At 41.4% G+C, this 119,573-nt stretch overlaps 1 protein-coding gene across 1 annotated transcript; it reads left to right on the forward strand.

The window, feature by feature from the left end:
- Positions 1-5,601: 5,601 nt before the first annotated feature.
- Positions 5,602-107,043, forward strand: LOC118386465 (nck-associated protein 5-like). The gene is made up of 12 exons (XM_035774196.2): positions 5,602-6,123; positions 22,247-22,366; positions 45,676-45,766; positions 47,558-47,719; positions 54,827-54,895; positions 68,084-68,122; positions 69,090-69,209; positions 90,877-91,050; positions 91,210-94,115; positions 101,587-101,704; positions 103,370-103,451; positions 106,676-107,043. The coding sequence occupies exons 2-12, from the start codon at positions 22,338-22,340 to the stop codon at positions 106,810-106,812; spliced, it is 3,927 nt and encodes a 1,308-aa protein (XP_035630089.2). The 5' UTR covers positions 5,602-6,123; positions 22,247-22,337; the 3' UTR covers positions 106,813-107,043.
- The last annotated feature ends 12,530 nt before the right edge of the window (positions 107,044-119,573 follow it).

A 119,573-nucleotide genomic window follows, 5' to 3' on the forward strand; every position in this document is an offset into this window, starting at 1 on the left:
ATACAGTGCCACTGCCTCAATCCTTATCCCAGTCTGCTGTTCCCACATGCGTCAAGAGGGCCACTATTGTTCCTGTTCCCAAGAAAGCTACGGTAACTGAGCTAAACGACTATCGCCCCGTAGCACTCACTTCTGTCATCATCAAGTGCTTTGAGAGACTAGTCAAGGACCATATCACCTCCACCCTAGACCCACTCCAATTTGCTTACTGCCCCAATAGGTCCACAGACGAAGCAAACGCAACCACACTGCACACTGCCCTAACCCATCTGGACAAGAGGAATACCTATGTGAGAATGCTGTTCATCGACTACAGCTCAGCATTTAACACCATAGTACCCTCCAAACTCGTCATCAAGCTCGAGACATCGCCCTGTGCCACTGGGTACTAGACTTCTTGCCGGGCCGCCCCCAGGTGGTGAGGGTAGGTAACAACATCTCCACCCCGCTGATCCTCAACACTGGGGCCCCATAAGGGTGCGTTCTGAGCCCTCTCCTGTACTCCCTGTTCACCCACGACTGTGTGGCCATCACTCCAACTCAATCATCAAGTTTGCGGACGACACTACAGTGGTAGGTTTGATTACCAACAACGACAAGACGGCCTACAGGGAGGATGTGAGGGCCCTCGGAGTGTGGTGTCAGGAAAATAACCTCACACTCAACGTCAACAAGACAAAGGAGATGATTGTGGACTTCAGGAAACAGCAGAGGGAGTACCCCCCCCCCCACCCCCCCCTATCCACATTGACGGGACAGTATTGGAGAGGGTAGTAAGTTTTAAGTTCCTCGGCATACACATCACGGACAAACTGAATTGGTCCACCCACACAGACAGCATTGTGAAGAAGGCGCAGCAGCGCCTCTTCAACCTCAGGAGGCTGAAGAAATTTGGCTTGTCACCAAAAGCACTCACAAACTTCTACTGATGCACAATCGAGAGCATCCTGTCGGGCTGTATCACCGCCTGGTACGGCAACTGCTCCGCCCACAACCGTAAGGCTCTCCAGAGGGTAGTGAGGTCTGCATAATGCATCACCGGGGGCAAACTACCTGCCCTCCAGGACACCTACACCACCCGACGTCACAGGAAGGCCATAAAGATCATCAAGGACAACAACCACCCGAGCCACTGCCTGTTCACCCCGCTATCATCCAGAAGGCGAGGTCAGTACAGGTGCATCAAAGCAGGGACCGAGAGACTGAAAAACAGCTTCTATCTCAAGGCCATCAGACTGTTAAACAGCCACCACTAACATTGAGTGGCTGCTGCCAACACACTGACTCAATCCAGCCACTTTAATAATGGAAATTGATGTAAAAAATGTATCACTAGCCACTTTAAACAATGCCACTTAATATAATGTTTACATACCCTACATTACTCATCTCATATGTATATGTATATACTGTACTCTATATCATCTACTGCATCTTGCATGTACATGTATCACTAGCCACTTTAAACCATGCCACTTTATGTTTATATATATATATATATATATACCCTACATTACTCATCTCATATGTATATACTGTACTCGATACCATCTACTGCATCTTGCCTATGCCGTTCTGTACCATCACTCATTCATATATCTTTATGGACATATTCTTTATCCCTTTACACTTGTGTGTATAAGGTAGTAGTTGTGAAATTATTAGGTTAGATTACTCGTTGGTTATTACTGCATTGTTGGAACTAGAAGCACAAGCATTTCGCTACACTCACATTAACATCTGCTAACCATGTGTATGTGACAAATAACATTTGATTTGATTTGAGTTATGTCGTTATTGCCTTTTGTGATTGGATTTAAAATGACAATTTTCATGGAAATGGCTCACTCCAAAAGTGGTCAAGGACAGGGTTAAGTTTAGGGGTGGTGCTTAAGCTATTCAAGATAATATGTTCTAATGTCCAGCACTGTGGAATTTGGGCGATGGTCAGGTCACTTCCTGTTTGGTATAAATAAGAAACTGTGTTTACAGATGGGTCCTTGGTAATTTCCTGTAATTAAGGATACATCGCGTTTAGTCAGTCAGTCTTCTGAAGGCAATTTTTGCCATCCAAGATACAGATGCATAACACCCTAGAGAATCGATGTTATGTATTCATATGGGGAATAGTTTTTGCATGCGCTTTCACTATATGTTCAACTAATTGCATAATGTATGCCAATTAAATGAATCTATACTGAACACAAATATAAACACAACATGTAAAGTGTTGGTCCCATGTTTCATGAGCTGAAATTAAAGATCCCAGAAATGTTCCATACGCACAAAGCTTATTTCTCTCAAATTTTGGGCACAAATGTGTTTTTAATCCCTGTTAGTGAGCATTTCTCCTTTGCCAAAATAATTAATCCACCTGGCAGGTGTGGCATATAAAGAAGCTGATTTAACAGCATGATAATTACACAGTTGCACCTTGTGCTGGGGTCAATAAAAGGCCATTAAAAAATGTGCAGTTTTGTCACACAACACAATGCCACAGATGTCTCAGGTTGAGGGAGCGTACAATTGGAATCCTGACTGCAGGAATGTCCACACGAGCTGTTGCCAGTTCATTTCTCTACCATAAGCCGCCTCAGATGTTGTTTTGGAGAGAGAGTGTGGGCGAGTGGTTTGCAGATGTCAAAGTTGTGAACAGAGTGCCCCATGGTGACAGTGGGGTTATGGTATGGACAGGCATAAAGCTACGGACAACAAACACAGTTGCATTTTATCGATAGCAATTTAAATGCACAAAAATACTGTGATGAAATCCTGAGGTCCACTGTGAGGACAATTTTTTAAAGGAATCTGTGACCAACAGATGCATATCTGTATTCCCAATCATGTAAAATCCATAGATTAGGGCCTAATAAATGTAGTTAAAATCTATCAAATTGTTGCATGTTTATATTTTCGTTCAGTGTAGCTTGGCTACAAGAGGGACATGTACTGTATGCATGTCCACTATGCATTGTGATAATTCTACTTATTTAATTCACAATATTACGATATCACGATATTATTATTATTATAATTTCATCTTCACATTTTCATGTTTTTAATTGTCTTTGTGTATCTGTGCACTGTGAAATTTGAGTGTTACATTAGAGAGTACTGTAGTGTGTATTGCGAGGCTATTTGCCTCCCTTCTGACTCACAGTATTAACCATTTGATGACATGCTGGGGAATTTGGCTAGATGACAAGATAGTGCTGGGACGAGATGATTACACTCATTGGTTCAATGAGGGCAGTTCAATCGAGTACAGGCTTAACTGAATGAACAACAAAGGTGGAATTTTATTAAATAGTTTCGGGATTGGCTTCGTCTCTGAGGGAAGATCCTCAAAGCTAGATGATGTGATGCCATCACCCCCCCTCCCCCCTCCCCACACACACCTCCTGAAAACCCTGCACAGCTAAATCAAGTGCACCTAAAGTAACTAAAAGGAAACATCATATTATTTTGACCAATGCATTCCAGAGATAGAATTTGGTGTTGCACCCTTGTATGCATGCACCATCGTTATGAATTTATGTACTTGCATTGTTTGTGTACTTTAGGTATGAATTTTCCTACAGTAGGCTATATTTGTTTGCATTAGCGTTTAAATGCATTTGTACTTTCCCTCTTAATGTGTACACATTAATCTCTTTGAGCCTCCAGCTGAGGCTCTTAGTCATACAGTTAATGCAGCCATGCAGCTTCATCTCATCAGTACAGTACATACTGCACAACACACACAAATACACACTCCCTGCCAGCCTTGGGAGCATCAGGCCCCAATGTAGGTCACAGCATAAGCCCAGGGGTTCTCTGGTCCTCCCAACACTCTCACACACACGTATGGACTTGTACATGGAACCCTATTCACATTTTTGCTCATTTAACTTCCAAACAGTACCTACCTCAAACGTATATATTAGCACTCACTTTGCTACCTAATGTAATCTAAGCAGCTGTCACTCATGTCCCCATGTATTAGCTTACTTTTATGGGATGAAAATGGTCAAGGTAATGCGTGACATCTGGTGGCTTAGAACATGTTTGTCAGCCACAAGTCTGAAGTCTCATGTATTTCCCTCATGTACAGAAAAAACAACTGATTGAGCATTAGATAGATAGGTACTTTATTTATTCCCAGGGAAATGTCATTTAAGCTTCTCTCGGTCTCGAGCTCACTCGGGCTCTCTCTCTGCTTTCCCTCTCTCACTGTCTTTTTTTTGCTATTTTCCTCGCTCTCTTTTCCTCCCTCTCTACACTCCACCCTCTACACTCCACCCTCCCTCCCTATTAACCTCATTAGGCCGAGTGAGTCACTTCTGATAGCCCTAACGACTGTAAATGCAACCATGCTAGATTCTAGGTTGACACTTCCTTCTAAGGACTTTCAAGGAGGGCCCTTTTAGATACTCACTAGAAAGTGTAGATTAGGTAGTCAGTCACTAGGCAGACAGACATTATGATAGAGTGGCATTGGTTGTCTGTTACTGTATATTTCATAGCAATAATATACTGTAGATATTATATCATATCAGGTGTTAATGTTGCAGCCCTTATTTTCACTATAAATATTCATATCTAATAAAATGTTCACTGTAAACATTTCATTGTAATAATCCAGTGTTTTTAGAGTTTTGTGCCTTTTTAGATCTTCAATAGATGCGACAGAGGATTCTTTCGACATGAGTTAGCCTGACAGTGTTTCAACTGAGTGTCATGTGACATGATACAGACATAAAGGATCTGATTTATTTACAACCGTTTCCAACGTACTATTAATAATATTCCAGAGCAGTTATTTTTTTCTCTCTCTCTCTGCCCTGTCAAATGCATAGATAACTCCGTCATCGGTGCATCTTCTATTAAATCATACGACTCCGCTGAAGATGGACTAATAAATGATGTGCGCAAATGGGCAACCATTCATAAGCTGATATGTGAAACATAACATTTAAGGTGTTTTCGCTGTGATTTTATCCTTTTGTTTCGGATAATTTGAGACCTGAGGCCAATTCAGTCGTGACAGCATAACATTATCTTCCTCGGCCGTACCCAAAAGTCAAACACATTCCTTTTAAACCCAATTTATTCTGCCAATTCAAAGAAAGTAATGTATAGCGTTGGTCAAATATCTTGGAACTACATTTTGACGCAGTGTTACAATAATTGCCCTTACATTTACATTTACATTTAAGTCATTTAGCAGACGCTCTTATCCAGAGCGACTTACAAATTGGTGCATTCACCTTATGACATCCAGTAGAATAGTCACTTTACAATAGTGCATCTAAATCTTAAAGGGGGGTGAGAAGGATTACTTATCCTATCCTATCCCTTCTCATGTAAAGTATTATGTATGTATTGTGATTTTGAAGTAGCTTTGGAGGAAACTTAAGTCTATCATGGTCACTCTCATTAAAATAGTCCAAAATGCAACGGCTATCCTCACCCGCCTTGCAGTAGCAGAACGTGCCACCTATGAAGTCAGCAGTCCCCAACCCCCACCCTGAACACATGTTTTACATCCGCTGGGCACAGGCTGAGCATAACGCTGAGACACAGCTGAGAATAGGGAGAGAAAGAGAGGGGGCACTGAAGTGGAAGTATGAGTGAGCATCAGAGAGAAGGACAGAAATAGAGCGATAAAGGATTGAATTGCAGAGGGAGGCTCAGAGAGAGAGAGCAATGGTGGTGCACATGGGTTTATGGTGTTGTTGCAAGAGCCTTTTCTGTCATTTTCTGTGGACATGAACCTCACGTGGATTTTGTTTTCTCAGACTCCCAGTGGATTTCCCTGCAATTCCTCCCTGGATCTAAACAGCTGTTGAAGACTTGAAGACCAAACCATGCCTTCTCTTCATTGTAGCTTCAACATGGGCCCTTGACTGGGTTCCCTGGCTGGATTCTTACTACCACGGATACCCTTCACATTTTTTTATTTAACTCTATCTTAGTCCAAATGAGATCAAAATACCTATTTTTCAAGGGAGACCTGACGACGAAGGATGGCGCTATGTGGCACCTCCACTAAGCACCACCCCTCAGTGCATGCTCTGCAGTGAAGATTCCTCCATGTGCTATCTATACTGACGTCCCTAATCGTGGATAGCCACTGACAGGGTAAGATGCTGCCATGATGGCTGCTTTGAATGAATGGCTGTCATGTAGAAATGTAAGACTGTTCAGTGTGGCATTGAATTACCACATCGTAGGTGTGTTATACATGGCCTGAGAATTGGCATGGAGGCAGACCGATGGGATTTGAAAAGTATGGTTTGTGTAGCAGTGGCAAGGTTAATGGCGTGTTATAGGACTTCACTTATGTAAAAAGGAGAATAAACTGGATGGTATGGTATTTCTCTATTACTCTCGTGCCTAAGACCCTCATACACTTCACTCCTCTCCATGCCCCCTCATACCTATGGCACTTCTCCCCTCAGATCTACTCCCCCACTATAGTCTCACACTATCCGTTCTTTATCCGCCTCCCCAAGGGATATATTCATACCAAGGAGTATATTCACATTTTAATGTGCCAGGTAATTCTGAATTATGCTTGAAAATTGAGTGTGGAACTCCAATGTGGAATTGAATGTGCTTCTGTGCTAGCTGTGCACTTTGGGTGGAGCAGATTTGTGTACATACATAATATTGCTCTGGTAGCAACTATCTAAGCAAGTCTGCACACACATCCAAAAAGGCGATTACAGAATTTTGAGAAGTACGTAGTCATGTGTTGAAAGTGCGTAGCAGCCGATATGTGATATATTGCTTCCTGATGAATAGGTAGTCTCATACAATAGAAATGGAAGACTATGGCAACAACACCACAGCAGCCCTGAATAGGACAGAGCACTTACTCAACAGTGGATGTGATGTGGCTCAGGGCAAGGGGATGGTCAATGTCCACAGCTAGATTTTCATGCTTGGCCCGTCAAGGCACACAATCGACTATGTGGACAAGGGAGACTGAGAAATGCATTTAGGAAGAGGTAATTAGTCTACATTTTTTGGATACAGTACAGTAATTAGTTAAAAAAATGTATGGATACAGTACAACAAGAAGATGATAGACAGTGAAACATAGATATGTATGCATATGGTAGTGTGCATCCATTTTTATTTAATTAAATCAAATAGTTTATGTAATCAAGGTGTTGTTTATGTAATCAAGACATATGTGCGTGCTACAGCAAGCAATAGCTTGGGAACTATGATGGCTAGCCCCGTTTATACAGACGTAGCGGTGTTGTAACCAAGCGAAATGTAATGCTGTCTACACACCCGCGCAACAATTATTAGATGTTGAGGTTAAGTTAATTTTCAGCTGACTTCAGAGGTTTAAAACAACAGTTTTTTATACTTTATTTTAGAACATTACTGGAGTTGTTTCCAGAACAGTTGGTCCAGCAGAGGACACTGCAGTAATGTCTGTTAGCACTACTGCTGAATCTGAGAAGTGGGGGGGGGGGGCATAGTTGGTTCTGGGTTCTGAGACGCACAGCCCTGAGAGGGTGGCAAGGATGATCTGATGGTTCACGGTGTCAAAGGCAGCAGATAGATCTAGGGGGATGAGAACAGAGGAGAGAGCTTTGGCAGTGCAGAAAGCCTCCGTGACACAGAAGAACAGTCTCGGTTGAGTGTCCTGTCTTGTAGCCTGAGTGGTCAAGAAAATCGTTCTGAGAGAGATGACGAGAAGGTTGATCAGACAGCACGCTCAAGTGTTTTGAGTCAAGTGTTTATTTCTTGAGGAGGGGAGCAACTCGGGCCATATTGAAGTCAGAGGGGATGCAACCAGTGGTCAGGGATGCGTTGTTGAGTGAAGTAATATATAATAATAATAATAATAATAATATATGCCATTTATCAGACGCTTTTATGCAACCAGTCATGGTCAGTATGGGTGGTCCCATGGGGATCGAACCCACTACCCTGTTGACAAATGCGCCATGAAGAGCTACAGAAGGACCATGAGGAATGAGAGAAGGTCTCCAGAGATGATCTGGTGAAGGGAGGAGGGGATGAAGTTGAGCTGGCTGGTTGTCGGGCGGTCAGACCTCACTAGTCGCAGGATGTCAACTAGAGAAAGAGGTCAAGGCATAGGGTAGTTCTTTGTGAGTGAGACCAGTGGACTCAATAGGCTGAGTGAATGAGTAGAGGATGTAGCCAACCTTTTTTTTCAAAGTGGTTGACCATGTCGTCCATGAGAGGGAGAAGGATTAATAAAACATCTTAACTTCTTAAGCGCACCCGACACGTAGACGTCCCATCTAGCCATCTGGAAATGCAAATGCGCTACGCTAAATGCTAATAGCACGCGTTAAAACTCAAACGTTCATTAAAACACACGTGCAGGGTACTGAATTAAAGCTACACTCGTTGTGAATCCAGCCAACAAGTCAGATTTTTAAAATGCTTTTCGGCGAAAGCATGAGAAGCTATTATCTGATAGCATGCAACACCCCGAAATATCCAAAGAGCTCCTAAACAAATACTTTTTTCAATGCTATAGGTTTGATAAATTCGTAAACAGAATAATTAGCGTAGCCGGCGCTACACAAAACGCAGAAATAAAATATAAAACATTCTTTACCTTTGACAATCTTCTTTGTTGGCACTCCTAGATGTCCCATAAACATCACTATTGGGTCTTTTTTTCCCGATTAAATCGGTCCATATATACCCTAAATATCGATCTATGAAGACTGTGTGATCAAGGAAAAAACAGCGTTTTAAAACGCAACGTCATTTTTTTTAGTTAAAAAAGTTGACGATAAACTTTCACAAAACACTTTGAAATACTTTTGTAATCCAACTTTAGGTATTAGTAAACGTTAATAATCTATCAAATTGATCACGGGGCGATGTGTATTTAATAGCTCCACGTCTTGAAATCATGTCCGGATATTTCTCATCCAAAACATCCTGTCGGAGACCGGAAGAAATGGGCTCTCTCCTACTCGTTTGACCAAGAAACAAAGCCCAGGCAAATGACAAGACTGGCGACATTGTGTGGAAGCTGTAGGACTTGTAATCTCAGCCCCATTTAATTTGCTTTCCAATACACAATACATGCAAGTGGCGCATTGATATATTTTCCAGTTTTCAGTGATCAGATTTTCTTGCGCTTTTCGATGAAACGCACGTTCTGTTATAAGTCACAGCCGTGATTTAACCAGTTTTAGAAACGTCAGAGTGTTTTCTATCCACACATACTAATCATATGCATATACTATATTCCTGGCATGAGTAGCAGGACGCTGAAATGTTGAAGTAGGGGGTAAGCTTAAACAGGTTAAGGATCAGTGTTCCGTCAACGGGACAGTTGTAAGTCATGCAGCGCATTATATCAAGATTCCAGATTTTAGAGTAACAAAAAATGTCGGTACATAGAAGTGTCTTATATTGGCTGAAAGCTTAAATTCTTGTTAATATAACTACACTGTCCAATTTACAGTAGCTACTACTTTTTTTTTAAAAATGCCATGTTATTGTTTGAGGAGAGCTCCTAATTACAAAATACTTTTTTCAATGCTATAGGTTTGATAAATTCATCTCTGAAGGTGAAATGTGTACTTACATTCTGAAATATTGCTCTGATTTATCATCCAAAGGGTCCCAGAGATAACATGAAGTGTCATTTTGTGAGATAAAATAATTGTTCCTATCCTTAAAGGTCCATATAGCATGCACGATTGATTTTGTATTTCCACTTGTTCAATTTTCAAAGAAAGAAATCTGTGAAAATCTCACCCTCAATGTAGTTTCAACGAGTAAAATCACATTCGTATCTATTCCTCAGAGATCCTAGAAGGTAACAAGACTTCACTATTTCATTAGGGGTGTACTATATCCTATAGGACACCATATTTGGTCAGAGAGCGACGCCTTCATAGCACGCCTTCATAGCACGCCAGGCCAACTCTTGTATCTTTGTCAAATTGTATCTTTGTCAAAGCACCATTTGGGGTCAAACAAAGCTAGCTAGATAACCAATGAGCCGGGCTTTACGGGAGAACCCGGAAACCCTGTATATGTTGTAAAATGTAGCTTCTAACCTTGTATGACAGAATGCATTTTCATTTTGGACAAAAATTATAAGGATATTCAGAGTTATGAAGTTATGAAAACTGGCTGTTTTGCAAATGTTGAACTTATAATATGGCTAGTAATACTTGGAAAGCCTACAACAAAGTCCAAGTATAGAGATTTGATGATATTCTTGCAGAAAAATGGAATATGAATGCAAATGTCTCTTTCACATTTTGCCCAAATGTACATGGGGACTTCACACTAAAAGTCTCAGTCATACTCCAAGTAATCCATCTGAAACATTGCACATACACTGCTGTCATCTTGTGGACACTATCGGCATTACAACCGGAGTGATGGCTATAACAGATCTCTTACATTTCAAAGATGGTGGTAAAAAAAACACTGGTTGTTTCTTCTTTGTATGTTATTCTATTAGATCTATTGGGTTATATTCTCCTACAGTCACTTCAAATTTCAAAGTGTGTCCTTTCAAATGGTACCAAGAATATCCTTGCTTCAGGGTCTGAGCTACAGGCAGTTAGATTTGGGTATGTCATTTAGGTGAAAATTGATAAAAGGGGGCTATCCCTAAGAAGTTTTAAGTGGCACAGAGTTTCCTAGGGTTAGAGGTAGATGCTTGAAATATAGAGAGGTAGAAAGAGGCTTTACCATCAGATACAGAGGAAGAGAAAGTCGAGTGGAGGGAGTGACAGGTTGATAGGTCTTCCGGAAGTTTAGTTTCACTCAGCTGCCCGCAGTCCTGTACTGTAAGCTCACAATAATTCAACTAGCCACGGGCAGGGGTCGGAGGAATCCACATGGGGTCAGAGTGGCATGGAGTTACAGACTGGGGTAGGATGTGGAAAGGGAGGAGTGTGCTTCAGTCGAGAGGCAGAACCCTCAGGGAGAAGAGAGAGCAAAGATTGGGTTCCTAGGGTAGTCAGCAGCCGTTCCGTGATCAGTGTTGATCGTCACATTCATCTGGGTAGGAGCTGAGTGGTTCGGGCTGGAGGAAAGGGAGACTGAAAAGGAAACAAAGTAGTGATCAGAGACCTGGTTGGGGGGTACAGTGAGTTTAGTATGCGAGCAGCCTCTAGTAAAGATGAGGTCAAGCATACGGCCTGCTTTGAGTTGGAGGGGATTGGGAAAGGGTAAGGTCAAAAGAGGCAAGGAGGGCAGAAGTCGGGAGGTTGAAGTCGTCAAGTATGAAGAGCGGTGAGCCATCGTCAGGAAATGCGCTTATCAAAGTGTCAAGCTCATTGACGAACTCTCCAAGTGCACCTGGTGGATGATAGATGACAATAATGTTAAGCTTGAGTGGACAAGTGACAGTGACAGCATGGAATTTAAATGAGGAGATGGACAGGTGAGAGATAGAGAAAATCTCCACTAATGAGTAGACCCATGCCACCAGCACGACAACCAGATGCTTTCGGACTATGAGAGAAAACATAGTCAGATGAAGAAAGAGCAGCTGGAGTAGCAGTGTTCTCTGGGGTGATCCATGTCTCCATCAGGGACAAAAAGTAAAGGGGCTGAAGGGCAGCATAGGCTTAGCTGAACTTTGTGTTCTTGACTGCAGATTGCCGGTTCCAACTGCTGCCAGAGACCCGGAATTTTACATGGGTTGTGTGTGCAGGGTACATTAGAGGGGCAACTGATTTTCAGGATGTCTCCTGGTCTGACAAACCTACCACAGCAGATGCGGAAGGCCGACATCAGTGTATGCGGCCGATATGAAAAATAAAATAAAAACCATCTCTAGCTTAATCAGATAGATTTTGATGGGGATTTTTGTATTATGTTAATTAGACTGACACACTACTGCGTCAATTGACTCTATAGGTTTTTCTTATGCTACACAAAGATGAATAACATAGATTATTCTAAACAAATCCAATCATTTAGTTTTTTTTTTCATCCGTTACTGAAATGTTTGCTCCAGTTTAAATGCCTTCGGTAGTCTCCTCACAATGTTCCTAACCCTGGCACTCATTCTGAATGAACGTTGCCCGTGAATAAAAATTCCAGCTGTTGAATATCCTGACTCTGGATGGGATTCCAATAGGAATTACACATCAGTTAGCAAAGTAAGCATTTCACTGTAAGGTGAAACCTGTTGAATTTGACGCATGTGACAAATAAAAGTTGGTTTGATTTCCCAAAATTCCCAGGTTTTCCACAAATCCTGCTTGGAATTTTCCTGGAAACTGAAGCAGGAATTCTGAAATTCTTCAACCAGCATTTTTAGAAAATCTGGGCATTTTGGGAAAGTCACTGGATTTTGCAACCCTACTTGCAGGCCTGATGTGGTTGAGATATGAACTGGGGTACAATTATGCACTAATAGCTAAAGGTAGCAAATAGCAAAATGCCCAGATTTTCTATAAATGCTGGTTGAAGGAAGTGAAATACTTAATTTACAAGCCCTTAACCAACCATGTTTTAAGAAGTTACAAGGTACCATTAAAGTGAAATGTGTTTGTACCCCTTTTATCTAAACCTTTTATTCTGAGTGTAATACAATGGACTGAAACTCATGGTTTACAGACCACATCAGGCCTGCAAGTCACTTTATGCAGGATTGAACAGTGATTCCAATTGGAATCTACTCAGTGTGGGTATTTCCCCCCAAAATGTCACCCACAACCTTTATTTAGAATGACTGCCAGGGTTGGGAAGACTATGCTATGAGACTATCTAAAGCGTCTAAACTGGAACAAGCATTTCAGTAATGGGTGTAATAAGTCCAAGTAACATATTGGATTTATATTTGAGTAGTATAAGAATAACGACTCAATCAATCAATCAATGTACATGCACAAACAATTCAAAAAATCAACCTGCAATAGAGCATGTAGGGAAATATGAAAATCATGGGTGTGGTTTTGGTTCAAAGTGAAGTGTATGAGATTCAGGCCCCTTTATTAGGGTAAAACTAGGCCCTCAAATTATGAATGAAAGGCTGTGTTTACACAGGCAGCCAAATTCGGATCTTTTTTCACTAAGTTGTCTTTTGACCAATCAGATCAGCGCAGAAAAAGATCCGATGTGAAAAGATCTGTTGTGATTGGTCAAAATACCAATTACTGAAAAGAATATCAGAATTGGGCTGCCTGTCTCAACATTGCAGTACTGTGTTAAATTCATTTTTTAATGATTACATATTCAGTTAGCATCTCACTTGGTGAAGTCCATAGAACCCCAAAATGGATGAATGCAACAATTGGTGTATATTAATGAACAGAAAGTAAAGAATGTTGCTGAAGCTGCGGTTTTGGCGGACGAGTATGTGTTGACTCACAAAAGTGTCTTTGCAGAGCCCCGTATTCGGAAAGAGTGGGGGCGTTCGGATAGATTTGGGCTTCGCTCACCGAGATACTTTGGTTCTCGGGGCAGAGTTCTATTCAACTAGGGTTGAACCTGACTCCCATGGTAAAGCTGACTTTGGGCAGGAGTGTCACTACTGTCAAGGTTCAGGTCATTGGAAAAACGAATGTCCACTTCTCAGGTCAAAGGGTGCTTACGCTAAATCTAAGCCTACAGTGTTAGCTGCAACTGTTCCACATCAGTTCACTCATGACTCATTTCCTCAGGCCCAGGAGAATGTGAGTCCATATTGATCCGGACTATTTACCTTTCATTACGGAAGGTTTTGTGTCTGTTAGGAAGTAAAGACCTAGTGCCAGTGAAGATCCTGAGAGACACTGGTGCCTCTGAATCATTTGTGTTGGAGTCTGTGTTACCCTTTACTGCTGAGACTGATTTGGGGAATAGTGTTCTAATTAGGGGAATAGGTTTGGACACTCTATGTCAGTTCCATTGCATAAACTGATGTTGGATTGTGAGCTGGTGAAGTTGTTGTGGGGGTGCGTCCTTCGTTGCCTATTGAGGGTATTGACGTTATCCTTGGGAATAACTTGGCTGGTGAGCGTGTATGGCCTGTCGTCTTTCCATCTCTAGTGGTTTCCACTAAGCTGTCATTTGTTGGGATTCCTGATGAGTGTACAGAGTTTCCCAGAGGTGTTCTCTGCGTGTGCAGTGACACATTCTATGAGTCGTGGTGAACTGGTCACTGCACCGACTAATGATAATAATACAAAGAAGTATGTCACTGTTTTCCCTGTTATCCCGTTATCTGTAACCCGCTCAGATCTAATCAATGCGCAACGGGATGACCCCACGTTAGAAGAGTTGCGTGACCAAATTGTGCATGTAGAAGAGTTGGGAGATGTCGCCCATGGCTATTTTCTCCAAGAGGATGTCCTGATGAGAAAGTGGGTGTCTCATGATAGTAGTTTTCTGGGGGTGGCAATTAGTCAGGTTGTTGTACCAGTTAAGCTTTGTGAGTTGGTGTTGGAAACTTCTCACAGTGACGTTGCTGGACATATGGGGGTGAGGAAAACCTACAATCTCATATTAAGACATTTCCTTTGGCCTAGATTAAAGACTGATGTTTCTGATTTTATTTAACTTGTCACACCTGTCAAATAACTGGTAAGCCTAATCAAGCTATTAAGCCGGTACCCTTGTTTCCTATTCCTGTACTCAGCCAAAATTTTGAGTATCTGATTATTGACTGTGGGTCCTCTGCCTCGTTCTAAAAAGGGTAGCAGTTACCTGTTCACTGTGATGTGTCAGACCACTAGGTTTCCTGCTGCCTATCCTCTCCGATCTATCACGACTAAGTCTGTGGTAAAAGCTTTGACTCAGTTTCTCATTGTTTGGAATCCCTAAGGTCATTCAGTGATCAAGGATCCGATTTCACCTCTAATCTGTTTATTCAGGTTCTTCAACAGCTCCATATTAAACACAATTTGTCTAGCGCCTATCACGCGCAAAGTCAAGAAGCACTGGAACGTTTCCATCAAACACTTAAGTCTTTGTTGAGAGCTTATTGTACTAGATGGATAAGGATTGGGAGGAGGGGTTGCCTTGGTTACTGTTAACCGCTAGGGAAGTTTCACATGAGGGCACGGGTTTCAGTCCAAATGACCTTGTATTTGGACATAGGGTGTGTGGACTTATCTGTTCTCCAAGATAACTGGAAGTCTCCCGAGCCTCCTAAGTCCCTGTTATCGTATGAGTGTGATTTCCGGCGACGCCTGTACGCCGCTGATGAAATGGCTCAAGAGAAGTTATCATCTTCACAGGAGAGGATGAAGGGCATATTTGATCGCCTAACTGAGCCTCGTCACTTTAGTCCGGGTGACCAGGTTCTTGCTCTGCTGCCAATTGTTGGTTCTCCTTTTCAAGCCAAGTTTCAAGGTCCATATACAGTGGTGCGCCAGTAAAACCTGTTATTTTGGCTGATACCGTTGTTTCCTTGGGTTCTTGTCATGCTAGGTCTGTGCATGAGGAGGAAGATGTTCCTGGTCCTGACGATTGTATATTGCAGGGTAGACTGAAAAATTCAGAAACACGGGATATTTTAGACAGTTTTCTCCCTCACCTACCTGTTGATGGGCAGAAAGAGAAATTGTAAGTGTGAACACATAACCCCGTGTCAATTTGGGACGCAGAGGCTGTGTCAATTTGGGACGCAGATTATGATTATGAACCATCTCCATGAATCCACAAGCTATAAAATGATGGCATTGTAACCGTGTGCAGATACACATGGCACTTATCAACTAAGGCATTTAAAAAAAGAGGCTCCCCATTAGTTGACATCAATGGTGACAGCTAGTCTTACTCTGATCCGACAGAGAACTAAAAAGACATTAGACAAAATACTTTACAATTTACATTGATTTAAAAACATTAACATCTAGTGTGTGTGCATCTATTAGGTACTCGTACATGTCAGTACATACACACAAGTAGGTCACGTGGGGGAGAGGCGTTGTGCCGTGAGGTGTTGCTTTATTCGTTTTTTTGGACCCAGGTTTGCTATTCACTTGTATTATATAAGATGGAAGGGAGTTCCATGGACTCATGGCTCAGTATAATGCTTTACTTTTCCTTGAATTTGTTGTGGACATGGGACATAAAAAGGTAAATTCCAGGTCATTCATAATTGCATGTCAAAAGTTCATGCTCTTGGACTGAGTGCTCCCTCTGCAGGGGATAATAGAGCAAAAAGATAATTGATAATGTTATATAATGCCCCTACATAAGACTGTGTTTAATAACCAGTAGTACAGTGTGTTTTCACAGTGCATTTTTTTAGACAAATATTTGTCCTTATGTATATTTCCAATACACAGAACATCCATAACAGTGACAAACACACAGACATAATGCTAATACAAGAAGAAACATGCTGGGATTAAATCAAATGTGACACATGACATGGAGCCCTGAGGGTCTAGTAACTGATGGTGTTCACCACTAGATGGGAGTGGTGACCCAGGTTATTGTCAATATTGCCAGGCACCTGATCTTGGCAACACTGAGACAGAAAAATTATACAAAATTGACATTCAAATGTATGTCTCGCACATTTGTAGTTGGACTGTAAAATGTTTTGGTAGATACTTCCAGAGATTAAATTGGTTCCTATACAACAAAATTAAATCATTGCCTAATTTTAAGTTGCATACAGGTATAATGAAAATATATTTCACTCTGGGAAACATTGAGTGAGTCAATGAACCAACATTTTACTGCAGTTAGCTCATACATACTATCACAGAGCTGACATTGTCTGGAACACACTAGGTTGTTACATGTGACTCATTGGTTTTGGAGGCACATTGGTTTTGGATCTTTACAATTACAATTCTGTGATTGTTACATCCATTTTTGGACTTTTCAGTTAATGATATATACCCATTTATTCTTGAACAATATAACTTTTAGAAATGACTCCAGGAGCTTAGTTCAACTGTCATACCCCACCAGAGCCCCAATCTAAGCTTGTTTTGCTCATGTTGATAAACAATGTAATTGTAAACAAACACTGTATAGCCTCAAAACATGGTTTAAACTATAATTTTGATATCATGGATGGTCAGTAGTTTACCAAAACAGTGGTGGGGTGTCTGCTTTATTGTTTGAACAGCTGATTGCCCCTTTAAATTAACCTTTGGGGGTTTTGTTGGTCATTTTCAGTAGGCCTTGAAATGGCTGCATAAATAATATAATTGTACCAAATGTTATGACCTTCAGTAATTACAGCTTTGTCATGACCCATTTCTGATCTGCTATGCACTAGGCTAATAACGCTTGCCCCTTTCCTCAGCCTAAATTATGAGATTGGTTTAAGCTTAATGTTAACTTTAAATGTCCCTACCATCATATCTCAATATGATGCCAATGCCATCATATCTATCTCAATATGATGAAAATGTGCAAATCACCTTGATAGGAGAAACAACACCCCCCCTCGTCATGAACCATTAACGATAGCCACATACCAGATCTTTAACAGGGTTGTTAGCATAAGGAAATATCTCAATATCTAAGCATCGGATAAGAACGAGACGACAGCGTCCATTAAGTGACCATTAGACTTGCCACCTTTTTGGACTGAATAAGTTTGTAGGGTCAAAAGTTTTGATTTACATTTGTAGATCTCTGCAGTTCATCCAGAGTGATCATGGGCCTCTTGGCTGCATCTCTGATCAGTCTTCTCCTTGTATGAGCTGAAAGTGTTTAGAGGGACGGCCAGGTCTTGGTAGATTTGCAGTGGTCTGATACTCCTTCCATTTCAATATTATCACTTGCACAGTGCTCCTTGGGATGTTGAAAGCTTGGGAAATATTTTTGTATCCAAATCCGGCTTTAAACTTCTTCACAACAGTATCTCGGACCTGCCTGGTGTGTTCCTTGTTCTTCATGATGCTCTCTGTGCTTTTAACGGACCTCTGAGACTATCACAGTGCAGGTGCATTTATACCTAGACTTGATTACACACAGGTGGATTGTATTTATCATCATTAGTCATTTAGGTCAACATTGGATCATTCAGAGATCCTCACTGAACTTCTGGAGAGAGTTTGCTGCACTGAAAGTAAAGGGGCTGAATAATTTTGCACGCCCAATTTTTCAGTTTTTGATTTGTTAAAGTTTGAAATATCCAATAAATGTCATTCCACTTCATGATTGTGTGCCACTTGTTGTTGATTCTTCTCAAAAAAAATACAGTTTTATATCTTTATGTTTGAAGCCTGAAATGTGGCAAAAGTTCGCAAAGTTCAAGGGGGCCGAATACTTTCGCAAGGCACTGTACATACATTTTAACTACATACAAAAATGGCTTTATTACAGACAGACATACTCCTCAGTTTCATTAGCTGTCCGGGTGGCTGGTCACAGATTTTATTTCACCTTTATTTAACCAGGTAGGCTAGTTGAGAACAAGTTCTCATTTGCAACTGCGACCTGGCCAAGATAAAGCATAGCAGTGTGAACAGACAACACAGAGTTACACATGGAGTAAACAATTAACAAGTCAATAACACAGTAGACAATGATGATCCCGCAGATTAAGAAGCTGGATGTGGAGGTTCTGGGCTGGTGTGGTTACACGTGGTCTGTGGTTGTAAGGCTGGTTGGATGTACGGACAAATTCTCTAAAACGACATTGGAGGTGGCTTATGGTAGAGAAATGAACATTCCTGCAGTCAGCATGCCAATTGCGTGCCCCCTGAACTTGAGATGTAGCATTATGTTGTGTGACAAAACTGCACATTTTAGTGGCTTTTATTTTCCCCTGCACATGTTGCACCTGTGCAATGATCATGGTGTTTAATCAGATTTTTGATATGTCACACCTGTCAGGTGGATGGATTATTTTGGCAAAGGAGAAATGCTCATTAACAGGGATGTAAACAAAATGGGGACACAATTTTTGAGAAATAAGCTTTTTGTGCGTATGGAACATTCCTAGGATCTTTTATTTCAGCTCATGAAACATGGGACCAACACTTTACGTTACGTTTATATTTGTGTTCAGTATAAATATTAGACACTGTTAAAACATTTGCATGGAGAAAGCATCAGGAATGGATGGGACAAAGTAGTGCCACTATCTACACAAATGACAATACACATGTCACTCAATTCAGTGCTTCCTAAACAGTTATTTCAGTTATATTAAAGCCAGGAAAGTCTGGAGTCTGCTCAATCAGCCAACTTACTCACTGTGAGAGTAGGAACAGGAACTGATATGTGCTTAATGTAAAGCAGCTGTTGATATTCACGCCCCTCCCCTCTTTAATGGGAAAATCCATATGCTTTACATAATTGTAAATAGCCATTTATACAAAGTAATAGCCAGGGCCCAGTTTCCCGTAAGTGCCTTGTTAAGGCATGTGTCGAAACCAATAGGTTCGAAAGAAAGGCAGTGCTGCTCTCGGATCAGCGTTCTCCATTCAAATCCTACCTTAACATTAGATACTGAAGAAAGATCAGCTCCAAGAGAGAAATTATCACCTATGGCTGCAAATATTGAGGCAGCTTATTCTAATGCTTAGGCTATGCACTAAATGTAACATTTGACACATCGTTGCACACATGCTGTTAGGTCTACACATCATGAAATTGAGGCAAAAATTATAGACAGTAACCTATCATTTAAGCCATTGGAAAAGCTCATTATTGTGAATCAAAGAGTGCAAAGGTGAGGGTTAAGGAGTAGGGGTGAGACTTGATTTGTGCAGGGTTGATATTTTACTAGGGGTGTGTTGAAGATTGAGGAGGAGGAATGAGGACGTTTCTAATATGTATTCCGTACGTTTGCTTGTTTCGAACAGCTTTGGATACATTGTTTCCCTTATAATGTTCAAATGTAAATGTGTTCCATTTTGGAATAAAAACAAAAATGGCAGCCTAAAGTTCCAGAACCTGAAATTATAGGCCTACACATTGCTCTTAGACTGATTGACAGATTAGAGTAGCCTAAAAATGTCAAATTAAAGAGTTAGTTGGTGTTTCTCATAGTAGACTGATGTGCATGCTGGGAATTTTACATAGAAATACTAGGTTTAATTTTCTTTAGTCTATCAGTGGAGGCTGCTGAGGGGAGAACAGCTCATAATAATGGCCAAAACGCAAGCCTTGGGAAAATAGTGTCACAAGCATGGAAGCCTATCTGTTTTCAAAGTAGTAGGGTAGGCCTACGCTCATGTGACATTGTTTGAACTCTGTGCTGCTTGTTATTGAACTTCTAGGCCTGTTAACAAAACTCTCAAAACTTCAGTTTAGAAAAGTATGAGCAACTCTGAATGAAGAATAGCCCAACAGCATCTTGATGTTGCTTTGATGGATAAAATGATGTAAAAAATAATAATAAGGAAAAATACTGTAGCCAATCACAAACAAATTAGGCGGATTCTTTAAAAACAAATATTAGATTAATTGTGGTTACGAAGAGCGTCATTCATCAGTGATTTGTCTTGTAACTTATTATCTGTTCTACACAGTTATTTTCACAGGAAATAGTTTGGTTTGTACACTCTTAGGGGAAAAAAGGTGCTATCTAGAACTTAAAACGTTTTTTTCCCGGCTGTCCATAGAACCCAAAATATTTTTTACATGGAACCAAAAAGGGTTCTCTTATGGGGACAGCCGGAGAACCCTTTTTGGAACCTAGACATGTTTTTCCGATAAAACGTCCTTTGGAAGACAAATCTTATTTTAAGATATGGCCACATCTGCAATCCACCCTAAAGGAATTTTTCCAAATGTCATGAGTTGGGATGTAATCATTTTTTATTTATTTTTTATTTAACCAGGTAGGCCAGTTGAGAACAAGTTCTCATTTACATCTACGACCTGGCCAAGATAAAGCAAAGCAGTGCAACACAAACAACAACACAGAGCTACACATGGAATAAACAAACGTACAGTCAATAACACAGCATAAACAAGTCTATATACAATGTGAGCAAATTAGGTGAGAAGGGAGGTAAAGGCAAAAAAGGCCATGGTGGCAAGTAGAGATACTGGGGTGCAAAGGAGCAAAAATAACTGTATTTTTAAATTTTTTATTTCACCTTTATTTAACCAGGTAGGCAAGTTGAGAACAAGTTCTCATTTACAATTGCGACCTGGCCAAGATAAAGCAAAGCAGTTCGACAGATACAACAAAACAGAGTTACACATGGAGTAAAACAAACATACAGTCAATAATACAGTATAAACAAGTCTATATACAATGTGAGCAAATTAGGTGAGAAGGGAGGTAAAGGCAAAAAAGGCCATGGTGGCAAAGTAAATACAATATAGCAAGTAAAACACTGGAATGGTAGTTTTGCAATGGAAGAATGTGCAAAGTAGAAATAAAAATAATGGGGCGCAAAGGAGGAAAATAAATAAATAAATGAAATACAGTTGGGAAAGAGGTAGTTGTTTGGACTAAATTATAGGTGGGCTATGTACAGGTGCAGTTATCTGTAAGATGCTCTGACAGTTGGTGCTTAAAGCTAGTGAAAGAGATAAGTGTTTCCAGTTTCAGAGATTTTTGTAGTTCGTTCCAGTCATTGGCAGCAGAGAACTGGAAGGAGAGGCGGCCAAAGAAAGAATTGGTTTTGGGGGTGACTAGAGAGATATACCTGCTGGAGCGTGTGCTACAGGTGGGAGATGCTATGGTGACCAGCGAGCTGAGATAAGGGGGGACTTTACCTAGCAGGGTCTTGTAGATGACATGGAGCCAGTGGGTTTGGCGACGAGTATGAAGCGAGGGCCAGCCAACGAGAGCGTACAGGTCGCAATGGTGGGTAGTATATGGGGCTTTGGTGACAAAACGGATTGCACTGTGATAGACTGCATCCAATTTGTTGAGTAGGGTATTGGAGGCTATTTTGTAAATGACATCGCCAAAGTCGAGTATTGGTAGGATGGTCAGTTTTACAAGGGTATGTTTGGCAGCATGAGTGAAGGATGCTTTGTTGCGAAATAGGAAGCCAATTCTAGATTTAACTTTGGATTGGAGATGTTTGATATGGGTCTGGAAGGAGAGTTTACTGTCTAACCAGTCACCTAGGTATTTGTAGTTGTCCACATATTCTAAGTCAGAGCCGTCCAGAGTAGTGATGCTAGACGGGCGGGCAGGTGCGGGCAGCGATCGGTTGAAGAGCATGCTTTTTAGTTTTACTTGTCATACCTTCAACCTGTAAACTATGGGGCTTTTACACATTTTTGTGGAGTTCATCTACAGTATCAACAGTTATTTTCTTATGTTGATGAAAAAAGTGAACATATGTAGCCTACTATATTTTTTAATTGTATTAAATTATTATGCTATTCATTCCTCTTACAGCCTGAGCGATCCGAAAGTCTAGCCGGAGAACAAGCAACATCTGGGCGTGGGGAGAGAGGAGAGGGACGAGGCTCAGCAAGGATATTAGCAGATGGTGTCACTACAACAACACTTTGTCAGGTACTGTAACGCAACTTCATATCCACCCACTCCACCTTAGGGAGCCATGCAGCATATATGTAAACCAACGCCAGGGGGGAAATGTCTTCCCTATACAAAGCAGTTAAATGATTTCCCTTCCCTTATGTGTGAGGGAATTACGCTTGTATAGATGGTAATATGGCAACTCAAACCACACCTCACCAACCCCCAAAACACCATGACAACCCACAACAAACTTGCATCCATGACATTTACTGGTATGTTTGAGGAATTTCAGGTGGAAAAGATTGGAAGAATGGTACCGGAGGGGATGGCTGCCATATTACGGGCTCCTAACCAATTGTGTTATTTTGTGTGTTTATTTCCGCATTGTTTGTAACTTATTTTGTATATAATGTTGATGCTACCGCCTCTTATGAATGTAAAGAGCTTCTGGATATCAGAACAGCGATTACTCACCTAACTGGCCGAATTGTTTTCTTTAATGAGTCTGACGCAAAGGATAAAGATTTCTTTTTTTTTAAGCTTGGCATTTAAGAAATAAATTGTGATGCATTTGTGACATGCAATAGGCTGGCAGGATCACTCAGCATCTCAACAACACACCAACAACAGCATTTCAACAACATACATTTCTTTTTTAGGCTGTATAAAATTATCAGTAAAAAATTATGACTTACAATTAAGTAATTTTGAAATGAAAAATGCCTTATTAGGCTATACAGTCATTCTACATTGCCTTTGGTTTAAGGATCATGCGGTGAGCTATGCATGCCTAGTTTGTTAATTTAGCCTAGAAGACGCCTTTACAGTATATTCCTATGCCCCAATCACAGTCAACACAAATCTATTTTGTAACAAAAATCAATCAAATGTATTTATAAAGCCCTTCTTACATCAGCTGATGTCACAAAGTGCTGTACAGAAACTATAGAGATTATAACAGAACATGGCCAAGATGTTCAAATGTTCATAGATAACCATAGATAACCAGCAGGGTCAAATAATAATAATCACAGTGGTTGTCGAGGGTGCAATAGGTCAGCACCTCAGGAGTAAATGTCAGTTGACTTTTCATAGCCAATCATTCAGAGTATCTCTACCGCTCCTGCTGTCTCCAGAGAGTTGAAAACAGCAGGTCTGGGATCTGGGATAGGTAGCATGTCCGGTGAACAGGTCAGGGTTCCAGAGCCACAGGCAGAACAGTTGAAACTGGAGCAGCAGCACATCCAGGTGGACTGGTGGTCCTAGGGCTAAGGTCCTCTGAGAGAGAGAAAGAGAGAACGAGAGAAATAAAGAGAGAAAAGGAGAGAAAGAGAGAGAGATAATTAGAGAGAGCATACTTAAATTCACACAGGACACCGGATAAGACCGGAGAAATTATCCAGATATAACAGAATGGCCCTAGCCCCTCGACACAAACTACTGCAGCATAAATACTGGAGGCTGAGACAGGAGGGGTCAGGAGACACTGTGGCCCTGTCCGACGATACCCCAGGACAGGCCCAAACAGGCAGGACATAACCCCACCCACTTTGCCAAAGCACAGCCCCCAATAAAATAGAATAAATTAGAAAATTATAGTTTTCCAAATGAAAAAAAGTTATAAATGCGTGCAGGCCTACATGATGATATGCAACTGCAATATTAAAAAACAATTGGCCTTTTCTCTAATTCATGTATGATACTTCAGTTGGTTCTGTTGCGCTCTATTTTTACAGTCAATACACAACTTTAGCACTGTTTCAAACTTAGACTATGTATAGAATACTATGTATAGAAATAAAAATATATATGATGCTGCAGCATGCACCCATTCGTTGTCATGCTCTGTTGTGGTATTAAAAAAATATATTCTGCTTGTCTCCAGTCATGTAAAATGCATAAAATGCGTTTATTAAAAAATGTAGTTTCTCAGACCGCAAATAAGGTGATAGATTCATGAGGTGCTTTTATTATAATGGAGATCTTTTCACGTCTACCCTTGTCCGGGGTGGTCTGCGAATCCACAAACTTCTGACTACTTTGCCATGTAATGCTTACAAAACAATGAACAGTTTCTGAAACTGCATAGGCCTATATAAGGCTCTGGTCTGTCCTAGGAGTGAGGGTAAAGCTACAACATATGCGAAAATAAAAAACAAAAATCTGAGTTTGCAAGTTTTTTGATAATTGACTTTAAAGGTAAAAAATAACCTAATTTGTATGATTATTTTTGTTGTTGTTCACGTTTACATTTTAGCAGACGATCTTATCCAGAGGAGCAATTAGGGTTAAGTGTCTTGCTCAATGGCATATTGGCAGATTGTTAATTAGTTAGCTCAGGGAATCTAACCAGCAACATATTGGTTACCGGCGCAATGCTCTTAAACCTCTAGGCTACTTGCCATCCTGATACTAATACTCAAGAAATAATTCAGTAGTTTGACAACCATGTTTGTAAGCTTATAAATGATATCAAACTCAACCGTTTATCTTTTCCAGTGACGAAGACATGGATGTCTCACAGCAGGGTATGGTATGTAGAATGGATCAACCTCTATCTTAAAAATGTTTTGACATTCAGGTCCAAAAGGTAACTTTATGACCACTTCTACCATGAGCAAATATGTAGTTTAATTCAAATTAAAAAGGGGTGCGGACAATAATTTATGGAAATCAAATGGAACAATCCCATGGCAACCTATACAGACTTCAGAGAAGGTAACCCAACCCAAACACTGTCATAACCTATTCAACATATCACTTATTTAACCTTTCTTTAACTTGGGAAGTCAGTTAAGAACAAGTTCTTATTTTCAATGACAGCCTAGGAACAGTGGGTTAACTGCCTTGTTCAGGTGCAGAACAGATTTTTATCTTGTCAGCTTGGGGATTCGATCTTGCAACCTTTCAGTTACAAATCCAACGCCACCCCATCATGCTGATATTCCACCTCAATATCAAACTGTCTATCACCACAATAAATCTATATGAAGCCACCCGCTGGGCACACACTGGTTGAATCAACATTGTTTCCAAGTAATTTCAATGAAATTTTGTTGAATCAATGTGGACTAGACATTTTTCAATGAACAACAAAGCCAGGTGTGAACACTTTTCTCCAAAACGTAATATGAAGTGTTAACCATTTGCAAAAAGCCAGCACTGCATTTATTTGATATCGTTCGCCTTCTCAGTGCATTAGAAAGGAAAATTAGACTGCTGTTGCTGCATTCTGTCCTACCAACTATTAGACCAGTGACAAGCATGCATGCTCCAAGGGTCCGATCCCATCTACGTAGGCGAGGTGTGAGATTAGGCTCAAATTATTTTTGTCTGTAAGTTAACTCACCCTGTTGAGATCAAGATATTACACACATCACTCAGAAGCTTGCCACTGAGTAAAACCAAGCTAATTGGAAAAAATATTATTATTATCAATTACATTATTCTGTCATTGTAAGTAGTAGAGGAAAATGAAACGATGTGTAGGCCTACAATGTAAACTGACATTAATTGTATGACCTATCAGTGACAAGCATATCATCAGGTGGATGTGGAGAATTAGTACTTTAGATTATTTTAGATAGGCTAAATGGGTATTATACGCTCTATAGGGCCAAGTGACACATGATTTTAACTGGCTTTGAATGGACAACTTCAACATGAAGGTGTACCATATTTATATTGTAAATTGTATTTCTTCACACAATAGTGTTTATTGAGTAATTCTTCCCAAATTGCATAACATTTCTCAGATGGTGTATGATACTCCACAGTAGAGCTTGCCGGTTTGTGCAATGTTGGTGATTTCAAAGCATGAAAAATTTAATATTTTAGAAAGCACTTCCAATCAGCACATTCACTATTTTACATTCACATTCACTATTTTCATGACACTTGCTCCTCTGAACATGAACATCATATGGTGTGTGTGAGAGAGATGTTTATGCTCCTTTTTAAATGATTTAATTTGGATTCATTGTTATGATTGTAGAGTACTAACGATTCAAGTATTTTAAATGAGCCTAAGCGAGAGGTGCGAGTAGTATGCACCAGATCTCCAGTGCTGTGCCTGCACTCTGGATGGTTCGGGCTAAAGTGGTCAATTGTCTTCAATAACTTACTTTAACAAATGAACAAGAAGTTCACTTTTATCTCAAATTACATAATAATTCACAAGGTAGTGTGGGCATTGAGCCTAAGGTAGTAGATATATAATGATGTTATTATAGCCTGAAAAAAAAGGTCTGCTTTTTGTTAGAGTTCCTTAATTGGGTCCTAACTCCTCTGGTTTGAGGACAGACAGAGATAGCTGTAGCGGTAATGCTATTTTTTAGTTATTTAAAAATCAGAAATTTTACAACTATGAACAGGAATAAACCCAGTTTAACAGGCACACAAAGGATTGCTCCCCCACAAAAGTAAATGAGGTGTTGGCCTACAAAGTTTGTTTGGTCTAATCGAGGCGGATCCAAACAACTAAACTGCAAACAACTTTACAGACCTAAACTGCAAATGCACTTTTGCAAAATTAACTAACACTATCACAATTTAAGTTACAGTACATGTTACAAAATCAGCTAACTTTGTCAAAATATAATATTTAATCATCAAATTAGAAGGTATTCTCACCACTCATTAGATAATGGCTAAAACAAATACTAACTATAACCATCAATAGGCCAACTTTGTCTGTGGAAAAGAGTAAATGGAATAAGATGGTAAAGAAACATTTAATAGAAGTGAGACTATTCTTAATCCCTGAATAAAGATCCAATATTTCCCAAATAGTTTCCTTCACAGTGTTTAAGTAATCGAGAAAACTGTAAGTGCTTTACATAACCATTAGACTTTTCCAATTTAATGAGGGGAATCCGTGTCTGTTGTGTGGTTGGCACAGCACCCACCATCGACCATGTACCATTTAAGGTGAAGATTTCACGTTCTGACCTTAGTTACTTTGTTATGTATTTGTGTTAGGTTGGTCAGGGCATGAGTTGGGGTGGGCAGTCTATGTTCCTTTTTCTAGGTTGTTATATTTCTGTGTTTGGCCTAGTATGGTTCTCAATCAGAGGCAGGTGTCGTTCGTTGTCTCTGATTGAGAATCATACTTAGGTAGGCTGTTTTCCCCATTTTGGTTGTGGGTGTTTAATTTCTGTTTATAGTGTCTGTTCACCTGGCAGAACTTTTTTGTTTTCTCTTCGTTATTGTTTTGTGTAGTGTTCAGTTTGTTCAATTAAAACATGATGAACACTTACCACGCTGCATTTTGGTCCTCCTCTCCTTCCACCATATCGGAATATCGCCGCCCCAAGGAAGAACTGGAGGCAGCGAAAGCTGAGCGGCAGCGATATGAGGAGGCACAAGAGGCAGCCCCCCAAAAATGTTGGGAGAGGCACACAGGGAGTGTGGCAGAGTCAGGTTGGAGACCTGAGCCCACTCCTCGTGCTTACCGAAAGCAGCGTTGTAATGGTCAGGCACCGTGTTATGCGGTTAAGCGCACGGTGTCGCCAGTACGCGCTCATAACCCAGTGTGCTATAGACCAGCCCTCCGCAAGTGCCATGCGAGAGTGGGCATCCAGCCAGGGCGTGTTGTGCCGGCTCAGCGTGTCTGGTCTCCGGTACACCGTTTTGGCCCAGGGTATCCTGCGCCGGCTCTGCGTGCTGTGTCTCCGGGGCGCTAGGAGGCGGCAGTGTGTCCTATGACTGCACTCCGCCCGTGCCGGGCGAATGTGGGCATTGAGCCTAAGGGAGAGGTGCAAGTAGTATGCACCAGATCTCCAGTGCTCACCCACAGCTCGGTTCAACCTGTGCCTGCACTCTGGATGGTTCGGGCTAAAGTGGTCATCCAGCCTAGAGGAGTGGTGCCAAGGCTGCTCACCAGAGCTCCAGTGCTCCCTCACATCCCTGTACATCCCTGTACATCCGGTGCCTCCTCCACACACCAGGCCTCCTGTAGGTCTCCCAAGCCTGGTGGGTCCTGTGGCAGCTCCACACACCAGGCTGTCTCTCCGTCTCCTCCCTCCAGGTTCTCTCTCCAGGCCAGAGCCGCCCATCTGACCTGAGCTGCCAGAGCCGCCCGTCTCTCCTGAGCTGCCAGAGCCGCCCGTCTGGCCTGCGCTGCCAGAGCCGCCCGTCTGTCTTGAGCTGCCAGAGCCGCCCGTCTGTCTTGAGCTGCCGGAGCCGCCCGTCTGTCTTGAGCTGCCGGAGTCGCCCGTCTGTCCTGAGCTGCCGGAGCCGCCCGTCTGTCCTGAGCTGCCGGAGCCCCCCGTCAGCCAGGAGCTGCCAGAGCCCCCCGTCAGTCAGGAGCTGCCGGAGCCGCCCGTCAGCCAGGAGCTGCCGGAGTCTCCCATCTATTCAGGGCCCGCTGCAAGGGTCCCCAGTCAGAGGTCGGCAGCGAGGGTCGCCGCTCCAAAGGCGCCACTTAAGCGGGCAAAGACTATGGTGGAGTGGGGTCCACGTCCCGCGCCAGAGCCGCCACCGCGGACAGACGCCCACCCAGACCCTCCCCTATAGGTTCAGGTTTTGCGGCTGGAGTCCGCACCTTTGGGGGGGTACTGTCACGTTCTGACCTTAGTTCCTTTGTTATGTCTTTGTGTTAGGTCGGTCGGGGTGGGTAGTCTATGTTCCTTTTTCTAGATTGTTATATTTCTATGTGTTTGGCCTGGGAATGGTTCACAATCAGAGGCAGGTGTCGTTCATTGTCTCTGATTGAGAGTCATACTCAGGTAGCCTGTTTTCCCCATTTTGGTTGTGGGTGTTTAATTTCTGTTTAGTGTCTGTTCACCTGGCAGAACTGTTTCGTTTTCTCTTCATTATTATTTTTTGTAGTGTTCAGTTTGTTCAATTAAAACACGACAAACATTTACCACGCTCAATTTTGGTCCTCCTCTCCTTCCACCAACGAAAAGCGTTACAGAAGAACTTAAACTTCTGTGATTTAATCTTATCCATGCATTTTTTTAAGGTGGATTTTCCTCATGAGCTATTGCCCATGTGTGTAAGTGATCTCATGACTTCACAATAGACGCATTATGTGAAAGCCAGGGCAGACAGAGCTCACCAAAAGGACAACAATGAAACAATGTGTGACCAGGCTGTGTTTTTGAATCTTGGTCAAGATAAGGCACGAGGTCGACCTGCGTGACCCCAATTCATGAAGAAACAAGCACCTGATTGTTTTCCTGTCTCTAAGGTGATTTGTAGCTGTCATGTTTTGATGCTGTCACTATTAGAGGCACATATAACAGTAATGGAGTAAAACATTTTAATAATAATTGAACAGGGTGCTGTACTAGGACTGTGCAAGCCAGGTATGTTACTACCTGCCTCCTATCCTATATGTGTGACAGTAGGCCAGCTATATGTCTGTGTGAATTTGTTTGTGCTTTTACATGTGTACATTTTCTCTCTGGCAGTCCCCCAATCCCTTTGCCTTCCGTCTGCCTGCGTGCCTGCCTGTCTGCCTGTCTGAACTGTCCATCTGCCTGGAAAGACGACATATCATATAGCCTAGTTTCATGTACTCAATGAAAACAAAGCAGTTGTTGTAATGATAACTGTAATTAGGTGGTATCTTAGCAACATTTCTATAGTGTGTCATGCATGCTTGTTAAAAGTAGTGAGCAGTTCTGATATTTTTTAACTGTAAGAAATGTAAGTGCTGTATGAGGAAAATAATAACATAGTTAGGGTAAGAGGCCGACGACCCATTTTTTCGAAATGCCCACTCATACACACGAAATACAAACTGACTCCCATATACAATATGGATCTGAGGAATCTGTGCACCATGTTTGTAGCGTTATTTAAAGGGAACAACAATGTCCCTGAAATTGGATTGGAAAAACAGCATGGGGTGAGTGGTTGAATGTGTGTGAGAAGAAGCGTCTAAAGCAAGGTTTTATTTATGTTAAAGATAAAGAATAGTTTGGTTTAAGAATATGCCATTTTATATGAATTGCAATGTATGAAGTGAGACAGAGCTGAAATGTAATGAGATGGCGATATAATGAATGAGACATTGCTTTGATGTTCTGAGGATCATACTATATGTGTTTGAATAACAGGGCTGAGATGTAGTGAGACAAAGCTGTGATAAATGCAGCATTAGAAGAAAGGACAATTATTGAAATAATACATCTTCAAATATAAGAAACTGGAACACAAAAGTAGTAAAAAGTCCAAAGTTGGGTTGGCACGGTAGGGATAAAAACTCAGCAAACAGAGGACATAGAAGGCACGGTTTGTGGGGGAAGTATGGTTGTGGTGGAATTTTGTGCAGATATTGGATATACATTTTAAAATAAATTACAAATATAGTCTATTTATTTATTGTTCTATCACGATGGAACCGTCCCCAACCCAATACCCTAAACACAGAACCTTAGTGACCCACACACTAAGGAGAAGTCCTTCACTGTTTTATAGGCCTGCTGAAAGTATCCTATAGACAACCAAGACAGAAAGATAAATTGCGTTCAGAGACCCACTAAAGCAGCACCGTCCCCTCAAGAGTTTGAGGTTGCCTCATCAAAGCCCCAGGGTGGATGAGCATAATTTTCAAGGAATTTTTCAAAGCTGCTTAATGAGAACCTTGACAACCTTTTACTTAGGTGGTGGGAATTCCAGTGGAGACCTCAACCCAGGTAGTGGCAGTGCTGGCAACACTAGCTGCAGTAACCCATGGGGAGAGGGTCAAACTCGGACAATCAGACAGGGAGCAAATTATTGTGGCCCGGTCGGCACAAAATAATCAAAAGGTTTGACTGCCCAAATATGCTTGGGAAAATGGTCACAACGGTGGACCAGCTTGTGTGTGTTTCAGGGGAAAGGGGTGTATCTGTGCTCCTTCAGCTAGGACTTGACATTGGTTAAGCAAATCTCCCCATTCTTGCTAAATTTTGCATGCCTTCTGAAACAGCTACAACTGCATATGCATTTGCGCATCAAGTATTCTCTTGAGTTTGGCTCGGGGATGGAACAACTGTTGAACATCTGAGCTTGTGGTTGTTTGAGGGGGAACGGTGGGGAGAGTGTGTGTATGTATCCCACATCTGTTGCTAAGGGGTAATGATGTTAGGGAAAGTATAGGATGAATTACAATAACTGTTTCACAAAATTAATTGCTTGCCAAACAATGTTATTTTTGTAATGCCGGTCCTAATTATAGGGAACAATCCTTTGTATGAATTGCCTAGATTATTACGCATATTATTAGTTAGTTGTGGATATGTTTTATTATTATTATTATTATGTTTTTAACCTTTATTTAACTAGGCAAGTCAGTTAAGAACAAATTCTTATTTTCAATGACGGCCTAGAAACAGTGGGTTAACTGCCTTGTTCAGTGGCAGAAAGACATATTTTTACCTTGTGTTGATACGGTACTAAATGCGCCAGGACCATCCAATAATTGGCATATACATTACTCTGGCAGAATTGCCAAGTGGACGAGGATGTTGGAAATTGAATCAAAGCCTATTGGATGACAACTTGTTATTGACCAGGACAGACGCATTTATAATTGACCTTTTCCAACATGACATAGGTACAGCAGATCACCTTATTCTATGGGCGCTTTTATATGTGCCTTTAGAGGCCAATGCAATACTCATCTTTAAAACCAAAGCAATTTAGGTCAAAAGAGTTCATATTAACAAAGGAAATAGAGAGACTAACAGTACAGATAGCAATAAAAAACTGTACCATAGCGGTAGTGAATAACTTATAGGAAAAACAAAAAAAATGGGAGGAACTTATTCAAGAAAGATCAAGTGTAATATATTATTAAAAAAAATAAAGTGAACTGTAAGGAATTTTGGAAAAAATGCACCAAATTATTTTTAATCTTCAACATAGAAATGCTATCAAAAATAATTTACTATAACCTGTTACTAATGATGGAGTCACCCATGATTGACCAACCATATTTTGAAAGAGGAAGCAAAGTACTTTAAATGTAGGTTTTCATTACAGTTTACTCCATCTCCACTAAGCAAACTTAATTGTAAAGATTAGTTTTCTATTCATAATGTAAAATGAACAGCTGTACAGAAAGACTCATGTCAACATCAAATTACAGGTGAGGAACTTGATACAATTAAAACCTTTAAGGCTGGGGAAAACTCCAGGGCTGGATGGCATACCAGTGGAGGTATACCAAACCTTTTTTCATGTACTCAGAGGACCATTACGTTTTAACCACTCCTATAAAAATGGTAGATTATCCAATACTCAACAAGAAAGACTGATACCCCCCAAAAAAAAAAAAAAAATTGGAGGCTCCTTACACTTAGTGCATAGAATTATAAAGCTACTGTACGCTATTTTTCATCAGAAAGTTTTTTTTACACGGATGATACATTGGAGAGAATATAAGACAAGTAGTGGAAACACTGGAACACTATGAAAAATCTGTGAAACCAGGCTTAGTAGACAAAGCTGTCGTTGAAAAGGCTTTTGATGAAGTCTGACTGGCCTTTAAATATAAATGCCTGGAATATTTCCATTTTGGAGAATCTATTATACAATGGGTTAAAGTTATGTATAGGAACCCCCCGCTCCGGCAGGTATATTTAACTGGTCATCCCCAAAGCCATATTCATTATGGCCATCGAAATGTTAGCTATTCAAATCAGAACAATAATATCAAGGAGCTAGAAATCCAGGGCTTAAAAACAAAAGTGTCATTGTATGCTGATGATAGATGTTTTCTTTTAAATCCACAATTTGGATCCCTCCAAAGCCTCGTAGAGGATCTAGATAATTGTTCGAAACTCTCTGAATTACAACCAAATGGTGTTTACTATACTGTACTGTATTACATGTTGGATCATTACCATGTAGTTGACCAATAAAATGGTCTGATGGTGAAGTGGACAAACTTGGTATTCATATCCCAAAAGAAAAAAATGGTCTCACTACAATACATTTTAATAGAAAGTTAGCAGAAATAGATCTTGCTATCAAAAGGAAAGGAAAATACCTGACTATTTGTGTAAAAATCACCCTAATTGAACTCTTTAGTCATATCCCAGTTTATCTATTTGCTTATGGCCCTGCCAACACCTAATTACTTGTTTTTAAAATTATACTGAACAAAAATATAAATTCAACATGCAACAATTTCAACGATTTTGCTGAGTTACTCTTCATATAAGGAAATAAGTCAATTGAAATAAATAAATTAGGCCCTAATCTATGGATTTCACATGACTGGGCAGGGGCACAGCCATTTTTTTCACCTTTATTTAACCAGGTAGGCTATTTGAGAACAAGTTCTCATTTACAACTGCGACCTGGCCAAGATAAAGCATAGCAGTGTGAACAGACAACAACACAGAGTTACACATGGAGTAAACAATAAACAAGTCAATAACACAGTAGAAAAAAATAAAGTCTATATACATTGTGTGCAAAAGGCATGAGGAGGTAGGCAAATAATTACAATTTAGCAGATTAACACTGGAGTGATAAATGATCAGATGGTCATGTGTGCAAAAGAGCAGAAAAGTAAATGAATAAAAACAGTATGGGGATGAGGTAGGTAAATTGGGTGGGCTATTTACCGATGGACTATGTACAGCTGCAGCGATCGGTTAGCTGCTCAGATAGCAGATGTTTAAAGTTGGTGAGGCAGATAAAAGTCTCCAACTTCAGAGATTTTTGCAATTCGTTCCAGTCACAGGCAGCAGAGAACTGGAAGGAAAGGCGGCCAAATGAGGTGTTGGCTTTGGGGATGATCAGTGAGATACACCTGCTGGAGCGCGTGCTATGGGTGGGTGTTGCCATCGTGACCAGTAAACTGAGATAAGGTGGAGCTTTACCTAGCATGGACTTGTAGATGACCTGGAGCCAGTGGGTCTAGCGACTAATATGTAGCGAGGATAGGGTCGATGAAGAGCCATGAGTGGACCTGGGAAGGCATAGGCCCACCCACTGGGGAGTCAGGCCCACCCACTGGGGAGCCAGGCCCAGCCAATCAGAATGAGTTTATTACAGACAGAAATACTAATCAGTTTAATCAGCTGTTCGGGTAACTGGTCTCAGATGATCCTGCAGCTGAATAAGCCAGATGTGGAGGTCCTGGGGTGGAGGGGTTACACGTGGTCTGCGGTTGTGAGGTTGGTTGGACACACTGCCAAATTCTGTAATATGACGTTGCAGGAGGTTTATGGTAGAGAAATTAACATTTGCGTTTTTGGTGTACATTCCTGCAGTCAGCATGCTAATTGCACCCTGCCTCAACTTGAGACATCTGTGGCATTTTTTTGTGAGACATGACATTTACATTGTAGTCAGTTAGCAGACGCTCTTATCTAGAGCGGCTTACAGTAGCGAGTAGATACATCTTTGTACTTTTTCTGGTACTGGTCCCCTGTGGGAATCGAACCCACAACCCTGGCGTTGCAAGTGCTATGCTGTACCAACTGAGTCACTGAGCCAAAACTGCACATTTTAGAGTGGCCTTGTGTTGTCCCCAGCTCAAGGTGCACCTGTGTAATTACCACACTGTTTAATGACATGCCACAACTGTCAGGTGGATGGATTATCTTGGAAAAGGAGAAATTCTCACTAACAGGGATGTAAACAAATTTGTGCGCACATTTTGAGATAAATAAGCTTTTTGTGCATATGGAAAATATCTGTGATATTTTATTTCAGCTCATGAAACATTGGACCAATACTTTGTTTACATGTTGAGTTTATATTTTTGTTCAGTGTATATGAGCAAAACATATTCTATTTGATTTGGAATGGTAAGCCAGACAAAATTAAACTGGCCTATTTATATAATGAATATGAATTCGGAGGGCAGAAATGATTAAATATTAAAGCATTAGTGAAGACATCACAACTCACTAAAGGCTTCAGTCATACAAAAGCTATACTTAAATCCGAACTGGTTCTCTAGCAAATAAGTAAGAATGGCTCACCCCATGCTCAATAATGACCCTTTCCCTTATTCAGATTGCAACCATTTATTTTGGTTATTTGAAAATGAAATAATCTCCAAAATATAGCCATTTTTAAAACAAGCCATAGAAAGCTGGTTGCAATTTCAGTTTAATCCACCAGTAAAGATAGAACAAATATTACAATACATATTATGGTTAAACTCAAATATACTAATTGATCAAATAAACTATTATTTTGGGAAAAACGTTTTTTTTGTTTTAAAAACTATATAATCTTTGTAAATTAAATCATAATCAGGACGGGTGGAGTTATGTCACATGAAGTGAACAAAAATATATGGACATGTCGTCTACTCTATCCAAAATTACAACCAACTAATTACAGCATTACTGCAAAAATGGAAGAGGCAAGTGGAAGGGGGGAAAGTAAGGAACTTGTCTGTCTTCCCTGTGTTAAAGACTGAAATGGTTAAAGAAAATTGTGAGCATTTTATTTTAAGGACAAAAAAATACAGATTTGCAATAGAGATTGCTAAATAGTTCGGAAGAGATTTTCAACATACCGATTCCATGGCGCATGATTTATGAACTGATACACAAAACAACGCTGGATTCAAGTCTTAGTTTTTCAATTGAAATTATTATACAAAATTCTTGCAACAAATAGAATGTTTTATATATTGGGGATACAACCATCCCAGCTCTGCAGAATTTGCTATGAAGAGACCCGAATCATTAGATAATTTATTTTGGTACTGTCCAAGCTTGTTTTTGGTCTCAGGTTCAGGAATGGCTGAAGAATTGCAACATTTACCTAGAGTTAACTCTACAAAGAACACTGCTGGGTGATCTGAAAAGTCATAGTCAATCGATAAACATTTTTTGCTAAGAGTATTATTATATTATTTATCTTTAATGTAAAAACCTACAGAAACTATGAGAATAGAAAGGTTCAGAACTTTTCTGAAACATCAAAGCTCAGTTGAAAAATATATGGCAAATTGAAATCAAAACTGGATGGTCTTCAGAGACAGATAGCTGAAGGACGGGACTAAAAACAAACAAAATATAACTCATGTAAAATATACTGTTCTGTAAAATGTATATAGTATGTACTGTATAAGCTGGAGGGAGACGCATAAGTGTTGTTGTCCAATAGTTTACCCCTTTAGGGGAGGGGTGATAGGGTTCAGGACAAATAAAGGAAAATATATTCTAAAAAAAGATATACTGTGCCAGTCAAAAGTTTGGACACACCTACTCATTCAAGGGTTTTTCTTTCTTTTTACTTTTTTCTACATTGTACAATATTAGTGAAGACATCAAAACTATGAAATAACACATATGGAATCATGCAGTAAACAAAAAAGTTATTGTATTTTATATTTGAGATTCTTCGAAGTAGCCACCCTTTAACTTGATGACAGCTTTGCACACTCTTGGCATTCTCTCAACCACCTTCACCTGGAATGCTTTTCCCACAGTCTTGAAGGAGTTTCCATGTATGCTGAGCACTTATTTTCCTTCACTGCGGTCCATCTCATGGGTTGAGGTCAGGTGACTGTGGAGGCCAGGCCATCTGATGCAACACTCCATCACTCTCCTTCTTGGTCAAACAGCCCTTACACAGCCTAGAGGTGTGTTGGGTCATTGTCTTGTTGAAAAATAAATGATAGTCCCACTAAGCGCAAACCAAATGGGATGTTGTATCGCAGCAAAATACTGTGGTTACCATGCTGATTAAGTGTGCCTTGGATTCTAAATAAATCAGACAATGTCATCAGCAAAGCACCCCCACTCCATAACACCTCCTCCTCCATACTTCATGGTGGGAACCACACATGCAGAGATCGTCCGTTCACCTTCTCTGCGTCTCACAAAGACACGGCGGTTGGAACCAAAAATCTCAAATTTGAACTCCTCAGACGAAAGGTCAGATTTCCACCGGTCTAATGCCCATTGCTCATATTTCTTGGTGCAAGCAAGTTTATTTTTCTTATTGGTGTCCTTCAGTAGTGGCTTCTTTGCAGCAATTCGACCATGAAGGTCTGATTCACGCCGTCTCTGAACAGTTGATGTTGAGATGTGTATGTTAATTGATCTCTGTGAAGCATTTATTTGGGCTGCAATTTCTGAGGCTGGTAACTCCAATGAACTTAAGCTCTGGGTCTTCCTTTCCTGTGGCGGTCCTCATGAGAGCCAGTTTCATCATAGCGCTTGATGGTTTTTGCAACTACACTTGAAGAAACTTTCAAAGTTCTTGAAATGTTCCTGATTGACTGACCTTCATGTAATGATGGACTGTCGTTTCTCTTATTTGAGGTGTTCTTGCCATAATATGGACTTGGACTTTCACCAAATAGGGCCATCTTCTGTATACCAACCCTACCTTGTCACAACACAACTGATTGGCTCAAACACATTAAGAAGGAAAGAAATTCTGCAAAATAACTTTTAAGAAGGCACACCTGTTAATTGAAATGCATTCCAGGTGACTACCTCATGAAGCTGGTTGGGAGAATCCCAAGAGTGTGCAAAGCTGTCATCAAGGCAAAGGGTGGCTACTTTGAAGCATCTCCAATATAAAATATATTTTGAATTGTTTAACACTTTTTTTGGTAACTACATGATTCCATGTGTTATTTCATAGTTTTGCTGTTTCTTCACTATTCTACTATGTAGAAAATAGTAAAAATAAAGAAAAACCCTTGAAGGAGTGGGTGTGTCCAAACTTTTGACTGGTACTGTATATTTATAAAAAATATATATATGTGGGATTGGAAATAATGGAGACAATTACATTGATAGAATCCACAATCTATTTGCACTATTAAAGCTGATTCACCCCAAAAAACAAAAAAAAACTAAAACGCTGTGATAAATGGAATAGCACTGAGATGGGGATATGAATGATATTCTGAATGAGACATAGCTGAGATGTAGTGAGACTGGTATGGAATACATTGATTGAAACAGTGATATCTGTGAATGAAACAGTGATGTGAAACTTTGTGACACAAAGCACCAGGCTGCCATAGGTTAGCCCGAGTGTCAAGGTCAGTCAGTGTGACAAGTGAATGGAGAGCAGGGAAAGGGGGGATGGAGTGTCCAGTATGATGGTTAGACAAGCTCGGAGAAGAGGGGCTCCCTCAGCAGGGTTGAGAAGAGGTTATGGCTAAACGTCATGGTAAGAAATCAATGAGGGAGAGCAGTGTGAAAATTATTTTAGTAAAGTACAGTATCATGCAAACCTTTGATACAGCTCAGCAATTTCTATGCTTATGTAACCACAAAATATCACACAGTGAATCTGTTGTTCTTAATACTTCTCTCTAATAAATACATTGAATTAAATGTATATATTAGGATAAAGTACTATGAAACTACAACTGTGTAGCATTGTTGCATTAATTAATTTTGTTACTTTACTTTATTGTTTTATTTATTTCAATCCTTAATTTCTTTCTAGCTAAAATTCATGGAATTTGTTTGTAATTTCCTCCTAGTCAAGCATACTGTTAGTGGCCTCACTCCTCCTTTTCATTTGCTGGGTGGGTTTCAGGTCAGTGACTGTTAATTTCCAATATCCAAGACCCTCTCTGAAAGTGTTGCCTAGCAAGACTGTCAAAGGCCTGGACACAGTTAGCTGGGTTGGACTAATATCCGTGCCACATGCATTAATAAGCAGAGAAGGGTTGCTATGGAAATGACTGGGCAAAATGTCACTGAGTACAGCGTTATGGGAAACGCGGTCAGTGTCTCTCTGACATCCATTGCTCTAAGGGAAAGCAATTATAAATCAGTAAACAAGGATCTGCCAGTTTAATGAGGAGTAAGAGTGCAAATGTCAGCTAGCATGATGGTTGTTTGCAAAGGTTACTAACTGATGGGCAAAGCATTCACCAGTAGAGAAAATGAAAGCATGGATACAATGGGCGACTGATGGCCCCTTTGTAGGCTACTTGTTGTTAGTTAGGAGGTTTTGATAATGTGGTTACAATATGCATTCATAATTCTTAAATGATGGCAAAGTTAGCTGGGAAATATTCATGCCTTATGTGTCCCTTAGAATAAAGTGTTACTTTGTTGTGTTGGTTGACACACTATCCTGGGTGTCGATCTGAAACCCATCCAATATCAGCCTCATGACTTGTGCTATTATGCATTTCTCCCTCTATTGATAAACTACAGGGATGTTTCTGCCATTGCAATCATTGGGCAGGCCGCCTAAGCCTTTCTTTGGGTCACCTTAGTCCAAACAAAGTTTAAAGAATATACACTACAATTCAAAAGTTTGGGGTCACTTAGAAATGTCCTTGTTTTCCAAGTAAACATACATGAAATAAGTTGCAAAATGAATAGGAAATATAGTCAAGACGTTGACAACGCTTTAAATAATGATTTTTAATTTAAATAATAATTGTGTCCTTCAAACTTTGCTTTACTCAAATAATCCTCAATTTGCAGCAATTCCAGCCTTGCAGGCCTTTGGCATTCTAGTTGTCAATTTGTTGAGGTAATCTGAAGAGGTTTCACCCCATGCTTCCTGAAGCACCCCCCACAAATTGGATTTGCTTGATGTGCACTTCTTACGTACCATACTGTCAAGCTGCTCCCACAACAGCTCAATAGGGTTGCGATCCGGTGACTGTGCTGGCCAGCTGACGGCTTCTTCCCTAAATAGTTATTGCATTGTTTGGAGCTGTGCTTTGGGTCCTTGTCCTGTTGTAGGAGGAAATTGGCTTCAATTAAGCGCTGTCCACAGTGTATGGCATGGCATTGCAAAATGGAGTGATAGCCTCCCTTCTTCAAAATCCCTTCTACCCTGTTCAAATCTCCCACTTTACCACCACCAATACCCCTCCAGACCATCACATTGACTCCACCATGCTTGACAGATGGCGTCAAGCACTGCTCCAGCACGAATGTTCTTCTTTGTGATCCGAACACCTCAAACTTAGATTTTTCTGTCCATAACACTTTTCCCGATCTTCCTCTGTGCAGTGTCTGTGTTATTTTGCCCATCTTAATTTGTGAGGACTTGTGAGGTGTCTGTTTCTCAAACTAGACACTCTAATGTACTTGTCCTATTGCTCAGTTGTGCACCAGGGCCTCCCACTCCTCTTTCTATTCTGGTTAGAGCCAGTTTGTGCTGTTCTGTGAAGGGAGTAGTATACAGTGTTGTACGAGATCTTCAGTTTCTTGGCAATTTCTCACATGGAATAGCCTTCATTTCTCAGAACAAGAATAGACTGATGAGTTTCAGAAGAAAGTTCTTTGTTTCTGGACATTTTGAGCCTGTAATGAACCCACACATGCTGATGCTCCAGATACTCAACTAGTCTAAAGAAGGACAGTTGTATTGCTTCTTTAGTCAGGACTACGGTTTTCAGCTGTGCTAACATAATTGCAAAAGGGTTTTCTAAATTATCGATTAGCCTTTTAAAATGATAAACTTGGATTTGCTAAAACAACGTCCCATTGAACACGAGTGATTGTTGCTGATAATGGGCCTCTGTACGCCTACGTAGATATTCCATACAAATTTACCGTTTCCAGCTGCATTAGTAATTTACAACACTGTATTTATGATCAATTTTATGTGATTTTAATGGACAAAAAATGTGCTTTTCTTTAAAAAACAAGGACAATTCTAAGCGACCTACTTTTGATTGGTAGTGTAAATACAAATAAATTATATATATACAGTACCAGTCAAAAGTTTGGACACACCTACTCATCAATAGTCTTTCTTTATTTTATTTATATTTTCTACATTGTAGAATAATAGTGAAGACATCAAGCTATGAAATAACACCCATGGAATCATGTAGTAACCAAAAAGGGTTAAACAAATCAAAATATATTTTAGATTTGAGGTTTTTCAAAGTAGTCATTCTCCCAACCAGCTTCATGAGGTAGTCACCTGGAATGCATTTCAACAAGTGTGCCTTCTTAAAAGTTCATTTGTGTAATTTCTTTCCTTCTTAATGCGTTTCAGCCAATCAGTTGTGTTGTGACAAGGTAGGGCTGGTATACAGAAGATAGCCCTATTTGGTAAAAATCCAAGTCCAAATTATGGCAAGAACAGCTCAAATAAGCAAAGAGAAACACAATCATTACCATAAGACAGGTCAGTCAATGCGGAACATTTCAAGAACGTTGAACGTTTCTTCAAGTGCAGTCGCAAAAACCATCAAGCGCTATTATAAAACTGGCTCTCATGAGGACCGCCACAGGGAAGGAAGAGCCAGAGCTACCTCTGCTGCAGAGAATAAGTTCATTAGAGTTAACTGCACCTCAGATTGCAGCCCAAATAAATGCTTCACCGAGTTCAAGTAACAGACACATCAACTGTTCAGAGGAGACTGCTTAAAATCAGGCATTCATGGTCAAATTGCTGCAAAGAAACCACTACTAAAGGACACCAATATTAATAGACGACTTGCTTGTGCCAAGAAACACAAACAATGAACATTAGACGGGTGGAAATCTGACCTTTCGTCTCATGAGTCCAAATTTGAGATTTTTGTTCCAACTGCCTTGTCTTTGTGAGATGCAGAGTAGGTGAACTGATTATCACTGCATGTGGGGTTCCCACCGTGAAGCATGGAGGTGTGATGTGAGTGTGGGCGTGCTTTGCTGGTGACACCGTCTGATTTATTTAGAATTCAAGGCACACTTAACCAGCATGGCTACCACAGCATTCTGCAGCGATACACCATCCCACCTGGTTTGCGCTGAGTGGGACTATCATTTGTTTTTCAACAGGACAATGACCTAAAAATACCTCCAGGCTGTGTAAGGGCTATTTGACCAAGAAGGAGAGTGATGGAGTGCTGCATCGGATGACCTGGCATCCACATTCACCCGACCTCAACCCAAGATGGTTTGGGATGAGTTAGACCGCAGAGTGAAGGACAAGAAACCAACAAGTGCTCAGCAAATGTGGGAACACCTTCAAAACTGTTAAAAAAACATTTTTCATGAAGTTGATTGAGTGAATAACAAGAGTGTGCAAAGCTGTCATCAAGAATCATGAACAATCTCAAATTTATTTAAGACTTTTTTGTTACTACATGATTCCATATGTGTTATTTCATAGTTTTGATGTCTTCACTATTATTGTACAATGTAGAAAACAGTAAAAATAAAGAAAAACCCTTGAATGAGTAGGTGTGTCCAAACTTTTGACAGGTACTGCATGCATGTACATAGAAAAGATAAAAGACCTATGTAAACTTAGTTGCCAGTTTCTCTAGTACTGGTCAGACCCACCTTTTCCTCCAGAACAGCCTTAGTTCTTTGTGGCATTGAAACGTTGCTCAATTGGTATCAACGGACCTAACATGTGCCAGGAAAATGTTCCCCACACCCTTACACTACATCTACCAGCTTGTAGTGTTGACACCAGGCAGGATGGGGTCATGGACTCATGCTGCTTTACTCCAAATCCTGACTCTGCCATCAGCATGACGCAAAAGGAACCGGTATTCGTCAGACCATGCAATGTTTTTATTCTCCTCAATATTCCAGTGTTGGTGCCCACTTGACCCAGTTTCTTCTTGTTTTCAGCTGATACGAGTGGAACCCGATGTGGTTTTCTTCTGCAATAGCCCATCTGTGACGAGGACCACTGTGATTTCCGAGATGTCATACTGCACACCACAGCTGTACTGTTCCTTTATTTGCCTGTTTGTGGTCCGGCTGTCAGCTTGCACGATTCTTTCCATTCTCCTTCGACCTCTCATCAACAAGCTGTTTTCGCCCACAGGACTTCCGCTGACTGAATGTTTTTGTTTGTTGCACCATTCTCGGTAAACCTTAGACATTGTTGTGCTTGAAAAGCCTAGGGGTTTTTTTTTTCCTTCTTAAATACTGGAACCGGCGCGCCTGGCACTAATGATCATACCAAGTTCAAAGTAATCTAGGACACTTGTTTTGCCCGTTCTAACATTCAATCGAACACTAACTGAATGCCTTGATACCTATCTGCCTGCTTCATAAAGCAAGCCACAGCCACAGGGTGTTGTACCTAATAAACTGACAACTGAGTGTATTTTTCTCATCTTTGAGAACCAACAATCACCAAGCTAGACAGTCAGGGAGAATTGAAAATTCCCAAAACAATGAATTTAGCAGTATTGATTTTGTTATAATCTTTGAGTATGGATGTCATTTTTGTTTTTTGGCACTGGCCAGCTGGGCTAGTAGACTGCAATATTTTACGAGACCTGGTCCAAAATATGTTCCATGAGATATTTGAAAATACAAAATTTCAGTAGCAGGCAGGCTAGTTTACCACATTTATACAACTAGCCTTGTCTGAAAAGTATTAGACACCGGCTAGCGGGCAGCTTTTGTCCATCCCTGTGTTTGAGCAGAAGAACATTTACATTTACATTTAAGTCATTTAGCAGACGCTCTTATCCAGAGCGACTTACAAATTGGTGCATTCACCTTATGACATCCAGTGGAACAGCCACTTTACAATAGTGCATCTAAATCTTTTAAGGGGAGGGGGAGAAGGATTACTTTATCCTATCCTAGGTATTCCTTAAAGAGGTGGGGTTTCAGGTGTCTCCGGAAGGTGGTGATTGACTCCGCTGTCCTGGCGTCGTGAGGGAGTTTGTTCCACCATTGGGGGCCAGAGCAGCGAACAGTTTTGACTGGGCTGAGCGGGAACTGTACTTCCTCAGTGGTAGGGAGGCGAGCAGGCCAGAGGTGGATGAACGCAGTGCCCTTGTTTGGGTGTAGGGCCTGATCAGAGCCTGGAGGTACTGAGGTGCCGTTCCCCTCACAGCTCCGTAGGCAAGCACCATGGTCTTGTAGCGGATGCGAGCTTCAACTGGAAGCCAGTGGAGAGAGCGGAGGAGCGGGGTGACGTGAGAGAACTTGGGAAGGTTGAACACCAGACGGGCTGCGGCGTTCTGGATGAGTTGTAGGGTTTAATGGAACAGGCAGGAGCCCAGCCAACAGCGAGTTGCAGTAATCCAGACGGGAGATGACAAGTGCCTGGATTAGGACCTGCGCCGCTTCCTGTGTGAGGCAGGGTCGTACTCTGCGGATGTTGTAGAGAGCATGAACCTACAGGAAGGGGCCACCGCCTTGATGTTAGTTGAGAACGACAGGGTGTTGTCCAGGATCACGCCAAGGTTCTTAGCGCTCTGGGAGGAGGACACAATGGAGTTGTCAACCGTGATGGCGAGATCATGGAACGGGCAGTCCTTCCCGGGAGGAAGAGCAGCTCCGTCTTGCCGAGGTTCAGCTTGAGGTGGTGATCCGTCATCCACACTGATATGTCTGCCAGACATGCAGAGATGCGATTCGCCACCTGGTCATCAGAAGGGGGAAAGGAGAAGATTAATTGTGTGTCGTCTGCATAGCAATGATAGGAGAGACCATGTGAGGTTATGACAGAGCCAAGTGACTTGGTGTATAGCGAGAATAGGAGAGGGCCTAGAACAGAGCCCTGGGGGACACCAGTGGTGAGAGCGCGTGGTGAGGAGACAGATTCTCGCCACGCCACCTGGTAGGAGCGACCTGTCATGTAGGGGCAATCAAGCGTGGGCCGCGCCGGAGATGCCCAACTCGGAGAGGGTGGAGAGGAGGATCTGATGGTTCACAGTATCGAAGGCAGCCGATAGGTCTAGAAGGATGAGAGCAGAGGAGAGAGAGTTAGCTTTAGCAGTGCGGAGCGCCTCCGTGATACAGAGAAGAGCAGTCTCAGTTGAATGACTAGTCTTGAAACCTGACTGATTTGGATCAAGAAGGTCATTCTGAGAGAGATAGCGGGAGAGCTGGCCAAGGACGGCACGTTCAAGAGTTTTGGAGAGAAAAGAAAGAAGGGATACTGGTCTGTAGTTGTTGACATCGGAGGGATCGAGTGTAGGTTTTTCAGAAGGGGTGCAACTCTCAGCTCTCTTGAAGACGGAAGGGACGTAGCCAGCGGTCAGAACACAGCATTAGCCATGGCAGAACGCATAGAATTACATGAAATTAGTTTTAAAACTGCAAAATGTTCTCTCAGCTCCATGGCACAATGTGTATAATTGCAGGAAATTAGCTTTAAATTGTAAAAAAATGTCTCTCAGCTCCATGGAGAAAATGAATGGCAGAAAATTGGCCACAAAATTCAAAAATGTCTGGCAAGATGGGGGGATTCAGTCTCGTCGACGGGTCGATCGCCCCCATTGCCACACCCCCTGCCATGCCCACCACCTAATCCCCTTTTTGATCCAGAAAAATACCTGAACTAGCCTATTGCTCCTATATTGGAACCTGGATTGTGTTCATTAGGCACCAAACAGAATGAAAACGGATTGAAACGGATGAACTAACCATTTTCTGTTGCATGCCCTCCAGGCTTGTTTATTGCATGGTCTATGTTCTGATTGGTCCCAATGCTCTGTGTTGCTGCAGTATGGAGGAGACTGTGAGGAGCCTGCTACAGAACCAGGACACACTGGAGGGCCCCAGCGTGGATCCACTGGACCTTATGAAAGCCTACAAGGTAGAACATTGACCATATTTGTTCTTACTTGATTTCTGTTTATTTTATTAAATAAACAAAATATTTTATTACACAAGTATGCAACCCTTGATAAATCATCCTACAGGTTCCTTTATAAACAGTGTTAGATTAAAGGCTATGAACAATCCATAAAAATATGTCCAATCATTGGCAATCCCCTGAAATGTTGTACTGTACACAGTAGCATGGTGATAGGGCATTCAGAAGAGATAGAGGGAAGAGTGGCAACCCTTAGGTTAGATGCTATCAAATCTCCTGACTGTCATACAGCATCTTAGGCCTGTCATACATTCTGACACGAATGCAGCTACCACCAGGAGTAAGTACCACCACTGGTGGTATTTGAACCTTGGTCACCTGGCCCCAAGGTGAGTATGCCACAGTCCCAAATAAGTTAAATACCTGGGGAGTGCTGGTTCAAAAGGCCAGATTCATTAAAATACAATGCGGTGACATTTTACACGTGTAAGATTAACCCAATGTGAGGTCTTCAGCAAATATTCAGGTTTTAAGTACCTGGAACATATTCTTAATCAGGATTAATGAGAAAATGGTTCCATTATAGTGCACGATTATGTAAAACATTGACATTATACATTTTAGCAGACACTCTTATGCAGAGCAACTTACAGTACTGAATGCAAGCATTGTTATACTTTTCATACGGTTCCCCTGTGGGAAACGAACCCACCACCCTGCCGGTGCAAGCACCATGCCCTACCAACTGAGCCACACAGGACTACACTAATGCATTTCATTACTACGCTGCAAGTCATTATGAGCCAACTATGCTTGCCTGGAGGCCTTACTAATTGTCTACTGGATGGTTGCTTGGTTCTGAGAAAGTTGCGATGTGATGAACACTAAATCGATTTGAGGCCATGACGTTTTGAACTCTAGACGGCACACTATGCACCCACACGCCTCTATCTTTTCAGTTAGTCCTCACCTTTAGCACTTGTGAGATGCAATTGATTGGTGTATGTAGCCAGTAGGGTTAAAGTGCTTGACATAAAAACCAACGAAGCGTATCACAAACGCAAATAAGCCTCATAATTCACAATGCATTTTTAAACAGCGGTTCACAAGACTTCATGGATTGATGCAAGGAAGGAGACCTTTGTAAATGTTGATGTTTTTGTAACATCTGGGGTCCCATTTTTCATTACATTTACATTTACATTTAAGTCATTTAGCAGACGCTCTTATCCAGAGCGACTTACAAATTGGTGCATTCACCTTATGACATCCAGTGGAACAGCCACTTTACAATAGTGCATCTAAATCTTTTAACATTTTTCATAATGTTAGAACAATTGGGATGAATTATCTCTATGGTTCAATCAATAAATATTGGGGGGGTCAACCAAAGACACCCACATGAGTTCAGGTGGAAAACCAGTCAAATGAGCAGCCAGAAAAATAAGAAGTAACCTACAGTATATTAGTAGTGGCTATCAAACTAACTATTAATTGTGAAGAGGCAGCTACAGAATATAAATATAACATCAAACAAATCCTGTGATTGATTTTCTTGGAAGGAGTCAAAATACAATGAATTGGAAGTCTAATACAGAGTAGCTGTTCACCTACTGTACATGATTAAATAAAATCCACAAATGATGGCCAAATTCAAGATCTTGCCATTAATACTGTGTATCTTGTAGGTTGGAGAAAATTGACAAGGCACATACCCCGTTAGTTCCAATAGGCAATGCAACTGTTTCAACAGCTCTGTGTTTCTCTCCAACCCCTCTTTCAATGGTTTAGAACAAACTCCTGGAGGAGATGTGGAAACAGCAGAACAGTCTGGAGGGCCTAACACCCCCTTTGATAGATAGGAGGCCCAACTCTCCAGGATGCAGCAGTAGGGGACATGAGGAGGACTCCCACGAGGCCAAGCCCCTTCTAGAGCGACTACGGGCCCTGGAGGTAAGCTCAGGCACGGTAGGGTCTCTTCTCCACTTAGTACCTCTCTCCATCCTCAATTATGGATAATAATTACTTCATAGGGTGATTTACCATGGTTTATTTTTTTGCTGTAATACCATATACTTAGTTATAATCAAAGTTGGTCAGGAATTTGAAGCTCACTCACATTGGCACATGCTTCATTTGTATTGTATCATTAAGATCATGATTTAAGCATAAATGAAAAGTAAATACAGTGCCAGTCACAATGATGTTACTTGTATGTAGGTCAGGGACGGACAATCTTGGAGGCTTTCTCTCCCACCAAGCAGAAACACTTGATTCTGCTAATCAAGGCCAATTGGTCCTGCTATGGCTAGTTGAATTAGGTGTGTTACTGCTTGGCTGGAGCAAACGCCTGCCCCTGCTTGTATCTTTAGTCTGAATATGGCCCACAAAGATAACTTTTTAAATTCTTCAGAATTGTATGAGGATACGATATTGCATCGGGCATTGTACTAAAGCGGATAGAAACACTTTGAAAACTATACACATGAATTCTGTCTTTTATAGCTGCCAGGTATCATTCCTTAGACAGTCAATCATGGCTGATTCCATTACGAGCTAAGCGCTCATTGTTCCAGGTTAAAGCAGACAGAAGCTTGGTGAAAAAATAAGATGACAATTATTATTTTCTACTCTATTCATTCTGTCCATTTAAGGAATTTATATGTAAAAAGTCCTGAGAAAAAGGTACATTTGGGGAATGGAACCCCGACTACCGGGGTCCCTGCGTACCTGTTCGGTAATCCGTCCCTGATTCACGCAGAGAAGACTGGGTCTGACTTGACAGTACTTAGTCATATCCTGTGTGTGATAATTCAATCACTGACAAGGTAGTTGAAGGCCCAGTACAGTCAAAAACATTCAATGAAATTCAAAAAAATGATGATAATGCCCTCTTAGTGTAAGAGCTGTTTGAAAAGAGTGCATGAAATTTAAGCCTGTTGTGGTGGGATGGAGTTTTGGCCTGCCTGGTGTCATCACCAGGCAGTAAATTGGCTAATAGATCAATAAGTAAGTGAGTTCCAAACCTGAAAACACTCCCAGACAGTCTTAGCAAAATTGCTTGAGAAATTTCTCTTTGATAAGATGTTTTTGAAATATTTATGACAATTTTAATTGAAAACAATCACAGTATGGTACTTCATTGTTACCCAGAAATGATTCCATGCACATAATCCTGTGATAGTATTCCTCAATCACACCTGCTCTACATAAAGCTAATAGAACTTACCATCTGTCTGCAGACCCCAGATCAGCAATAGTGATCTTTTTTTTTTCCTGAAATACATTCATGTGGAATAGTGATGCTCTGACTAATACAAATTTACCAGTCTTTGTTTGGATCAAGAAAAGATAGAGATTCATGCACTACATAAAACATGTACTTTTAGGATAAATAGTACAATAAAAAAAATGTCTACCTTTGCTTTACCAGTTCATACAGAAAGGATTTCATAAATGTGCCCCACCCCGTGTGACTATGATTTAGGTCTATACCCCAATCAGATATATTGATGATCAAGGGATCAGCAGGAGTAATGAACTATTATATCCATCGATGAATTAGACCGGATTAATGCAAACATTGTCATCTAACTCAGCAATAGCCTTCATAGTTTTCATTTTTTATTATAATGAAATTCATCTGGAATTGAGGACATCTCAGGAGGACGATATCCAAATTGCAAATAGCATGCAATCATGACCTTGACTTCTTTAGTAATGCCATGAGATAAACTGGCTTCTTGAATTACATTGATTAACTTGTCTGCCTCTGTAGACCCTATTGGATATTTTCAGACTTTCAGACTCATATTTTCATGGTGGATGCTATCCCTTTAAATTCTACATGTAATTACACTTTTAGACTGAAACTAATTGACCTGACATGTTTTTCCATTTAATTTCAAACTACTTTCCTAGTTTTCCAGCTGTGAAGGCACACTTGAGAGCATTTGTAATATGCAATGAACAATTTGCTGCATATGAAAGTGAGTCAATAAACAAATGAACACAGATCCAGCCCACTGTGCTCACTGTCTGGAGAAGCCTCTCATATGATTCTCTTCACAACCTCAACCAAAAAGTAATTTGTTTCACATTTGCTTGCTGAGGAATCAAAGGAGTGAGACAGAAATCTGGGTTGAAACTGTGTTAACTGCATGTCAATCAAAATGGAAGGCCTTGATAACGCTAGCAAGTGGTGGAATGATCGGCAAATGAGTACAGCTTGTAAATCAATAAGACTCATTTGGAAAGGTGAAGTGATATTACATCAATAGCAGATTGAGGCCCCATCCAGCCCATATCTTATAACCTCTTAAAGTTCAATAGCTCATAACTTGGATTTCCGTGACCTTTAAATGGGATAGTCTTATATGCTCTATGACTTCGTTGGCCTTTTTAACTCCAAGTGAAGGGAAAGGGGTACCTTGTCAGATGTACAACTGATTGCATTCAAATGAAATGTGTCATCCGCATTTAACCCAACACCTCTGAATCAGTGTCCTATGATCTATCAGTGTCCTACGATCTCTTTCTCCTCAGAAGCACTTTGCCTTCTTTTCAGACACTATTTTGATTTATATTGCCACTCTTTTTAAATGAGTGTTGCTCAGACGTTCACCATTCCAGAACCAGTGCTAGGCAATAACTCCACAAAGTAGGTCATACGAACACACCTGGAGAACTAAACAACCTGGATCACCAGCCAAAAGCCAGCAATGAGCCGTTTGAACTTACAGCATTGTGTCAAGGGTTATTTAAAAATTGCTCTCTTCTTTTCTTTGTCTTTCCTATTATTTTCATTTTTTTACCACAATTTCTTGGTATCCAATTGGTAGTTGCAATCTTGTTCCATCGCTGCAACTCCCGTACGGACTCGGGAGAGGTGAACGTCAAGAGCCGTGCGTCCTCCGAAACACAACCCAGCCGAGCAGCACTGCTTTTTGACACCATGCCCGCTTAACCCGGAAGCCAGCCACACCAATGTGTCAGAGGAAACACCGTACACCTGGAGACCGTGTCAGCGTGCATTGCGCACGGGCCCGCCACAGGAGTCACTAGAGCGAGATGGGACAAGAACATCCCTGCCAGCCAAACCCTCCCCTAACCCAGACGACGCTGGCATGTTTTAATAGAGATGAGCTGGAGGAATTGCACAGACCTTGGAGTAGTCCGATTCAATAGCAGGAACACTGAGATAAGGGTGCTTTACAATAACCTTTAACCTCACACAGATTCACATGAATGTCTAAGTTACGGGCATCTACCTCTGGTCAGAATTCTGTTAGTATATGTTATGGACAGTTAATGTGATGGACAGTTAATGAGATGAAAGGCTTGCTCTAATCGTCTTGACGGCTCCAAGATGGCATAGCAGTTCAGACGTCTTTTGTCCTCGTCTTGTCGTGTCCCGTATATATATATTTACTTTTTTCACATACATTTTTTTCATTTTCCATAAACTCATCTTCAAAACACTCTCCTGCAACCCGCCTAACCAATTTATATTTATAAAAAGTATTATTTACCTCAAATCTGTAATCCTCCAAGAAGCTAGCCAGAAACTCCAAGAAGCTAGCCAGAAACTAGCCAGAAGCTAGCCAGGAGCTAACCAGAAGCTAGCCAGAAGCTAATCAAGAAGCTAATCAGAAGCTAATCAGAAGCTAGTTCAGAAGCTAGTTAGCTGCTTTACTGGAAAATCGTTAGTATTCAGCTAACCACGGTTTGTGGTCATCAGCTATCCTTTAGCTCCTAAATCTATCGCCAGTTTTGTACGGCGCAGCGCGGCTCGGAACGGAACATACCGGACCAATTTTTCTCTCCGTGTCCCTGGATTTCAACCGCTAACTCTGGACATTCATACCTGGATCTCACAGCTAGCTAGCTGCTATCCGTGTGACTATCGGCTTTCGTCGATTCCGGAGCAGCTGAAGAGTTCCATCAATCACTCCTGGGCTGCAGTCACCTATCCGGACCCGTTTTACTGCCTACGCGGAGCCCCACCGGGCCTTCACAACTGGACTGCCGACGTTATCTTTCCGAAGGAGTTATCCGGCTGGCTCCTCCGTCGCGATGTTACCTGATCGCCCATCTGCGGCCTGCTAACCGTTAGCTGTCTTATTGGCTGCTATCTGAATAGACAATCGGACAATGTATTTATCTATTTTTATTATTATTATTTATTTTTTTCTTCTTGGGCCTCTATAACTATATCTATTGTTTTTTGTTGTTGTTGTGTGATTTGGATTAATCCCCTCTACCACACGGAACCCCACTAATATACTGACGGAACGCAAGAGGTGGCAAATAACAGACCTCCATCCTATGCTAGCTTGCTCCCGATGGCCTGGCTAGCTGTCTAAATCGCCGTGACCCCCAACCAACCTCTCCACTCACTGGACCCTTTTGATCACTCGACTAAGGATGCCTCTCCTTAATGTCAATATGTCTTGTCCATTGCTGTTCTGGTTAGTGTTTATTGGCTTATTTCACTGTAGAGCCTCTCGTCCTGCTCACTATACCTTATCCAAACTATTAGTTCCACCACCCACACATGCAATGACATCTCCTGGTTTCAATGATGTTTCTAGAGACAATATCTCTCTCTTCATCACTCAATACCTAGGTTTACCTCCACTGTATTCACATCCTACCATAACTTTGTCTGTACACTGTAAAGTCCATGGAGAATAAGAACACCTCCTCCCAGCTGCCCACTGCACTGAAGATAGGAAACACTGTCACCACTGATAAATCCACCATAATTGAGAATTTCAATAAGCATTTTTCTACGGCTGGCCATGCTTTCCATCTGGCTACTCCTACCCCGGTCAACAGCAATGCACCCCCCACAGCAACTCGCCCAAGCCTCCCCCATTTCTCCTTCTCCCAAATCCGTTCAGCTGATGTTCTGAAAGAGCTGCAAAATCTGGACCCCTACAAATCAGCTGGGCTAGACAATCTGGACCCTTTCTTTCTAAAATTATCTGCCGAAATTGTTGCCACCCCTATTACTAGCCTGTTCAACCTCTCTTTCGTGTCGTCTGAGATCCCCAAAGATTGGAAAGCAGCTGCGGCCATCCCCCTCTTCAAAGGGGGGGGACACTCTTGACCCAAACTGCTACAGACCTATATCTATCCTACCATGCCTTTCTAAGGTCTTCGAAAGCCAAGTCAACAAACAGATCACCGACCATTTTGAATCTCACTATACCTTCTCTGCAATGCAATCTGGTTTCAGAGCTGGTCATGGGTGCACCTCAGCCACGCTCAAGGTCCTAAACGATATCTTAACCGCCATCGATAAGAAACATTATTGTGCAGCCGTATTCATTGATCTGGCCAAGGCTTTCGACTCTGTCAATCACCACATCCTCATCGGCAGACTCGACAGCCTTGGTTTCTCAAATGATTGCCTCGCCTGGTTCACCAACTACTTCTCTGATAGAGTTCAGTGTGTCAAATCGGAGGGTCTGCTGTCCAAACCTCTGGCAGTCTCTATGGGGGTGCCACAGGGTTCAATTCTTGGACCGACTCTCTTCTCTGTATACATCAATGAGGCCGCTCTTGCTGCTGGTGAGTCTCTGATCCACCTCTACGCAGACGACACCATTCTGTATTCTGGCGCTTCTTTGGACACTGTGTTAACAACCCTCCAGGCAAGCTTCAATGCCATACAACTCTCCTTCCGTGGCCTCCAATTGCTCTTAAATACAAGTAAAACTAAATGCATTCTCTTCAACCGATCGCTACCTGCACCTACCCGCCTGTCCAACATCACTACTCTGGACGGCTCTGACTTAGAATATGTGGACAACTACAAATACTTAGGTGTCTGGTTAGACTGTAAACACTCCTTCCAGACCCATATCAAACATCTCCAATCCAAAGTCAAATCTAGAATTGGCTTCCTATTTCGCAACAAAGCATCCTTCACTCATGCTGCCAAACATACCCTTGTAAAACTGACCATCCTACCAATCCTCGACTTTGGCGATGTCATTTACAAAATAGCCTCCAATACCCTACTCAACAAATTGGATGCAGTCTATCACAGTGCAATCCGTTTTGTCACCAAAGCCCTATATACTACCCACCATTGCGACCTGTACGCTCTCGTTGGCTGGCCCTCGCTTCATACTCGTCGCCAAACCCACTGGCTCCAAACCCACTGGCTCCATGTCATCTACAAGACCCTGCTAGGTACAGTCCCCCCTTATCTCAGCTCGCTGGTCACCTTAGCATCTCCCACCTGTAGCACACGCTCCAGCAGGTATATCTCTCTAGTCACCCCCAAAACCAATTCTTTCTTTGGCCGCCTCTCCTTCCAGTTCTCTGCTGCCAATGACTGAAACAAACTACAGAAATCTCTGAAACTGGAAACACTTATCTCCCTCTCTAGCTTTAAGCACCAACTGTCAGAGCAGCTCACAAATTACTGCACCTGTACATAGCCCACCTATAATTTAGCCCAAACAACTACCTCTTTCCCTACTGTATTTAATTAATTAATTAATTTTGCTCCTTTGCACCCCATTATTTTTATTTCTACTTTGCACATTCTTCCATTGCAAATCTACCATTCCATTGTTTTACTTGCTACATTGTATTTTCTTTTCCACCATGGACTTTTTTTGCCTTTACCTCCCTTATCTCACCTCATTTGCTCACATCGTATATAGACTTGTTTATACTGTATTATTGACTGTATGTTTGTTTTACTCCATGTGTAACTCTGTGTCGTTGTATGTGTCGAACTGCTTTGCATTATCTTGGCCAATTGTAAATGAGAACTTGTTCTCAACTTGCCTACCTGGTTAAATAAAGGTGAAAAAAATAATAATTTGGTTAGAAGTAAAATCTCATGGCATGACCATGTTAAGAAGCACCTGGGTTACCTTCAGCTCAATCAAGATACAATGTTTATACGTTGTATACACGTGGTATCTTTATCTGGAAGAGTGGAATTGTTCACAGATTTATATTTAGAATATGGACACATGTGAAGGTGTTTTTTGTGTACATATTCAGTTTATCTGGAGGTGTTTACTATTACAGGTGGAGAACTCTGCCTTGATGATGGAGAACGACAACCAGAGGAAGCAGTATGAACGTTGTCTGGATGAGGTGTGTATTTCTCTATCTCTCACAGACACACAGTTCACTTGGTTTACTCTAAGCTGAAATCCTTGATACGGTCTGGAAAGGACTAGGAATTCCTGTAGTTTCCTTACAGAAACATCCACAAAGTATAGAGTGTAGTTATACAGGGTTTGAATCTAATGAGATTTAAGCATGGGTGTTCTAAGGGATGAGACCTCTCCTCCTGCTCAGAGACTGGCCAGGAGTGAGCTAGTGTGGGTTGAGTGTGCTCCTTTCCTCCTCTCCTCCATTACAACGGGCTGATTGTCTCTCCATCTCCCTCTCCATTTTTGAAGAGGCTTCCTAATGAGGCAGTTACCATGGCAATTGCTGCCCTCTTGAATTTTAAGTATTCAGGTAGAAGACAAAATGTTTCAACACAACTGTAGTGAGAGTAATTCACTCTGCCAAAAAATCCCATCAAAAACTAATGTTCCAAACTCAGGCAATCTCTCAGGGTGCTTTTTGTCATGATGACATCAGATTTGTCATGATAGCTATATTTATTTGTTTATTTAACTAGGCATGTTTAAGAACAAATTCCTATTTACAATGACTGCCTACCCCGGCCAAATCCTATCCCGGACGATGCTGGGCCAGTTGTGGGACTCCCAATCGCATCCGGTTGTGATACAGCCTGGAGTTGAACCAGGGTCTGTAGTGACGCCTCTAGCACTGAGATGCAGTGCCGTAGACCGCTGCGCCACTTGGGAGACCCATATTAAGGGCTATATTTTCTATTGAATAGAAATGGAACAACCACCTCAACTATATTGGTTAATTCATAACATGTCATGTCAAGCCAAGCTGTACTACAGGGTTCCCCAACTGTCTGCGGGCCGAATTTGGGTGGTTTTATCTGGCCCCCCAAGTCTTCTGGGCAAAACAATATATACAGTGGGGAAAACAAGTATTTGATACACTGCCGATTTTGCAGGTTTTCCTACTTACAAAGCATGTAGAGGTCTATTATTTTTTTATCATAGGTACACTTTAACTGTGAGAGACGGAATCTAAATCAAATCACATTGTATGACTTTTTAAGTAATTAATTTGCATGTTATTGCATGACATAAGTATTTGATCACCGACCAACCAGTAAGAATTATGGCTCTCACAGACCTGTTAGTTTTTCTTTAAGAATCCCCCGTGTTCTCCACTCATTACCTGTATTAACTGCACCTGTTTGAACTCGTTACCTGTATAAAAGACACCTGTCCACACACTCAATCAAACAGATTCCAACCTCTCCACAATGGCCAAGGCCAGAGAGCTGTGTAAGGACATCAGGTATAAAATTGTAGACCTGCACAAGGCTGGGATGGGCTACAGGACAATAGGCAAGCAGCTTGGTGAGAAGGCAACAACTGTTGGCGCAATTATTAGAAAATGGTTGTCCGGTAGCCCATCCCAGCCTTGTCCTCTGGCAGTCTCTATGGGGGTGCCACAGGGTTCAATTCTCGGGACAACTCTTTTCTCTGTGTATATCAATGATGTTGCTCTTGCTGCGGGCGATTCCCTGATCCACCTCTACGCAGACGACACCATTCTGTACACTTTCGGCCCGTCATTGGACACTGTGCTATCTAACCTCCAATCGAGCTTCAATGCCATACAACACTCCTTCCGTGGCCTCCAACTGCTCTTAAATGCTAGTAAAACCAAATGCATGCTTTTCAACCGATCGCTGCCTGCACCCGCTTGCCCGACTAGCATCACCACACTGGATGGTTCCGACCTTGAATATGTGGACACCTATAAGTACCTAGGTGTCTGGCTAGACTGCAAACTCTCCTTCCAGACCCATATCAAACATCTCCAATCGAAAATCAAATCAAGAGTCGGCTTTCTATTCCGCAACAAAGCCTCCTTCACTCACGCTGCCAAGCTTACCCTAGTAAAACTGACTATCCTACCGATCCTCGACTTCGGCGATGTCATCTACAAAATTGCTTCCAACACTCTTCTCAGCAAACTGGATGCAGTTTATCACAGTGCCATCCGTTTTGTCACTAAAGCACCTTATACTACCCACCACTGCGACTTGTATGCTCTAGTCGGCTGGCCCTCGCTACATATTCGTCGCCAGACCCACTGGCTCCAGGTCATCTACAAGGCCATGCTAGGCAAAGCTCCGCCTTATCTCAGCTCACTGGTCACGATGGCAACACCCATCCGTAGCACGCGCTCCAGCAGGTGTATCTCATTGATCATCCCTAAAGCCAACACATCATTCGGCCGCCTTTCGTTCCAGTACTCTGCTGCCTGTGACTGGAACGAATTGCAAAATCGCTGAAGTTGGAGACTTTTATCTCCCTCACCAACTTCAAACATCAGCTATCTGAGCAGCTAACCGATCGCTGCAGCTGTACATAATCTATTGGTAAATAGCCCACCCATTTTCACCTACCTCATCCCCACAGTTTTTATTTATTTACTTTTCTGCTCTTTTGCACACCAATATCTCTACCTGTACATGATCATCTGATCATTTATCACTCCAGTGTTAATCTGCAATATTGTAATTATTCGCCTACCTCCTCATGCCTTTTGCACACATTGTATATAGACTCCCCTTTTTTTTCTCTACTGTGTTATTGACTTGTTAATTGTTTACTCCATGTGTAACTCTGTGTTGTCTGTTCACACTGCTATGCTTTATCTTGGCCAGGTCGCAGTTGCAAATGAGAACCTGTTCTCAACTAGCCTACCTGGTTAAATAAAGGTGAAATAAAAAAAATAAAAAATAAAAAACCCTCGGTCTGGGGCTCCATGCAAGATCTCACCTCGTGGGGCATCAATGATCACGAGGAAGGTGAGGGATCAGCCCAGAACTACACAGCAGGACCTGGTCAATGACCTGAAGAGAGCTGGGACCACAGCCTCAAAGTAAACCATTAGTAACACACACACCGTCATGGATTAAAATCCTGCAGCGCACGCAAGGTCCCCCTGCTCAAGCCAGCGCATGTTCAGGCCTGTCTGAAGTTTGCTAATGACCATCGGGATGATCCAGAGGAGGAATGGGAGAAGGTCATGTGGTCTGATGAGACAAAAAAATAGCTTTTTGGTCTGAACTCCACTCGCCATGTTTGGAGGAAGAAGAAGGATGAGTACAACCCCAAGACACCATCCCAACCGTGAAGCATGGAGGTGGAAACATCATTCTTTGGGGATGCTTTTCTGCAAAGGGGACAGGATGACTGCACCGTATTGAGGAGAGGATGGGGCCATGTATCGCGAGATCTTGGCCAACAACCTCCTCCTTCCCTCAGTAAGAGCATTGAAGATGGGTCGTGGCTGGGTTTTCCAACATGACAACGACCCGAAACGCACAGCCAGGGCAACTAAGGAGTGGCACCGTAAGAAGCATCTCCAGGTCCTGGAGTGGCCTAGCCAGTCTCCAGGCCTGAACCCAATAGAAAATCTTTGGAGGGAGCTGAAGTCCGTATTGCCCAGCGACAGCCCCGAAACCTGAAGGATCTGGAGAAGGTCTGTATGGAGGAGTGGGCCAAAATCCCTGCTGCAGTGTGTGCAAACCTGGTCAAGAACTACAGGAAACGTATGATCTCTGTAATTGCAAACAAAGGTTTCTGTACCAAATATTAAGTTATGCTTTTCTGATGTATCAAATACTTGTGTCATGCAATAAAATGCAAATTAATTACTTAAAAATCATACGACGTGATTTTCTGGATTTTTGTTTTAGATTCCGTCTCTCACAGTTGAAGTGTACCTACGATAAAACTTACAGACCTCTACATGCTTTGTAAGTAGGAAAACCTGCAAAATCAGCAGTGTATCAAATACTTGTTCTCCCCACTGTATATATATAAAGTGCCTTAGGAAAGTATTCAGACCTTTACTTTTTCCACATTTTGTTACGTTACAACCTTGTTCTAAAATTGATTAAATAAAAAAACTCCTCAGAAATCTACACACAAGACTTCCAAGTGAATGACTCATCTAAAGGCACTGCATCACAGTGGTTTGAGTCCAGGCTCTGTCTCAGCCAGCCGCGACCAGGAGACCCATGGAGTGGCGCACAATTGGCCCAGCGTCGTCCAGGTTAGGGGAGGGTTTGGGCGGCAGGGATGTTCTTGTCCCATTGCGCACTAACAACTCCTGTAGCAGGCCGGGCACAGTGCCCGCTGACACGGTTGCCAGGTGTACGGTGTTTCCTCCGACACATTGCTGCAGCTTGTTTCCGGGTTAAGCGTGCATTGTGTCAAGAAGCATTGCGGCTTGGCTGGGTTGTGTTTCAGAGGACGCATGACTCTCGACCTTCGCCTCTCCCGAGTTTGTATGAGAACTATAGCGATGGGACAAGACTAACTACTAATTGGATACCACAAAATTGAGGAGGCTTTAAAAAAACATTTAAAAAATGAAATCTACACACAAAACCCCATACTAGGGGCGGCAGGGTAGCCTAGTTGTTAGAGCGTTGGACTAGTAACCGACTCAAACCAGGATCTCTAGTGGCACAACTAGTAACCGATAAGGTTGCAAGTTCGAATCCCCGAGCTGACAAGGTACAAATCTGTCGTTCTGCCCCTGAACAGGCAGTAACCCACTGTTCCTAGGCCGTCATTGAAAATAAGAATTTGTTCTTAACTGACTTGCCTAGTAAAATAAAAATAAATTAAAAATATTGACAAAGTGAAAAAAAAAACAGATACCTTATTTACATAAGGAGTCAGACTGTTTACTATGAGACTCGAAATTGAGCTCAGGTGCATCCTGTTTCCATTGATCATCCTTGATGTTTCTACCACTTGTTTGGAGTCCACCTGTGGTAAATGAATTGATTGGACATGATTTGAAAAGGCACACACCTGTTTATATAAAAGTCCCTAAATTGGTAGTGCATATCAGAGCAAAAACAAAGCCATGAGGTCGAAGGAATTGTCTGGAGAGCTCAGGGGACAGGATTGTGTTGAGGCACAGATCTGGGGAAGGGTAAAAAAACATTTCTGCAGCATTGAAGGTCCCCAAAATGGAAGAGGTTTGGAACCACCAAAGATTCTTCCTAGAGCTGGCCGCTGGTCAAACTGATCAATCGAGGGAGAAGGCCCTTGGTCAGGTAGGTGACCAAGAACCCGATGGTCACTCTGACAGAGCTCCAGTGTTGCTCTGTGGAGATGGGAGAACCTTCCAGAAGGACAACCATCTCTGCAGCAGTCCATCAATCAGGCCTTTACTGACGGAAGCCACTCCTCAGTAAAAGGTACATGACAGCCTGCTTGGAGGTTGCCAAAAGCACCTAAAGACTCTCAGACCATGAGAAACAAGATTCTCTGGTCTGATAAAAGCAAGATTGAACTCTTCGGCCTGAATGACATGCGTCACGTCTGGAGGAAACCTGGCACCATCCCTACGGTGAAGCACGGTGGTGATCACGATGTGGGTATGTTTTTAAGTGGCAGGGACTGGGAAACTTGTCAGGATCGAGGCAAAGGTGAACAAAGCAAAGTACAGAGAGATCCTTGAACAAAACTTGTTCCTCAGACTGGGGTGAAGGTTCACCTTCCAACAGGACAACAACCCTAAGCACACAGCCAAGACAACTCAGGAGTGGCTTCAGGAAAAGTCTCTGAATGTCCTTGAGTGGCCCAGCCAAAGCTCAGATTTGAATCTGATCGAACATCTCTGTAGAGACCTTAAAATAGCTGTGCAGCAACGCTCCCCCTCCAACCTGACAGAGCGTGAGAGGATCTGCAGAGAAGAATGGGAAAAACTCCTCAAATACAGGTGTGTCAAGCTTATTTTTCATAACCAAGAAGACTCGAGGCTGTAATTGCTGCCAAAGGTGCTTCAACAAAGTACTGGGTAAAGGGTCTGAATACCTATGTAAATGGGATTTTTTCAGTTTAATTTTAACAAATTTGCAAACATTTCTAAAACCTAGTTTTTGCTTTGTCATCATGGGATATTGTGTCTAGATTGATGAGGGGAGAAAAACTATTTTATCAATTTTAGAATAAGGCTGTAATCTAACAAAATGTGGAAAATGCACTGTTTGCGAATGCACTGTATGTGCATATATTTTCTATTTTTGTTGGACACAAGGGAATGAGCTCCAAGTGATTTTAATTTAAGAAATATGCTCCCTACTATTCCCACGTATAATAAAGAGACACGTGATTGTATAAAAAATATAAGCAATGTTTGAAAGTATTATGTTTTAGTCAAACATATCTGTTTGCTTCTTGCAGTCAATTTGCAGTCGACAAATTATTTGTTATTATAAACTGGGTGGGTCGAACCCTGAATGTAGATTGGCTGACAGCCGTGGTATACCACAGGTATGACAAAACATGTATTTCTACTGATCTAATTACTTTATAATAGCAAAAAGGCACTTCAGGGGTTTGTGGTATATGGGCAATATACCATGGCTAAGGGCTGTATCCAGGCTCTATGCGTTGCTTTGTGAATAAGAACAGCCCTTAGCCGTGGTATATTGTCCATATACCACACCCCCTCGGGCCTTATTGCTTAATTATGTTCCAGCCCCCAGACCATCCGCTAAAGAAAGAAATAGATCTGCGACTGAATCTAGTTGTAATCTAGTTGTATTGTGTCTGAGCTAGCCTGGGTACTCATCTACCATAGTTTCAGGATCTGCTGAAATGGACAATGTGAAAGAAATGATCTGAGCCAGCATGGTATGTTAGGGGGAGGCGCAATTGTCTTTCAGACAAAGAATAATCTGTCTGTGTTCAAATTTCTGTTTACAGATTACTGCTGTACATCCATTTCCAACCTTCCTCCCATCCTTCAGCTCTTATTGATATTACATAAGGTTAGCGTAACTCATTAGATAAAATTATGCCATGTGATAGCTGTGACGCAACTCTTGACCAGCTCATCTTTGTCATGAGTAGCAAATCATCACCTTTCAAAGTGCCCTCCAAAAGCACCACTATCTTCTGGAATGATCTTAAATCCCAAGTCACATTTCTACAGCATCTCTGCCCCCTACCAGCTCACACAGTTGGCAATATGTCATGCATTCAACATCACACTAGAAAATGCAAAAATGTTGAATGATCTCTGAAACTAAACAACATAATTGCACAATTATATAAATGTAAGCCTTTCATGATATTCTGTTACCTTAATTCATATTCAATGCTACCATAAAATAAATGTATCCCCAGAAAAATAATAATCTAGCTTTGAGGAAGAGGACGGAGGGCCTCTCACATTAAAACGTTATTGAAAAGATTTGAGATTTTCATGTAAAAGTTTGTTTTAATTATAAGAAGTACAGCAGTTTAAACAGACAGATTTGAAACAGTGTAAAAGAGGATAAAAATATCAAACCAGGAGTAACAAATGTGCAAACTACTCTCCCAGTTAGGTAGCTGCACTAGGGTCGGCCAGCATGACAGTGTAGATCAATACACAGTGGAGCCAGCGTGAGATTTAAAAAAAAATGTATCCCCTTTTCTCCCCAATTTCGTGGTATCTGATTGTTAGTAGTTACGATCTTGTCTCATCGCTACAACTCCCGTACGGGCACGGGAGAGACGAAGGTCAAAAGCCATGCGTCCCCCGAAACACAACCCAACCAAGCCACACTGCTTCTTAACACAGCGGGCATCCAACCCGGAAAACCAGCCGCACCAATGTGTCGGAGGAAACACCGTGCACCTGGCGACCTTGGTTAGCGTGTACTGCGCCCGGCCCGCCACAGGAGTCACTAGTGCACGATGAGACAAGGTTATCCCTACCGGCCAAGCCCTCCCTAACCCGGACGAAAGTGTTTCTATGTGTGAGTGTGTGTAGTGGTGTAAAGTACTTAAGTAAGTAGTTTTGGGGGGTATCTGTACTTTACTATTTATATATTTGACAACTTTTACTTTCACTTCACTACATTCTTAAAGAACAATGTACTTTTTACTCCATACATTTTTAGAATCAATTAGAAATTATTCATACTTTGATACATAAGTATATTTTTGCAGTTATGCTTACTTTGATACTTAAGTATATTTAAAACCAAATACTTTTATATTAAAAGGTATCTTTACTTTTACCCACATATGACAATTGGGTACTTTTTGTACCACTGAGTGTGAGTGTGTGGCATCAATTTGCTTGTGTGTTTTGTGTGTGTGAGCGTATGTAGGTGCATGTGTGTGAGGGTAGAGTCCAGTGAGCGTGCATAGAGCCGGTGCAAGAGAGTCAGTGCCAATAAAAATGGGGTCAATGCAAATAGTCAGGGTAGCCATTTGATGAACTGTTAAGCAGTCTTATGGCTTGGGGATAGAAGCGGTTTAGAATCCTTTTGGTTCCGGTACTGTTAGCCGTGCGATAGCAGATAGAAATGGAGTCTTTGACAACTTTTAGGTCCTTCCTCTCACAACGCCTGGTATAGAGGCCCTGGATGGCAGAGAGCTCGGCCCCAGTGATGTACTTACTGGGCCTTACGTACTACCCTCTGTAGCGTCCTATGGTCGGTAAGACAGTCAAGATGTTCTCATTGGTGCAGTTGTGGAACTTTTTGAGGATCTGAAGGCCCATGCCAAATCGTTTCACCCTCCTGAGGAGGAGAGGCATTGTTCTTCCCTCTTCATGACTGTGTTCATACCATGAAAGGTCCTTAGTAATGTGGACACAGAGGAAATTGAAGCTCTCGACCTGCTCCACTACAGGGCCGTCGATGTGATTATTGAGCATCCATAGTTTTGGGAGAGTTTGACATATACTAAGCCATAAACCACTCTGTACTTTTATTTGGACATTTCCATAGCGTGACGATGTAGTCTGCACGGAGCCTGATTGGCTGAATATCCTTTGTTGTTCAACACACGTTCTAGTGCCATTTCAAAATGGCTGAGGTCGTTTCTGCTCATAGAGATATATAGAGGACTCATCTTTGTATCTGTGCCATTATAGCATCTGTGACACCATGGGCAGCGCCATTGAGGCTATCTCCATTTTGAAGTAGTCAATTTTCTTCACGATTGGCTGATACCTCCTGATGATCCTGTTGGACATGATTCCAACAGGGTCACCAGGGTGGGGATCAGTCAATGTAGTTGGAAGTCGCACCCAGTTGACTACAATAAAATGGCAGAAGCCCTCGATGGTGCTGCCCATGTTAATATAGCCTTTTGACGACTAGATGCTTCTATCATTCTCTATGCTTCTGCTACCTAGAATGAGGACAAAAAGGGCAGCTTTTTGGAAAAACTACCAGTTGTGTAATCGTTATAACATCGGGGATAATATGACAATTTGGAGTACATCGCATCACTCATCCCTGGATTGAGATACATCAGAGAGAAAGGGGCGAAGCAAACTCGGCCCAAAATCTGTCTTCCCCAGCAGGTGTTTTTTTTGCGCTCACCAAGCGAGGAGTTTTTGCAAGGAGGTCAATGAGAGTGTTGAAATTGGTCAACAAAAAATGTAATTGGTTACTTGCTACTTGAGGCTTATTTGATCGAATATACATTTTGTAAATCTTAGGTTATTAGGTTGTGTACTGATATAAGTAGGACACGTGACATCACGGCAACTTTGAGAAAGAAATACTCTATATTGGAGTTGTGCCTCTTAGTGCTATCCAGGATCTTTGGGATGTTGCTTCCCTAAACCCTACCCTAACCATTTTAAATGTAAACTTCAGTGGGGTAGGGACAACCTAAGGATCCAGGATAGCAAGAACCGTTGTGGTTGTTCACACACGTATCTGCCCTCTCATTGGCTAGAATGGTACCACCTGATCTTGCCTCATCACAATTGCCTTCCATTTTTAAAGACATTTATTTCAATTGTTAGTGTGGCAAAAATAGGATCTCTAAAGTGTCTCGATCTACACAGTCATGCTGTCCGACCCCAGCGCAGCTCAGTGTAAACAAGCATAATGGTAGAGTTGGCCGAACAACAACATGAATAACATACTGTACATACATTTTAAGCTTTTTCGTCAGGATAGAACAGCGGCCTCTGGTAAGACAAGGGGTGGCGGTCGATGTATATTTATAAACAACAGCTGGTGCATGAAATCTAAGGAAGTCTCAAGGTTTTTCTTGCCTGAGGTAGAGTATCTCATGATAAGCTGTTGACCACACTATTTACCAAGACAGTGAAATTTTCATAGCTGTCTATATACCACCACAAACAGATGCTTGCACTAAGACCACACTCAATGAGCTGTAAACGGCCAATAGCAAACAGGAAAAATGCTCATCCAGAGGCGGAGCTCCTTGTGGTTGGAAACTTTAATGCAGGGAAACTCAAATCAATTTTACCTTATTTCCATAAGCATGGTAAATGTGCAACCAGAGGGGAAAAAAACTCTAGACCACCTTTATGCCACAAACAGAGACGTGTACAAAGCTCTCCCTCGCCTTCCATTTGGCCAGTCTGACCATAATTCTATCGTCTATCGTCACTTACAAGCAAAAATTAAAGCAGGAAGCACCAGTAACTCAGTCAATAAGAGTGTGGTCAAATGAAGCAGATGCTAAGCTACAGGACAGTTTTGCTAGCACAGACTGGAATGTGTTCCTGGATTCTTCCAATGGCATTGAGGAGTACACCACATCAGTCACTGGCTTCATCAATAAGTGCATCGATGATGTCGTCCCCACAGTGACTGTACGTACATACCCCAATCAGAAGCCGTGGATTACAGGCAACATCTGCTCGGAGCGAAAGGATAACCCCAGAAGAATATAAGAAATCCCGCTAGGCCCTCCGACGAACCATCAAACAGGCAAAGCGTCAATACAAGCCTAAGATTGAATCGTACTATGCCAGCTCCGACGCTCGTCGGATGTGGCAGGGCTTGCAAACTGTTACAGACTACAAAGGGAAGCACAGCCACAAGCTGCCCAGCAACACGAGCCTACCAGACGAGCTAAAAAACGTCTATGCTTGCTTCGTGGCAAGTAACACTGAAGCATACATGAGAACTTCAGCTGTTCCGGACGACTGTGTAATCACGCTCTCCATAGCCGATGTGAGTAAGACCTTTCAACAGGCTGTACTCCGAGCATGTGCTGACCAATTAGCAAGTGTCTTCACTGACATTTTCAAACTGTCCCTGACTGAGTGTAATACCAACAGGTTTCAAGCAGACCACCATAGTCCCTGTGCCCAAGAACACATAGGTAACCTGCCTAAATGACTACTGACCCGTAGCACTCACGTCTATAGCCATGAAGTGCTTTGAAAGGCTGGTAATGGCTCACATCATCACCATTATCCCAGAAACTCTAGACCCACTCCAATTTGCATACCGCCCAAACAGATCCACAGATGACGCAGATGATCTCTATTGCACTCCACACTGCCCTTTCCCACCTGGACAAAAGGAACACCTATATGAGAATGCTATTCATTGATTACAAATCAGCGTTCAACACCGTGTGCCCTCAAAGCTCATCACAAAGCTAAGGACCCTGGGACTAAACACCTCCCTCTGCAACTGGATCCTGGACTTCCTGACGGGCCGCCCCCAGGTGGTAAGGGTAGGTAACAACACATCCGACATGGTCATTCTCAACACGGGGGCCCCTCAGGGGTGCACGCTCAGTCCCCTCCTGTACTCCCTATTCACTCATGACTGTGTGGCTAAGCACGACTCCAAAACCATCATCAAGTTTGCCGATGACACAACAGTGGTAGGCCTGATCACCAACAACGATGAGACAGCCTATTGGGAGGCCGTGTGGTGCCAGGACAACAACCTCTCCCTCAACGTGATCAAGACAAAGGAAATGATTGTGGACTACAGGAAAAGGAGTCCCGAGCACGCCCCCATTCTCATCGACAGGGCGCAGTGGAGCAGGTTGACAGTTTCAAGTTCCTTGGTGTCCACCTCACTAACAAACTATCACGGTCCAAACACACTACAGTAGTGAAGAGGGCACGACAAAGCCTATTTCCCCTCAGGAAACTGAAAAGATTTGGCATGGGTCCTCGGATCCTTAAAAGGTTCTACAGCTGCACCATCGAGAACATCCTGACTGGTTGCATCACTGCCTGGTATGGCAACTGCTCGGCCTCCGACCGCAAGGCACTACAGAGGGTAGTGCGTACAGCCCAGTACATCACTGGGGGTCAAGCTTCCTGCCATCCGTGACCTCTATACCAGGCGGTGTCAGAGGAAGGTCCTAAAAAGTCTCCAGCCACCCAAGCCATGGACTGTTCTCTCTGCTATCACACAGAAAGCGGTAACCGGTGACCCCCAGCACATTGACTCTGTACCGATAGCCCCTGTATATTGCCTCGCTATTGTTATTTTACTGCTGCTGTTTAATTATTAGTTACTTATATTTTCTACTTATCTATTTTTTGTTCAACACTTTTTTTTCTTAACCTACAGCGCTTTAATAAGTTTTAAGGGCATGTAAGTATTTCACTGTAAGGTCTACCTACACCTGTTGTATTCAGCGCATGTGACAAATAAAATTGGATTTGATTTTAATCTTCTGGCATCTATTTTATCGCTCTTTTCCCGATCAACAATCACTAGATTTTAGCCATGGCTTAATACGCAATTGTACTGTATCAGAACTTAATGAGTGGCGTGTGGGGATTTACCATCTACAACATTCCACTGGCTGTCCTAAACACACACACACAATCAACTGTAGAGATGTAGATGATAGTATAAGCTTTAAATATATGTAATGAAAGTAACAACTAGGGCCCTTGAAACAAACAAACAACAACAAGGCAACAGTGAACTTGTTGTCCCCCATGAATGATGCAGCTCCCCCTTGGGCCAATTGAGATATTGAGTGCGACTAACTAATTTCAGTTAATTACTATCGCTCCCGCATTTGGCCAATCCGTGTACTTTTGTAAATGCCAGATCTCTATAGCAGGACGCATCACGCACCTAAATTCAGTCAAAATCATCCCAATGCTGTCTGAGATATCGCGTGTGACTATAGTACAAACAAACGAAGGGAGACAGATCTACAGTCCCCTCCCCGATTTCATCATGGGGGGAAATTAAAACACCGGGGAGGTAAATGTCTCTGCATCTTCACACAAGCGTTGTACAACAAGCCTGAAAGACAAAGATGTCTTTATCATGACATGCTGACTGAACATTGTCTTAACTTTTCTTTGAGTGTATTGTTTATGCAAGGTCTCTCTTTTGTTTATCTCCTCTCTCTCTCTGCTCTCTCTTGCTTGAAGGTGGCTAATCAGGTTGTTCAAGCACTCCTCACTCAAAAGGTTTGTCTTTGTTTTGTTTGATTAAAGCATCATTAGTCAATCAAGTCTAAGGGAGGCTATAAAATAAATAATGATGGAATTCTAATAATGATAAATATAATTAGTTGTGCACGTCATGTCTATTGGCTAGTCAGGCCATTACTTCTGTTCCAGCTAGCTGATTGCCGTTGTTACTTATAATGTAAAGCATAGCACAGGGCATTTTTAACCAACCCTTTTACTTGGCGATACTTCCTCAATTTCCGACTTTGAAAGCAATGCATGTCTTCTAAACTTACATTGCTAGTTGCAGGTGGTTTGTTTGAATTAAGAAAATGTTATTAAATAAAAGCAAGGTTTTGCTCCATGAAGTCTATTCTATTTCACATCTATCTCAAATCATGCTTGGCATTCAATGACACTCACCTGTCTTGATCAATGAGAAGATTTGAAATAGGAAATATAGCGGCATACACTTCATGGAGCAAAAATATGATTTCATTTAATAAGGTAACATTTTGTCAATTTAAAATGAACCACCTGCAAGTAGCCATGAAAGTTTAGACGAAATGTGTTGTCTTCCAATTCAGGAATTGAGGAAGCAACATATCGCCAAGTAAGGTTGGCTGAAAATTCTCTGTGCTACGCTTTACATTACCTAAGTAAGAATTGCTATCAGCCAGCTGGAACAGTAGTATGGTATATGCTTATCAACTTTCTGCTGATGTGCCATGCTTGGGAATTAATATTATAGGGACACTTTCTATGAGTCGTGTGTATGTAAAATATTATGAATGCATACTACCATTTTAATGTATGAAGATTGTCTTATAGGGCCCTAAGTTTTTCCAGGTTAGGTCACATGGTCAGGAAAAACTCCTGGCGCTACATAAATCATAATGGAAGGCACACTGGACATGTATAATTATAAGATGGTTTATACAACGTTTAACCCACCTTCTTTGTGCTTGTGTGGGTGAATGTCCAGGACCTAAAAGAGGAGTGTGTGAAGCTGAGGACACGCGTGTTTGACTTGGAGCAGCAGAACCGCATACTGAACGTTCTGTTCCAGCAGCGGGTCAAAATATCCAGCAACCCTGTCTCCCAGGTAGGCTTGGCTTGGTATAGACTGGATAAAGACCAACAGTAAATCTAGTTAAAGGTAAACTATATTAGCATTTGAGCAGGTTCATGGGATTGGTCAATTTTTTTTTTACTTTGTTGGGGCATGGACTCTCCAAGATGTCAAAAGCTTTTCACAGGGATGCTGGCCGTGTTGAAAGCATTCCACAGAGATGCTGGCCAATGCTTCCCACATTTGTGTCAAGTTGGCTGATGTTTTTTGGGTGGTGGAACATTCTTGATACACACTGGAACTGCTGAGCATGAAAAACCCAGCAGTGTTGCCGTTCTTGACGCACTCAAATGCCACACATACACAACCCATGTCTTAAGGCTTAAAATTCCCTATTTAACTCGTCTCTTCCCCTTCATCTACACAGATTGAAGGGGATTTAACAAGTGACATCAGTAAGGGATCGTAGCTTTCACCTGGAAGTGGATTTCTATGAGTACTGTAAGTCTGTCATGAAAAGAGCAGTTTTTTGTATGTTCAGTGTATAGACATTACTTATCCTGTTGAGTGTAGGGGGCAGTATTTTGATGTTTGGATGAGAAACGTACCCAAATGAAACGGTCTATTTCTCAGGCCCAGAATCGAGAATATGCATATAATTGTCAGATTAGGATAGAAAACACTCGAAAGTTTCCAAAACTGTCCAAATATTGTCTGTGAGTATAACAGAACTGATATTGCAAGCGAAAACCTGAGGAAAATTCAACCCTGAGGTGCTGTTTTTCCTGAAATGTCTCTGTTCCATTGCCTGCCTTCTCTCCATTTAAAGGGATATCAACCAGATTCCCTTTCCTATGACTTCCCCATGGTGTGAACAGTCTTTAGACATACTTTCAGGCTTTTATTTAGAAAAATTAGCGAGAAAGATCACATCGCCTCATTGGATGGCTGCGTTTTGCATGCGCAACATTTTGGAGCAGACATTTTCTCTCTCTCTCCTATTGAAGAAGCTACAGTCCCGGTTGAAATATTATCGATTATATATTGTAAAAACAACCTGAGGATTGGTTATAAAAAACGTTTTATATGTTTCTACGAACTTTACGGATACTATTTAGAATTTTCGTCTGCGTGGTCGTGACCGCTCGAGCCTGTGGATTTCTGAACATAACGCGCCAACCAAATGGAGATATTTTGGATATAAAAATAATCTTTATGGAACATAAGGAACATTTATTGTGTAACTGGGAGTCTCATGAGTGCAAACATCCGAAGATCATCAAAGGTAATCTACATGGCTGCTAGCTGTTTGTAATGTTTTGTCTATTGAGAGAAATGTCCTTACATAAATGCTTAGTATGCTTTCACCGAAAAGCTTTTTTGAAATCTGACACGCCAGGTGAATTAACAACAAGCTACGCTGTGTTTTGCTATATTGCACTTGTGATTTCATGAAAATTAAATATTTTTAGTAATTTAATTTGAATTTGGCGCTCTGCAATTCAGCGGATGTTGACAAAAATGATCCCGGTAACGGGATGGGTGCATCAAGAAGTTATTGAAGACAACGACTTACATACAGTACCTGTCAAAAGTTTGGACACATGTTCATTGCGGTTTTTATTTATATTCTACTATTTTAAACATTGTAGAATAATAGTGAAGACATCAAAACTATGAAATAACACATATGAAATCATGTAACCAAAAAAGAGTTAAACAAATCAAAATATATTCATATTTGAGATTCTTCAAAGTAGTCACCCTTTGCCTTAATGACAGCTTTGCACACTCTTTGAATTCTCTCAACCAGCTTCACCTGGAATGCTTTTCCCACATATGCTGAGCACTTGTTGACTGCTTTTCTTTCACTCTGCGGTCCAACTCATCCCAAACCATCTCAATTGGGTTGAGGTTGGGTGATTGTGGAGGCCAGGTCATCTGATGCAGCACTCCATCATTCTCCTTCTTGGTCAAATAGCCCTTACACAGCCAGGAGTTGTGTTGGGTCATTGTCCTGTTGAAAGATAAATGAAAATCCCACTAAGCGCAACCAGATGGGATTGCGTATGGCTGCAGATTGCTGTGGTAGCCACGCCGGTTAACTGTGCCTTGAATTCTAAATAAATCACAGACAGTGTCACCAGCAAAGCACTCCCACACCATCACACACCACAGATTTCCACCTATCTAATGTCCAATGCTCGTGTTTCTTGTTCCAAGCAAGTCTCTTCTTCTTATTGGTGTCCTTTAGTAGTGGTTTCTTTGCAGCAATTTGACCATGAAGGCCTGATTGACGCAGTCTCCTCTGAACAGTTGATGTTGAGATGTCTGTTACTTGAACTCTGCAAAGCATTTATTTGGGCTGCAATCTGAGGTGGAGTTAACCCTAATTAACTTATCCTCTGCGGCAGAGGTAACTCTGGGTCTTCCTTTCCTGTGGTGCTCCTCATGAGAGCCAGTTTCATCATAGCACTTGATGGTTTTTGCGGCTGCACTTGAAGAAACTACTTATTTTTCCACATTGACTGACCTTCATGTCTTAAAGTAATGATGGACTGTCGTTTCTCTTTGCTTATTTGAGCTGTTCTTGCCTTAACATGGACTTGATTTACCAAATAGGGCTATCTTCTGTATACCAACCCTACCTTGTCACATCAGAACTGATTGGCTCAAACACATTAAGAAGGAAATAAATTCCACAAATTAACTTTTAACAAGGCACACCTGTTAATTGAAATGCATTCCAGGTGACTATCCCATAAATCTGGTTGAGAGAATGCCAAGAGTGTGCAAAGCTGTCATCAAGGCAAAGGATGGCTACTTTGAAGTATCTCAAATATAAAATATATTTTGATTTGTTTAACACTTCTTTTGGTAACTATTATTCCATATGTGTTATTTCATAGTTTTGATATCTTCACTATTATTCTACAATGTAGAAAAGGGTAAAAATAAAGAAAAACCTTTGATTGAGTGGGTGTGTCCAAACTTGTGACTGTTACTATGTGTGTGTGTGTGTGTGTGTGTGTGTGTGTATGTTTGTGTGTGTGTGTGTGTATGTATATATATATACACACACACACAGACTAATCATGTAATTTAAATTATATTTCCGAATAATAATTTAGTGTTATGACATCCAATTACAGTATCTTGTTATTTGTCCCAATTAGATTAAAAAACAGTTGTTAATGATGTTGATTTCACAAGAGCTAACGGCAGATCCAAGACAGAGGAGACCAACCTTCATTTCCTTGAACAGCTAACTTTGTCATCTCAGGGTGTGGCTGCTTTCAAGACTCCTAGGAGCTACTTTGTTAATACCCCAAAGTTCGAGGTAGATCAGCCGAACTTAATGTTTTCACATAGGATTTATGGTATTTTGCCTATTAAAAAAGCAATTCTTTATGGATCTATCCAGTCGTGGTTAAGAAAACAGTGCAAATGGTGGGCTATGCGAAGAGATGGGTGAAGTGACATGGTTCGCAAAGTTTAGTATTACCAGGAGGATAGTAGTAACAGGCCTTGCCTGGCAACCATCAAGAGCTTAAGAGCGTAGTGAGTGCCAATTCCGCCTCAGCATTAAGGTTACATTTCACACTAAGAACTTTACCGCAATCATGACTAGGTTGGTTGGCGGAAATAAAAGTGGTGGCTTTCTTGTGGCAATAACTTTCATACAATGCCTTTCCGAAAGTAGTCATACCCCTTGACTTATTCCACATTTTGTTGTGTCTGAATTCAAGTCTTATATTTATATTTCCTTACCCATCTAAACACAATAATCCATAATGAAAAAGTGAAAACGTGTTTTTAGAAAATGTTGCTAATTTATTGAAAATGAAATACAGAAATATCTGACAAGTATTCACACCACTCAGTCAATACTTTGTAGAAGCACCTTTGGCAGTGATTAAGGCTGTGAGTCTTTCTGGGTACGTCTCTAAGAGCTTTCCACACCTGGATTCCCATTATTCTTTTCAAAATTCTTCAAGTCTGTGAAATTGGTTCTTGATCATTGCTAGACAACCATTCCCAGGTCTTTCCATAGATTTTCAAGTAGTTTAAAGTCAAAACTGCAACTCGGCCACTCAGGAACATTCACTGTCTTCTTGGTAAGCAACTCCAGTGTAGATTTGGCCTTGTGGCAGCCACCACTATGGTTGAAAATGTGGAGAGTAGTACTCAGTAATGTATTCTATTGGATTTGCCACAAAATTAGCACTTTGTATTCAGGACAAAAGTTAATTGCGTTGCAGTATTACTTTAGTGTGTTGTTACAAACAGAATGCATGTATTGGAACATTTGTACTCTGTATAGGCTTAATTATTTTCACTTTGTCAGTTAGGTTAGTATTGTGGGGCAAAAAGTTGGCAGGATGCTAAAGTTGGCGGAAAAACATCTTGGTTTGAAAGGTGTATTAGACACTTAATTTTTCTGTCTTGTGGGGGATTCAGCACATCTACTCCCTGTGCTGTCGTGTAGATGTTTTCACATCTACTGTACGGTGGATCATTTTGATCAGTTAAGAGGCTACACAGGTTCACAAGGGAGTAAAAAATCTTTGACGATTTAAATGTTGGTATTTAATTTGAAGAAAAAGTAAATGCAATAGAAGGAGAGAATTACAGATTACAATTATTATGGTCTCTGTCTTGTTCTTTTCCTTTTTTGACCTCACTGGAAATGGTCATGGTTTGAACATGAAATGTTTGATTCCCCTGTCAGTTCATTAAGTTTACTATGAGCTTAAAAGGGCAGTAAAACGTTATGCCACATCCCTGGCCTTTTCTGTAAAGGTGAAATTTACCAACTCACTAAGGGAGCAACTGACTGCACTTCTTCCTGCCGGAGATCAGTGGTACTGAAGCAGGGAGTTATATTGGTACATTTACATTACATTTACATTTAAGTCATTTAGCAGACGCTCTTATCCAGAGCGACTTACAAATTGGTGCATTCACCTTATGACATCCAGTGGAACAGCCACTTTACAATAGTGCATCTAAATCTTTTAAGGGGGGTGAGAAGGATTACTTTATCCTATCCTAGGTATTCCTTAAAGAGGTGGGGTTTCAGGTGTCTCCGGAAGGTGGTGATTGACTCCGCTGTCCTGGCGTCGTGAGGGAGTGTGTTCCACCATTGGGGAGCCAGAGCAGCGAACAGTTTTGACTGGGCTGAGCGGGAACTGTACTTCCTCAGTGGTAGGGAGGCGAGCAGGCCAGAGGTGGATGAACGCAGTGCCCTTGTTTGGGTGTAGGGCCTGATCAGAGCCTGGAGGTACTGAGGTGCCGTTCCCCTCACAGCTCCGTAGGCAAGCACCATGGTCTTGTAGCGGATGCGAGCTTCAACTGGAAGCCAGTGGAGAGAGCGGAGGAGCGGGGTGACGTGAGAGAACTTGGGAAGGTTGAACACCAGACGGGCTGCAGCGTTCTGGATGAGTTGTAGGGGTTTAATGGCACAGGCAGGGAGCCCAGCCAACAGCGAGTTGCAGTAATCCAGACGGGAGATGACAACAGATCCGACAGGGTAGAACCAATACTATATATCAGAGATGGGCAACTGGCGGTCCGTGGCCCCCCTTTTGATGGGTAATTTTACCCAAAAAACGAAACAAAAACAATTAAAAAAACAAAATAATAACAATTTTGGAACTCAGTCAGGCTTTCAACTTACTGTTGAAGGTTAGAATAGTAAAATACACAATTTCAACATTTGATTTTCCATCAGCAGTTTTTCTCTTGTTATGTCAGTCACTGATAATCAGTTAATTAGCCCATGTCAGTGAAGTCTTTTTAGACTAAGTTAGTTTAGCAGTTAACTTTCTAAACTTGTTATCATGGTCAAATTAACAGCTGCAAACATTTCTCACCACCCTATGGCAAAATGTGTAGAATAGCAGGAAACAGCTAATTTTCCTCTCCGCCCCATGACAAAATTTGTAGAATTGCATGAAATTAGTTATAAAATGAGTTCAAATTTTTTGTGGCACCCACCCCCATCAAAGTTGCCCATCCCTGATGTATTTCAACCCTGGATCTCTGATGCTATGTACTGGCCAATGATAGGCGTTTGAAGCCACCGGTCACAGCTTTTTCATTTTTTTTACCCATCTACCAATAGGTGCTCTTAATTGTGAGGCATTGGAAAACCTCCCTGGTCTTTTGAATCTGTGTTTGAAATTCACTGCTCGACTGAGGGACCTTACAATTATTTGCATGTGTGGCGTACAGAGATGAGGCAGTCATTGAAAAATCATGTTAAACACTATTATTGTGAGTTAATGCAACTTATTTTGTGACTTAAGCAAATATTTATTCCTGAACTTATTTAGGCTTGCCATAACAAAGGGGTTGAATACTTATTGACTTAAGACATTTCAGCTTTTCATTTTTTATACATTTGTAAAAAAAGAAAAAAAAAAAAAGAAATTTAAAACATGATTCCACTTTGACATTATGGGGTATTGCAAGTAGGCCAGTGACAAAAACTCTCAATTTAATCTATTTTAAATTCAGGCTGTAACACAACAAAATGTGGAAAAAGTCAAGGGGTGTGAATAATTTCTGAAGGCACTGTGTACACAAGATTACTGCCAGGGAGGTTTTGAAAGCACCACTCCTCCATCTTGGTACTCCCCCATTGTAAAAAAATAGGGGTCTGACATTTTAGGGACGGCACTGTATATAAATCATTGGGTAAAGTGTTTGTTACTATAGTAAAACATTAAAGTTGGATTCATAGGTGTTCGTAACACTTTTAGGTGTTATTGTTAGGAGTGTTAAATCAGTCTCCTTTAGTGTTTTCCAAAGAAAAATACTCCTGGGGTTCCGATTTAATCAAAACTGGTTACCAGATGTCTGAAAATGTCACACTTGATTGAATAGGACTTGGTTGGACTATTTTCCCTTCCTATTGAAACCTTCAATAAATTCATTTTTAGGGGTGGGGGAAGATAGTGGCGATGGGGAGTGTGTGGTGTGTGCACAATAATTTAATTTCAAATGTTCCTATAGTTTATGTAAATTAAATTTCGTTTTACATTTGTCTGTCAAATGAAAGAAGAGATTTCTGTTTTTCAAGCAATTCCTTCTAAGCATCTTGCATTTCTGTGATAAGACAATAGCTGTGTTCGAATACCTACATATACTAACATAATGTATACAACATACTTATACTATATACTATTAGTTCATTTTAGTATACTGTAAATGAATGGTATCCTTTCAGTTGAGTGTACGAGCACTTTTCACCTGTCTACTGTAAGTGTATCCTGTTGCTATGCAACTTCTTGCTAGCTTGTTAGCATAACAAATTACTAGCTAGACATCTTACAACTTCATTAAGAATGTCCATTTGAAGAAAGCACAATAACTATACCACTTATCTAAACTAGAATTTCATGAATAATCAAGTCAATACACATTGGGTAGTTAGTTAGATTGCATATAGTTAATATACTGGCAAGTTTGATGTATTAGTAGCCAACTAACGTTAGGTAGCTAGCTAACAAACTGGTACATACAAGCAACTGTTATGATATGCTATGTGGTTTGTAAGGCTAGCATAGCTAACAAATAGTCAGCCAACATAATATGTAACGTAACTTACGTATTTGAAAAGTAATTACTTTATTACATTGCTAAAAAAATGTCTTAACATTTGTCATAATTTGTTGAAGCAATTCATTTATATCCGTTTTCGGCAGACTTCGGCTGCACATTTTCCACAATTTTCTTAAAATCTGAAAACGTTGTGAAGCTATGCCCATTTTCTTAAGAATTGCATTATTGCCCTAAAAGCACTGAAATTGTGTCCACTGCTTGTGGGGACGCAGGGTACCATACTAAACTACGAATGATTTAAGTATCGCAGCATAATCACAAAAATTTTACTGGAGTAACCACTGTACTTTGGACATTGGGGAACTTTTGGCATACTAACTATATCCATACAATGATCAATAATCATACTACATACGGGATTGCCTTTACAAATAGTACAGTTAGTATGAGTATTCGAATGCAGCTAATATGATATCTTTAGCATTGGAATGAAGTGGTAATGGGCCACAGGAACATGTAATGTGGAGATTGCTCCCAGTTCTGGATTATTGGTTCAGCACACACCATTATCCAATATGCTGTGGGTGTACTAGACAGCCTTACTATGCCATAGAGATGATTAGGCAATGACTTTATGCTTTTAGGCAGAATCATAACTTAAAATCTGGGCAATGTAACTCACATAATGCTATTATTCTATAGACATTAATACATGATTTTCACATACAGTATCTCGTTTCAGGTTTCGGTCCATTTGCTACCCGGTGTTCATTCATTGAGGGAATTTACAGTACTTATTTGATCCTGTTTATTTGATTCCTGAATCATGAAAGTGTCACTGGAGGTTTTCTCTGTTCAGAGTGTCAGTGATGTGATGATGTGATGTGATGTGTTCTGAAATCACTTAACTGGGAGAGCTCGGTGTCACCCGTCCCTTCTGGAGGTTGGCTGACAGTGTTGAGTGAGTCACTCTACCCATCGGTGACATCTGCCTCACTTGAGCCTCAAGCTCATTCAGTACATACACTGAGTGTAAAACACATTAAGAACACCTCCCTAATATTGAGTTGTACCCCACCCTTTTGCCCTCAGAACAGCCTCAATTCATCGGGGCATGGACTCTACAAGGTGCCGAAAGCATTCCACAGGGATGCTGCCCATGTCGACTCCAATGCTTCCCAATATTGTGTCAAGTTGGCTGGATGTCCTTTGGGTGGTGGACAATTTCTTGATACACATGGGAAACTGTTGAGCATGAAAACCCCAGCAGCATTTCAGTTCTTGACACAAACCAGTACACCTGGCAACTACCACCAGACCACGTTCAAAGGCACTTAAATATTTTGTCTTGCACAATAACCCTCTGAATGGCACACATGCACAATCCATGTCTCAATTGTCTCAATACTTATTTAACCTGTGTCCTCCTCTTCATCTACACTGATTTTAAGTGGACATCAATAAGGGACCATAGCTTTCACCTGGATTCAGCTGGTCAGTCTGTCATGGAAAGAGCAGGTGTCCTTAAAGTGTTGTACACTCAGACAGAGATAGACAAAGAGTGAAAGAAGGGGTTGATGAAGACAGTAGAGAAAGGAAAGAGTTGGAGTTGGAATTATGTACCTTGTGATTTACATTTTAAAATGATTCACTGTTTTCAGTTAAATGTTAGACATTAAGTGTGTATAGAACTGTATTATATCCGAGACATATTAGATATAGAAGCCTTTGCTCATGCATTACAACAACAGTCTCAAGGCCCTGTCTCTCTAATGAGCAACAATGAAGCCTGTGATTTTCAAGACAAGGGTCCATGGCCTTAGGACTGCAATAGTGCTGGAGCAAAGTGCCCAGGTTCCACAAGAGGTTGTAATTTCTCTATATGGCTGCAGAGAGCTGAAACATAGGTCATCTTATTATTCCTATCACTGGCAATTCCCCAAATAGCCAAAGCAGACATACACATACTAGAGATGGTGGCTATAACCATTGCCTGTTCAGACACACAAACATTAAATCAAACAAGGCCCAGAAACAAGATTAATAACACGATGGAGAGTAGAAGTATTTTGGGTGTTTCCCAAAACCTTTGTTGCTAAAGTGGTATTTCATACATATCAACAAACCAGATGCTCACCACACATAAAACAGCAGTGCTTAATTTAACGACTTGCGTTCCTTCAGGCACAGAAGGCTGATTGTCAAACATCTATTTTTACTATTGTTACTGTCTCAAGAAGTGTGGCTCCTGTTGTGTTCCGGGTCAAAAATGACCAGTCATTAGAAATGAATGGGTGAGACGACAATTAGTGTTCAGGCACATGCCCATTCATCAGATGGGCACACTTCCTCTCTCAGACCCCCACATGCATGTACACACACACACACACACACACACACACACACACACACACACACACACACACACACACACACACACACACACACACACACACACACACACACACACACACACACACACACACACACACACACACACACACACACACACACACACACACACAATGACCAAATGATATACTGTATGTGAGGCTCTTGATCATATCTTTGAGGAGGGGAGAGGCCAGGAAACTGACAGTGAAGTAGTCTGATTTTTCAGTTTTTGATTTGTTAAAAAAGTTTGAAAAATCCAATAAATGTCGTTCCACTTCATGATTGTGTCCCACTTGTTGTTGATTCTTCACAAAAAAATACAGTTTTATATCTTTATGTTTGAAGCCTGAAATGTGGCAAAAGGTCTCAAAGTTCAAGGGGGCCGAATACTTTCGCAAGACACTGTAATTTTATACCAATACAATTGCTCGGAGAAGCTAAAAGGTAGGGGTCAAAATTATTGATGCCCCTGTTTTCAATACCTTTCAACATCTCACCTTGTGAGGATAATGGCACTGAGCCTTTTTCTAAAATGTTTTATGAGATGGAGAACACATAAGATTCCGTATGGACCATTCTTCCATAGAGAATCCTTCCAGATCCTTGATATCCTTAGTCTACTCTTATGGACTGCCCTCTTCAATTCAAACTACAGGTTTTTAATGGGTTTCAAGTCTGCAGACTGAGATGGCCATTGCAAATTGTACATTTTGTAGCCAATTATACATTTTTTTAGGATGGGGGTTGATGTGTGCTTGGGGTTATTGTCCTGCTGGAAGATCCACAAGTGTGGCCAAGTTTCATAACTACTAGGTTTTTGTCTAAAATGTCCTGGTACTGGGTAAAAAATAATGATGCCGTTGACCTTAACAAGGGCCCCAGGACAAGTGGAAGCAAAATAGCCCCATGACATCAAAGGTCCACCGGCCCAGATGGAATCCTTAGCCTCGTCCTCAGAGCATGTGTAGGCCAGCTGGCTGGTGTGTTTACATATTCAATCTTTCCCTATCCCAGTCTGTAGTCACCACATGTTTCAAGATGGCCACCATTGTTCCTGTACCCAAGAATGCAAAGGTAACTGAACTAAATGACTAAATGACTCACTTCTGTCATCATGAAGTGCTTTGAGAGTCTGGTCAAGGATTATATCACCTCCACCTTACCTGTCACCCTAAACCCACTTCAATTTGCTTACTGCCCCAATAGGTCATCATGAAGTGCTTTGAGAGTCTGGTCAAGGATTATATCACCTCCACCTTACCTGTCACCCTAAACCCACTTCAATTTGCTTACTGCCCCAATAGGTCCACAGACTATGCAATCGCCATCACACTGCACTCTTCCCTGTCCCATCTGGACAAGTGGAACACCTATGTAAGAATGCTGTTCATCGACTACAGCTCATCATTCAACACCAAAGTACCCTCCAAGCTCATCATTAAGCTTGAGGCCCTGGGTCTCAACCCTTGCCCTGTGCAATTGGGTTCTGGACTTCCTGACGGGCTGCCCCCAGGTGGTGAAGGTAGGAAACAACATCTCCACTTCGCTGATCCTCAAAACATTTACATTTACATTTAAGTCATTTAGCAGACGCTCTTATCCAGAGCGACTTACAAATTGGTGCATACACCTTATGACATCCAGTAGAATAGTCACTTTACAATAGTGCATCTAAATCTTAAAGGGGGGTGAGAAGGATTACTTATCCTATCCTAGGTATTCCTTAAAGAGGTGGGGTTTCAGGAGTCTCCGGAAGGTGGTGATTGACTCCGCTGTCCTGGCGTCGTGAGGGAGTTTGTTCCACCATTGGGGGCCAGAGCAGCGAACAGTTTTGACTGGGCTGAGCGGGAACTGTACTTCCTCAGTGGTAGGGAGGCGAGCAGGCCAGAGGTGGATGAACGCAGTGCCCTTGTTTGGGTGTAGGGCCTGATCAGAGCCTGGAGGTACTGAGGTGCCGTTCCCCTCACAGCTCCGTAGGCAAGCACCATGGTCTTGTAGCGGATGCGAGCTTCAACTGGAAGCCAGTGGAGAGAGCGGAGGAGCGGGGTGACGTGAGAGAACTTGGGAAGGTTGAACACCAGACGGGCTGCGGCGTTCTGGATGAGTTGTAGGGGTTTAATGGCATAGGCAGGGAGCCCAGCCAACAGCGAGTTGCAGTAGTCCAGACGGGAGATGACAAGTGCCTGGATTAGGACCTGCGCCGCTTCCTGTGTGAGGCAGGGTCGTACTCTGCGGATGTTGTAGAGCATGAACCTACAGGAACGGGCCACCGCCTTGATGTTAGTTGAGAACGACAGGGTGTTGTCCAGGATCACGCCAAGGTTCTTAGCGCTCTGGGAGGAGGACACAATGGAGTTGTCAACCGTGATGGCGAGATCATGGAACGGGCAGTCCTTCCCCGGGAGGAAGAGCAGCTCCGTCTTGCCGAGGTTCAGCTTGAGGTGGTGATCCGTCATCCACACTGATATGTCTGCCAGACATGCAGAGATGCGATTCGCCACCTGGTCATCAGAAGGAGGAAAGGAGAAGATTAATTGTGTGTTGTCTGCATAGCAATGATAGGAGAGACCATGTGAGGTTATGACAGAGCCAAGTGACTTGGTGTATAGCGAGAATAGGAGAGGGCCTAGAACAGAGCCCTGGGGGACACCAGTGGTGAGAGCGCGTGGTGAGGAGACAGATTCTCGCCACGCCACCTGGTAGGAGCGACCTGTCAAAACTGGGGCCCCACAAGGTTGCATGCTCACCCATGACTAAGTGGCCATGCACACCTCCAACTCCATCATGAAGTTTGCAGACGACACAACAGTAATAGGCTTGATTACCAACAACGATGAGACAGCCTACAGGGAGGAGGTGAGGGCTCTCAGAGTGTGGTGTCAGGAAAATAACCTCTCACTCAACATCAACAAAACAAAGGAGATGATCGTTTACTTCAGAAAACAGCAGAAGGAGCACCCTCCTATCCACATCGACTGGACAGCAGTGGAGAAGGTGGAACGGTGTAAGTTCCTCGGCGTACACATCACGGACAAACTGAAATGGTCCACCCATGCAGACAGCGTGGGGAAGAAGGCACACCAGCACCTCTTCAACCTCAGGAGGCTGAAGAAATTTGGCTTGTCTCCTAAAACCCTCAAACTTTTACAGATGTATAATTGAGAGTATCCTGTTGGGCTGTATCACCGCCTGGTACGGCAACTGCACCACCCACAACTGCAGGGTCTCCAGAGTGTGGTGCGGTCTGCACAACGCATCACCGGGGACAAACTACCTGCCCTCCAGGACACCTACAGCACCCGATGTCACAGGAAGGCCAAAAAGGTCATCAAGGACAACAACCACCCGAGGCCCTACCTGTACCCCACTACCATCCAGAAGGCGAGGTCAGTACTGGTGCATCAAAGCTGGGACCAAGAGACAGAAGCTGTTTTTCAATCTCAAGGCTACTGTTAAACAGTCATCACTAGCACAGAGAGGCTGTTGCCTACATACAGACTTGAAGAATCATTGGCCACTTTAATAAATGGAACACTAATCACTTTAATAATGCCACTTTATTAATGTTTACATATCTTGCATTACTCATCTCGTATGTATATACTGTGTTCTATATTATCTATTGCATCTTAGCCTATGCCGCTCTGTCATTGCTCATTCATATATTTTTATGTGTATATTGGGAATCGAACCCACCACCCTGGCGTTGCAAGTGCTCTATGCTTTACCAACTGAGACACACAGTACCACAGTATTAAGACATTTGAGCTAAAAACCTGGTGGCCTCTGGTAGTAGGCTGAAACTTGTCCACAAGTGGATCTTCCAGCAAGACAATAACTCCAAGCACATGTCAACATCCACAAAGAAATGGTTAATTGGCCACAAAATCTACATTTTACAATGGACATCTCAGTCTCCAGACTTGAAACCCAATGAAGACCTGTGGTTTGGGAATTGAAGAGAGCAATTCATAAGCACAGACAAAGGATATCAAGGATCTGGAAGGATTGCTCCCAATGTGTTCTCCAACTCATAAAACATTTTAGAAAATGGCTGTGCTGTTATCCTCGCATGGCGAGTTATTGAAAAGTATTGAAAACAAACATTTTGACCCCTACCTTTTTGAAAAAAAACAAACATTTTTGGCAAATACAATATAGCTCAGTATTTAAATTATTTATTTCATACAGATATTTTTGATAATCTTTATCAATGGTGTCCATAATTCTGGGCCCCACTGTTTGTGTCAATGCAGGAAGTAAACTGAAATTCTCAACCTGATAAGTAGAAGATTCATTTTTTAAATTTTGAATTGGCATCACTTCCTGAATTGACTGCTTTCATTTCGAATGGAATGAAAGCTTAAATGAGTCAGCCTTATACGGTTTCACTATACGATTAAACTGACCTTTTGCAATTACATTAATCACAGCCCAAATTACAGCACACATTCAAATATGGTCCTGTAGCTCAGTTGGTAGAGCATGGCGCTTGTAACGCCAGGGTAGTGGGTTCGATCCCCGGGACCACCCATACGTAGAATGTATGCACACATGACTGTAAGTCGCTTTGGATAAAAGCGTCTGCTAAATGGCATATATTATATTATATTATTAATCCTCCGATGTCCTTCAACATTGGAATCCGACTCCTGTCAATTTTATAAGAATGAGGTAATGTCAACCAATGTTAACCAATGTTAACTCAGCTCTTGGAGGGGCATAGAGTAATGCCAGGAACTTTCAATAAATTCCCAGGTTTTCCCGAAATTCTGGTTGGAGGACTCCCAATATCAGGATCGTATAAACAGGACATCTGGAATCTGTCCACTCTCAATGTATGTTCACTAAAATACCTGCTTCATCCGTAAAGACAATGTTCTCAGTCCCTAATTATATAAAAGCCTTGGGCATGCTTGAATATTCTATCTACCTCCATCTAAAGTAATTTAATAAGCAATGTTGTACAGAAATCAGTCTGATCGTAATCTGTAGTAATTACTGTCCGCCCTGCAGAGTTTGTCTAGTTTTCTTCAAAAGGCTATATCAATAACATTGCTTGTACAATGTTGGACCACTATTTTTTTTAAAGTTGACCTTTATTTAACTAGGCAAGTCAGTTAAGAACAAATTCTTATTTTCAATGACAGCCTAGGAACAGTGGGTTAACTGCCTGTTCAGGGGCAGAACGACAGATTTGTACCTTGTCAGCTCAGGGATTTGAACGTGCAACCTTTTGGTTGCTAGTCCAACACTCTAACCACTAGGCTACCCTGCCGCCCCTAGTTGAGGAATGTGCAAGAGGAAAGACATTTAAATTGGTCAGTGGTTCCCAACCTTTTTCAGTTACTGGACCACAAACTGACTTTTGCTCTGCCTGGAATACCCCTAAAGTACCCCTCGTGCATTTTACCAGTAGGCCTATGGTCTCATGAGTCTTCTCAAGTACCCCCTGTGGATAAGCCAAGTAACCCTAGGGGTCCTAGTAAGCCCTGGTTGGTAATCAATGGTCTAGGTTAAGGTCCAGGGCACTAATGTTTTTGTGCCAACTCCAAAGTGTTGTAGCCTTTAGGTTAAAAAAAAAGTGTTGTGCAATGAAGGCCAATCTTTCATGGCTAAAGCAATTGTTGTGTTACATTCAATTGCTCTGTAGTTCCTCCAAATTGTAATTGTGTCAACGCAATTAAGGTGACATTGCTTATCCCATGCTTGTTTCACTTTCAAAATTAATCTCAGTAGCAAAAAAACAACAAACATTTGAGTTATTGTACAGTAAACTTCCCTTAAAGTCCTTGAGATAATGAAAGGAGGAAACATTCTCCCAGCACTGGCACTGAAGTCACCCTTGAATCGTAGTTGCTGCTGTAAATTGAATGTTTTTATCTGACTGTATCAGTGATGTAAAATCTCTGAGAAACTCTTGGAGTTGCCAACGGCAATTAGCTCCCAGATTAGTCCGCTGGAACGTGCTTTGGTTTGGCATTCTGCCGCAGCGCATGGGAAATAAAGAATAGAGCGGATCATCAAATACTAGGTGAATATCAATGAATGGACCAAATTGACCTCGTCCCCAGCTCCCTGATGCAATTATTTACTATTCACATCAATTATTGCTAACAGATGACACTAATGATTTTGAGCGAAAGCTGGCGATGGCAGCCCTTCTAGAGATCAATGCCACTTAAAGAGGAGTCACAGCGCACACTACACTTGCCATCTTTCAGGGTGTTTCTATCTGGATTTGACCCAGAACCGCATTGAGCAATTATAGCACGCTTTTGACGCAGCATCTTTAAGTCATGTACGTACGTACGTGTGTGTGTGTGTGTGTGTGTGTGTGTGTGTGTGTGTGTGTGTGTGTGTGTGTGTGTGTGTGTGTGTGTGTGTGTGTGTGTGTGTGTGTGTGTGTGTGTGTGTGTGTGTGTGTGTGTGTGTGTGTGCGTGCGTGCATGCGTGCGTGTATGTATGTATGCCCAACTTTGGGACTAGTTGTGAATGGATAAACAGGTTTATCCCACATACAATTTGATACTTGCTAAATAATAGTGGAAAGACTACTGAAAATAGAGGGCGACATACTTGTTTTGCTACTGATGTAACTTCTCACCCATCAAGTATGGCTGAAAACACTCTCTCTTTGCTCACAGACTATGTGATTGAGGAGGAGGAATGAAGCTGAGTAATAGATCACTGCGTGATTATTGATCATTGCCCATACTGTATTATGCATTACCTTTTGAGATATGATAGAACTCCAAAACCCAGGGGGCTGCAGGTACAGTGAATTGTACAGTCATGGCCAAAGGTTTTGAGAATGACACAAATATTAATTGTCACAAAGTCTGCTGCCTCAGTTCGTATGATGGCAATTTGAATATACTCCAGAATATTATGAAGAGTGATCAGATGAATTGCAATTAATTGCAAAGTCCCTCTTTGACATGCAAATGATCTGAATCCCCCCAAAAAACACTTCCACTGCATTTCAGCCCTGCCACAAAAGGACCAGCTGACATCATGTCAGTGATTCTCTCGTTAACACAGGTGTGAGTGTTGACGAGGACAAGGCTGGAGATCACTCTGTCATGCTGATTGAGTTCGAATAACAGACTGGAAGCTTCAAAAGGAGGATGGTTCTTGGAATCATTGTTCTTCCTCTGTCAACCATGGTTACCTGCAAGGAAACATGTGCCGTCATCATTGCTTTGCACAAAAAGGGCTTCACATGCAAGGATATTGCTGCTAGTAAGATTGCACCTAAATCAACCATTTATCGGATCATCAAAAACTTCAATGAGCGCAGTTCAATTGTTGTGAGAAAGGCTTCAGGGTGCCCAAGAAAGTCCAGTAAGCGCCAGAACCGTCTCCTAAAGTTGATTCGGCTGCGGAAGAGCTTGCTCAGGAATGGCAGCAGGTAGGTGTGAGTTCATCTGCACGCACAATAAGGCGAAGACTTTTGGAGGATGGCCTGGTGTCAAGAAGGGCAGCAAAGAAGCCACTTCTCTCCAGGAGAAACATATTCTGCAAAAGGTACAGGGATTGGACTGCTGAGGACTGGGGTAATCCCCTTTCCGATTGTTTGGGGCATCCAGAAAAAAGCTTGTCCGGAGAAGACAAGGTGAGCGCCTCAATCAGTCCTGTGTCATGCCAACAGTAAAGCATCCTGAGACCATTCATGCGTGGGGTTGCTTCTCAGCCAAGGGAGTGGGCTCACTCACAATTTTGTCTAAGAACACAGCCATGAATAAAGAATGGTACCAACACATCCTCCAAGAGACACTTCTCTGAACCATCCAGGAACAGTTTGGTGATGAACAATGCATTTTCCAGCATGATGGAGCACCTTGCCATAAGGCAAAAGTGATAACTAAGTGGAACAAAACATTGATATTTTGGGTTCATGGCCAGGGTTAAATAAGTGATTTTTGTCTGAATTACAGCTGTAATAACCCTTTGGGAATACTATAACTTGGTTAAGCTTCTCAAGTATCCGTGAGTTATTTACTCTGAAAAAAAAGGAACCTAACAAAGGTAAAACCCGGATGCAGACCATGTCGAATAAACAAGATTTTAATATTCCAACAGGGACAGGCAATAGACAAGGCAAGGCAGGCAGAGGTCAGTAAACCAGAGGTGGGGCAATGGTACCAGGCGGCAGGTAGGCTCAGGGTAAGGCAGAGGTTGTTAATCCAGAGTGGGGCATAGGTACCGGTCGGCAGGCCGAGTGGTCAGGCAGGCGGGCTCGGAGTCAGGACAGGCAAGGGACAAAACCAGGAGGGCGAGAAAAGAGAGACTGGAAAAAGCAGAAGCTGAGACACTGGTTGACTGGAACAAACAAGACAAACTAGCAAGGGACAAACAGAGAACACAGGTTTAAATACACAAGGGATAATGGAGAAGATGGGCGACACCTGGAGGGGGTTGGAGACAATCACAAAGATCAGGATGTGACAAAAGCATGCAATCTTTCAGTTAACATGCTAATAGAGGTACAGTGCCTTGCAAAAGTATTCATCCCCCTTGGCGCTTTTCCTATTTTGTTGCATTACAACCTGTAATTTAAATGGATTTTGGGGGGATTTCATGCAAACATAAAATAATCCAGATTGGTGTGATATGAAAAAAATAACAGGTTTAAAAACATTTCAAATGGAAAAGTGTGCATGCATATGTATTCACCCCCTTTGCTATGAAGCCCCTAAATAAGATCTGGTGCAACCAACTACCTTCAGAAGTCACATAATTAGTTAAATAAAGTCCACCTGTGTGCAATCTAAGTGTCACATGATCTCAGTGTATATATACACCTGTTTTGAAAGGCCCAGAGTCTGCAACACCACTAAGCAAGGGGCACCACCAAACAAGCGGCACCATGAAGATCAAGAAGCTCTCCAAACAGGTCAGGGACAAAGTTGTAGGGAAGAACAGATCAGGGTTGGCTTATAAAAAAATCTGAGACTTTAAACAACCCACAGACCACCATCAAATCCATTATTAAAAAAAATAGAAAGAATATGGCACCACAACAAACCTGCCAAGATAGGTTCGCCCACCAAAACATCATGGACCAGGCAAGGAGGGCATTGACCAAAGATAACCCTTAAGGAGCTGCAAAGCTCCACAGCGGAGATTGGAATATCTGTCCACTATAAGCCATACACTCCACAGAGCAGGGCTTTATGTAAGAGTGGCCAGAAAAAATCCATTGCTCAAAGAAAAAAATAAGCAAACACATGTGGGAGACTCCCCAAATATATGGAAGAAGGAACTCTGGTCAGATAAGACTAAAATTGAGCATTTTGGCCATCAAGGAAAACGCAATGTCTGGCGCAAACCCAACACCTCCCATCACCCCAAGAAAACCATCCCCCTCAGTGAAGCGTGGTGGCAGCATCATGCTGTGGGGATGTTTTTCATTGGCAGGGACTGGGAAACTGGTCAGAATTGAAGGAATGATGGATGGAGCTAATTACAGGGAAATTCTTGTGGGAAACCTGTCTTCCAGAGATTTGAATCTGGGACGGACAATGACCTTAAGCATACTGCTAAAGCAACACTCGAGTGGTATTAGGGGAAACATTTAAATGTCTTGGAATGGCCTAGTCAAAGCCCAGACCTCAATCCAATTGAGAATCTGTGGTATGACTTAAAGATTGCTGTACACCAGTGGAACCCATCCAACTTGAAGGAGCTGGAGCAGTTTTGCCTTGAAGAATGGGCAACAATCCCAGTGGCTAAATGTGCCAAACTTATAGAGACATACCCCAATAAACCTGCAGCTGTAATTTCTGAAAAAGTTCGCTCTACAAAGTATTGACTTTGGGGGGGGGGTTACAGTTATGCACGCTCAAGTTCTCTTTTCTTTTTTTGTCTTATTTCTTGTTTGTTTCACAAGAAAAAATATTTTGCATCTTAATTAAACGTGGTAGGCATGTTGTGTAAATCAAATGATACAAACCCCCAAAAAATACATTTTAATTCCAGGTTGTAAGGCAACAAAGTAGGAAATGGCCAAGGGGGGTGAATACTTTCGCAAGCCACTGTATTTTCAGTTGAAGTCGGAAATTTACATGCACCTAAGTCAAGTACATTTAAGTTCAGTTTTTCACAATTCCTGACTTTTAATCCAAGTAAAAATGTCCTGTCTTGGGTCAGTTAGGATCACCACTTTATTTTAAGAATGTGAAATGTCAGAATAATAGTAGAGAGAATTATTTATTTCAGCTTTAATTTCTTTCATCACATTCCCCGTGGGTCAGAAGTTTACATACACTCAAATAGTATTTGGTAGCATTGCCTTAAAATTGTTTAACTTGGGTCAAACGTTTTGGGTAGCTTTCCACAAGCTTCCTACAATAAATTGGGTGAATTTCGGCCCATTCCTCCTGACAGAGCTGGTGTAACTGAGTCAGGTTTGTAGGCCTCCTTGCCCACAAGTATTCTATAGGATTGAGGTCAGGGCTTTGTGTTGGCCACTCCAATACCTTGATTCTGTTGTCCTTAAGCCATTTTGCCACAACATTGGAGGTATGCTTGCTTCATTGTCCATTTGGAAGACACATTTGTGGCCAAGCTTCCACTTTCCTGACTGATGTCTTGAGATGTTGCTTCAATATATTCACACAATTCCCCATCCTCATGATGCCATCTATTTTGTGAAATGCACCAGTCGCTACTGCAGCAAAGCACCCCCAGAACATGATGCTGCCACACCCGTGCTTCACGGTTGGGATGGTGTTCTTCGTCTTGCAAGCAGTAGTCATTATGGCCAAATAGTTATATTTTTCTTTCATCAGACCTGAGGACATTTTCCAAAAAGTACGATCTTTGTCCCCATGTGCAGTTGCAAACCGTAGTCTGGCTTTTTTATGGCGGTTTTGGAGCAGTGACTTCTTCCTTGCTGAGCGGCCTTCCAGGTTACGTCGATATAGGACTTGTTTCATTGTGGATATAGATACTTTTGTACCTGTTTCCTCCAGCATCTTCACAAGGTCCTTAGCTGTTGTTGTGGGATTGATTTGCACTTTTTGCACCAAAGTACATTTACCTCTAGGAGACAGAATGCGTCTCCCTCCTGAGCGGTATGATGGCTGAGTGGTCCCATGGTGTTTATACTTGCGTACTATTGTTTGTACAGATGGACGTGGTACCTTTTTGGCGTTTGGAAATTCCTCCCAATGATGAACCAGACTTGTGGAGGTCTACAATTTTTTTCTGAGGTCTTGGCTGATTTCTTTTGATTTTCCTATGATGTCAAGCAAAGAGGCACTGAGTTTGAAGGTAGGCCTTGAAATACATCCACAGGTACACCTCCAATTGACTCAAATTATGTCAATTAGCCTATCAGAAGTTTCTAAAGCCTTGACATAATTTTCTGGAATTTTCCAAACTATTTAAAGGCACAGTCAACTTATGACCCAGTTAAATAATCTGTTTTAAAACAATTGTTGGAAAAATACTTTTGTCTTGCACAAAGTAGATTTCCTAACCGACTTGCCAAAACTATAGTTTGTTAATAAAAAGACATTTGTGGAGTGCTTGAAAAACGAGTTTTAATGACTCCAACCTAAGTGTATGTAAACTTCCGAATTCAACTGTAGATAGTACTTTGGCCTCTTCTGCGGCACATTAATTTTTACTTTGTATCGTACTTAGCAGTAGGTGCCTGGATCACTATCTACTCTCCAGCGGCAGTAAAGATTGAATTGAATTTCTGAACACACTCCTTATTTTTCAGGAGGTCCAACGGAATGGGAAGGCAGGTGTTCCTGCAGTGAAGTGGCCCAGCCTCCTGAGTCTGACCTGTCCACGCAGTAGCTGCAGTGGCAGTGAGGCCTCCTTATCCAGTGCCTGTAGTGAGTACTCCAGTGGCTCACATACTTGGGCAGAAGGACGTGGCTCCTCCAAGCAGGTGAGTCTCCCAGTCCGATCTTAAACAAATTGCTGTTGCATACAGCGAAGTAAACTTGTAATAAGTTACTATGCATGAAGGTTCCTCAACATTCATCAATAAATTCCATGTCTTCTTTTTTCTTGTCGATGACTAAATTGTCTCTCCCTTTTGTAACAGTCTGCAATAAATCGAGAGAAGAGGATGAGTGCAACTTATTGCTCTGTATCAGTAGAGCAGCCAGATCTAAGCTGGAAAGAGGGCCACATTCTGAAGGGCCTAAAGAGGCTCCAAATGCGCAGCCCAGCTCCCCAGGAGCCATCTTCACTTGCCTCCACATCACATTTCAAGAACTGCATGACCTCCAACGAGGGCATATACTCTCTAGGGGTCAAGTGTGGTCCAATAGGGGTACTGCCCGCATTGGCAAAGGGAAAGCCTTTCAAGCCAGGAGCAGGAGTCAGTACCTTAATCTCTGACTCAGACGATGCAGATGATGAATCGCCTCAATCCCCAGTCAGGGAGTCCTGCTGCCCACCCATCAAAGACACTCATCATCTGGAAGGACAGCCTGCGTCTGAATTGGAAATGGCACAAGGGGAAAAGAGCTTTACGGACTACAACTCCCAAGAGGAGCCTGTAAGACTTGTAAGAAGTCCCAGCAACTCCCTATCACCTATCAAAGACGTCTTCTTGCTCAAGGGTCCTACACTGAAGCCTGGACTTAGCCCAACGGCGACCCCTACCACTGTGAGTGGACTTGAGAATACAAATTGGATAGAAAAAGACAAGCAGTCTGCCTTTACAAACTGGAATGTTATGGACAGTTGCAATTTGAGGCCAGAGAGTGTTAAACAGCCACAAGAAAAAGTTACAGACAAACAACTAGAGACAGGGGCTAGGGAAGTGAGACAACCCATTCATCATTCAGCATCCAGAGCTCTGAGTTGGGTTAGTGAGGTGAGACAGCGCAGTGCTTCCATGGATACGAAGCATTACAGAGAGCCGAACAGCCATGGTGAAATTGATACCAAGGACTACACCATTTTGGAGTCCCGACAGAGGAAAGCAATGCCTAAGGCCTGCAACTCAGCAAGGAAGGCCTTTTTCCTCCGAAGCAAGAGTGTGGACGGAGGCCCAGACCAGGCCAAGCTGCACCAGCCTCTACATCAGAAACTGATAAAGGTCAATCAAAGGTCCAAGAATCACTTGAACACTCCTGGGTCCAGTGGCCCTGGCACAAAGACTTACCTCAGCAAGGCACCTGGTCCAGCAAAGGCATCAGTACAAATGTTTGAGAAAGGTAAGAATGCTACTGGTGCAAGAACTTCAGGGCCACTTGAGAATAGGGTACAGAGCTCCCCTTCTTCTTCACCTCAGAAACTGGTCAAGGTATTTAAGCCACCTGGGCTGAATGATTACCCCAAGAGACCATCTAAAGTATCCCAACCAGTCTCCAAACTCACATCAAGTGGAGCAAAAGCCCCCAACTCCAACAATTCAGCCTGCTTTCCACTCAAACAGAGACAGCAAGACCAGCACTCCGATCCACCTCGCAATGATATCAGGTCCCTTTCTCCTCCACCCCCACCAGGTCGGACCACCTCCCTACTAATACGAACTGATCATGACTCATTACCTCAGGTGCATAAGCCTGTGGTTCAGCCCCAAACCTCTAGCACCGTGAAGGCAACCACCAATAGCACCAAATCTCAGTCAAGTCATCATTCATCTATTTTACAAAAGCAAGCTCAAGCCCCCATCAAAATGCAAGACACTCCTCATATGGATCCCAAAATGGGCTCTGAGATGAAAAGGTCTCCGAAACTGGTCCCTACCAAAGTTCACCATACCTTACCAATGTCTACCCCTATTCAAGAATCCAAGGAAACAGCCTATTCCCACTCCTCACTGAGCTGGACTGTGGCACAAACCTCTCATCAGGAAAATAGTGCCCCCTTTGTGGTGCCAAACCAGGGCTGTTTACCTGTGTCCCAGCAAAGCAATGTTGAGCCACAAAGTACAGAGCTCTTACCTCAGGCCTCAGCATCTCTTCTCTGCCATGGCATAGTTAGTAACTCTCAACATTCTATGACCAGGGTAGTGAAGTCATCCATTCTTCTTGGCTCCAAAACCAATGAGTCAACCTCAAAGCCGGGCAACAACTCCACAGTTAACACTGCTACAAAGGGAGTGCAGACTTTTGAAAACCTCTACCAGGACACCTACACACGTCCAATGATGCACTGTGTCAATGCAGCTGTAGCCAAGGTCAATGCTAGGAGAAATCTCAAGACCCGCTGTAGCTCACTAGAGGAGCCTACACTCCCACCTACAGCAGCAGAGAATGGTGTAACTTTGGACTGGGGATTTGATGAAGAGGGCTGGCTATTCAAGCGCTCAGTCTCAGTCTCTACCCGGCCTCCTATCCACCCAGTTATGGGCATGAACGGAGCAAAGGCTCGCAGTCACAGCTTCGGAGCACGTTACATGGACAGACCAAACGTCAGCAGGTCAGGAAAAGTCCGTACTCACATCAAAACTAACTCAGGAAGCTCTTTGAACTCTCTTGGTGATGTATTTTGGGGTAGTATGAGTTGCTCCAACAGCTACCATTGTCCCATGAACAGATCCCACGTTAACAATTTCATGATTGAGGAAGGCTTGCCACTACCTCCACATCTGAGGGCTTCCAGTGATCGATTTGATCTGAAACACAAGAGGTTAAACTCATCACATCTCCAGACTGACAAACAGCTCTCTAGCACCTTCTGTGAACCCATCCATGGGGAACCAGAAAGGCAGTCCACCATCGAGGAGAAGGTCATGATGGGAATCAAGGAGAATTTGCAGAAATCTCAAGAGCAGGAGAAGACAACTGAAACTAAGCAGAAATCCGTCTCATCCCTGGCAAACTGGTTTGGATTCCGCAAGAACAAGCTCCCTGCTCCGAGTGGTAAAAATGTAGATACTCAAAAGGGAAAGGAGGAGAAGAAGGAGCATAAGCTTGGATCTCTATTGGGTGGGAAGCAGGCAAAGTCCGACAAAAAGGAGAGGAGGAAAAGTGAAGGTCATCGAATGGACAGGTAAGGCTTTTATATTGTTTAGGTTGGGTAGCTGAGAAGTCATGTTGACTGTTTTACTGCTGGGAAAATAATGTTTTTGAGAGGCATCAAGATAATGTAACATCTCATTAATTACAAAATAATGCTTTGCTTTATTGAAATGCATTTGTCATACTTACCACAAAGGCCGAAATATACTGTCACTTTTCACTTAAAGTAGATTTTGATATCCATAACCAGAGCTGCAGTAATGATTAAAATCAATGAAATCCAACATCAGTATCTCTGCTTAAACCCCCTAGAGTCGACTGACGCACCTGTGCATCAATCTAAGTTGCATTACAAAAACATCCCCATCAAAATCCGTCAGTTTTATCTAGAGATCTGTTTCTTTTGCATTGGATGCGTCTCAATCCATCAAAACCACTAGTGTCGCAATTCCTCATCTGCGGTCTAAGATAGCAGAGCTAGAGCTGTGTTATACATACCATGAGACATTCTAAAAATGTGTCTTCTCACGTAAATGTCTGTTACATCCGAACGGTTTGGCCGACAAACTCAGTTTTGCTCTACAGCCACCACAAGTTTCAAGAGACTCGTCTGAAGTCGGTACGGTCCATGTGCCAATTCTGTTTGGTAGAGTCCGAACCGTTTGAGCTACAAACTAATGGGACTCCACTGTGGAAAGAGGAAATTCTCTCCGTTTTTCTCTACGACACCCACAAGTGGCTCAGGACTTGTCTGGAGGTAACCGGTACCGATTAAGAAAAACAAATGAAAGAATGAAGGTACAGTAGTCTTTGCCTGACCAAAAACGAGGTTCAATAAGTGTAAAAAAAAAGATATATATTTATATACAGTTGAACTCGGAAGTTTACATACACCTTAGCCAAAAACATTTAAACTCAGTTTTTCACAATTCCTGATATTTAATCAATCCTAGTAATAAATCCCTGTCTTAGGTCAGATAGGATCACCACTTTATTTTAAGAATGTGAAATGTCAGAATAATAGTAGAGAGAATTATTTATTATTTCTTTCATTTCTTTCATCACATTCCCAGCGGGTCAGAAGTTTACATACAATCAAGTAGTATTTGGTAGCATTGCCTTAAAATTGTTTAACTTGGGTCAAATGTTTCATGTAGCCTTCCTCAACCTTCCCAGAATAAGTTGGGTTAATTTTGGCCCATTCCTCCTGAGAGACCTGGTGTAAATGAGTCAGGTTGTAGGCCTCCTTGCTCGCACACGCTTCTTCAGTTCTGTCCACAAATGTTCTATAGGATCGAAGTCAGGGCTTTGTGATGGCCACTCGTTTGTTGTCCTTAAGCCATTTTGCCACAACATTGGAGGTATGCTTGGGGTCATTGTCCATTTGGAGACCCATTTGCAACCAAGCTTTAACTTTCCTGACTGATGTCTTGAGATGTTGCTTCAATAACATAATGTCCCATCCTCATGATGCCATCTATTTTGTGAAGTGCACCAGTACCTCCTGAAGAAAAGCACACCCACAACATGATGCTGCCCACCCCCGTGCTTCACGGTTGGGATGGTGTTCTTCGGCTTGCAAGCCTCTCCCTTTTTCCTCCAAACATAACGATGGTCATTATGGCCAAACAGTTCTATTTTTGTTTCATCAGACCAAAGAATATTTCTCCAAAAAGTAGGATTTTTGTCCCCATGTGCAACTGCAAACCGTAGTGTGGCTTTTTTTATGACGGTTTTGGAGCAGTGGCTTCTTCCTTGCTGAGCGGCCTTTCAGGTTAGGTCGATATAGGACTCATTTTACTGTGGATATAGCTACTTTTTTACCTGTTTCCTCCAGCATCTTCACAAGGTCCTTTGATGTTGTTGTCGGATTGATTTGCACTTTTCGCACCAAAGTACGTTCATCTCGAGACAGAACGCGTCTCCTTCCTGAGCGGTATGATGGCTGCGTGGTCCCATGGTGTTTATACTTGTGTACTATTGTTTGTACAGTTGAAAGTGGTACCTTCGGGTGTTTGGCAATTGCTGCCTAGGATGAACCAGATTGTGGAGGTCTACAATTTTATTTCTGCAGTCTTGGCTGAGTTCTTTTGATTTTCCCATGATGTCAAGCAAAGAGGCACTGAGTTTGAAGGTAGACCTTGCAATACATCCACAGGTACACCTCCAATCGACTCAAATGTTGTCAATTAGCCTATCAGAAGATTCTAAAACCATGACATAATTTTCTGGAATTTTCCAAACTGTTCAGAAGCACATTCAACTTAGTGTATGTAAACTTCTGAACCACTGAAATTGTGATACAGTGAAATATAAGTGAAATAATCTGTCCGTAAACAATTGATGGAAAAATGGTATGTGTCATGCACAAAACTATAGTTTATTAAAACCTCTCTACGATATGTGGGACGCAAGCGTCCCACCTGGCCAAAAGACAGTGAAAATGCAGAACGCCAAATTCAAATAAATTACTATAAAATCTAACTTTCATGAAATCACACATGCAAGATACCAAAAAAGCTACACTTGTGAATCCAGCCGACATGTCAGATTTCAAAAAGGCTTTTCGGCGAAAGCAAACGATGCTATTATCTGAGGATAGCACCATAGTAAACAAACACTGACAAGCATATTTCTACCCTCCAGGTGTGACACAAAATGCAGAAATAACGATATAATTCCTTATATAATTCCTTACCTTTGACGAGTTTCTTTTGTTGGCACTCCAATATGTCCCATAAGCATCACAAAAGGTCATTTTGTTCGATGAATTCTGTCTATATATATCCAAAATGTCAATATATTTGGCGTGTTTGATCCAGAAAAACACCGGTTCCAACTTGCTCAATGTGACTACTAAATATCTCAAAAGTTACATGTAAACTTTGCCAAAACATTTCAAACTACTTTTGTAATACAACTTTAGGTATTTTTAAATGTATTTTTAAATGTAAATAATCAATAAAACAAACTGTAGCTAGCTTTCAGGTCACGTGCCTCTAACAAAGAGTCCTCTTCACTCTAGTCTCGTTCTGAACAGTGTTAGTTCTTCATTACACAAAGGAAAAACCTCAACCAATTTCAAAAGACTGTTGACATCCAGTGGAAGCGGTAGGAACTGCAAGAAGGTCCCTTAGCAATCTGGATTCCCAATGAAAACCAATTGAAAAGAGTGACCTAAAAAAAAAAATCTGAATGGTTTGTCCTCGGAGTTTCGCCTGCAGAATAAGTTCTGTTATACTCACAGACATGATTCAAACAGTTTTAGAAACTTCAGAGTGTTTCTATCCAAATCCACTAATAATATGCATATCTTATCTTCTGGGGATGAGTAGCAGGCAGTTGAATTTGGGCATGCTTTTCATCCAAAATTCCGAATGCTGCCCCCTATCCAAGAGAAGTTTTAAACAATACATTTGTGGAGTGGTTGAAAAACGAGTTTTAATGACTCCAACCTAAGTGTATGTAACTGTAAACTGTCATGGCCAAAAGTTTTGAGAATGTGGAAATTAATAATTGTGTCAAAGTTTTCTGCTTCAATGTCTTTAGATATTTTTGTCAGATGGTACTATGGAATACTGAAGTATAATTACAAGCATTTCATAAGTGTCAAAGGCTTTTATTGACAATTACATGAAGTTGACGCAAAGAGTCAATATTTGCAGTGTTGACCCTTTTTTTTCAAGGCCTCTGCAATCTGCCCTGGCATGCTGTCAATTAACTTCTGGGCCACATCCTGACTGATGGCAGCCCTTTCTTGCATAATCAATGCTTGGAGCTTGTCAGAATTTGTGGGTTTTTGTTTGTCCACCCGTCTCTTGAGGAATGACCACAAGTTCTCAATGGGATTAAGATCTGGGGAGTTTCCTGTCCATGGACCCAAAATGTCAATGTTTTGTTCTTCGAGCCACTTTGACTTATGGCAAGGTGCTCCATCATGCTGGAAAAGGCATTGTTCGCCACCAAACTGTTTCCGGATGGTTGGGAGATGTTGCTCTTGGAGGATGTGTTGGTACCATTCTTTATTCATGGCTGTCTTCTTAGGCAAAATTGTGAGTGAGCCCACTCCCTTGGCTGAGACGCAACCCCACACATGAATGGTCTCAGGATGCTTTACTGATGGTATGACACAGGACTGATGATAGCGCTCACCTTGTCTTCTCCGGACAAGCTTTTTTCTGGATGCAACCAAACAATCGGAAAGGGGATTCAGCAGAGAAAATGACTTTACCCCAGTCCTCAGCAGTCCAATCCCTGTACCTTTTGCAGAATATCTGTCTGTCCCGGATGTTTTTCTTGGAGAGAAGTGGCTTCTTTTCTGCCATTCTTGACACCAGGCCATCCTCCAAAGTCATTGCCTCACTGTGCGTGCAGATGCACTCACACCAGCCTGCTGCCATTCCCGAGCAAGCTCTGTACTGGTGGTGCCCCAATCCCGCAGCTGAATCAACTTTAGGAGACAGTCCTGGCGCTTGCTGGACTTTCGTGGGCGCCCTGAAGCCTTCTTCACAACAATTGAACCGCTCTCCTTGAAGTTCTTGATGATCCGATAAATGGTTGATTTAGGTGCAATCTTACTGAGAGAAATATCCTTGCCTGTGAAGCCCTTTTTGTGCAAAGCAATGATGACGGCACATGTTTCCTTGCAGGTAACCATGGTCGACAGAGGAAGAACAATGATTCCAAGAACCATCCTCCTTTTGAAGCTTCCAGTCTGTTATTCGAACTCAATCAGCATGACAGAGTGATCTCCAGCCTTGTCCTCATCAACACTCATATTGTGTTAACTAGAGAATCACTGACATGATGTTAGCTGGTCCTTTTGTGGCAGGGCTGAAATGCAGTGGAAATGTTTTGGGGGATTCAGTTCATTTGCATGGCAAAGAGGGACTTTGCAATTAATTGCAATTCATCTGATCACTCTTCATAACATTCTGGAGTATATGCAAATTGCCATCATACAAACTGAGGCTGCAGACTTTGTGAAAATTAATATTTGTGTCATTCTCAAAACTTTTGGCCACGACTGTACACTACCAGTCAAAGGTTTTAGAACACCTACTCATTCAAGCATTTAAAAAAAACAACATTTTCTACATTGTAGAACAATAGTGAAGACATCAAAACTATGAAATGTACATATGGAATCATATAGTAGCCAAAAAGGTTTTAACTTCTTGCCTCGACGCATCCGGATCGTGACGATAGCATCAAGACCATTACCATAACGCAACGTTAACTACTTATGAAAATCGCAAATGAAATTAAATCAATATGCTAGCTCTCAAGCTTAGCCTTTTGTTAACAACACTGTCATCTCAGATTTTCAAAATATGCTTCTCAACCATAGCAGAACAAGCATTTGTGTAACAGTATTGATAGCTATTGCAGGCTAGAATAGCATTTAGCATTAGCATTCAGCAGGCAACATTTTCACAAAAAACAGAAAACCATTCAAATAAAATCATTTACCTTTGAAGAACTTCAGATGTTTTCAATAAGGAGACTCTCAGTTAGATAGCAAAATCAGTTTTTCCTGAAAGATAATTTGTGCAGGAGAAATCGCTCCGTTTTCTGCGTCATGTTTGGCTACCAAAAAATAACGAAAATTCAGTCATCATAACGCCAAACTTTTTTCCAAATTAACTCCATAATATCGACTGAAACATGGTAAACGTTGTTTAGAATCAATCCTCAAGGTGTTTTTCACATATCTCTTCATGATATATCGTTCGTGGAAGCCTCCTCTCTCCTCTCAATCACTGGATGACTGCGTGCAGCTTGTAGATTACACAGCAATTTCAACAAAGGACACCGGGCGGACACCTGGTAAATGTAGTCTTTTATGGCCAATCTTCCAATGATATGCCTACAAATACGTCACAATGCTGCAGACACCTTGGAGAACCGATAGAAAGGGCAGGCTCATTCCTGGTGCATTCACAGCCATATAAGGAGACATTGGCAAACAGAGCCTCAAAAATCCTGCTCAGTTCCTGTTTGAAGTTTCATCTTGGTTTCGCCTGTAGCATCAGTTCTGGGGCACTCACAGATACTATCTTTGCAGTTTTGGAAACGTCTGAGTTTTTTCTTTCCAAAGCTGTCAATTATATGCATAGTCAAACGTCTTTTTGTGACAAAATATTGCGCTTAAAGCGGGCACGTTTTTTTATCCAATAATGAAATAGTGCCCCCATAGCTTCATTAAACAAATCAAAATATATTTGATATTTGATATTCTCCAAATAGCCAGTCTTTGCCTTGGCAGTTTTGCACACTCTTGGGATTTTCTCAACCAGCTTACCTTGAATGTTTTTCCAACAGCCTTGAGAGAGTTGTCACATATGCTGAGCACTTAGTGGCTGATTTTCCTTCACTCTGCAGCCTACTCATCCCAATCCATCTCAATATGGTTGAGGTTGGGGGATTGTGGAGGCCAGGTCATCTGATGCATCACTCCATCACTCTCCTTCTTGATAAAATAGCCCTTACACAGCCTGGAGGTGTGTTGGGTCATTGTCCTGTTGAAAAATAAATTATAGTCCCACTAAAACCAAACCTGATGGGATGGCGCATCACTGCAGAATGCTGGGGTAGCCATGCTGGTTAAGTGTGTCTGTGATTTATTTAGAATTCAAGGCAGTGTCACCAGCAAAGCACCCCCACACCATAACACCTCCTCATCCATGCTTTACGTTGGGAAATACACATGCGGAGATCATCCGTTCACCCACACGCGTCTCACAAAGAGACGAAGGTTGGAACCAAAATTCTCCAATTTGGACACCAGACCAAAATACACATTTCCACTGGTCTAATGTCCATTTTCTTGGCCCAAGCAAGTCTCTTCTTCTTATTGGTGTCCTTTAGTAGTGGGTTCTTTGCAGCAATTCGACCATGAAGGCCTGATGTGTCTTTTACTTGAACTCGGTGAAGCATTTATTTGGGCTTCAATTTCTGAGGCTGGTAAATCTAATGAACGTATCCTCTGCAGCAGGGGTATCTCTGGGTTTTCCTTTCCTGTGGCTGTCCTCAGGAGGGACAGTTTCATCATAGCGCTTGATGGTTTTTGCAACTGCACTTGAAGAAACTGTCAAATTTCTTGAAATGTCCTGTGCTGACTGACCTTCATGTCTTAAAGTGATGATGGACTGTCGTTTCTCTTTGCTTATTTGAGGTGTTCTTGCCATAATATGAACTTGGTCTTTTACCAAATAGAGCTATCTTCTGAATACCACCCCTACCTTGTCACAACACAACTGATTGGCTCAAACACATTAAGAAGGAAAGAAATTCCACAAATTAACTTTTAAGAAGGCATACCTGTTAATTGAAATGCCTTCCAGGTGACCACTTCATGAAGCTGGTTGACAGAATGCCAAGAGTGTGCAAAGCTGTCTAGGCAAATGGTGTCTGTTTGAAGAATCTCAAATATATTTAGATTTGTTTGACACTTTGTTGATTACTACATGATGTGGTCGAGTGAACCTGCTTTCTTTCAGCTCGGTGGGGAAAAGAGACTCCCAAGATGCATTTCTCCTCTGCCTCTCGATGGCCTCCCAGGGAGCCTCAGTTAACAGCATCATGCAAGGACAAACTGGCATCTGTGGGGACACAAAGGTACATTCCATTTTACCCAGAATGCAGAGAAGGACTGTGTTGTCGGTTTAGGGCCAATTTCATGTAGAATTGATTCAGCGCAGGGATTAAATTGTAACTGGAACTACAATTGAGAACTGTTCAATTAATGTTATGGGCATTTTCCCATACAAATTCTAAGTCCAATGACTTTCCTGAATTGACTGGAAAATTAAATGACCATAACTCTACGACGTGTAAATTAAATGTCTAAGGATGTTTATTGAATATACATGTCTGCATGGCCAGTGAGAGAACTGTATTTCTGTGTATGACAATTTGTGCCAACACCACTTTGCATGGACCATAAGTAAAATAAGGAAATTATATTAACATTTAACTGTGCTAGTTCATTTCAACCTGTCAGTAGCCTAGACCCTCTGAAAGACTTGCAATCTCTTCCCTAACACTAGAAAACACCATTTCTGAACGGTAGTATTTCTGTATAATACCACAATCTATACAGAAAGGAAGTGAAGCTAAATAAATACTGTATTATCAAAACTGACCTCGCAAGGTCCCATCTAATTCAAAAGTAGAAATGTGAGATGAATTCAAGAGAAAGGGGATGGGTGACCGTAAGAAAGGAAAATATGACAAGAATATAAAGGACCCAGGAAGATATGTGGCAGATCAGATGGATATGGAATTAGGGTGAGAGATTAAAAAACTATGAGATGAGAGAGAAATGTGTAACAAAGATATATAAACAAAGACACACCAATGAAACAGATAACCAGAACAAAACTTTGTGTTTCACAGATTGTGTGAATCACTCCAACACACGTTCACGCATGTCACATGCTTTCACACATACATGCACACAAACATGCAGGAGATACTGGAGATACTTCATGTAGATACGGTGGAAAATCTATGGACTATTTAGGTACAGTATCTACAAACATTCACAGGCAGTCTTGATAATGGAGTGATCATTAGAATGAACATTGCTTAGAAGCATTTTCAATGACAGTCCATCATTGTCCTGATGTGATTCAGATAAATATTGTTAGCCTGTTGCACAAATAGATAATCTAGACAACTAAAATGGCAATTGAATTAGTTTATTAAATTTGTTTTCCCCACCAAACTTAACAAAAAGTCTGACCGCTGCTGTTCAATTAGATTACCAAGGGGTAAAAATAAGTCAACAATGACAATTTCTGTGAGATTGTGCTTTACAAAGAACTCAAAACATGTCTTAACATAGAGGATTGCATGAAAGAGGAAATTTGAGTCAACCAATCAGTCTGCGTTTGTAAGGAATACATTCATACCACTTTATAATCATGGATTCAAACCATGATGGTAAATTGCAAACCACAAATTAAATATGTAATCCCAAGTATAGAGAAATCATTTTATTGAATTTTTTTTTTTTAACTAGGCAAGCCAGATAAGAACAAATTCTTATTTACAATGACGGACTAGGAACAGTGGGTTAATTGCCTTGTTCAGGGGCAGAATTACTTTTGACCTTGTCAGCTCAGGGATTTGAACTAACAACCTTTCGGTTGTTGGCCCAACACTCTAAACCAGTAGGCTACCTGCCACCTCATCTACTTCTTTACAATTCACAGAGCTGAATTTAGTCCTCTGTTCCATACAGGTATAATTATTCTCTCTTCTTGCTCCCATAAACAGACAAAAACACAGAGGATGAACCTTAGGACTGATAACGACAATGGAGCTGCATTAAAGAGCCCCAGTCAAGATCACGTGATCGGTAAGGGATTTAAGAAAACTATTTGTATTGAACTTGGTAGATTGGACCTGTCGAGAAGCAACCTTTTGCTCCTACCCATAGGAACTTCATGTAGATTTAAGAACAAGATAGGTGTTTCATGGTCATAAGCCCAACTTGCACCTATCCAATCCTATTAGATCTCCACAAGTGTACTCTTTCCATCAGTCAAGGCCAATTTTACCCTCTGTTTAAACCCCAATATAGTATTTTTCAAACCTGGTTCCGAAAACATTTTTACATTTTTCAGCCATCAAATTACTGAAGCATTGCTAATACTGGCAGATTTCCTTCCGAGCTCTCTGACCTCTTTTCTGACATGTTAGTTTAACCTGTGAAAGAGATGGAACCACAGTTGAAAGAGCAAGGTTGCGGGCAAACACTGTTTTGACTGTACGTGACACCCCCTCACTCAGATTGATTGATTTCCTTCTGTGCATTTAACTTCACAGAGAAATACTGAAGTACAGTGCTCTTTCGCTCTGTCTCTATAATTAAGGACAATTTAGTTAGTATCAAAGCCCCTGCCAAGCATGCTAAAATGAAATGTTTCAACTCTGCACGAGTCTAAGAAGTAATATAAGTATCCAATTTAAAGGCAACTAGAATCAACTTCCAAGTGAGTGGAGGTCTAAATGTCACTCAGTATATTTGAGCAATTTTCTTCGTGCCATTTGAGGATAATATGCTGATGTGTTTTTAAATATTTGGCTTTTTGAATGAATTTACTTGTAAAATCGGTCTGCCAAAGACATCTGTAAAGTGTGCATGTAGCAAATGCATTTAGGTCTCCAGGGAATTAATTCATAGACTCATAAAGATCTTTGGTCTGTACTGAAGTGATTTTCTAACTTTTTAGGCTAAGAACCCCTACCCCTATCAACCCATACCAAACCTTGAAACCCTACGGCACTGTGTGCTTAAAGGCCCATGACAGCCATTTTTTTAATCAACATTCCATAATTTCTGGGTAACAAACCTAACTGTAAATGGCTTTCCATTAAAATGGTCAGAAATAGATTTTTAGCAAAAAACTATTTCTCAAGCAAGAATGTTGTTCGGACTGTCCGGGAGTGGTCTAAGTGAGGAAGCAAGAACTGGAAACTAGTTTTTATTGGCAGAGGTTTGGAACTCTTTCTTATTGGTCAATCAACCAATTTACCGCATGGTGATGTCACCTTGGAAAGCCGAAACTCCCACCCATGCAAACCTGCTGGTCCTGTGTAGATTGTATTTTCAACCAGAAACTATCAGGAAATAACACAGATCACATTTTCTTCACACTTTTAAAGAGTTTCATAAGCTGAATGTGACAAAAACTGTATTGACTAGGTTGACTTTTTGCAAACTCAACCACCTAGCCACATTGACGCAAAGTTGATAAGTCTGTTGAAATAATGAAGAAACTATGTTGATTCATCCATTTTGGCTTATTGGGGTATAGTTGACTGAAATGGCATGACAGGCTTTAGTATGAACATGTGACTATGTTAGACTAGTACTTTGAACTATGCTGCTGTGCATTGAACTTCAAACATTATCTTGAATGCTTGAATATGGATGAACTGTAAACATGCCAATCAATGGTCAACCCCTCTGATGCTGCCTGCCCATGCAAGTCACAAAGGTGCTTGATAATTTTTGCCTTCAAGAACACCAAATCAATAAACGTCTGCGATCTGTATCGCGCTCTTACCTTTATTAGTTACTCCTGTTTGTGTGACAGGCAAGTAAGAGCTACTTTCATCGTTATTTATTTCTAGAGCTGTTTATCACAATTTGAACCTGACCACCTGAATCATTTAAGTTTAATCATCTTCATGTATGAATAAAATGCATACTAAATGTAGACACCTAATTATCAAAGAAGTTGTTATAACAGCCCACCTGTTTCATTAAGTCAAGCTTTTCTCTGGATCACTGGAGAGGAGACAATATTTTCCGTTGATAAAGAAATCTACTGGATATTATGTCAAAAATCATGTTAGCATGACAAAGACTTTGATGTTTGAATTCAGGATATCTTGTTCTGAGCTGTGTTTGTCTGTGCCAGTTCATTGGAGGGATAGTTGAAACATTTCAGAATAAAGCATCAACGGCTTGGTCTGGTTTTCGATTTCATGACAGCAGGAACAAAACCTTTATTTATTTATTTTTCCAATTCTTTCAAAAAGTTCACATAAGATCTGAAACTCCTGTTTTTTTTTCATTGTATCAAAGCGAGAGGTATGAGAATGAAAAATAAGTCATTACTGTACTTGACCTATTTTGTAGCCCAGCATACTATATGATGTGCACAGTTAATTGTATTACATTTTAAATGTATACGTATTCAATACAGCTTGAACAGTAATTCATTAGCAATAGGTTTGCCACCAACAAGTACAATATCAAATCAAATCAAATGTATTTATATAGCCCAGCTGATATCTCAAAGTGCTGTACAATAGCATATATTCACCTCATTTGACACGGACACTAAATCAATGGTTAAAAAGTGCCTGATTTTCCCTAATCTTATTCCACCCGACTCTTCTTTGGGTGAAGCCAATTTTCTCTGGTGGAAACAATGGCATCAAGTGTTAATTAGCGAGGAATCATAAGCCAGCGTCACAGTTACATGTAATTGTACTGAATTGCCATCCATTTGGTTCTTAGAGGACATTTGTCGAGTGTGGTAGAATGAAATAACCAGACCATCTGTTACATTAATGCACTGGAATTCTACAAGGCTGCCTGGGTGTCAGCAGCCAGTCACAGCTGGTTAAGACACCCTCATGCACAACATAATGTAGGTGAGTTAGGACAAGGGCAAGGAGGAAACATTACAATCAAATCAGGTTGGAGAGAAAAAAATGCATGAAATTTCATGGATAATGTTGTGGATAGTGTTGCACTTTGAGATTGCAGTTCATGTTGTTGAAACATATTCCCAATGTTATTAGAACCACATTCATTCCTGGATTATTAAACTGGTCATGAGGAAGTTTAGATTATTCTTAGGGCATAAATAATTGTTGCAGTATTTATTGTATCTCATTTTTATTTGGTGCACTACAATAGGCATGTGCTTGTCTTTTGTTGATTCTTCTTCAACCAATTATATAAAAATGTGTCATTCCGTTTATCTCTTTCATTTTGTTGTGTGTAACTCCTGTCATTGCCTGCATCCCCAAGCCCCATCATGTGTTCTCCTTGTGTCTCAGGCTCCGGCTGCAAGATGCGAACATTGGACAGTGGCATTGGAACGTTCACCCTCCTTGATTCCTCCTCCTTCCTCCACTTCCTTCCCAAGTCCCCATCGGCCCGGGGTCAGCCCACCCACTGTGCCCAGTTCCTCTAGTGCAGAAGTGTCGCTCTCCCCAATACCCAGGTGGAGAGTGCCTGCCGGCTCAAAGGACCATCCCTGCAGCCAACCAGAGCTTGTCAACTCCTCATTATCTGACACCACTGTGAGCCTTGTCCAATCAGTGCCTTATCCCACTGTGGCCTTCCTTCAGCCCATCCCATCCCTGTCTGAGCCCCTTGTGACCTGTGCCAGTGTATGTGATACTCAGAGCAGGCTGCCCAGACTAGCCTCAGGTAAAGCCCAGAGATATCTTGTCCAGAGATACAGTGCCTTCAGAAAGTATTTGTACACCTTGATTTATTCCACATTTTGTAGTGTTACAGCCTGAATTCAAAATTGATTCAAATTATTTTCTCTCACCCATCTACACACATGACCCCATAATGACAAAGTTATAACGTGTTTTTAGAAATTGTAGCAAGTTTATTGAAAATTAAGTGCAGAAATATCTCATTTACATAAGTATTCACACCCCTGAGTCAACTTTGCAGAAGCACCTTTGGCAGCGATTACAGCTGTGAGTCTTTCTGGGTAAGTCTAAGAGCTTTCCACACCTGGATTGTGCAACATTTGCCCATTATTATTTTCAAAATGATTCAAGCTCTGTCAAATTGGTTGTTGATCATTACTAGACAACCATATTCAGAACTTGCCATAGATTTTCAAGCAGATTTAAGGCAAAACTGTAACTCAGGAACATTCATGTTCTTCTGGTAAGCAACTCCAGTATACATTTGGACATGTGTTTAAAGTTATTGTCCTGTTGCAAGGTGAATTAATCTCCCAGTGTCTGGTGGAAAGCAGACTGAACCAGGTTTTCATCTAGGATTTTGCCTGTACTTAGCGCCATTTTTTTATCCTGAAAAAATCTCCAGTCCTTAACGATTATAAGCTTACCCGTAACGTGATGTAGCCACCACTATGTTTGAACATAAGTTTATTTATTTTTACCCGGGAAGTCAGTTAAGAACAAATGATTATTTACAATGACAGCCTAGAGTGCTACTCAGTAATGTGGTGTATTGGATTTGCCCCAAACAGAACACTTTGTATTCAGGACAAAAGTTAATTGCTTTGCCACATTGTTTGCAGTATTACTTTAGTGTCTTGTTGCAAACAGGATGCATGTTTTAGAAGATTTTTATTCTGTGCAAGCTTCCTTTTCACTCTGTCAATGAGTTTAGTACTACGGAGTAACTATAATGTTATCCTATCACAGCCACTAAACGCTGACTGTTACCATTGGCCTCATGGTGAAATCTCTGACCAGTTTCCCTCCTCTCCGGCAACTGAGTTAGGATGGACGCCTGTATATTTGTAGTGACTGGGTGTATTGATACACCATCCAAAGTGTAATTAATAACATAACCATGTACAAAGGGATATTCAATGTGTTTTTGTTTTTTTCCCTCCCGTCCACCAAAAGTGCCCTTCTTTGCGAGGAATTGGAAAACATCCCTGGTCCCTTGAAATTCAGCGCTTGACTGAGGGATCTTAAAAGATAATTGTATGCGTGGGGTACAGAGATGAGGTAGTCATTCAAAAATCATGTTAAACACTTATTGTACACAGAGTCCATGCAACTAAGCACATTTTTACTTCTGAACATATTTAGGCTTGCCCCAACAAAGGGTTTGAATACTTACTCAGCTTTTAATTTGTAACATTTTAGAAAAGCATAATTCCACTTTGACATCATGGGTAATGTGTGGACAGCAGTGACAAATTACAAATTGAAACTTTTAATTATGTCAGTCACATAAAATGTGGGGAAAAAATCAAGGGGTGTGAATTTATTCTGTCTGGTCATGAGCATTAACAGAGGATTCGATTTGGGACTAATCAAATCTCACTTAGGGGACCCAAAATGCTAGTTTCAATGGAAGGCAGTATCAAGGGATAATATCATGCCACATACAATCACAATAGGTTAATCATTACCTCAATATTGACTGAAGTATTATTGAAGTGTGCCTGGGGACTTCAATGTCCCATCATGCCCGTATTATGACTTGTATGTCACTAGGGTGCCAGTAAAATAGAAATAGGGTCCTATAAATGCAATAACTCGATGTACAGTGCCTTGCGAAAGTATTCGGCCCCCTTGAACTTTGCGACCTTTTGCCACATTTCAGGCTTCAAACATAAAGATATAAAACTGTATTTTTTTGTGAAGAATCAACAACAAGTGGGACACAATCATGAAGTGGAACAACATTTATTGGATATTTCAAACTTTTTTTAACAAATCAAAAACTGAAAAATTGGGCGTGCAAAATTATTCAGCCCCTTTACTTTCAGTGCAGCAAACTCTCTCCAGAAGTTCAGTGAGGATCTCTGAATGATCCAATGTTGACCTAAATGACTAATGATGATAAATACAATCCACCTGTGTGTAATCAAGTCTCCGTATAAATGCACCTGCACTGTGATAGTCTCAGAGGTCCGTTAAAAGCGCAGAGAGCATCATGAAGAACAAGGAACACACCAGGCAGGTCCGAGATACTGTTGTGAAGAAGTTTAAAGCCGGATTTGGATACAAAAAGATTTCCCAAGCTTTAAAAATCCCAAGGAGCACTGTGCAAGCGATAATATTGAAATGGAAGGAGTATCAGACCACTGCAAATCTACCAAGACCTGGCCGTCCCTCTAAACTTTCAGCTCATACAAGGAGAAGACTGATCAGAGATGCAGCCTAGAGGTCCATGATCACTCTGGATGAACTGCAGAGATCTACAGCTGAGGTGGGAGACTCTGTCCATAGGACAACAATCAGTCGTATATTGCACAAATCTGGCCTTTATGGAAGAGTGGCAAGAAGAAAGCCATTTCTTAAAGATATCCATAAAAATGTTGTTTAAAGTTTGCCACAAGCCACCTGGGAGACACACCAAACATGTGGAAGAAGGTGCTCTGGTCAGATGAAACCAAAATTGAACTTTTTGGCAACAATGCAAAATGTTATGTTTGGCGTAAAAGATACACAGCTCATCACCCTGAACACACCATCCCCACTGTCAAACATGGTGGTGGCAGCATCATGGTTTGGGCCTGCTTTTCTTCAGCAGGGACAGGGAAGATGGTTACAATTGATGGGAAGATGGATGGAGCCAAATACAGGACCATTCTGGAAGAAAACCTGATGGAGTCTGCAAAAGACCTGAGACTGGGACGGAGATTTGTCTTCCAACAAGACAATGATCCAAAATATAAAGCAAAATCTACAATGGAATGGTTAAAAAATAAACATATCCAGGTGTTAGAATGGCCAAGTCAAAGTCCAGACCTGAATCCAATCGAGAATCTGTGGAAAGAACTGAAAACTGCTGTTCACAAATGCTCTCCATCCAACCTCGCTGAGCTCGAGCTGTTTTGCAAGGAGGAATGGGAAAAAAATTCAGTCTCTCGATGTGCAAAACTGATAGAGACATACCCCAAGCGACTTACAGCTGTAATCGCAGCAAAAGGTGGCGCTACAAAGTATTAACTTAAGGGGGCTGAATAATTTTGCACGCCCAATTTTTCAGTTTTTGATTTGTTAAAAAAGTTTGAAAGATCCAATAAATGTCGTTCCACTTCATGATTGTGTCCCACTTGTTGTTGATTCTTCACAAAAAAGTACAGTTTTATATCTTTATGTTTGAAGCCTGAAATGTGGCAAAAGGTCGCAAAGTTCAAGGGGGCCGAATACTTTCGCAAGGCACTGTAAATATAGTCCTGGAGGCGACAGTGATCAGGCCCTGTTATTACTACAACTAAAGCCAGCATCAAGGCAGACGATCACCTTTTCAATGAGCAGAGGAGAGGATTGCCCAGATTAGTATGTAAATGATAGCCCCAGTTTAGACTCTGCCAAATAGACACAAAATTATCCTGTCATGAGGGGAGATGTATTTCACAGAAATAAATAATATCGGTGGTAATTTAAATTCATACCTCATTGCAGAGAAGGTGATCAGTTGGCCCAGACTGCTGTATTTTTTGGTTGGCACAATTTCTGAGGTGGGGTGTATTGTCAACTGGAAAAACAAAACAAAATCACCAATGTTAAGTGATGACCATGCCTTAAGACGGGACACAAGCAAACCTTTTTGATTACCGAACACCAGATTCAGTGAAAGAGGCTCTAGATGTAGAATATAACAACTGTCTTGCTCTCCTGTTACTGTGTGCAATTCAACAGGACATATTCCTTCAACTTATTTTCTGCATGAGGTTCATTTTGTGTGTAATGACACTCGACAGTGCCATGGCAATAATAATTTTTCGCAACAGCAAGGATTGTTTGTCAGATTTTGTTTGAAACAAAAAGGTTTGTCTAACGACTGGGAACGGATGTAAGGCACAACACTCTTCATATATCAAGTGATTTAATTTAACGTAATAAACTAACTTAATGTAAAAATGTACTTTTTATACATGGAGTGTCACAATTCACCAAATTCGTATGTACTGCAGATACTGTTAACCTGAGGTTGTAAGAGCAAGGTAACTTGACACTGCTGTTATAATGCGGTCTTAGAATTTCTTAGAACTTAAAACAGTGCTCTCAGCTACTGGTCTTTTTCCCCTTTTCTCGGCAGTTAGAATAACATGATCGTGAAAGAATGACCAGGACGACTGCTAAGAAGCCATCAGCAGTGAGTTTTTTTTTAATGATTGTTGCTTTTATTGGTAGGTGGAATGTGACCAACAAGATTTAACCATTTAAAATCAAAGACCACCCCTGCTAAGAGCCAACAGAGAAAGCAGTCGATACTCCAGTTTTAGCACTGTTAGAACCGGTTTTATATCCAATTAATTGATTATAGCAATCAAGTAATGCGAAGGAGTTTTCTGAATAAAATAAAAGTCTCTTTAAATCCGCTGTAGTTGAGCAACCATAGGCATGCACTTACAGGAGTGGATATGTAAAAGGTTGGGTTCTGTGGAGCCAGTTTAAATACAAAATTACACAAAACAAATCAAATGTGGGATAATGAGCTCCAAATCCATTGGCAAACCATGCATAAGGCCTGATGAAGTGCGTGAGTCATGGTTGATAATGTGTCTGCCTATTGCAAACATCACATTTGTTAATGAAAGCAAATGTTAAGTTCCAATGAATAAGCACTATGCTCAAGAGGCCTCATTCTGTATTTTATTAGGAACCTGAAATCTCTCTTCACGTACATTTGTATTATTTTTTTAAATTGCTTAATGCTTAAAATGATTACTATTTCTTTTCATGGTTTCCACAAATGGCCCATCCTGTCATGTTCTATAATGAATCAAGGATTTCCGATGTGATCACTACAAGTTTTTTCATAATCTAGAGATTAATAAGAATTGTCTTGTGAAAAGTATTCACAATGGTTGACATGTCAATTAATCATACAATTTATGTCAATTGTATAAAATGCCCAAGGCATATTTTGTAATCCTTCACAGCATAAAAGAATGTCTTGTATATCCTTTTTTGTTTTGGTGGATATCAAATACAGATGGAATTGATTATTTTTTTCAAGAAAGTTCAAGGAGTCTTATCTATTTTGAAATAGGTTGTTTTTAACAAACTCATTAACAAACGAGTGGGTCAATTAATATCAATTAATAACAATGAATTTAGTCTGAAAAGTATTATATTGTTTCCGGGTTGCATTCGACCATCACCATAACAGCTCTCTTGGTTATTTCTCTTCAATTTCCTTGCCAAATTGGAGCATGGTGAGTCATTTAACAATGTCCTGTGCACTTATTGACTGGGGCCAGCCTGATGTCTCTGTCAGGATTGAGAATATTGACCATCACAATACAACCCCACAGGTCTAAGCTATTTGTCAAGCCTCTAACTATCCTATTTCACTGAATGTCCCCTGGAAGATTGATAACAGACAGCAGGAAAGAATGACCATAAATCTACTCTGTGTATTCCAGTGGGTCACTTTAAAAGTCACATGTATTGATTGAAATATCAGCAACAATTAGTATTTTGTTTAATTTTTATTTTACTTTGATTTATTTAGGAGAACCAATTGAGACCAGAGACAACATAATGGCGCTGGAGGGGAGGGCTGCCGTTTTACGGGCTCCTAACCAAATGTGTTATTATCATTGTTTTTCGCATTGTTTAACTCATTTTGTACATAATGTTGCTGCTACCGTCTCTTATGACTGAAAAGAGTTTCTGGACATCAGAACAGCGATTACTCACCTCAAACTGGACAAAGATGTTTTATTTAAATAGTCCGACGCAAAGGATATACTGCTTTGTCGAGACAAGGCCCAAATCCCAGTCATCAGCGTAAAGAAAAGACAGAAAAAGGGGGAGGAGGGCGGGGTGCATTTAAGAATTCGCAGACGAGTAGGTAAACCACCACTAACCTCTGTATTATTGGCCAACATGCAATCATCGGAAAACAACCTGGATGATCTACGATTAAGACTATCCTACTAACGGGACATTAAAAACTGTAATATCTTATGTTTCACCGAGATTTGGCTGAACGACGACACAGATAATATAGAGTTGGCTGGATTTCTGTGTTTCAGCAGGTCAGAGCAGTTACTTATGTTAAGACGAAGGGTGGAGGTGTGTATTTGTCAATAACTGCTGGTGTGCAATATCTAATATTAAAGAAGTCTTGAGGTATTGCTCACCTGAGGTAAGCTGATGATAAGCTGTAGACTACACTATCTACCGAGAGAGTTATCATCTATATTACTCGTAACAGTCTATTTGCCACCACAAACCGATGCTGGCAATAAGACTGCACTCAACGAGCTGTATAAAGCCATAAGCAAACAAAAAATGCTCATCCAGAAGCGGCACTCCTAGTGACTGTGGACTTTAATGCAGGCAAACTTAAATTTGTTTTACCTCATTTCTACCAGCATGTCACATGTGTAACCAGAGGAGAAAAAAAACCTCTAGACCACCTTTACTCCACACACACAGACTCATACAATGCACTCCCTCGCCCTCCATTTGGCAAATCTGATAATAACTCTATCCTCCTGATTCCTGCCTACAAGCAAAAACTAAAGCAGGAAGTACCAGTGACTTGGTCAATAGGGAATATGATGCGGATGCTATGCTACAGGACTGTTTCGCTAGCAGACTGGAATATGTTCTGGGATTCATCCAATGGCATTGAGGAGTATACCACCTCAGTCACTGGCTTCATCAATATGAGCATTGACGATGTCGTCCGTATATATCCCAAACAGAAGCCATGGATTACAGGAAATATCCGAGCTAAAGGGTAATCCGGACACTTATAAGAAATCCCACTATGCCCTCAGACGAACCATCAAAAAGGCAAAGGGTCGATACTGGTCTAAGATTGAATCCTATTGCACCGGCGCAGACACTCGTCGGCTGTGGCAGGGCATAAACTGTAACGGACTACAAAGGGAAACCCAGCTGTGAGCTGCTCATTGACTACAGCTCAGCATTCAACACCATACTGCCCACAAAGCTCATCACTAAGCTAAGGACCCTGGGACTAAATACCTACCTCTACAACTGGATCCTGGACTTCCTGATGGGCTGACCCCAGGTGGTAAGGATAGGCAACAACACATCTGCCACAGAGATCACTCAACACTGGGGACACTCAGGGGTGCGTGCTTAGTCCCCTCCTGTATTCCCTGTTCACCCCCGACTGTGTGGCCAAGCACGACTCCAACACCATCATTGAGTTTTCTGACGACAACAGTGGTAGGCCTGATCACCAACAACGATGAGACAGCCTATATGGAGGAGGTCAGAGACCTGGCAGTGTGGTGCCAGGACAACAACATATCTCTCAATGTGAACAAGACAAAGGAGCTGATCGTGGACTATAGGAAAAGGAGGGCCGAACAGGTCCCATTAATATCGACAGGACTGAAGTGGAGCTGGTCAAAAGTTCCTTGTTGTCCACATTACCAACAAACTATCATGGTCCAAACACACCAAGACAGTTGTGAATAGGGCACGAAAACACCTTTTCCCCCTCAGGAGACTGAAAAGATGTTGCATGGGTCCCAAGATCCTCAAAATGTTCTACAGCTGCACCATCGAGAGCATCCTGACCGGTTGCATCACTGCCTGCTATGGCAACTGCTCGGCATCTGATTGTAAGGCGCTACAGAGGGTAGAGCATTCGGCCCAGTACATCACTGGGGCCAAGCTTCCTGACATCCAGGACCTATATAGGTGGTGTCAGAGGAAGTCCCAAAAATGTTTCAAAGACTCCAGTCACCAAAGTCATAGACCGTTCTCTCTGCTACCGCACAGCAAGCGGTACCGGAGTGCCAAGTCTAGGACCAAAAGGCTCCTTAACAGCTTCTACCCTCAAGCCATAAGACTGCTGAACAACCAATCAATTTGCCACAAGACTATTTACTTTGAACACCCCTTTTATTATTCTATAGTAAAATTGTTAAATTACAAGCCTAGTTGGTTTAGCCACAGAAAACGAGAGTAACCTTCCCGCTAGCCATGATTGGCTGAGATAATGAGTGGTCTGGACATGCCGAGAGATGGGTTTGGATTGGTCTGCCTTATAGCATGCGTGTCAAACACAGCTTCCTTTTTTACATGTATCACGTAGTAAAACTGCATAAACCTAATGTCAAGTTAAAGTGTACTGTTAACGTTAGCTGGCTGGCTCACTATCTAACATTATGTGTATGCTCTCCATTTTCTGGAGGACTGAGTTTTGAAATCAGTGGAATTTGAGTATGATAACTAAGGAGATGGAGAAAACACCAGACTGGATTACATCTTCAAACTTTGGGAAACCATGCATGGCATCAGGCAGGAGACGCGTCCAACCATGATGTAAGATAGTGTAGCTAGCAAAATGTTCAGATATTACACATTTCTAATTTTGACAGAAAGTGATAGCTAGCTAGCTACATGTCTTAACAAAAGACTCCACTATGCAAGTATCCATTCCAATAGAATGTCATTGCAACTGTTGATAAGGCGTACTAGCTGGTAAATTCACTCTGGCTATCTACTCTGATTTCAGACCAGCTAGCTACATGTTCAGATATTACGCGTTTCTAATTTTGACAAAGTATTTTCATGCCAAGTTAGTGTACTGTTAGCTAGCTAGCTAATGTTAGCTGGCTAGCTCGCTAACTAACGTTACGTCATGTGTTGGGATTCATTGTTTACCTAGCTAGCTATATAGCTACATTGTTTAACAAAAGACTCATTTTAGTGTGCCATAGCGCAGAATAACAGATTCATTTTTGAACGCTCATCACCCGTTGAATAACAGAACTCACGGATCAACCCTTAAAGAGATGGGTGGGGCTAAAGCTTAAGAGGGTGTGAACAATGCTGATTGGGTGTAGACAAAGAAGGGCTCTTCAATAGTACCAAAACATTGAAAGACGGTTTTCTCAAAAGTGAGTGTACAAGTTGATCAACTTTCAAAGCAGAATTACTTTCCCATTGTTTCCTCAAAGACAGTATATGATATACCATTTTGTAGCTCTGAGTCTCTACTTTTATCCAATGTAAAAAAACAGAAGTTGAAATGTTGCTACATAAGAACGAATTAATACAGTTTCACTTTGCTCACTGAGCTCTTCTATGCAGATGAGCCCTTTGCTAACTGGGTCCATCTCTCAAAAACACTGTCCTACGTCCTTGAGCTCTGCCCATTGGCTACTTTTGGAATCGAACTTTGTTAAACATTTAATTAATATAAGACAATGGTTGTTGTTCAAAATGTACTGTAAAATCATACTTTTTTTATTTTACAGGTCATTTCCACCACACCCATATTTTTAGGTACATTTGTATATTATGTATAATTTACATTTGATTTGTTTTAGATATGGAAATCATATGGTTGGCTGGAAATATCTTATTTTTCACGATAAATCAATATTTTCAGCTGTCACAAAGGCAAGTTTATACATTCATGGGTCATACTGAATTATTAATATTAGGACAACCTTAAAAATCCCTAAAAATAAAATTCAATACAAGTTCATGTACAAATGTATAAGACATTTTATAGATTAATTGTATGATATTTTTAATTGTCAACAATAATGGATGTTTAATGACGTGATGGAAATAAAATTGGTCTATGGCAGTCTGAGAAAAATGACAAAAATATATACATTCCTGAATAGTACAATCGCAGTCATTATCAGACAAATCTAAAGCAATTATAATACTGGTAAAATGGTTTCAATAAGTTTTAATTTCTGAGAGGTTGCAGGGCCAAAGTAGTTGCCAAAGTTGCAGAATCACCCACACACTGTTTTAGACTATTACAGAACTGCTCATATGAGCAGTTAAAAAAATATAAATCTTTATACACCCTTCACTGTACCGTAGTTTGCTGAAAGGTTAGATATTCAATGGCCCGACGACTGATATGTGTTATGTTCTTGGCACCTTTATCTGTCAGAAAACTTTTGTGTGCATGAAATTGAAGTTGACATGAAGTGTGGCTTCTGTATCGTATTTCTGTATAGGGAACTTTTTTTCTAAGACGAATTCAGGAAGTGTGTGTGTGACATGTTTTTTTCTCATCACTCCAGGCAAAGGTCAAAATAGAATATTATCAAGTTTTTATTTTTTATTATTGTCTTCCTATTCAAAAACGGCTTTTATTGAAGCACATTGTAATTAGCAAAGTCATAGTGGTTTGCTACCTGTATTTAGCAGGGGTTGGAACCAAAATGATTTTCCAATCTTTTCGTTATGAACAGAACCATTGTTTTTTTTTTTCATTCCGTTCCACTATTCCGAGGTGTAAAATAAAGTTCTAAACCGGTTCGAACCCAAAGAATGTACAGTTTTTTTATCGTTCCTTTTTAAACCTCTAATTAAACGTATAGTTTTTTTTAGCCTAGGCAGTCAACTGAATTTTTGTTTTGTAACAGTATAGGTCACTTTCATTCCCGGTTTTCGTTTCTGTATATCAAAAAATGACGTTCTTTTACAGTTTTTCGGTTCTGTTCCCTGAACCAGTTCCAACCCCTGGTATTGAGGCAGGAAGTGCTTTGTGGAGCCTTAACAATACGGTTAATACTTTGGTGTGTAGATTAGCTAAGTGTATAATGGTTTTCTCAGTAGGGTGTACCATTAGTGGGCTCTTCACAGTATTAATAGTAATGTAGGGTTGGTGATGATTAGGAACCAGGGATTTTGCTTGTCACTTCACATGCAAGGGAAAACGTTGGGCCCTATATACAGCTGTATTTTTAAAAATGAGCAATCTTTATTTCAGTCCTCTAGGTCCCCACTTTCACCCAATGATTGGCATGATGATTAGCATTATTGGTATGTATTTAACAGCCAAAGGCAAGACCTTATCCATCTGTGCCCCTACAAAATATCCCATTGAAACCAACTAAATAGTCCAGCAAAGAGACATAGTTCCTCTAATGTTATTGTTAAACACATCAGCATGTTTCACCTTTCCTCCCCCCCCGAAAGTCTGCCCTGTAGGTTTTGTTTAATGCAGTACTAATGCACTTAATTAAGGTTCCATTTTCAAATATGCAGCTTTCAGTGAATTCATTATATGAGCAAAAATGACTTAATTTTATGGCTTTGACCCGATGTTACATTCCAACACGTTGGCAGCTGCAGAGCGACAGGTCTCAAACATTTTGCTGAGCTCATAATCGTTCAATTGCAAGTCATTCATGCCATTTGCAATGAAAATCCTCTATTGTCCATATGGCTGAAACACTAAGATTTGATGTACTTTGATGTACTAGAAAAGTTGACCCAGTTTTACTTTCTGCCCAACAGCAGTGGGTGAGCAGAATTTGCAGTTTTTCATACTGAAACAATGGAATTTGCATTTGTTGTGTAACACAGATGTTGATTTTCCCCACTGTATCATCTAATCCTCTTTTCCTCTTCCATTTCAGACTAAATGATCAAACAAAATGTGCAGCATCAAGGGGGGAGAGGGATAGAGAGGGCAATCAGCAGCCATGTAACCTGAAGGAGAGAGTCATGATTATAATGGCTCATGAGTCTGGCAAAAGCTACCATTCCTACCTATACCATCCTGGCTCCTCCAAGGCTCAAATCATGGCTCATCGAAAAGCAACACGGTGTCAGTGAACTATGGGTGCTCGCTGAAAACCTGTGATAATGGATCAACCTCTGAATCATGTCTTTATTCTGTGTGTTTTGAATTTCAGAATAAAACTGCCAATTACAATGTTTTAGGGTAACATATGAAGGCTACTAGAAGCCTGAAAGCTGCCCATTTCTGTCTGATGGGTTTCTATCCACAGTACGTACCTGAAGTGTTAAGATCAGCATGCCATTGATTTAAAGTCAAGGGAAATAGTCATGGTCTGCTGTAGTTGACACACATTAGCCTCATCAGTAGCTTTACCAGTTAGCGTACACTTAGCTACGGTACTGTAGCTGACTAATTGCTACTTATTTTGTCAACTTACATGTAGATGGATGGCTTGGGAAGAAGGTCCCCATGATCTTCTCTCTTTCAGGGTTTTTATTAAAGGGATAGTTCACCCAAATTACAAACTCACATACCTCGTAAGGCAGCAATCCATGCTTTGGTTTTACTTACAGTGTAAGGAAAGCAACATGTAATTTGTGTGAACTATCCCTTTAACAGTTTGCAACACAATACAGACTGACTGGCTCCAGTACAAATAATTAGCTAGGTTCTGTGCTGGGCAATATGTACTGTCAACTGACGCTTCAGTTCACAACAAACAACTTCAAGGCTCTCTGATTTGGATAATAAGCCACCAATCATAGA

This window comes from Oncorhynchus keta, chromosome 7 (genome assembly GCF_023373465.1).
Source record: "Oncorhynchus keta strain PuntledgeMale-10-30-2019 chromosome 7, Oket_V2, whole genome shotgun sequence".
Taxonomy (NCBI): Eukaryota; Metazoa; Chordata; class Actinopteri; order Salmoniformes; family Salmonidae; genus Oncorhynchus; species Oncorhynchus keta.

Bases quoted from the DNA above. Each gene is read 5' to 3' on its own strand.
- LOC118386465 (XM_035774196.2), top strand. From the start codon at position 22,338: ATGGTGTCACTACAACAACACTTTGTCAG. The intron at 45,767-47,557 runs GTAGAACATTGA...TCAATGGTTTAG, and splicing joins ACCTTATGAAAGCCTACAAG to AACAAACTCCTGGAGGAGAT. The intron at 47,720-54,826 runs GTAAGCTCAGGC...TTACTATTACAG, and splicing joins AGCGACTACGGGCCCTGGAG to GTGGAGAACTCTGCCTTGAT.